Source organism: Onychostoma macrolepis, chromosome 05 (assembly GCF_012432095.1).
Source record: "Onychostoma macrolepis isolate SWU-2019 chromosome 05, ASM1243209v1, whole genome shotgun sequence".
Lineage (NCBI taxonomy): Eukaryota > Metazoa > Chordata > Actinopteri > Cypriniformes > Cyprinidae > Onychostoma > Onychostoma macrolepis.
In genome coordinates, this window is record NC_081159.1 from 44,474,636 (window position 1) to 44,613,007 (window position 138,372).

The following is a 138,372-nucleotide window of genomic DNA, read 5'->3' on the forward strand; positions in this document are numbered from 1 at the left end:
ATGTCTATATATCTATAAACGTTTAGTTACAATAATATAAACATACAGATAAATATTTAAACATCAAGTAAGAAGAAAAGGAGGAGGAAGAAGAAGAAGAAAAAGCATGCACAAAGCACATATTATTCTAAACCTGCCTCCTTAAAATGTTCCAAAAATGGGCTCCAAGATTTTATAAAAAGATCGGGTTTCAATCGAACTCCAAATTTAATCTTTCCAAGTTTGAGGGCAAAAAGAAGGTCAAAGACCCACTGATGGTAAGTTGGAGGAGATGGCAGCTGCCAATTAATTAGCCGTCTAGCCAAAAGTGTGCAAAATGCAATATTATCCATCCCTAAAACTGTCAATTTCACATTTTCCGGAAGAACCCCAAACAGAGCTGTCAAAGGGTTGGAGTCTATCGCTGTAGTAAAGATTTCTGAGAAACTCTTAAAAATTATTTTACAAAACCTTAATAACTTAGAACAGGCCCAAAAAAGAATGAAGCAGGGATGCTGGCTCCACACCGTAACGTGGACAGGTGGGGTCCAAATCAGGAAATATCCTGCTAAGTTGTACTCTAGACCAATGAATGCGATGCACCACCTTAAATTGAATAAGCCTATGTCTAGAGCAAACTGAAGAAGAATGTATCCCAAGTTTCGTTTTCTGACATAATACTTAAATCTTCCTCCCAGAGAGATTTTAATGATCTACTAGATGGGGTTTGTTTGTTATTTATTATATTATAAATATTTGATGTGGCACCCCTAATACATCTATACTGATGTAAAATGCCCTCCAAAATACCACTAGGTGGAGCAGCGGGAACAATGCTTCGAGCTTGAAGATATCGGAATAAATACTGCTTAAATTAATTTAAATAATTTCAAAATTTACCCTGCAATGACTGTGGGGATAAAATAACAAATAAATTTAATTATAGCAAAAATAAAAAAATAAAAAAATTAAGAGGTTGTGAAATCGCACATAATACACCAGAACAATGATGAGTGAGTAACAACAGCATATTTGACGGAATGTGCTACATAAACTGCTGAAAGACAAATTAACCTTAATATGTAATCAAATATATAAGGCTAAAGCGTAGGTGAATAAACCTAACTTTACTAAAATTACTAAAACTGGCCAGTGTTTAGATGCGGAAATTGTAGAGTCAGTGGGGTGTGTGTGTGTGTGTGTGTGTGTGTGTGTGTGTGTGTGTGTGTGTGTGTGTGTGTGTGTGTGTGTGTGTGTGTGTGTGTCTCTCTCTCTCTCTCTCTCTCTCTCTCTCACACACACACACACACACACAGAGAGAGATCATCTGATGACGTGGTGCCGTTGGCTTCGCTCAGCAGCGCGAGAGGATGGCGGACCAGAACAGGCAAATCAAACTCGCTGCAGCCAAGAAAAAGGTACGTTTATGTACATTCACATCTTCTTTTACTGTCTTTGTGACAAAACACAACTAATGATCGTAACTGAATCGCGTCCGAGCGTCTGTGTTTCATCTGTCATGTTGACATTCCACGTCTACCGGCCTCTCCGCGGGCCCGCATCCGGCTGCCAGCACTCCTTTGACGGGCGCGGCTGCCAGGAAACCCCGGGGACTGAGCCGAGGCAGGGCCTGGATACGAACTCGCTAGAATTTGTCTCTCTATTCGCGTTTATAACGATTTAAACCTGTCAGAAATGCGCTTTATAAGTGTCTGTGAGTCAGTGTCAGTCTAACTTGGCATGCTAATGTTGTTAGCCTCTGTGTTTTGGCGTTAGTTACAGAATACAAACAACAACAATGTGAATTAGTTTAAAATAAACCAAAACTAGACACTAATTGTATACCATTTTAGTACTCTTATTGACTTTAGGCTCATTTAACCAACTGATTAACGTTAGTGTTAGCTTAACATACATGCTAACTGCTAGTTAAAATGACAGCTCTAATTGAAACAGCTGGTTCAGTGTCTAGTTTGTCAAGAGTAAAAGTGCTTAACTGATACGTTTCATTTCCCCTCATTGTGCTCTTTAGATTGCTGTTTTTAGGTTTAATTGATCAAATCTGTGATTTATAGTGTTTTTTTTTTTAATGATGCATGTGTGTGCTGTCTAGTTAGGGAGCTCGTGTCTGCACTAGGTTGTGAAGCACAGCTGCTGTCCTTTATGCTGTCTGTGGCCTGGAACGACAACACGGCTTGAAAAAAATCAACCCTGGAATTTAAGTTATGGCAAAGCAAGGCTGTCATATGAGAGCTGATTTAGAGCGTCTGTCCCATGACAGCTGAATCACACCCAAACCCACTCCAGCGAGCCTGACCTACTAGAGACGTGTCCTCGTATCACAGCATTGCACGGGAGGTCACTCTCAAACAGAATGTGCAGTTTGTTGTCATATCTGAGCGAGCCTGTCGTGTCACTGGTGCAGTGGAACTTGATTTAGTTATCTTGATTTAGTTTGTACACACTTTCACAATGCATTCCAACCGGTGTGTTTAAACTGTGCCAGAATTTGGACAGATTATTGACTTGAGATTGCTGTGTGGAGTCCTTCTGCCTGTCAGTGGCACTGGTGCACTGATGCTTGATTTAGTTGAACAGCTGCCAAATACTTCCAAAAATGAATATTAGCTGACAATTTACTCACCCTCAGACCATCCGAGATCAGGTTGAGTTTGTTTCTTCATCAGGTTTGTAGAAATGTAGCATTGCATCAGTGTCTCAGCAATGGATGCTCTGCAGTGAATGGGTGCCGTCAGAATGAGAGTCCAAACAGCACTCCAGTCCATCAGTTAACATCTGGAGAAGACAAAAGCTGAAACAAATCCAGCATTAAGATGTTTTTTTAACTAAAATAAGAGTCCATAATCCATAATAACACTTCCTTCAGTGAAAAAGTCAAAGATCAAAAGATCAAAATCCAGCCACATGTTTGTTTAGAGCTGTTTTGTCTTGTAAACACTGCTTGATCTGTGCTGATTTCTCTCCTGATTCACATTTTTCACTGGAGGAAGCGTTATTATGGATTATGGACTCGTGTTTTAGCTAGAAGTTAGTATGTCTTTTTGTTAATTGAATGACTGGAGTGGTGTGGTGATTTTTAGTGGATGTGGGTTTGGTTGGATGTGTTGTGAAAAGTGTAGTATTCCTGTCATTATATGCTGTAAACATGATTTTTCAAAGTTGTAAATAAAACAAAGATGATTGTAGTTTGCTTTATAAGAAAATACTATTTCAAACTTTCAAATTTCACGTTCAGTTCATTGTGTTACTTGCCATTTCTTTGTAATTTGTTTTGTTTTATTATTAGTAGCAGTTTGGAGTGGAAACACGCACACGCATGACTGATACTGTAGCTGTGATATGAAATATTTAATATCAAACATAAAATCAAAAACGTTCCTGCTCTTGTGTCCTGCAGCTGAAGGAGTTTCAACAGAAGACCACCCCATCCACAGGAAGCGCTGGACCAAAGAAGAAGAGGAAGGTCAAAGGAGGCGATCAGCTGGACGCCGCTGTGGACAGACACTCGCCGGACAATGTGAGTCAGGTGCGTAATCAATCCACGCCGCGTGAAACCAGAGCTTCGCTGGCCAGATGCGATGAGTGTTGTCTGTCTGCTCTGATGGGATTTGGCTGTCTGCTGTGTTTTGACTGATCAGTTAATGACACGTTCCCACTGCAGGAATTAATCCTCGTTTCAGGAACGGTTTGAGGATATCAGTTTTGGCACGTTGAATTATTTTTCCTCTTCACCATTTTGAGGACCTGTTTTTGTACTTTTATTGTTTTCACTTTTATAATAATTAGTCTTGTCTACACAGAACAGCCAGTAATTTGACAGTTCTTACAGAGAGTCTGATCCAGGGTTATTAACATTATCTAAAAATAAAATGGTTCAAAAAATATAAATATTCACTGAAATTCTTAAAATAAGTGGACGTTAGTACTGAAAAATGTTTGTTGAAATTAAACCACTAAAATGACTAACTAACTATGTTTTTGTATTGGCAACATTTTGTTAATAATAAAGCTGAAATAAATCAAATGTTATGAAAAACCTAAACTTATTTCTAGTTTAAGTTGAAAAAATTGCACGTTGTACAGATTCTGTGTACATTGTATAGTTTAATATATTTTTTTATAAAAATCTCTGCTTTATTCTTTTCTTCTTACCATATTTAATTTATTTTATTCATATCATATATATTTCTTAGAAAATAATATAATATATATTAAAACAATTATATTCTGTTTTTTAATGTGTATGTGCTTAATTCATTGTTGGTTGTGTTTGTTGTTGCACTGAGGAACAAATGAATCATTTCACTTTATTACATCACAAGTATATAATATGTTTGTGATTTAAATAATAAATCTTGAACCTAGACCATTAATTAACATAAATATTAATATTTAAAAATAACAAAATCTCATAAATTCTAAAAGCACAAAACCACAAAAAATACTGCAATTAGAATAAAAGCTGAAAATATTAAATAAGCTAAAAGCTCATTCACAATACTAATAAATTATGATAGTGTAAAGAACAGAAAGATGTGTGATTGATTTGACTCAGGCGCTTCTAACCCTTCATCTTGTCTTTCCTTTATCACTGTCTTACTCCTGCTTCATCCTCTCACACCTTTCCTTTATCGTCTGCCTCTCCTTCCCCTGTAGATTGAGAATATTCTCAAAGTTATGGTGTCTGATCTTAGTGTGACTAATGGAGTGTCTCAGCCTCCATTTGTCAACAACAGTCAGGTGAGCTGCTCGCTGTCCTTCGTCTCTCTCTCTCTCCCCGATGTCTTTCTCCTCCGTTTGCTCTTTGATTCGTCATCTGTGTTTCCTCGCATGCTGTGAGATCGTCTTCGCAGGAAGAACTCAATGTTTGCATCATCTATTGCAATTTTCAAAGTCAGCATGAAATCACTCATTCATGTTTCCGGTCTTATTGCGAACGATTCATCAGTGCTCTTTATTTGAAAGAAATACAGTATATGTTATATAAATCGCACTGAAAATAATTTGTAGAAACCATTTGCTCTCAGAAATTGCAAGTAAACGTAATATTTAATTACAAAGAATTAGCACATTGGATTAAAATACTAAAGTAGTATTTTTCTTGTAAAACATACTCCAATACATCTCATTTGCTTTATTTTGCAACTTCATAAAATCTGTTTTTACAGTGCACGCTGCGAATGCTTTTTCATGTTGAATTTAATGCATCTTTGACATGCAAAATTAAGTTTTAGGGTCTGAATATATTGGGATTGATTATATATCGAATTGAATGCCTGGAAATGTTTTTTCACCTTTATATGTATGTACTTGATAAATATGAGAATGTATGAGCCGTTGAGAATAATGAAGATCGTTGTGCATCTGTGCTGTGTGTGTGTGTGTGTGTTAAACCACTGACAGTAATGTGTCTCTGTCGCTGTATTGCATCAGGATGATGTGGATGCGGTGAACCGGGTCACACAGGATCTGGAGGAGACCAGCGCTGAACCCGTCTTTAACCCCGCTTCTGCTATTAACTCTGAGTGTGCCGCTGATAGCGCTGGCCTGCAGGTCTGTCTGTCTCTGTGTCAGTCACTTTAGCTGGGCTTCAGAAGTCTAGGTTGGCAGCTGACTGTTTTGAAACACAGCGTATGTGTGTGTGTTAATGGTTTACCTGTTGTTTGCTCATGCTTTTAATTTGATCCATGTGTGTCTTTTAATTTGGTGCATTGCCTTGTCATGTTAGTCATTTTGATGTTTTCATGTGTTGTCACACAAGTCTGGCCTGTTTTGCATCTCAAGTTTGTGGTTTTTATTCGTATGTTTTTCCAGCAGAAGTACACAGCAGATGCAAATGGCGATGAACATCCTCTGGAAGATAACAGGTGAATTTACTCTTTATTTCAGAACAAGCTACTACAGAAATATCATGACATGAACGTGACACGGTTACAGCCAATCAGAATGTTTGATGTGTTATAGAGCGCTACAGTGACAGCTCAGGTTTTCTGATGCCTTGGTTCCGGAAATATTTTACAGTTCATTTTCCCAGATGCTTTTTAGGAAATATTCAATAAATAGTTTTTACTGTAACACAGAACCGACATTGATTCAAATAGTATTATTTTAGTATCACTGAGATATTATCATAGTGTTTAAATTACTTTTTATAATTGTTTGTCATTTTTTGTTTTGTTTTTTCCACTAGTTGAAATAAAAGCTTAAGTTTATTATATTTTGTTTTATTTCAGTTAATGTTTATTTTATTTCAAGTAGTTCAAAAAACATTTTTTTTGCTAACTAGAATTAACCTGGATTCAAAGTGGAAAAGCATATAAAAATACTGTATTTTTATTTATTTATTTTGTGTCAAAGGCAATGAACTGCTCATGCAATAATGTGAACAACACAAATGTTTAAAAAATGACCATACAGTATAAAAGTGTGTGTGTTATTGAGTTGACTAAGTAGTAAATTGTAATATACTTCAAGTTTCCAATGACAAAAACTCAGATTTACATTAAAGCTGTAGCTTGCTGCTTCATTCTGTCTGTTCATCCACACTAACTGTACACAGATACCTTTGATTCTGTATGTTTGTAGAGCTTGTTTAGTTCAGAACTGTAACACCTAATAGTGTGTTCTGATGCTGAACTCGTATGTTTGTGTTTGCAGGCCGCTGTCGTCCACCGAGAGCCTGAGACAGATTTCCCAGCAGCTCAATGGACTTCTGTCTGAGGTGAGTCACGGCTTCAGTCTTTGGGTTTGGTTGGATTGTGATGCTATGATGTTATTAGTTAATGTTATTTTTTTCCACCCTGCTTGATTGCATCAGTAGAAAAGTCATTTCAGAAGTGGATAGACTTATTAATTTTAATGAAAGGTTATGAAAGCAGGCATTGTTTTTCTTTAGGGTGGCATGCGCTAATGAAACAAAATGAGGCCAAATGCACTTTTTAAGAAATCAAATTACCTGTTTTGATCTTGTTCGTCTAACTCCCAAATAGGTCCTCCCAAATAAACCAAATTCTTTTGAACTTGCATGGCTTGAGTGAATTACAAATATAAGTATAAACACATTTGCAAGACTTGGAATAGAAGCGGTTTAATTAACCCAAATATCAACATTTAAACTGTTCCAGAATGAACTGATCCAGTGATTCAGGGCAAAGCTTTGATTTCTGATTCTGATTTTCTTTCTTTCTTGGGTTTAAATGCAGTCAACAACATACATCAATGGAGACAGCGGTCCGCCGACGGTCAGTGAGAAGGAACTGGAGGTATTTTGATATGTTTTACTATTAATTCACCTGAGCTTTTAAAAAAAAAAAAAATGTAAACAATTTTTTTTTTTTTAAAGTAGACGTGCAAAACTGTACAGTAAGGTAATTTATTTTAGTCTAGTGGTTTATAATTACCACTCTGGACGGTCACTAATCTCACTCAAGCAGGATAATCTTATTGAAGCACAGTTCTTATGATGGAAACAGCTTGTAGTCTGTAGGGCTTTACAGCACTGGCTGATGCAGCGCTCTATTAAAGTGCGTCAGTCACTTGATATCGTTTTCACAATCGTATCCCAGATTGATTCCTATATGGTTTACAGACCAAATCAAGAATGATTTCATCTATTTCTGCTAAATATAAAGTATTTATAAAAGACCTGAAACGGTTTTCCTCTTTTCTGTGCTGTGTGCTTCTGTAATCTATAGCTTAATTGGTATAATTGGTTATGTATGTGGGTTATTGCAGTGTGTCCTGTAGGACTAGTTCTGGCATTTGATCCGGCGCTCCCATGATCTCCTGCTACACACTGAACAAACATCCTGTTTCAGCGTCACAAACACGTCTGCAACAGGCTACATGGCAGAATGAGGCTCTGTTTATAAGTTAAAGTTTCACTGGCTTCATCCGCGTAGAAGCCTGAGTGTCTGTAGAGAGCAGTCATGCGTTACATACGCGACCATTCAAAGGTTTGAGGTCGGGAAGATTTTTTTATGTTTTTGAAAAAAATATCTTCGGCTCACCAAGGCTGCATTTATTTGATCAAAAATAATGTAAAAATTGTGATATATTATTATAATTTAAAACAGCTGTTTTCTATGTGAATATCTGTTAAACTGTAATTTATTTCTGTGATGCGCAGCTGTATTTTCACCATCATTACTGCAGTCTTCAGTGTCACATGATCTTCAGAAATCATTCTAATATGCTGATATTTCTGATTATCAATGTTGAGCAATTTTTGTATTAATTATCATTATAACTAGTGCATTTGTTTTATTCTTAATGACTAAAAATAGAAATAAAAATCTTTTGTATCATTAAAAGTCTTTACTGTCACTTTTGATCAATTTAATGCGTCTTTGCTGAATAAAATATTAATTTTAAAAACTTTTTAAATAAATACACTTTTGAATGGTAGTGTACATAATTTGACAACACTTTCAGCCGTTTTTGTTACTAGAGCTCATATATTTGGTCCATATCATTCTCATTATAAATATCTAAATACTCTTCTGCAGACAAGATGTGATCGATAGCTTTGGTCTGTAACAAATCTACAATTTTGATTTAATGGGGTTTAATAGAGAGAACCCATTTCTTTCTACTTTAGGAAACACTCTTGAGTGAAATGTTAAATGTCACCCTGCTTGAACATGAACGGATGTCTGTTTATATCCCAATCACTCTGTGTTTAGAGAGTCCAGTTACACATATAACACCACCTGTTTGCCGTCACGTCCACCTCTCTTAGTCTTTCATTTCTCTCTCTGTTTCTCTCTTTCTCTTTGCATGCTGACACGTCAGACTCGCAACCAGGAGCTGGCAGCGGCTCTGGACTCCAGCGCGCTCACAAACGCCCAGCTCACGTCCAAACTCCAGACACTGGTATGAGTGTGTGCGTGATACGGGGCTGTGTGTCTGTAACATCCCATGCTGCAGTTCACAAGCGTTCAATAACAGAGCAACACTGTGGAGTTTCTGAAGATGCAACATTGTTTGCTGCTGTTGCTACTTTTAACATGCAACATTGTTTCAATTTCTAGTTTTTAAATGGTTTGCCCATTTTCTTGTTGTCTTGCATACTAAGTTTAGATTTTAACTTTTACATTTATGCATTTAGCAAATGCTTTTGTCCAAAGTGACTTACAAAAGCTTTTATTTAATTAGAAATTCAAGATTGCATTCTTTGTGAACTGATAGTGTTACACACACACATATATAATTAACGTTTATTCAGACACAAATGCATGGCCTAGTAAACATGGCTTTACTCATCTATTTGGTCATGCTGTATTGTTTATATACTTCACTTTAATGCACAGTGCCTTATTGAGTTAATTAAATGGTTAATATCAATACATAATAACTGTTTATTATTTTCATTCTGTTTATTCGGCTTCGTTATTTTAGTAAGTTTTGGATTGGATTGCACATGTTAAGATTTGATGTTAGTAGTTAATATTAATATTAAGGTTTTAAAGAGCATTTTTCAGATGACATTTAAAGTGAATAAGATGCATTTTGAATTCATATTGACCTGTATTAACTGTCCCTGTTCAACATGCTTGTGGTGATCGGTTTAATGATTTATTTCTTAATAAACACACGAGTTAAAGGTTTGTTCACTGTTTTCAGACGAAGCAGTCTCAGGAGCTTTCTGATCAACTACAGAAGGTACAGTAAGCTGCCAGCAGTGTTATTAGATTGCTCATTTGTGGTTTGTTAATGAGCGACTCCTCCTTGTCTTCTCAATCAGGAGCGGAAAGAGTTTGAGCAGAAGTTCACTAAGGAGCAGGGAGCGATACGTGAGCAGCTACAGGTGAACGATTACACAGGACTGAATTCATGTGCTGTTCGCTAATTAATTAGTATGCTGGGGCCATCATCGACACAATATTTGGCTCTAATTTATAACAAACTGACTGAACAAATTCAAAGAATCTGACTTTGATTCTGAACTCAGATCTACGGCGCTGATTCATTCAGGAACTTGATAATATAGTAACCAACAAATCTTCAAAAGTTATAGTCTAGTCATTTGTTCACTGAAACTTGATGGAAGTCTTTCACTTCAGCTTTGTGTATAAATGATATCAGAACAAAAATATTGACTCAGAACAGACTTTCAGCTCTAGAAGTGAATAAACATCCACTGAATGCAGATGTGTGAAATCTCGATCACACTCGGATGGAAATACAGGAAAAAAAGAATAATTACCATTATATGCGTGGTTCACATTGAATGCTTTTAAATGTGGCTTGATTCTGAATTGTATCTATACAAATTATATTAATACTCATTTTAATTCTCTTGAGATTTGCATTTAAATAGGATTTTCCAAAAAAATTAAAGTGGTCTTTTAAGGAAATATATATATATATATATGTATTTAATTGGAAAGAAATAAGATGTTTTATTGACAGCAGAAGGCATTTACCAGCTGTAATTAAGAGGAAATGTATGTGATGATAAAATTTCACCTTACAAATGCAACAGTAAATGTGTTAGCTGTTGAATGCAATTTAATTGACATTAACTTAATGTCAGTGCTGTTATACAAACGTGAGGTTTTGTGTGTTTACTGATGCATGTCTTCCACATACAGGTTCACATTCAGACCATCGGCATCCTGGTGTCTGAGAAATCAGAGCTACAGACGGCCCTGTCTTACACACAGCAGGCAGCGCGACAGAAGACAGGTGTGTGTGTGTGTGTGTGTGTGTGATAACACGTGCTCAGAATCGTGATATTATTCGGGTGATACTCAAAAAACACGCTGTGATACTGAAAAAAAACAGGTTAAGAACATGTAGATCATGTGTTAAATCTAACGATTTAAACCAGTAATATTACGTCATGTTTGTATTTGTTATACTGCCTTGATTTAAATAAGAAAACAATAACTGTGTTAAAATATTTTTTACCAAAATGCAAAATCTGATGAGAATCTCAATGGCAATTATAATTTTTGTTCATTTTATTGGCAAGTCAAACAATTCCTAATATTAAGCCTAAAATCGATCTTTTTCCTAATACAAAGTATAATTTCTTACTATATTTCTTTGGATTTATGGTGAAGTATGGGCTGGACATGTGAGATTCATCTTGTAATAAATCACATATTAATAGTTACCTGAATCTGTAAAAACATCTGAAATTTGCTTGTAAATAGGATTTTCCAGAATATAACTGAACTCAGTTGGACTTTTAAGAAAGAAAAATAGTTTTTAATGAATATATGTATTTGGAGAGAAATAAAACTAATTTACATTAGTAGCATAGAAATCTCAATGGCAGTTATAATTAGATTTGCTTCAATTACATTGGCCTCTCATATCAGTCTTTTTCTTTCTGCAAAATATAATTTCTTACTGTGTTTCTTTAGATTTTGGGGTGAAATATGACCTGAATTGCATATTAATTGTGGCCTGAAACTGAATTGAAGTTATAAAAAATATATTAATCTAATTTTTAATTTTCTAAAATGTACCTCTTAAAGGGATTTTCAAAAATATATCTGAACTCAGTTGGTCTTTTAAGAAATAAAAACTACTTCTAATGAATATATGTAATTGAAGAAAAATAAAACTCATTTACATGAGTACAATTGAAAACTCAGTGGCAATTAAAATTAGATTTTTGGCAATTACCAAAAAAAAAAAAAAACTCGTATTAGGCCTAAAAATAGACTTCTTTTTCTTTATGCATTAAACTTCTTTCCTGTGTGTTTAGATTTTATGGTAAAGTAAGAACTGGATATATTTTTATGAGCTCCGCTGTGTAATATCCATCGGTGTGTGTTTGTGCAGCAGAGGCAGAAGATCTGAGCTCGCGGCTGCAGGCCAGTAAACAGCGAGTGTCTGAGTTAGAGAGGACGCTATCTTCAGTCTCTACACAACAGAAGCAGTTCGAGAAGGTACCAGATCCTCTTCATTATCAGCTGCATTTGACCAAAACGACACGGTTCAAGTTCATAAAAGCCTTGTTTGCTTTTTTCTGCAGCATAATAAAGAGCTTGAGAAGGAGCGAGACAGTCTACGATTAGAGGTCCTCAGGTTTAGGTAAGACTCGTCAGTTGTTTTTAACTCCTCATTCAGCAGCAGGTGTTATATGAATACGGTCTGCTGTCTGTCAGTAATGTGAGCGAGGAGTCCAGGCAGCAGAGCTCAGAGCTGTCGGAGCAGTTCAAGCTGAAGGTAAATGAGAACAACGGCTTGAAGCAGGAGGTTGATGAGCTCCGTAAGCGTCTGGAGATGGCCGACAGCATGCTGCAGCAGGTGAGGAGACGCTTTAAACATGTACTGTGCTCATGATTGAATCCTGTGATGTGAAAGCCCTCTTCTCGTCGCTCCTGCAGTTCTCCAGTCAGTCGGGTCCTCCATCTGAGCGCCAGCAGGTGCAGCTCCTCCTGGAGGAAAAGCAACAGTTAGAGGCTCACGCGGCTCAGGTGTGTGCTGCTGTAATTGTTTGTGTCTGTATTAGTCCTGAACGTCCTCCTGATGTTCTGTGTGTTTGTGTGCAGCTGATGGAGTCGGTCGCTCAGCTGCAGGTGGAGAGAGATCGGTACGCTGTACAGATACAGGAGGAGGGACGCGTGTGGAAGGACAAGACAGAGCAGCTTCTGTCTCAGGTTAACAAACACATACAATATTGCTATATATGTGTGTGTATGTGTACCAAATGACATAAATAGTTTGGAATATGTGGGAATGTATTAATAATCCTAAAATGATTTGGGGGTGATTTTATAGGGGAGTGAATTTGCATAAATTTCTCTTATTTTTTTTTAAAGTTTTTAGTGCAAGCCATACTTTTTGGGATGAACGATTTGGAAAAAATGTAAATGTAATTTTTCTGATTGTGATTTAAACCAAGGTTATTATAGTTAACTAAATCTAAAACCATAAAAAAATCTCTGTTACTTGAAATTAAATTAAACTTCAACTGAAATAAAAACCTTGAATTTATTTTATTTCAGCTACTACAGCTCTTGTCGTTTTCCTTTTATTTAATAACAACAACAAAAACTAAAATAAAAATGGATAAATATTGTTATAAATAATAAAAATGACAGCAAAAATTAAAATGAGAACAGAAAATATAATAATATATATTATATTATATAAAAAATATAATATAATAACTCTTAATAGTATCTCACTGATTAAAAAAATAACACACATTTTAACGGTGATATGATAAATATTAAACATCTCATATTGCTGCTGCTTAGACATCCAGACACAAAAAGGCAAAAATAAGGGTGTTTTTAAGGGTGTTCAAATTGTTTCACTCTTTACAAGAACAAATTCAAACCTCTTTCAGTAACAATAAAGTAAACAAATATGCCACATTCCCACTGTTTCTAACCCTTTTAATATGGCTTTAAGATAATAACAATAAAATAATTATAATTATGATTTCTATTGTGATTTTATTATTATTATCAAAATGTTAAAATAAGAAAAATTACTTTTGTAATGTGCTGTAAAATAAAATATTGAGTATAGTAATAACTTTATTTTACCGTACGAGTATGTAGTGTGTTGATGCTGAGCGTGTGCGTGCGTATGTGTGTGTGTGTGTGTGTGTGTGTGTGCGCGTGTGTGTGTGTGTGTGTGTGTGTGTAGGTGCGTCTGATGTCAGAGGAGCGTGACAGCACTGCTGCTCAGATTCAGGAGCTGCAGGAGAAGATCACAGAGCTGGAGAACGCTGCAGGTACGTGACATGACATGCACACCCTTTATGTCACATTCTCATTGATCACGAGACACTAAAGCACTTTTTCACCCACTAACCAAGAAAACAAACACAGACCCGTTAGCTGTTTCAGTGTGTGTCCAGAAAGAACATTCAGGTTTCAAGTGAGGAAACACATTTCAGACAGAAACATGACCGGCTTGTGTTGTGTCCGCAGCTCTGATGAGTAAAGAGCAGGAGCTGCAGGCCGTGTCACAGGCCTCGGGCCCTTCAGAAAGTGAACTGGCCCTTCAGGAGACCATCAGCAGCCTTCATCAGGAGAGAGACGCTCTCAGTCTGCAGTACCAAGCACAGGTGACCTACACCGATCATGTGACGCATGCTTTGTCATGCATTTATACTGGAGTGCCTTTGGTCTTAAAAAAAAATTCTAAATTTACATGTGAAGATACTAGATCATGCAGTATGTGCATCCTTATTGCAGTATGTTTAGATTAATATACAGGGTTCCCACGCTTCTTGAAACTACTTGAATTTCAGACACATGGATTAGGGATGTAACGGTATGAAAATTTCTTATCACGATTATAGTGACCAAAATGATCACGGTTATCAGTATTATCACGGTATTATTAAAATGTGCTGGAGATGTTCAAAAAGTACTGACACACAAATCACTTCAAGTTTTATATTTAAAAAATCAACCAATAAATTGACACTTTGTTTGTGTAATCACTAAAACTATAACATTACCAATGATGTCCGGATTTTAAATGACATCTTGACTGAGAACAGTTTAATAGCACGTTCAAATATCTAATGTTAATGTTCAAATAAAGCTTTGAAAAAGTTTCATAAAAAGGTAAACCTCACATTTCAGCCTTTAAATAAAGAAAAGGATTAAGTCAAAATGATATTTAATTAATAAATGATTATATGTGTTTTATCTGCTCCATGAAGGCTGGAAGTGAAAAACTCCTTATATTCAGGTGTGCAGAATTATTAAAGCCAGGTTTTCTTTTACAGATGAAATGAGCCAAAAAAGAGATTTAACTCAGATTGAAAAGTCAAAAATGATTAAATCCCTATGAGAAATATTTAAAACTAATGCAATACAGAAATTGCAAAGTTAAGGCATGACCTTTGGTCAGCAAAATGCTCATTGGGTCAGCGGAGTCAGAAAAAAACAGGTGGAGAAGAAAAGACACGTTAACTGCAGAAGAGTTAATGTGAAGAATTAGGTGTCTCCAGCGCCAGCATTATCCAGAACTGCAGCCTTCCTGGAGTCTCCAGAATTACAAGCTGTCAGGTTCTCAGAGACTTTGCTTGGGTAAAAAAGCCTGAAAAATGACCCTCACTTAATAAGAATAACATGCTGAAGTGTTGTGAAATACATGAAGACTCATTTTGTATAGGATTTATGGACAGATAAGTTGAGAGTGACTCTTGAAGGTCCAGCACCACATCCTCGTGTGCCACTGTTTGAAGAATTTATCTTCCAGAATCTGGCAGTAAGCTTTAGGAGCTCGTTCTTAGTCAATTTCTGCAAGACAGACTTTTCAGGATAGGAGACGGACTACAAATGAACTCCTAAAACTTACTGCGACGTGGAGCTAAGGAGAAATTGTAGAACTTGAAAAATTGGAAAAACAGCTTAGTGAAAAAACGTTTACAGTTTAAAAGCAAATAGAAAGTCCTATTTTTATGAAACCTACACATTGAAAACATTATTTCTCAGACATCTTTAATGTAAATGTTAAGTACTGTAAGGTCTTTCATGACACTACGTATGCTGGCGTGTGAATTTGATAGGTGCTTGATATAAAATAAATAGTGCTTTAAAAAGTCCTTGAATCTGGTGTTCATGAAAGAGTGGGAACCCTGAATATATTTTTTAAACACATTACACCAGCTTTTTTGACTGCAAGGACACTTCTTTCTCCACAACGATATTCTACGAGATCATAGCCCTAGCTTTGTGTTTGAAACTTATTTTAATGTATGGACACTCCATGTTTCTGCAAGTTCAGAATTTACAGAACCTAATTAAATTAAACATTTAAAATGAATATTAAGTGATTCAAGTAATTGGATCTCATTGGATGAGAATTAAAAAAATAAACATATACTTAGTTTATACTCAATAACTTTTTATAGCTTGGCATAACTAGAGAAAAGTATATTAATTAAAAAAAAAAAAAAAAAAAAAAAGATTTTTTCTTATTATATCTTATTGAATACTTGTTTTGTCTTATAAGTCACCTGAAGCCATCTTGTAGCCCCCTACAGGCCCCCTGATTGAAAACCTCTGCATTCAAGGCTGTTAATTTGCGTCTGTTTTTAACCGTAACTTTTATCCATGCATTTGAAATATGATGCATCACAATTGTAAATAACAAGTATAAACTTGTTATAAAAAAAAGATGTGTGGTGCATGTGTTGAAATGCAGCATGGAGACATTTCAACCTGTACTGGCTGACAGAAACATATTATGAAATCAGACACTCATTACAGAGGTATTTAGTGCTCTGTTGTGTCCTGCAGGTGCGAGACAACGAGCAGCTGAGCCGGCTGGTGCAGGAACAGGAAGTGAGGATGGAAGAACTGGAGAGACAGGCTGAGCGGGCCGTGGAGGACACTCAGGATCGACTCCAGATTCTGGAGGACGTCCAGAGCGACAAGGCCACCATCAGCAGAGCCCTGGCCCAGAACCGAGACCTCAAAAACCAGCTGGCCGAGCTGCAGAACGGCTTCGTCAAGCTGGTGAGCTCTAGTGACAGATGACTTAAGTATGTGAGTGAGTGAACCTGACCCCTGACCTCTGACCTCTGTCCTCCACCAGACCAATGAGAACATGGAGCTGACCAGCGCTCTGCAGTCCGAGCAGCACATCAAGAAGGAGATCGCTCGTAAGATAGGTCAGCTGCAGGAAGACCTGCACAATGCCAAAGAACAGGTTTGTGTCTGCATAGAAACCAAAGCAGAAGATGTTGCCTTAAAGCAGGGTTTCCCTGAAGGGGGTTGACGAAGAGCTAATAATAATTAGAAAGATAAAAATCTTGATATAGCTTATTGCGGCTTTCAAATGAAAGGAAAACTCAAGCAGCTCATAATCCTTTAATATTAAATCTGGCGGTCGGTTCACAGCAAACAGAGCAAACTTCATCTCTGCAAGCACTGTGATTTCAATGTGCGTTTTGGGAAATCAATATGCGATTGGTTCACTTCCTGCATTTGCATAATTTCCAAGATTTTTGTGCACCGCATTTCATCAGTATTTAACCAAAAATAAAAGCTTGAGGACTTAAAATGATTAAAACGTCAGCGTTTGAAAGTGCAGAATTTAAGACAGAGAAAATAGTATTGAGCTTATAGTGTTAAATAAAATGATCTAATATTGTTTTTTTTTTTTTTCATTTTACAGCACAATTGTAATTTACAACAGTAATGTATTACTTCATTTTTATTCATTAAAACATTAATAATAATTATTTTTATTATAACAACAATAATTATATAATTATTTTAACTTTTAATAATAATTAAATCAAGCTACAAAGTCGAAATAAAACACTTACTAAAAAATATTAAATATTTTATTTGTTTACTTGCATGTCATGTGAATATTAACGGACATCAGAGAACCGTGAGCATGTGAATGTATTATTAAATTATTGAAATATTACTTTAAAACCTCAGGGGGACATCAAGTAAATATTTTGTATTGTTTGTTAAATGTGTATTTTTAGTATCCTTGAGATACTATTATAGTTTTAATTAGTATTTTGAATTTCCATTTTAATTTCAGTTAAAACAAATTTGTAATTTTGTTTTCATCATTTTTAGTCATTGTTGCTTTTTCTATGCCTATATAGTATTTATTACATTTTATTTCAGTTTTAGTTATTTTAGTACATCAAATTGAACTAATTAAAATGAGAAATGTTTATATTAATATATATAATTTTTTTAAATTATTATTCTGGTGAACGAAATAAAATTAATAAGTAACAATTTCTTTAATGGTTTTAATTTTAATTTTGGTTAACTATAATAACCCTGATCTGCCATGTAATAGCCCGTGAAGCAGATATGAAAATGAATTTGAATACAACAACATCAAGCAAGCATTTTGTGTCTAAAGCCCTAAACGCACTGCAGGATTTTCGGCTGAAAGATTGACGTCGTGAAACAGTCGTGGCGGCTTCTGTGATCGTGGCTCCTAATCGTTGCTCTTATGTCGCACAGTGAGAGAGATTCAAAGACGGCCGTTTTCACGATCTTGTGACCAAAGGTAGCCTACACTACAGAGCATGATCATCGCACAGTGTGTTTACTGCTGCGATCCACGTTTACTGACCAGCCAATAAACATGCGACATGAAACTGCTTACCTCGAGCTCTTATCCCTTCCTCTTTCGCCGTTTCCACACAAAAAATACAACTGCTGAAGTGTGATTTATCATGCTCTTTTTGTTTACCACTGACGTTTTATTTTTCTATAGTAACGTGCATCGTATCGAGTCAATAGGTGTCATTATCGTACAGTCTACACACACGTCGTAGCCAAGTTTATTAGATCCATGTCACACAGTGTGACATGCAGTGATCTTATAGGATTGCTAAAATCGTGCAGTGCGTTTTGGGCTTAAAGCATAGGTCTTCAACCCTGTTCCTGGGGACCCACTGTCCTGCAGAGTTTAGCTACAACCCTAATCAAACACACCCGAAGCACCTAATCAACCTCCTCGAGATTGCTTGAACATACAAAGGCAGGTGTGCTGAAGCAGGTTGGAAATAAACTTTGCAGGACAGTGGGTCCCCAGGAGCAGGGTTGAAGACCTAAAAAACAAAACAAAAGGAAACCTTTGTCTCAAAGGGATACTGATGTTTGTGCAGCTGTAGTGTTTGCGCTCCTAACCCGACCGTCTGGTCTTCCTCACATCAGCTGCAGGAGAAGTGCGGAGAGCTGGCATCTGCGCAGGAGCAGAGGGATCAGTATCTGGCTCACCTGCAGCAGTACACAGCTGGATACCAGCAGCTGGTGACGGAGCGAGAACATCTGCACCATCAGTTCCTGCAGCAGACGCAGCTGATGGACCGACTGCAGCACGACGAGGTGCAGGGCAAAGTGCAGCTGGAGCAGAGTCACGTTCAGCTGCAGGAGGCGCAGGTAAACACGTCACATGACCATCTCCCACCCTACCATTAAACACGCTGCTGTTGTCCAAAATATAGATTTTTTTATGCATATCAATTTTATATATTGGAAACTTTTTTTTTTTTCAGCTGAGCTCGCTCGATCTTTTCTCTGATGTCAAGTTGACACACACCTGATTGTGAATTTTAATTAAAGACTATATAGTAGAGATGCACCGATTGCAATTTTCTTGGCCGATTCCGATTTCTGATTTTTCTTTTTTTTTTTACGTGGATCTGCCGATTCCGATTTTCTTTCTGAGAACTATAATTGACAGCATATACAAACAAAAATCTATACTTTTTTTTTTTTCAATGCTAAAAAAATTATTTACATAATAAAAATGTATTAAACATTACAATTCCTCCAATGTGGACTAAAATTTCAAATGCATAAATAATGACATATAATTAAAAAAAAAAAAAGACACCTGACGAAACAAATTGACACATTTCTGGACCTTTTATAAGGAAAAGCGAACAAAACTACATAAGTGTTATAATAGATCAATGAAATGTGCACTCACTGCACTGTTTTTAATTCATTTGTATTTATTTTTACATGATTCCCAATTATTTATATTCACGATTTCTAGTATTTGTACAGGCTTTACATTTTTATTTCAATGTTGTAATTAGCAATTCATTTAATTTTATCTTTTGAAGCAAATTTGTTATGTGACAGCATTAATTAAAATTGATCAGATCAAGTTATCTGCATCTCTGCGCTCCATCGAGCCACTAATAGCTGTCACCGCTCAAATTAATGCACGGCTCAGATTAACTGTACAGCATGTGTGTAAGACTCCAATACAATTATAAAGTAATTTTTTCATCACTAATAAATCTTTCGATGAGTAAAACTGGCTGTGTCTGTAGTATTATAGACTACACAACATTATTATATTATTTTCAAATAAATGTTTTAATTATTGTCCCTGGACCAGTAGGGTACTCTTGTAATAAAGTAGCGGTCGCTGGGACAGATTTTAAGTATCAATTCTGCTTAAAAAGATGCAATCTAATCCTGTTTACATGAAATAAGCTGCTCCCGAGCAGGTTTAGGTTTACGGACCTGTTGCTGTGACAGCAAGTCCAGGATAAGCTTCGAAGAACCAAATGATCCAAGATCAAGTTAAATAGTCAACAATCAAATCCAGCTAACTGAGTTAGCGACGTATGAGGAACGGACCCCTGGATCTCTACTATAGAGTCTGTTATGTTGTTTTTATTCTCGATCAGCTCATGATCCTGTGATTTCAGCATCTCCGAGTTCACAGTTAATGCATGTGAGGTCAATGTGCAGTTGGGAACACACTGTGCACCAGTTACGCCTTTTCACATTTGCAAAATAAAAGCTCAGGGGTTTAACTTTTGCAAGTGAAGAAGTCATTATTAAATCCAGCTACAAAAGTCAAAATAATTAATTATCGACTATTGTAAAGTAAAATCGTTTTATTAAAAACTTGCATGTCATGTTAACCGACATCAGAGAACCGTGAACGTGTTTCATTAAATAATATTATGATGAAATATTCACTTAAAATCTCAAGCGGGAGATTTTGTGTTCTTTGCTGAATCTGTATTTTAGTATAAATTCAATTCACATTTATTTGTATAATGATTTTCATGATGCAAATCCTTTCAAATCATTGAGATATAATTTCATTAATATATTGAATCAAGGGTTTAACTCTTGCAAATGAAGATTAAATCAATACTCATTAATTATTAAATCCTGCTACAAAAGTAAAAATAACGAACAATTATTTACTATTGTGAAATAATTTAATAATTATTAGTCTAAAATATAGTAAATAATTTAATAAAGTAAAATAATGTACTTTTTATTGTACAGTGCAATTATATTTCAACAGTAATATATTTCTGCTTTAAAAATATTATTATTAGTAGTAGTATTATTACTTTTACTACATAATCCTCTCTCAGCTTTCAGACAGGAGTGCTATGATCAAAAGTAAATTAGCTTAGACACTCTTCAAATTTTATGCTCTTAATGTTGTGGTAAATGGTATCAAATATCAATCATTTTCAAAGTCTTGGATTGAAGTTAGATTTCCAGTTTTGTGCCAACACTTAAAGAAACGCATGTAAATTAGCTCTGTTGTGATTGGATGACATTTCTTGTTTATTGCACTACTATTGTATAAAATCAGTGTCACATTGCAATCGTGTTGATATTCAGGTTAAACATCTTGGTCGTGCAATGCTGTGTACCTAAATCGTATATTATAATTTCTTCTACTGCACTGTGCATCTATAACCTTCTATGAGTGCTGTTGCGCTCGTTTGTTTTGAGTCTCTCTCACACGCTCACTCAAGCCTCATCTGGCACGACATACATATGTGAAATGCATTACTGCCTCCTGCAGGAGAAACTGATGCAGCTGGCCAGAGATAACGAGGAGCTGAAGACGGAGGTGCAGGAGCTGCTGAACAGCTCGGCTCTGAACACCTCTCACAGAGACGACGGTGAGTCCCGCTTCACACCGACACCTTCTGCTTCACCACAATAACTGTACTGACCATTACTGTCCCTACTGATGTTAAAAGGTGATGGCTTGGAAAGTAATTCTCTCCTGGAGAGCTTCCAGAAGTCACACATCGTTATCCCAGAAGACTTTGAGAGCAGAGAAGAGATGGTGAGTTGATTTAAAAATATGCAAAATATGCAGCATCTGAATAGACTCGTGTGGATCTGGAGATTTAGTCATAATTGACCTTATGCACGGTTACTTCCTGGTTGTAGATGAGCCAGCTCAGTCGTTTCCGGTCAAGTGTACTGTGCCGTTAGAGGAGCGTCCTTTAATCGGTTTCTCTACATAATCCATTCACAATTAGGAGAAAAGTTTTGTTTGTCTAAGATGACCAAACGTCCACGTATACTGTTTCAGGAATGACAAAACGCGAGTGTTAAACTTACACGAGGGAATCCGTGAAATCACGCCGCGAGTCATTGCTATGATTGACAGCGGCAACGGAATGAATCGCCTGACGAGCCGATGTCAAAATAAAGCTGTGCATTAAGTGATTCAGAGTAACAAAACTACAGGTCTGTGTTGGATAAAACTTAAACGATGTAGCCTAGTTATTTAAATTAAATCTAAACATTGCAAAATATTCAATGCATTATTTATTTGTTATACCAACTTATTTAATTTGTATTTGACTATATAGGTATTTAAATAATTCAGCATTATAGGCTGTGACTTCCTGCACTTGCTATACTTTATACTTCAGTGCGACAAAGTACTAAATGTGTTATAATATTTATTTTATAATAAATCAAAAGACCTGAAAAACTAAGTTGAAATGGCAGCTGCAGCCGATGAGTGATCCTCTGCTGCCATCTTCTGGCTATAACGGTAATCTTAAAAAGTCTATTTCCCAGAGACACGTTTTTAGCATATTTCTTCATGTCGGCTTCATGAATGAAAACTGAACCTTTAATAATGTGAATTTTACCATACAGAGTTGAGAAATAATAAATGCCTTAAGATTTTAAAAATGTGTTCATGGCTTTGAAGGCAAGATATTGATTATCAAGAATACCATTAAGACTTCGTTTAAGAGATTAGCCTAACTGCCTAAACACTAGGGGTGGGCGATATGACCAAAATCTTATATCACGATATGACTAATTTTATATCACGATAACGATATATATCACGATATAGTATTTTTTATTTTATTTTTTAAAGGTTTTTATGATATTAAAATCTTTGATACCATAGAATTTTCATAATCCTTCTCACCAATGTCAATATCAAACTAATACAAGCCTAAAAATAGAAGAAAAAAAACCTCAAGCTCACTGAAAATAAATAAACAGTCAGTGATGAAATAAGTATAAGAAACGAATTGCAAGCAATAGGACAAAAAACTACAATAAATGAGAAATGCTACATACATTGTGTAAATTAATTAGTCTTCACTGTGTTAATTATATCTATCTATCTATCTATGATTATCTATCTCTGTATTATGTATCGATTCTATACAAATACAAATACTCCGTGCATATGGTCAGTTAGGGCTGCGAATCTTCAGGCACTTCACGATCCGATTCCAAAACGATTCTTGATTACATTTTTTCCTCAATTAATTCTTCTGCTGTGCAAATACATCTTTACAACTTTACATTTGAACCAAAATTGCTATGCTTTTTGTTTATAGCTGGAATCTCTGTACTGTCATCTTAAAAACAGGGCTGTGATTCTTCACTGGTTTCATGATTCAATTCAATTACGATTATCAGCTCAATATCACGATGCGTCACATTCAGTTTTCAATATTACTGCACATGGCTACATTTTCATATAAATTTTATATCAAATTATTTTGTGCAAAATGTATTTTATTTACTTTTTAAAGCAATTAATTATTTAAAATAAGTGTTCTTCAAGTATCCGAAAGTATCAGCATTATTGCCATTTGATTATTATTGATGAGATCATAGACAGCGGCAGCTTTAACAGGCTGCGTTCACACTAATGCACAGATCTATTTCCATATATCAGATGTTTTGTCCTGCTCTGAAATCATACCTGACTGTGTGCACATCACTTTCATATAAAATGCAAGTGCATTTAACCGCAGTCGCAACTGAGCTTCAGGACAAACAAACACAAAGTGCACGTGAAAGTCTGTCAGTGCAGCTAATAGTGCTGCATTCCTAACGGCAGAAATGAAAGCAGATCTAAAGTAAAGCACGGCGAGTGGACGCACAACAACACACACATTCTGTGCAGTGAAGCCCGCCGCGTCTAGCGCACGCACGTGCCATATGCAGGAAAAACACCAAGCTCAGAAATATTCAGAATCGTTGAAGAGAGAATTGCGATGCATCGGAGAATCGAGTTTTTCATGATGGACTTTTTTGTTCTCCGCCTCGCATGTTTTCCTTGTTAAGTTTCACTCGGAAGTGAATTTTTCTTTTCCTCTGCTTGTAGGAGGAGTTTATTCACTCTGCTCTGACGCGTCTGGAGGAAGAGCGAGACGAGATGAGCCGCCGGTTCGAGGAGGAGAGGAGACTTCATCACGCCGTCCGACAGCAGATGACGGCCATGAGCCACGAGCATCATCATCACCACCATCCTCATCCTCATCCTCACAGCACAGGTCACACAGACTTATACACTCTTCTTAACTGTCCATTTATATAGAGCCCCACACCAAATGCATTTAGTGCAGTTTTATTTATTTTTTTATTTATTTTAGAAATTTTATCTAATATTTGTTTTACTTTATTAGAGTTTTATTTCTATAAAGGAAAATGTTTTAATAATTTCAGTTTTTGTTAATGATAATAACCCTGCACCACACGTGACATAATAGAGAAAAAAAACATATTGTGGCCATGAATTAAGTGTTTATTCTCACAACTTCTTGATTCGTGGCTTTGTTGTTCTAATTTGTTCTCTTGTTTTAATTTTGTTAATTTTTAAAAATTAATTATTAATTTGCTATCAAGTTAATATGTAATGGAAATGTTTATTATTATTATTATTATTATTTTTATTAAATTCTGCATGTCATGTGCAGGGCTCTGAAGTGTGAAAGTGGCTTTTATTATGATTATGTATTTTCCTTCAACAAATGCAAGTCTAGTTATTCTCAGAGACGTCTTCTGGTCAGAGCAGCATGTGTCTATATAACTGATTGTGTGTGTGTAGAAGGCTCTGACGGGGTCCCGGCGGAGGTGCACGAGGCTCTGCGGGTGGCCATGGAGAAGCTCCAGGAGCGTTTCACGGCGCTCATGCAGGAGAAGGTGGATCTGAAGGAGCGCGTGGAGGAGCTGGAGCACCGCTGCATTCAGCTCTCAGGAGAAACAGACACCATCGGTGAGACTCTCTTTTACATGTGTACTGTTTTCTGGTTATTCTATTTTTATTTAATTAAATCTATTTTAATACAAAATAAGAAGAATTAAAACAATTAATAGCAATATTGTTTAGAAATATTAATTAAACAGTCAATACTATATAGAATACAATCTAGATGTTTCTACTTGTGCTCAGTTTTAAACTTTCTATTTAATTAATAATATTAATGTAATAATAAATAAAACGAATAATATGATTTTTATGTATTAATTTAAATGTTTTAAAAGGAAAAATCAATACTCTTTTAGCCAATATAAAGTTCTCTACATCTGCTCAGTTTTAAACCTTTTCTGTTTAATTAATAATATGCCCATATTCAGTAATACATCAGATATATTGCAGTAATGAGCATGCATGAGTATTATCGCTTCAAAATGCCATAAATATTTCTAGATATCTTATGAATTCATTTTTTTTGAATGCACATCAGCTTCTTTTCCAACTCCAAATACTTATGTAAAGACTTTATTTATTTTTCACTTTACACTTGTTTATACTTTTTTATACATTTTAATATGAACTAAATCATGCCAGCAGGTTTCACCTACATTTATACTAACTCTCATACGAGATTGGTAGGGTTAGGGTTAGAATAAGTTGACATGTACTTGTAAAGTTACCTTTAGTCAGTAGATTATCTGTTGGGAGACTATCACTATAAAGAGGAAGCAGATATTAATCAGTCCACTAATACTCTGCTGAGAGTTTGTTGACACTTAAGTGCGAAGTTACTTATTGTCAACAGAATGTTTTAAAGGGACCATCAAAATAAATAAAGTGTTACCGTTAATTGTTTACAGATGTGTTTGATGTTGTGTTGTGTGTTTAGGTGAATACATCGCGCTGTATCAGAACCAGAGAGCCATCATGAAGCAAAGACACTATGAGAAGGAGCAGTACATCAACATGCTGGCCAAAGACAAGGAGGAGATGAAGGTACGAGGAGCAGCTGTATGATGGAGTGACGTCTAGACGTCTGTGGCATGATGTTGACCTGTGTGTGTGTGTGTGTGTCAGGCGAAGCTAGCGGAGCTGCAGGATCTGGTCATGCGTCTGGTGGGCGAGCGTAACGAGTGGTACAGCAGATACATGAGCGCCGTTGGTAACCCTGACCTCCTGTCCTCCGGAGGAGAACAGCTCCATCCCGCTGACGGACACACGGACAGCCCAGGTGCTACAGCACAGTCACACTCATACAAACTCAGACTGATTCAGTTCGCTCGGATGAGTCGATTCAGTGAACAGTTCAACTACGGGCGGCTACACTTTCAGAAGTGTTCGTTTCAGTCCTGGAAAAGTTGTAAACCATTTTTAGAGTCAATATCAAGTACTATTAATAGTAATAATCATTAATATATCATTCAAATTATTAAAAATTAAATATATAAGGACTAAAAGGAAAATTTCTATTGCCAATTTAAATATTTCTAGTTATGCTCAGTTTAAAACTATTTAAATTTAATTAATAATAGTCATATTAATAATTATTAATACTGTGCAAAACGATATATATTTATTAAAATATAAAAGGAAAATTTCTACAGTCAATATAAATTTTTAGGTATGCTTATTTTAAACTATTTCTATTAAATTAATGATATTAATAATAATTACGGTAATACTATTAATAGCAAGATTATCATATTACTTAAAAATAAACAAAGAAAAGTCTAATATTCTATAGTCAATATGCATTTTTCTTCTCATGCTCAGTTTTAAACTATTAGTAATTAATAATAATAGGAATAATATTTTAATATATTAATTTAAAATATAAATGTAAAAGTCCAATACACTATAGCCGATATATATTTTTCTACTTAAGCTCAGTTTTAAACTATTTATATTTATTAATGATAATATTAATAATCATTTATATCATTAATATCAATATTATTTTAATATATTAATTTAAAATATAAAAGGAAAAGGAAAAGTCAATACACTATGCACACTTATGCTCAGTTTAAAACTATTTCTTTAGCTAGAAATACCTGTGAGTGTGATGTGGGGAAAAAAGAATCCTTTTTAGAATCCTTTTCCAATCTAACTGGGAAAAAATCATGGAAATTCATTAGTCAGAAAGCGTGGGACTCTTGAACTATTTGATTAATCACTTAAAAATGTGATTTTTAAATTTTCTGTCTCCTGTTTTTGTAAAAGGCCTATATTATTATTTTTTTGTCTGGGTATTATTTGTGTTTTGGTTACATAATGAACTGTACCTGGCATTTAATTCAGCTTTAACTCTTATAGCTCTAAATAACTCAAGAATGTTGTCATTGGAGCTCTGATGGAATCTACAGACAGTTTTTGCATCATCGGATTAGACAAAATATCATTTACTCTAATATTAAAATATTATGACCAGCTGATCGTAAGGATGGGCGATATCTTATTATTTGCAAGATACCGGTCTTCTCGTGATATAACGATAAAGTCTAGTTGTTGACACATTTCTGCGTGCGACAGATGTAAAATTGAGGAGTTTATCACTAAATGAGGAGCTCGAGCTCCTTTTACAATCTGGAACTGGTTTGGTCAGAGCTGTACAGTGCGACAAAAAATCGGTCTGAGCCTTGAATAAATGTGCTACAGCAGCACGTGTGCGATACAGTTGAGCCTGTTCACAAACCTGTTGTCCAACAAAGATGTCATTTATTGACATGCTTTTCTCCAAATTAACTTCATAACGTAGTTGAGTGTTTGAAATACTTCTTTTTGTGACCAGATGTGGTTTCATATTACAGAATGATAATGTTATATACAGTGATGTCGATTAGCATTGCATTATAAATATACATTCCTTATAAAAAAAAAATACCTAAGATTACTTGAAGAACACAGATAAACCATATATTTTGTGCAGTCGTCTTCAAGTTTCATCAGTTAAAATTTCTCAATCTCCGTTGAGCGTTTTATTCAGCGATAACTGGATACCTGGATGTCCGTATTAGGGATTTCCTGGAGTGTCGTCAGTGCTATTACTTCTGCGATGCATGTGTGTAGTTCTGCGCAAGAGCGCCCTCCGGCTTCCAGTATGAATTAAACAGTCATAACTCATAATGCTCACAACACCTTATTTCGGGGTAAAAATAGGAAAGAGAATACTTTTCTCTAAAGAAACAGGATTCCTTGAATTATCATCATTGATATCATTATCACAATAAATACCAGAAATATGGTGATATATTTTTAAGCCCATATCGCCCGTCACAAGCTGATTGTATGTTCTGTGTTGTTTTCCTCTTCACTCAGCCGTTCTGGACCTGAGCACAGCAGTGGAGGCGTCTACAGCGCCTCAGTCCAGCACTGACCCACCGAGTCCATCCCAGAGTCCCGAGAGGCCTGGGTCCGCACCGGACGGCCCGTCCCTGAGGCCCAAAGAGGACGGCACGGCCCGCCAAATCATGCAGCTCCTGCAGGAGATCCAGAATCCTCAGTCCAGACCCGCGCCCTTCCTGGGAGAAAACCCCTGCATCCCGTTCTTCTACCGGCCAGACGAGCACGACGAGGTCAAGATCCTGGTGGTCTGAAAGCGTCCGGCGGGCCCAAACTGAACCTTTCCTGCTTGGCTTCTGGCGGGAGAGCGTCTGACGAAACGGACTCACGTATTAAATGAGTGTTCCCTCTCTGTTCCTCTGGTTTCTACAGCGAATAAGAGAAATTTGATGACTTCTGAAGCTCTTCGGCTCCGTTTGGTTTGCGTGTAAACCATTTAAACCATAAGAATATCAGTTTTTGCTGCTCTGTGTCTTTTCCGTCACCCATTTGTCCTCTTTCACGTTATCAAATAAGTGCAATAGACAGCTGACAGATCTCAGTATGATTCATTGATTCAGATCGTGAACTCCTTACGTAACGAACTCGCACACTAACTAGGGTACAGTAATATTGATATGATAAAGCAGGTCTGGACTGAGACGGTGAAGTGTTTTCTGAGAGAATCAGATTATGAAGTGTTTGCTCGTTTGCAAAGCATGTAGGGCAGAGTATTGAGAAGGAACTAAACATTTACAAATGAATCGTTCGATCTGAATGTGCTTTATGCATCACATTGTAGGTTAGAATCGAGCCGAGAGTGTTCAGCGGACACAAGAAGCTTAAAACCGGATTGTTTTTGCTTTTCCAATTGGGATTTATTGAAAGATGTGATTATACTTTTATCCCTGCAAACACACGAGCACCTTGTGTTTTTCCCAGAGCGCGTGACGTCGAAGCTTTCGAGATGTTTGCGATTGTTTGCGGCTAACTCTATGACGCTAGCGTCCGTCAGCCGAGAGTTTGGAGTGGCGTCTGTATGTGGAGTGAATGATAGAGCGTTTATGAGAGCTGTACATATATTAGAGAAAACGATTTGTAATAATTCCTCTTACGCGAGCAAAGCTTGAACGGTGAGTTCATTCATAAACATCCATCGCTCTCATCAGATTTGGCAACACTTTCCGTGAAGATAAAGCTCCTCATGTCTTGTAATGGTATGTTTTTGTAAGTAATTGCTTTAGAAGAGCATACATATTAATCTGCAGGTACTTACAAAAACATTCAAGCAGTTCTGAAGCAGAATGCATTGTGCGTTGCTCTCCGATGCATTATATAGACACGCAGGCTTCATGGGAAGTGTTGCTGTATCTGTATTCAGCTGAAGAACTGAACTCATGCATGCGGTTATAACTGGAAGACGCGTGGAGGCACGTTTATTAGTGGCATCTGTGAGCGCCGAGCTCTGCATCTTTTCTATCTGCGCTCTCCATGTATGAATATATTTTCCAGTGATTCTTTTGGGCGTGGGCTTTAATCAGACGTCGATTGTTTTGCAGAAGCTGCACCGCGAGCTTGTTCATGTAACAGATGTGTAAATAGTGTAACTGTGTATCATACTGTATATTGACTGGGGGAAGCCTGCTGAAGACTCGAGTGAGAAGAGAGGACGGGATGTTTGTGTGCTTTCATACTACGGCTGAACTAAAGGAGAATTCTATTTATTTGGGATAATTACACACTAATCTGTTTTAATCTAGACTGATGGAACACAATGAAGGAATAATGAGTAGTTTGAGCAGAAATGCTTCTGTGATGATTTTCCTCCTAAATAAACCTGATTGAGCAAAATGAAGCCCGTCTGAAGTTCATGATTTGGGAATCGAATATGATTTCATTCTCTGTTGGGGTTGACGTGCAGCGCATGGTTTCCAGTGTTTGTTGTCTTTAATGATAATGTTCTGCTGAAACTCTTCTTTTAATGACCTCGCGGAGAGACTACACTGAATGTTTCTAACAGCGTCGTAATTATGACATAAAAGTTGAAATTGATATATAGTACAAATTGACATTTTTTGCCTTTTGTCATAATTGCCTTTTATAATTGTTAATTGTGTAATCTCATAATTGTGATTTGGAATCATAATTTTTTATCTCTTAATTATGACTTGATCTCACAATCAAACATGCGTAATGTTTATCTCAATTATAGCTTAGTATCTCATAATTATAGCAGTCATAATTTATACTTTGTATGTCATAATTACGCCTTTTTGACTTTATCAGTTGATTTGTTAAATGAGATTTTATTCACATTTCAATTTTGACTATCTCACATTAAAAAAAATCAATCTCAATTATAACTTGGTATGTAAATTTTAGATCTATAATTCTATAGATCTATAATTTATCTATAATCTCAGAATTGTGACTTGGTATCTCATAATTATTATTTTGTCATAATTTAGTTTATGTACACAAAGTCATTATGACAAATCAAAATAATGACCACTGTTTTGCCTTTTTATGTTATAATTTTGACTTTCCATCTCATAGTTATGACTTGGTATGTCATAATTTTGATCTTTTATTTCATAATTATGACTCGATTTAAATAGTCATGAAAAAAGACATGCCAAATCATAGTTATGAGATAAAAAAGGCATGATTGTGATATGAAATCTATGATGTTTAAAGCCAAAATTGACACACCGAGTCATATTTATGAGATGTAAGTATAATTTTGATGCACCTCATAATTATGATTAACAATTTAGATTTTTTATTTGATTCCATAATTGTGGTTTACCAAAAATGATGATTATTATTTTTTCTTTTGTGGCAGCAATGACCTTCCATAGAAATACATCAGCACAGAAAACTACACTCAGCATTTGATTTCATATTTGACTTGTGTGCTAAAATATCTTTTAAGTTCTCTGAAGACAAGAAAAACGACGTTTTGGTACACTGAACTTTTAATGATGACCAACTCATCCAAGCAGAGACAGCAGGACACGTTACACACATCCACTCCTTCATTCACGCGTTACACACTCAGTATTGAAACACCTTTCTGTCCAAACACAGAAAGAGGCCCGGTTTATTCCTCCACACACTCCATTTCATAAGCTTAATTTAAATAAACCACTTACCCATAATAATTTAATATTCAATAATCATACATGTGGACTAGTCTCTAAACAGTGGAAGCACAATTTGCATAAATGCACCACAAAGATACGCAACACACTTAAGATACAGCATGTCCATAACAAACTCTTAAATAACGGTAAATCTTTTCCGGTTAGTGGGTTTTACTAAGACTCCGAGTGGATTCTGGGAAGGTTTGTTGTGGATGTTGAAGACGGAAACATACTATTGATACACGGTACAGTTGAAACTGTCTGGTCATGCCACAACGTCAACTATCAGCAACAGGGGCTTTATTATCTTTATAATTATTACAACAAACGACAGAATTACAGTCCACCGCTGTGGAGGGTTGTGTTCATATTTTCTCATTTTCAACAAAACAAAAACAACACCTGAACAAACTGGAATGATTTCTATGCATAGACCAGCAGTGATATTTAACAATTCTTTTTTGCTATTGATTTTCATAATGAATCTTAAATCACAGACAGGTAAATCATAAGTGCATAATTTTAATGCACGGGGACAGTTTGTCCACACACACACACATGAAAAATGTCCATTGGTGGCGTTTAAAGGTGCTTTAAACTATTTTTAACATTTTTATCCAATAAGAAACGATCTCTCTGTCATTCAGTTTGGGGCTTGATCCATGTGCTTAAACTAAAAATGGCTTACAGCACCTTTAATCATATGTGGCTATGTTCAGAATATCATACTGCTGTTGCTGTTTCTGCAGTATATAGTATGTACACTATGCACAGTGTGCAAATGATCTGTATGAATACCCAAAATGCTGACTACATTTGCAAAAATGTGCAAATTTAGACTTAAAAATGCAAAAATAACTCATTTTCTTGATGAATTAAACATGCAATGAGTCGACAACGTAGCATACTACTGTTTAGCATTGAATAGTGCACTTCGGCATGCTATTTGTTAAAAACAGTAAGCAGTATAGAGTATATACTGTACAGCAAGTATTCAATTCCAAACACAGCCTGTGTGTGACAAAGCATCCCGACACGATCATTCGTCTTCAGCATTAGTCTCTATACTCGTTTATTACATCAGCTGTAAACACACGAGCGTCTCACTGAAGTCCAGAACGTCTGTTCACCCTAAAACTGCACTACTGTGTTTTAAATGACATGAACGTGCGGTCAGCATAGCTCCGACTGACCGGTGAAGATATTGCACTCTCTAATTCAGTCCAGCCCCACCAAAGGTTCAGATTCACTAATGAATGAATGAATGATTGATCTGTGAGCATTATCACTGAGGGTGAACACACGTCCTCGTACCTCGGAGCGTTTGCACTGCAACAAAATCCTATTTTAGTGCTTTTTTCAGGTTTTCCAGTAGATAAACATCCTTTAAACTCGAAAAAAGAGACACAAATTTTTTTTTTGCACTGTGGGGAATAAATGGCTTTGGAAGATAAAAGAAAAAAGGGTCCCGTTGATTTTCACAGCACTGTTTGTCCATACTATGGAAGTCAAAGGGACCCAAAACCGTTCGGTTCTTCAGAATATTTTCTTTTGTGAAAGTCATGCAGGTTGGAAACGACATGAGGCTGAATTTTGATTTTTGGGTGAACGATCCCTTTAACGGGTCGCAGTGTGAGGAGTTTCTGGAAGGTTGGATGGTTGTGAGACTGGATCTCCACAATGAGCTTGAAGGAGGTTTAACCAGAGAGAGAGGATGCAGGAAACATCTGGAAGGTTCCTCCGTGGTCCTTTGCTTGTGTTCGTGTTGTGCTGGTGGGTTTGGGTTGTTTTACTCGACGTGGGGAAAAACAGAAGAAGAAAGCGATGCTAAGGGTCGCGTGGAGAAAAAGGGCTCTCGGGGCGAGAAGAGCCGCCTGTGTTTGACCGGCTGAGCCATGAAAGCAGAGGAGAAAGAAAGACAGAAGAGTAAGCATCGAGACGAATGAAAGCTCAGCAGATCGGCAGGAGAAACTGTCCTCAGAGTCACACGGAGAGAAGACAAACCCCACCGTCAAAACACTTCAGCATCACATAATAGTTTACATGTTGTTCATTTAGAATCAAGAAGAAATGTAATACAGTGGCCACACAAAAAGTCACACCTTGAATGTCTAAATGTCAATCATTGTATGGAAAAAAACAACTAATTTTAAAACTATTCAGATTATTTTGGAATCTCTAAGTATTTTATTTAGATTATAAAATTTCATTATTGTTTTTATTTAATTTTTAAAAGTCAACTATATGTTTACACGTATAAAGACAAAAATTTATACTATAAAATGTGTAAAACATTTGAAAAATATTTATTTTCTATCAAGTTTCATTTTTTTCTACTATAGCACTGTACTGCATTATTTATTTTTACATTTTTTATTATTTTAGTAAAAATAATTATTTTAAAATCTTGTTTTCGTTCATATTTATTTTATTAGTTTTTTTTTTCTCGCTCTAGAATACTTAATTCTGATTGGTCAAATCAGCGCTCATCAATACATTTTTTAATGATTCCACAATAACTAAATTTGAACAAATGTATTAAGAAATACAATGCAACAACAAATATTTAACTGTAACCTTCAACAAAAACATTTAACTTTTAATCTTAAGAAATGTTTTTGGTTTAATATAATATATAGCTTACGTCACGCATCTCGTATCACTTTGCCGCGTTTCAAAATTTGGCGCCATCTTGCGTCTCAAACGGTTATTGCTCGGTTAAAAATGCCGTCAAGGATATTTTTGCGTTATTTTTAGGGTGACAATGACACTTTTAATTGATATTTTTATTTGTTTTAAGTTGGAAGTATCTCAGGAGACGATGGTGCACACAAACTTTGTGTGTTTTCTACATAAACCCGGTTTAAATGTCATATGAGGAAACATGAGGAGCTTGATAACAGGTAAGACTTGGATTATTCTCTGCCGCCGTGCAGTAAATAACATTTTAAACTGTTAAACAAGTGTGTAATGATTATAAAAGCTGATTTAAACGAGTTTAAACTCGGACGTATTTAGCTTTAGCGCCTTCAAAACACTGCTGCATGAAGATTCGAATCTTTTTATTTGAATCAGTGGTTCGGAGTCATGTGATTCATTTCGAAGTGTTAATGCAAGAACCAGTGTTTAATGTTTTACTGATCTAGGCTCAGCTTTATAATTTAAGATCAGTGTTGATGAAGTATGTATACATGTCTCTAATCGGCCTGATCAAACTCTCTCAAAAACACACAAAGGTCTATAAATCAATAATAGATCACAAAATATACACAGACTTAATATTGAATAATTTGTAGACTATATTTAATTGAGTACACGTGAAAAAGATTGATTGGTTTGTGAGGCGTCGTCATATGTTATTGTACATTACACCGTTTCGACCAGCAGGTGTCGCCCGCGTGCGCTTTGAACAAGTGAATCATTTTAATGAACCATGATTCATTTGAATCATTTGAGTTTTCCTCATAAACACCCTGTGAAAAACTCTGTCACTATCGAATGTAATGACATTTAGACTTTTAACTGTGGCTTAAGTGCAAGTTATTATAGTGTTGACTTAGATTGTTGAGATTTAAACAACTTTTTGGAAAGACTGGTGTGGAATAATGACTGTGGATCTATGGGAAAGTGTATTACCCTTCGGGGAGTTTGGTGTCGTCTTCTGGCCCGTGAGCTCAGGGACCACTGCAGCCCGACACACATACGAAACAAAAACAAAAAGAGCCAAAGTAATGAACAGAAATATAGATGCATACACAAGCTCATTCCAGAAGATGCAGTTATCGTGAGACTCCAGATCACACTTTGGAGAGATAATGCATCCATAAACAGCAGGAAATCAAGCGTCTGTTAGCCAAAAGAAGCTTAAAGATGACAGAAAGTAAAGAAATGCAACAGAAATGCATTTATCAAACCCTGTGCTCGTTCAGCTAACTTTTCTTGTCAGGCTCATTCTTTAAGATAAGGAGCATAAGCAGTGATGTGAAACTCATCAACCATCTGTCAAAGAGTTTGAGTTCATAAAATGTTGTGTTCTAGATCTAGGTTTCCTAAATAAGGGCTTTCAAGGTGTCAATAGTTCCTCAAGTATGCTTCCTTTTCTAAATTTTGGTTTGACGATGACAGAATTATGTGAAATGAAAGGTTAAACTGAGACAGAGGGTTGTAGAGTTGTATGATGTGTATTAATGTGTGTGTGTGTTGAGGAGCAGGAAGGGGAGGAGTTCTGGCTGAGTGGGCGTGTCTGTCCTCGCTGTCTGTCACAGGTGTGGGAGGGGCTACTAGTCTAAGAGGGAGGAGTCTGTGGGTCGGTTGGGTCTAGTAGGTGATGCTGTGGGTCTACGGCTGCCATGGGAACACAGAGAGAATATGGATGAGTAACACACACACACACACACATAGCAAACATCCACAAAATTATGTTCATTAAATGTGAAAGAATTTCATTCACATGAGAAAGTAAAAATATTTTGCACTGAGAAATTGAATAATTTTCTCTCATTAGAGTTCATAAAAGTAAAATACAGTAAATCATCATTTAATTTCATAGTTTTGCCAAAGTTATGAATCAAATATCTCTTGTTATAATATTAATAACTTTTTAATAAATAAATAAATTCATACCTTTATTTATTTACTTATTCAATAAACTGAAATTGCATTTTTTGACATTATCTAAACAAAGTCAAGAAAGTAATTTAATGGTAATAAAATAAATTCTAAAAGAAATGACTAAAATATATAAAATCTACTAATAATTATTTAATAATACTAATTATACATTTTATTAAATAAAAAAGTATTAATATATTTATTTTAAAAAGTAAAACAGCATTTTTGACATTATCTAAACAAAATCAAGAAATCAATTTAATAATAATTAAATTCTAAAAGAAATAATAAAAAAATAAAATATCTAATAATAATATTATTAATACTTTTCATCAAATAAAAATTAAATAAATGGTTATTTTATATATTTATTTGTTTATTCTAAAAAGCAAAACGGCATTTTTGACATTATCTTAACAAATACAATGTAATAAAAAATTCCATTTGCTGTGTATTACGTATTAATCCATGACTGATAGATCTGTGCATAACTGTTGCGTGGTTGATTAATATCGATCATGTGCAGACAGAGACATGTTTTGAAACCTGTTTAACAGCATTCAGAGATCATGCCATGACAGAATGAGATGTCATGAAGAGACAAACAACATGGACAAAATACATCTGACACTTCACCTTTGACCCCATTATTCAGTTTCACCCTAAAGGTCACGTGTGCAGCGTTTGACTGGATGTTTGTAGTGGTTTCTATTAAGAGGGATCATAAATAACGATGGCAAAACTGAAATAAAACAAGTGCACGGGGCTGCAGAAGTAAGGGTTTTCAGATCTTAATTAAATGAAATAAAACTGAAACTAAATCAACCTGATGCACACATTACAGCCTCTGTTCTGAGACCTGCTGTCCATCTAAAAAAAATCACCAATCAGCATACAAGATGCAAGCTGGACAAGGATTTGATTGGCTAATTGGAAAGATTTTTCACATTCGGTAATTTAGATCTACTATAAACATGTAGAAGAATATTCTGTGTTGAATACAACGTGATATGCTGTTGATTTACCACAGATAATACTGACTGTTCACAAAACAGACCTGTCTGTAGAAAACCAACAGCATGTCACAGAGCTTCGGTTGCATTTAACCAGAACATTCCCATGTAAAGAGTTTATTATTGTTTATGTGTATTGTCAAATAAAAGCGTCCCAACAGATCATTTCTGGACTGCTGTATGTGTGTGTCGGAGGGTCTCAGAGACAGTCGGTCATGCAGAGGGACGGGGAATGGCGAGAGAACCACAGACGTACCAGAAGCGTTAGTCCTCATTGGTCACTGATTGTAATTCTGTGAAAAATAATCAATATCAGCAGGAGGGGTGAAGCCGGAGCGATGGGGGGAGGAAGAGAGGGATGTGCGAGACACACACAGTTAACATGGAGGAGACAGAAACATCAACACTTCTCCAATCCAAGCTAACCAGAGACTGATGTCCAAAACCTCTGTCTGAAGATTTAACCGCCAGTTATGAATGAGTCATAATCATCATGAGCCATTGATTTTTGCAGATTTAGCAATTCAGAGGTTTTGCAGATCAGCGTGCAAATCATTTATCAGGGACTTCAGCGTTAAAGTTAGGATTTAATACGGGTCAGAATGAAAGGTGTGTGCTGGGAAGTGTGTGTGTGTGTGTGTGTGTTGCTGTCAGGAAGCAAGCGTTTGCCGTTAGTGATAGAACGAGTCAAATCACACGCAACAGAGGACAAATTCAGCAATGAACACAAATAAAAACAGAAACATCCCTCAGGCCGTCCTGCGGACAGTTAGTGAAGCGTCTGTGTGCAGTGTGTGAGGAGCTGACGTGATCCAGACATTCATGAGATATGCTGACTGTCAGAGCTGGGTGATACAGTCAAAGCATTAAAATTACTCATATTTATAAGCCTTTTGATGATATTTTGATGTACCATCGTTTCAGTAAAACAATCATTGTAGGCAAGATTCAAAATGCTAAATACAAGACGTAAACACAGGGGAAAGACAGTTAAAAGTCATCAATTTGTAAAATTTGGGAAAGAAAATATTTTTGAAAGAAATTATTACTTCAATTTACTACAAATTCACTATAAATTTATACATTTTTATTTATATTTATAACATAAAACTTCAATACTTAACTATTTAAAAATTATATTTTAAAAATTAATATTTATAATTTACACTATCGTTTAAAATTTTGGGTTCCTTTTTTCAAGGATACATTACATTTGTTTTTCAAGGAGGCATTAAATTGATTAAAAAGTGCCAGTAAAGACATTTATAATGCTCCAAAAGATTTCTATTTAAAGTAAATGCTGTTCTTTTGAACTTTCTGTTCATCTGTGAATCCTGAAAAATAAAATGTATAAACAAAAATATCTGTTATATGTTTTCAACATTGATAATAATCAGAATGTTTCTCGAGCAGCAAATCAGTATATTAGAATGATTTCCGAAGATCATGTGACACTGAAGACTGCAGTAATGATGCTGAAAATACAGCTGCGCATCACAGAAATAAATTACAGTTTAACACATATTCACATAGAAAACAGTTATTTTACACTGTAATAATATTTCACAGTTTTTACTGAATGTTTGATCAAATAAATTCAGCCTTGGTGAGAAGTGACTTTCATAAACATTAAAAAATTGCCCCCAAAACTTTAGAATGGTAGTGTATTTATGCTAAAACATTGTATTATATGAAAAATGCCTCGCAAAGATTTCTGTCACAAGAAAAGGAAGGATCCTGTACTTTGTCTAATGATCCGATCTTTGAACAAATAGCAAAAATTGTCACAATATTCGCAGTGTTGCACCAGCAAAATCATTGTGAATATTTGTTATATCACCCAGCCCTACTGAGAACACACGGTGCTTCAAATGGTTTAAATCTGTAACGTTTGAACGATAATAAGAGATAGAAGCAGGACGCCAGACTATGGACATCTGAATCTGATCTGATGACACTTTGAGCTGAATTTCAGTGATGGTTGCTTATCGTTGAAACGTTGGTATGGTGACCGGTTAACTCACCCACACCACTGCACTGACTCCAGCGGTTAGAGTCTCACACTCCGCGGCTAAGAGCAAACGGATGTTCGTATTAGACTGCAGGACTAGAAGGTTAGTCTTTTCTGAGCAATGTTTCATGTACATTGTGTATCATTTCTGCTGCACTAGCGTCATCAGACAGAATTGTATGAAAGCCCGTTTCTGCCACTTAATATAAAATAAAAAAGGTAATTGCGACTTTTTATCTCACAGCGTCATATAAACTCGCAATTCTGACTTTTTTTCTCAGATTTGTGAGATATAAACTTGCAATTACCTTTTTTATTTATTTTTTTATTCAGTGGTGGAAACGGGCTTCCATATAATTGGTTGTCTTCTATAGTTTGAACAAACATGTAGACCCGCAGATTCCATTAGATGGCGCTAGTGCTGCAGACATTTATGCCTCAAATCTGAGCGCATTATTATTGTGTTCCAGCACAAATACATGATTTAATCCGCAGTTGTAATTGAGTCTCACCTGGGCACGCTGGGCGGAGCGCGGTTAGGCCGGGATGGGACCTGAGGTGGGGGCCCGCCGAAGGGGTCCGGAGAGGCTCCTGGGCGAGAGGGAACGGGTGGCCCGCCGGCAGCAGGGAGGCCCGGGGCCGAGCCACGAGAACCTGGGCGTGCCGGAGGTCCCGGAGGAGGGGCCCGTCTCTGAGGGGTCGGGCTGGTTGCTGGAGACCTAACGGATAAATATTGTTTTTCTTATTAACACATACTTTCACTTTGACTTAATCAAAGTCAGTCTTATTTTATATACCACTATATACTGCATCGCATTCTTGAAGTTAAATGTAAAGAGCAACAAAGGCAGTGAATAACCAGAAATCAGCTTTTCTTAATTACATATTGAATTTTTAGGCATCTCTTAGGATTTTGTGGTGGCCAGTAAACTCATTTCACAATCCAGCAGCAGGTGGCGCTACTGTCCCATTCTGTAACTGAGAATTTGGAGTGTATTAATGGATATAAGTTGTTTTAAACTGGTGGAGGTGGCTGGTTTGACATCATAACATAAGGCTGAGCTCATGAATATTACAAACCGAATTCCGGAAATGTTGGGACGTTTTTTAAATTTGAATAAAATGAAAACTATAGGACTTTCAAATCACATGAGCCAATATTTTATTCACAATAGAACATAGAGAACATAAATGTTTAAACGGAGAAATTTTACCTAGCAACTAATTAAGTTAATTGACATCAGGCCTGTAACATGATTAGCTATAAAGGGAATGTCTTAGAGAGGTAGAGTCTCTCAGAAGTAAAGATGGGCAGAGGCTCTCCAATCTGTGAAAGAGTGCGTAAAAAGATTGTGGAATACTTTAAAAACAACGTTCCTCAACGTCAAATTGCAAAGGCTTTGCGAATCTCAAAAAAATCTACAGTGCATAACATCATCAAAAGATTCAGAGAAATCTCTGTGCGTAAGGGACAAGGCCGAAGACCTTTGTTGGATGCCCGTGGTCTTCGGGCCTCAGACGACACTGCATCACTCATCGGCATGATTCTGTCATTGACATTACTAAATGGGCCCAGGAATACTTCCAGAAACCACTGTCGGTAAACACAATCCGCCGTGCCATCTGCAGATGCCAACTAAATCTCTATCATGCAAAAAGGAAGCCATATGTGAACATGGTCCAGAAGCGCCGTCGTGTCCTGTGGGCCAAGTCTCATTTAAAATGGACTGTTTCAAAGTGGAAAAGTGTTCTATGGTCAGACGAGTCCAAATTTGACATTCTTGTTGGAAGTCACGGATGCCGTGTCCTTCGGGCTAAAGAGGAGGGAGATCAGCGTTCAGTTCAAAATCCAGCATCTCTGATGGTATGGGGGTGTATAAGTGCATACGGTATGGGCAGCTTGCATGTTTTGGAAGGCACTATGAATGCTGAAAGGTATATAAAGGTTTTAGAGCAACATATGCTCCCCTCCAGATGATGTGCATTTCAGCAGGACAATGCAAAACCACATACTGCAGCTATTACAACAGCATATCTTCGTAGTAGAAGAGTCCGGGTGCTGAATTGGCCTGCAGACCAAATTCCAACACCAAAACTCCAGAAACTCATAACCTAGATGCTACACCATGGAAAACATGCCCCGTCCCAACTATTCTGAGACCTGTAGCAGGCATCAAATTTGAAATGAGCTCATTTAGTGCATAAAATTGTACAATTTCTCAGTTAAAACATTTGTTACGTTATCTATGTTCTGTTGTGAATAAAATATGGGCTCATGTGATTTGAAATTCTTTTAGTTTTCATTTTATTCAAATTTAAAAAACGTCCCAACATTTCTGGAATACGGGTTGTAATGAGTTTCTGCTGACATCGCCAGGGAAGCTTCCTGAACTGCCCAGCATTAACCCAAACAGGATGAGTAAATTCATACAAGTAAACAATATATCTGTAAGTACTGTATATAAACAATAATAATTATTATGGTTTATAATAAATAAAGTTTAAAGTATGTATTTATTACAATATAGGATATTATTGTACTCCATGACCTTATAGATATATAAAAATGATTATAATAGCTTATAATAATATTTATTCCAGTATAGGGTATTATAATACTTCAAAACCTTTTAATACTTTTACTCTTTGCACTGTGATGATTTTGGAGATCTGGAGGATTTGCTCATTTTTTGGGCCAAAATATCTAAAATGATAACTGTTGAATATTAATAATAATAATTATAATAGAATAACTATTTATTAACAAAATTATGATTATAAATAAAGTGTATAGCTGCAGAGAAATAATTCAAATTCTCACCGGCATTTTGAATGCCTACTTCTACATTAAGACTTTCATTCTCAACTAAAGACATAATATCCTGGCCATTAGCCCATCAGTTTATCCATGTATCATCCATCTGTCCTCTCCGTCCTGAACGCACCTTCCTCCGGAGCCGGTGCGCTGCACCTGGAGCCAGGAGTCGTCCACAGGCGGAGGCAGAGAGGTGGAGATGGTGGTGGTGCTGATGTCCCCGATGATGTTCAGTGCTTCTTTGAGCGCGTGGTACATGCGGAGCATCTCGTCGCGCCGCTGCGCCTGTTCAGCCGACTCCTCCATCAGCATGTTCTGATCTCCACACGAGTACAGCTGAGCCAGCAGCTCCGCATTGATGAACTCCTTCGTCTGAGAGACAAGACACTCGCGTCAGTGTTCTTCAGGGTAATAGTCAGGAAAATCTCATTTTTTGAAATGTAAGTAAATCTCAAAGTTTGCATATGTGTTTTTTTTTTGAGTATCATATTTGAACCATCAGGCTCTTATGACTCATACAGTCTGACACAGTGAGAATATGGAGGAAAAACAGCTCAATTTTATTCAGAGACTCAAACTGAGCAAAAATATGAATTTGATGCAGATGCTGATAATTATATGATGAAATTCTGATGCTTGTAATGTAAATCAATGAGATCTTTATAATACAGTACAGCAGATACTGACATAAAATCATCTAAATATAAGAGGTCAGTCTATATCTCCAATAATATGTAAGATGAGGTTTAAATGATCCAAACATATAATGCAATGCAATCCAGTGATCCAATGAAGTAAAGCTAAACTACTTCAGTCCAGTAAGTGTTCATCTGGAAAATGACTAAAGTTATTCTGATGTTTACTTGATAAAAATCAGTCAAGATTTGACTGCAAAAAGACACGTGAAGCAGCAGCTGAAGCTGGACGTTTGTACAATTGACCTATCGTAAGCCCCTCCCCTTGAACGCAGATTAGCCAATGGCAGTTGAGTATTAGTTGCACGTGAACTGGAACTCAGACGTGGAAGATCCAAAGCTTTCATCGATTTGATGGTGTTTATGCTACAAAACTGGAAAAAGCAATGTGCCTGTGGTACTTGTAAGACTGATTCCAGGTATCCTGAGAGGATGGGCAATGGAGTTTATTTTATTCCATTTCCTAAACCCAACCAAAACAGAGCAAAATTGCCGATTGGTCAATTACACTAAAAGAGCTTTTTAAACCATCAGTCAGAAGACAGAAGACATGGAGTAGATTGTGTGTGATAGGTTTAACAGCAAAGTTTTGATCATGTTCAGCTTTAGAAATTTATGTATCAAATATGTGACCCTGGACCACAAAACCAGTCATAAAGGTCAATTTTTTAAAATTGAGATTTATACATCATCTGAAAGCTGAATAAATAATAATAACGATGTATTGAGGTTTGTTAGGATCGGACAATATTCGGCTGAGATACAACTATTTGAAAATCTGGAATCTGAGGGTGCAAAAAAATCTAAATATTGAGAAAATCACCTTTAAAATTGTCCAAATGAAGTTCTTAGCAATGCATATTACTAATCAAAAATTAATTTTTGATATATTTACGGTACGAAATTTACTAAATATCTTCATGGAACATGATCTTTACTTGATGTCCTAATGATTTTTGCCATAAAAGAAAAATGGATCATTTTGATCCATACAATGTATTTTTGGCTACAAATATACCTGTGCTACTTATGACTGGTTTTGTGCTCCAGGGTCACATATGATTTACAGCGTTAAGGACTGTCTTAGTTGATGATATTTCATGAATCAACCCTCGTGGAGTTTGAAGTAACAACTTTCACCACTTGAGCATCTCTGCTGCAGACGAGCTTACATTAATGATCATCAGATGCATGATGGTCTTGGGCATCAGGTCTCGTACAGTCTTGTTGACGATGCCCATGTAGGAGTCCACCAGGTTTCTGATGGTCTCCACCTGCCTCTCCAGCTGAGGATCCATGGAGTGCATGAAACTGTCCGACCCGTTCTCGTCTCCAGCATCGCTCTACAGACAAACACAGACACAATCACACAAACACGGAAAACGGCAATGCAAAAGACTCAAAATGCTACTCAAAGCTTGTACCTTTTCCTTCTCCTAGAGTGACGCCACGGGAAGCAGCGTGAGAGAAAGAGAAAAGCATTTTAAGGTGCATCGTTTCGATCTGTTCATGCCTACTCACATCTGATCAATCCACATCTGATCAATCTGAACACACACCACCACGCGCTCAGGATAGACGCCGGCACGCAGGAACGACGCTTTCCATCCGTCCACATCCTCCTGACTCTCGCAGGCCAGCTCCAGCTGACGGTAGTCCTTATACACGTTCCTGTCACGGCATTAGATGCATTAGATTAGTCTTTAAAGTCAACATGAAAGCCAACACTGAAATTTTTTAGCAAGTAAAAGGTCTTTTAGTGTAATTGTACAAGCGTCCAGCTTCAGCTGGTGCTTCACGTGACTTTTTGCTGTCAGATCTTGACTGATTTTTATCAAGTAAACATCAGAATAACTGTAGTGATATTTCCAGATGAACACTTACTTATGGAGCCCCTAAAGGGACATGGTGGTGGAAAAAATTCAAGGTGGGAGAAAAAAAATTTGAGAAAATTTTTGTGTTCCCTCGAGAAACTTCTCTCAAAACCAGATGAGTTTGGACAAACACTGTTTACTTTACAGCTTGCAGTGGTTCATGCAGTACATTCACAATGTAGCACAGTTTTATTTTCAATATACAGTCAGTGCTTAGTTCAAGGCACGGTTTTGGGTTGGGACATTCTAAAACGCTTAATGTAAAACACTGGAGGACCAAATTCAATACAAACCTTATTAATAAAGCATACAGACAAGCAGAATAGCCCAGAACATGGTTAACGTTAAGAACGTTAAGCGTTTTATCCCCCATAGAAAGAAAACGCTTAATTAATGGACTAAGACAGTGGTATAAAAAGACCGAATTCGGTATACAGTTTAATAAATTATACGAACAGGAAAGCAGAATAGCCCAAAATATGAACAGAAAGCGCTAAATTGCATGTAAAGCGTTTTCCTCCCATAAACAAAATGCGGCTTAATGAAGACGGTGAGAAAAAAAAGACCAAATATGATATAGATATTATTAAAAATATATTCTGTGTACATGCAAGCAGATGAGCCCAGAATATGAGCTGAATTGCATAAGCGTTTTCTTCCTCATAGAAAACAGCGCTTAACGTGGCTTGATAGCCTATAAGAAGACAGTGATATAAAAAGCCCAAATTTTATTAAAAATATATACTATGTACAGGCAAGCAACGCGGTAATCCATTAAGCCAAGTTAAGAGTTTATAATGTTTTTCTACGGGGGAGAAAACATGTGAAACTTGTTCATATTCTGAGCACGTCTGCTTTCCTGAGCGTAATATAATTTATTAATAAACTGTGTGCCAGATTTGGCATTTTTATATTACCGTCTTCGTCCATTAGCCTACCTTAAGCGTTTTCTATAACGGTTTTCTATGGGGGAGAAAAAGCTTAACGCATTGCGTTCATGGCTATTAATAGTAATATTATTAATAAGGTTATTAATATTAAAATTGTTATTAGTATTTATACTATTTATTAATACCGAATTTGGGCCACCAATGTCACTGTTTTAGTACATTAAGCCACATGAAGCGTTTTAGAAAAACCGTGCCTTGAACTATAAGCACTGACTGTATTTCTTTATACTTGAGTCCAAGTTCAAAATAAAACTCTATGAGATGCTACATTGTGAACATACGGAGCTCTATGAACCACTACAAGCTGTAAAGTAAACAGGCAGTGTTTGTCCGAACTCAACTGCGAGAGAACAGAGAATATTTTTTCCTCCCCACCCCAAATTTTTTTCCACCACCATGTCACTTTAGGGGCTCCGTACTTACTGGACTGAAGCAGCTCAGCTTTACTTGAACTATTTTTACTATTTTTTAGAAAAATCAGTGCGTCTCAAATCTGATCATCAGGATCTTTTGAGGAGCGTTTGTTTCCAGAAGCTTTATTTTCACTGTTCCTCAGCGGAGGAATGATCTTCATCTCACATCTGAGGAGCGTTTATTTCTTCATCTCTCAATCAGCATTGCATTATATGTTCGGATCATTTCAATCTCATTTTACTGAGACAGATTATTGGAGATATAGAGCGACGACTGATATTTAGATAATTTTTTATCAGTATCTGCTGCACTGTTATAAAGATCTCATTGATTTACATTCAAATCAGCAGAATTTCATCTTATAAATATCAGCATCTGCAGAAAATTCATATTTTTGCTCAGTTTGAGTCTCTGAATAAAATTTAGCAGGTTTTTACCTCCATATTCTCACTGTATCAGACTGTATGAGCCATAAAAGCCTGGTGGATCAAATATGATACTCAACAAAAAATGTATTTTTTCTAGATTAAAAAAATTGTGTCTAAAGGTAGACAATATAGGCTTTACAGGGTTAAAAAAGAAGCCTATTGAAATTGATAATGCTGATCTTACTGTAATTCATTCATCAATGCATGTAAGCCTAATTCCAAAGAAATAAATATATTTAAAAAATAATAACTTTCTCCATCTTTGATATTACTTTTCTTTCTAACTGTCTTTTTCCCATAATCATTCCTTTTATTCCCACTGAAAATCCTGTTTTACTCTGAGCCATGTCTCATGACAAAAGTTAAGCAGGTTGTGGAAGCTTTTTTATGATGGGTGTTTTAGGATTATGACCTCTGACCTTTGCTCAGTGTTGAACAGGGCAAAGATGTGTTTGCTGGACATGAAGCCCTTCTCCACATCTCTAAACTTCAGATTGTCCACCTGTAGCATGTACTTCTTCTCTTTCTCCTGCAGGGGGCAGAACAGAGTTTACTGAGATTAATGAAATGTGTGTGAGAAAACCAGAAAGACTCAGGGAATGCTCCAGTTTCATATGCTGATTGTGATGAACAGCTCCTCACTGAAGCTGATTGTGTTTCAGTGACTTTGACTTGAAGTGATTCAACTAGAAACAAGTCCTATGCGGTTACTAATGTGTGTGTGTCTCTTTCTTCTGAAGAGAAAATCACCGTAGTACTAAAATGAAGCACTTTACTGCAGCGCAACTCAACCAAATGCATCTTATACGAGATAAATAATATATGCACGATATACATAAACCGGCTGAAATGTTTTGAAATCACTTGTACCCTAACTGATTGAAAAAATCCAGTCTTTCACTCTGCCTGTGTCAGTTTGAGTCTTGTTAAAGATTTAAATCCCTGCCGCCAAGATGCTCCTCTGTCGGTCACGGATTATGGAAAGTGAAACTTAAAGCTGCAGTCCGTAAGTTTTGCCTCTTTGTCGCCATCTCCGTTTGAAAACCTGGAATTGCAGCTCTGTGCGGAATTATCTTCCTTGCGTGGAGTTGTACTCCGGCACGGCTCCAGCGCGGATGAATCTAATGTTTTGAGGTGAATGTGTGGCAGTCAGGTGTGGATACTGTATTCAGGAATCACAGATTCTAGCCTACGTCTTGGAATATATATGACCCAAATAAGAATTTTCACCATATATTGTCATCTGAAGAAGTAAGTAACAAGTCTGCCACGTTTGTTTTCTTACCAACTGAGGAAAAAAGAATTACAATAAATTGCGCTACCAATGGTGATTTAATCTAACGATCGGTTAATTAGCTCATATCACATCTAACCGTATTTCATACTAAGAAATTCTTTTAACCCAAAAAGCGAACTCCCTTCGAACTGGTTTTCTTTAAAATACAAATCCTGTGTAGGCTATCTGTAATCAGAAGCACATTTAAAACTAATATCATTTCATTTCATTCACATGTGTTTCATAAACACATAATCCTTTCTGGATTACAATCCGCCATCAAAATGATACATTTAATAATTCCAGCTGCTGTGAGAAAAGGCTATAAACGATGCACCACCTGCAGAATCCTCACATGCGAAAGCCTAGTAGCCGGGACAATTTCTCTATGTTTGCAGGCGTTATTAATAATAACATTATTATAAGCTAACCGTTGTGAATTGGGCTAAAGTAAGGTGATAGTTTTGAACACTGGCTGGTTATGTACTTGCTCAAATATTGATTTTGGATAATTTTTAACCCAAAAAAGTTACGGACTGCAGCTTTAAATCTATAGGGGTGGTTGGATTTATTCACGCACGTTAAAATATTTATTTAAAGCTTCTTTCTTTTGAGAAAGATATATATATATATATATATATATGCATGCAAAGTTAGTGCTCTTTTTTTAAATCTGTGGGATTTTTTCCCCTATTTTATCATCTATGAGATTAAAACCATAAATCTGATCAGTTAGCTGTTAATACGTAGTGTTATGGGTTTGTTCAGATATTAACATGAGTGATAATAACAGTGATGAGTGACTAAGTAAAAGAAAGAGCACAGAGGAAAGAACAGGATCTAGTGTGTGTGTGTGTGTATGTGTATGTGTGAGAGAGAGAGAGAACTGTATATATATTGAGCAGAGTGATTTTAGCCTCCGCCACATGCGGCTGGAACTGATTAGAGCCGACAGAGCTAAAATAAAGCCTCAGGGCGGTCGGGCGATGGCGGAGTCTGCAGGCTGACTGGTGCACCGCAGCCGTCTGGCGGGCCATCAGGGGCCCGGAGCCCAGCGGGCACGGCCCGGTATTCCCCTGCCCACCAGAGCGAGCACCGCGCCCTGCCATAACGCCCATAAAACACACCGGCCAGCTGGAGCGGACGAGAAAAGAACCGGGCACGTGATGCTTCCCGCGGCGGAGAGATTTCTGATTGGTGCTCATGAGATGTTATAAAATCTCAGTTATGTTTCACTGAAGAATACATTTTTCTTCTCCTAAAATTACATAGATAAAAATACTTGAGGATAATAAGCCTGTTGAGAACATGAACTAAAACCAAAATAAATAATAAAAATAATAATAATAATTGCTTATAATAAAATAAATGTTAACTGAAATAAAATAAAATGTAAAATAATAATAATGTAAAAGTTGAAGTACTAAAATAGCTAAAAATAAAATAAATATCAAGAAAAAAAACTATATAGAAAAAACCCACAACAAAATTAATAAAACTTCAAAAGTATAGTTAAAATGCAGAATATAAAAAAAAAAACTAATTCAGAATACTAAAAAAAAAAAACTAAAACTAATATATCAATTATACCAAAAATAACACTGATTTCCAGTTAGATGTTTATAAAATTAATGTGCACAATTAGTGAACATTTTTGAAGATGGAATTAATTATGAGTTATTTCTTTATTTATTTAGTATGTATTTTTGTAAATTATTTATAGTAGTAGTAGTAAATATAGTTGAAGTCAAAAGTTTACATACACCTTGCAGAATCTGTAAAATGTTAATTATTTTACCAAAATAGGACGGATCATATAAAACGCATGTTATTTTTTTATTTAGTACTGACCTGAATAAGATATTTCACATAAAAGACATTTACATATAGTCCACAAGAGAAAATAATAGTCGAATTTATAAAAATGAACCCGTTCAAAAGTTTACATCCCCTTGATTCTTAATACTGTGTTGTTACCTGAATGATCCACAGCTGTGTTTTTTAGTTGAGTGATAATAGCTACTATATTCTGTAGCATCTAAAGGGCAGTACTTCATATATAGACAAAATAAGAAAAATGTACACACACACCCACACCCACAAACATATGTATACATGTGTGTGAGTGTATATATATATATATATATATATATATATATATTGGCATGTTATTGTTATGATGTTTTTTGTTGTTTGTTTTCTAATTGTAATGAAAAAACATTATCGATGGAATTTTGAGTTTGAGTTCATATTGAGATCGCTAAATTTTAATTGCAAACTCTGACAAATCTGAGCACAGTTTGAGACATTGAGATGTCTTCTAAACTCTGGAGGATTTACTGCGATCGCATTTGGGATTTTCTTTCTGTTTTCATGACTGTCGGGGGTTTTCCGAGTGTGTAACGTGTGTCCGCTCGGTCAGGTGCTCGTGCCAGCTGGACCTGGTGCTCATCATCAGATATAAAATATACAGTTGCCACGGTGCAGAGAGGATGACGTCACCTATGAAGCCATAGCAACCGTCTCCTCCACACACACACACACACACACACACACACACACACAGAGTTTCCGACTGGGAGCAGCCGCTCAGTGAGTCACTCTTTTCCTTCTCCTCAGCCAGATTTTGGGAAGAGAGGCTTGAGGAGAGGAGAGGAGGGAGACGGATCTTCTGGGAGGAGGGTTATATGAGAGAGACGAGTACAGAGATGATAGGAAGATCACGGCTGCACTCTTAAAGGAACAGTGCAGAGAAAAACGAACATTCCGTCCTCGTTTACTCTCCCTCATATCACTGCAAACCTGTACGACTTTCTTCCTTCTGTCAAACACAAAAAGCAGAACATTCACACTGATCTTTTCTGAATAAAGAAAAAAAAAAAGAATCATATTTTCATACTGAATGATAGCTTTGTACAGAAAACATAAATATAATTGTTTTTTATGTTCCACAGAAGAAAGAAAGTCACAGAGGTTTGTAATGACAGGATGGTGAGTAAACGATGACAGAATGATCCTTTTTGGGTGAACTGTTCCTTTCAAAATAAAAGTTTGTGTAAAAAAAAAAAAACATTTTATTCACTAGATCCCAAACTAGAAACCAAAACACGTACAGTGTAATGAAATACTGTATCAAGAACTTTTTCAATCTTTTGAATCTTACAAAACCTGTCAAAAAGTCATTTTCACAAAAAAGAACAGTTGATTAAGTTGATGTTTAGAACCATTAAGATTTTTGGCATTTTATGATCATAATTTTGCATTATTTTTATGAGAATTAATCACATTAATTCCATTATACTAAATATAATGGAAAAATCATATAATATTTTGATACAATATTTAGATAAATTATTTGTTTATTATGTATTACCTATGTATAATACTATTTGCTGGTGAATTTATTGTTTTGTTTTTATTAAAAATGTAAAAAGTAATTGAACTCATATTAGAATCAGTCTCAAAATTTGTTCAAATATTTATGAAACTATATATAAAAAATGATTTCTGTAACCTATAAAAATGTTGGTGATATGAAATGGTTTGGCATGTGCGATCATTTTGTTTCTCTTTTTCTTTTATCATGTCAAGCATTAGTACTCAAGGTGCAAAAAGAAAACAAAATAAAAGTTAATAAAATTAACTCAACTCAAACTATTTTAATTGTCTTAAAAATAGGCTAAATTTTCTTCCTTCCTATTTTATTTTATTTATCTGTTTATTGAAGGATGAAATGTGACCCAGCAAAAAATAAATAAATAAAAGGGGAAAATAATAAATAAATTTAAGAGTAGATCTGCTCTGACATTCCAAACAGACATCAGTGATTAAAAAATGAGCAGTGAATCTGTGTATCGGCAGCACAGCACTATTCTTATCAGAACACTTCTTGTGTATTTCAGGGGTTAATGAGTGAGTGAGTGTGTGTGTGTGTGTGTGTGTGAGTGTGTGTAAAGAAAAAGACCCACAGAGAGTTATATATATATATACAGAGCAGCAGACCACATCGCTTGCAACTAAACACAACCTCACACACACACACACACACACACACACACACACGCGCATGGAAGTCATCAGAGGGTGAGAAGTCAGACATCAGTGTATATCAGTCGTAACCTCTGACCTCCCCAGCTCCCTAAACACACACACACTCACACACACTGAATGATTCTCCATATGGTCTTGTAAAGTCTCAATGGCTCTGGGCCTTTAAAACCTTGAATGTCTGGAAATGTTGTGCACTTGGTTTCAGAGCAGAAATCTGCTCCAGATCTGATCCGTCTGATCAGTGATTCAAGACAGGAAGTTTGAATTGTGTCAGCTGATACTGAGAGTCCAATCAAACGAGGATCTAAATAACCTGCGGCTGTAGACACGCGGAGTCAGATTCACAAAACATTCTTCTTATTTTGTAACTTAAGAGTCAAGTTCAGAATATTTTGGGGTTTTTTTCCTCAAGATTGTTCTTGAGACAAAACTCAAGATGCATATAAATTCCTGAAAATAATTTTTATAAAATTCATTTTAACCTCCAACGTAGGATAACCTTAAGAAAAATGTGATGTACATTTTTGAGCATGTTTTAAGTTTTCAAGAACTGAACTAAGGATTATTCTTACAAACTTAAATTTCTTAAAGGAATAGTTCACCCAAAAATGGATATCTGCTGAAAATGTGCTCACCCTCAGGCCATCCAAAATGTAGATGAGTTTGTTTCTTCATCAGATTTGGAGAAATGCAGCAGTGAATGGGTGCCGTCAGAATGAGAGTCCAAACAGCTGATAAAAACATCACAATAATCCACAGCACTCCAGTCCATCAGTTAACATCTGGAGAAGACAAAAGCTGAAACACATCCAGCATTAAGATGTTTTTAACTAAAATCCGAGTCCATAATCCATAATAATGAGTCCATCTCCTGTTGTCTCTCACATCAAAATCCAGCCACATATTTGTTTAGAGCTGTTTTGTAAACACTGCTGGATCTGTGCAGATTTCTCTCCTGATTCAGACCAGAACACTTTTTCACTGCAGGAAGCGTTATTATAGATTATGGACTCAATGTATTTGAGTTATAAATGTCTTAATGCTGGATGTGTTTCAGCTTTTGTCTTCTCCAGATGTTAACTGATGGACTGGAGTGCTGTGGATTATTGTGATGTTTTTATCAGCTGTTTGGACTCTCATTCTGACGGCACCCATTCACTGCAGAGCATCCATTGCTGAGACACTGATGCAGAGACACATTTCTACAAACCTGATGAAGAAACACACTCATCCTAATCTTGCATGACCTGAGGTTGAGCACATTTTCAGCAGATTTTCATTTTTGGGTGAACTACACCTTTAAGATATTTTTTATGAATCCAATCCAAGAACGTAAGACAATCACTTACTAATAGGGATGCTGACCGATACTGAGCTCCTGTCCTCGTACTCGTTAAAATGCCCCGATACCAAGCGCCGATACCTCACAGCATGTGATAAGTGCCATATTCAGACAAAGAAACAGGACAACATGCAGCAGAATGGAGTTATTAGAGATTAAGGATGTCTACGAAGCAGATGTATGCAATGAATAATGTTAAACATTCAGTATTAATGCCTTTATAGCTGATGTGCGTGAACTGAAAAGCAAAGCGCTGAGTGGATTGAGCGCGCGCCGGCGCAGATGCGCGAGCTTGTCGAGTGAATATACTTTTCTCACAGACATCACTGGAACGTTTGTAGTTCGGTCGGATATGTCAAAAAAAAAGTAAGCAAAACAATGCACAAGTTACTTAACGGTAGGGAGGGAGAGAGAGAGAGATAGAGCGCGCGCGCACTTCTGTGATCTTTATTGATGTTCGCTCACATAGCATGCATCACTTGGATTAAAACTGAATCGTAAATATAAGACAATTTATAGGGGCATTCACTATAAAATAAATCATTTATTTTCAACCTTAAGCATCCACGACTTTCTGGCGAAAGTGAAACTAGCAGCCTGTGTGAAATGCGCGAGGCTGTACTGTCCTCTCATTCTGCACCAGTGCAAACACGTGCGCGCGTTGTGCATGTTTTGCTTGCTTCATGAGTGTTTCTGCATTAGAAAAAAAAAACACGACTTCTATTTCTGAAAATATCACAGTTAGGAGATTTATAACGAGTGGTTCCCTGCATTATTACAGCAAAACGCATGATTTTAGCAGCTTAAAAAATGAACAGTGAAAGTAACAAAAACTTGTAAAATACATTTTAATGTGCATAATTAAGTGTGAAAATAACCGAAGGATATACAGTCAAACCAAAAATTATTCAGAGACCAAATATAATTTTTGATGTTTTTTACTAGTGGGTGCAGGACACTATAGTTCATTTATGTAAGTGAGGATAGCAAAATAAAGTAAACTGTGACATATTATATCCAAAAATTCTTCATAGAGTGGACTACCAGTAAAATTGATACAAATTTGGAACCAAAAATTATTCAGACCGAGTCTGGGAAAAAAACTGCAGTTCAGGTTTGCATGAACCTGGTCGACAGCATGCCCCGGAGACTACAGGCTGTCATTAAGGCTAAGGGTTGCCTGACAAAGTATTGATAGTTGTGTAAATATTGTCATACTAACAGCTGTCTGAATAGTTTTGGTTGATTGTAATCCATCACATACCTTTCTATCAAAGTTATCTGATATTATCGAGCTGAATTTGTTCTGACACAGTTTAACTCTGAGTTCTTGTCATATTTTACTACTATAAACTATAGCGAATAAACTGTGATAATGTGAGAAATGTTGAAGGTGTCTGAATAAATGTTGGTTTGACTGTATCTGTTTGATAAATTAAGTTAAACAACTAACATTATACATACTCTTTTAGTTTCTGCACCCAGTATTTAAAAAATGTAGAAATGCAATGAAAATATCGGTATCGGTACTCTGTATCAACAAGTACCAAAAATAAAAGTATCGGTATCGGGCGAGTACTGGAAAAAGTGGTATCGGTGCATCCCTACTTACTAATAACATTTGACTGCTCAGATCTTGCTCTTTCATTACTCGCAGGACGTGTGGACCACAGTTTGAGACATAGCTGAGCTCTATTCTGAAACTCTCATTTCAGTTGAATCTCATTTCTGTTTCAGAGAAACAGATGAAACATAAACTAGATCTCATTAGAGATGTTTCTTTCCTATGTCCAACCACACGGACAGAACTGTGAATATTTTCCATTGTTTTGTTTTTGGTGTGACTAATACCAGCGCAATTATAAGAGCGGAGGAAGTTCAGACTCGATTCATAAACACACTTCTCACGGCTGACTGCGGCCCGCTGCGCTAATCCAAACAAAACAGCCTCACAAACACACTTTTGAGACGTCATGTCCACGTTCATACATCAGAAAGGACACTCTGCGTCATATAGAGCGATAATGGTATCAGGTGTGATCATACATGTAGAACTAAACTATAAACTGAAGTGGTTTGTAATGTGCAGCTTTAAGCCACATGTGTGTGTGTGTGTGTGTGAGACTGAAAAGCGCTGGTGTCTTGGTTTTGCATCAAAGGCCAGAGAGACGCGGGGAGGCATCTGGGAGCAATAATGCCGCTCTAACCCCTCATTACCAAAACGACTGCGCCTTGAGCCAAGGCCAACAGCAATTTTCAAAATGCATGTTTTTTTCCCCTCTTTCTGTCTTTAATTCACAAAAGGAAAAAAGCACAGCGTCATTTTGCAGAAAGTTCCCTCGTACAGCTCTGTGTCTCTTGACACACTTGACATCTACGAGCGTTTCTGAAGAAGCTGCTTTGAAACTTTAACTTGAAGTTATAAGTGCTAGTCACTACTCCACGAGCTACTAACAAGAAGTATCTTGAACTAAACTTAAGCTATTTAAGGAAGCTTTTTAATAGCAAAATTCTTATTTGATATAATTTAGTTTTTACAATCAGAGCAGTATTTATTCGGGGATCTGTGGGTGACAGAATTAGTAAATTTACATTAAATAAACTAAACACTATGGAAGTGCATTTCCGCCAAAGAATAAAAAAATAAACAAGGTAATTTGCGACTTTTTATCTCACAATTCTGACATTTTTTCTCACAATTGCGGGTTTACATCTCACAAAACACAGTTTCTTGTAACTCAGAATAAAAGATGTAAATTCAGTATTGCGAAATGTAAAAAGTCAGAATTGAAAGATATTAAACTTTCTTTTTATTTGTGAGAAAAACTCGCAGTCACCTTTTTATTTTTTATTCTGCGGCAGAAACGGTCTTCCATACAAAATAGCCTCGTCAAGAACGTAAAAGTGTACATTTTGCAACATGAATAACTTTCTGATTTACTAAAATTAATAAAAAAGTCTAGACTGTGTGTGCAGTAATATCTGAAGCTACTATGAAAACAGCAGAACTACTGACATGATACAAAAGTCACTACTTTTACTGCCTGATTTTATTTATTTTTTGTTTTGTTGCAAAATTTAATTAATTATATTATCGCTCAGCAGTTTATATACATTTGGGTATACTCACATATGTACCTTTTAGCAAATCTCAATTGCTTGATTGCTTGTTTAGTTGTAAAATCTGCTAAATGTGACTTATATTGCAAACACGAACATAATGACTTTCTGTAAAGCAGCTTTGAAACAATGCATATTGTGAAAAGTGCTACATAAAGAAATTTGACGACTGCTTTTAGTTAATTTCCCTCCTGCAAAGCCTTTTGCTGAGCTTATTTGACGTGATATTTGAAAAGAAAAGATCCGTCTGTGCTACAACAAAGAGAAAGAAGTACGAAAGAAAAGAAAAAAGCAACAGCACAGAATCAGTTCTGGTTAGTCATCACAAACCCTCCGAACACATGCTAATGTGTACAGCAGCGCAGGCATGTTAACTGCATTAACCCCTCAGCATTCCTGCTTTACAGCTCCTTTAAAGTCTGCAGTCTAACAGCCTCACACGTAGGTGGAAAGGACGACGGTCGCTCCTCATTGACAAGGTCACACGCTGGCATCCGACATGCTTTTCTGCATGCTCAGTTTTTTTCCGTTACGCAAGAAACAAACATTGCATAACACGTTTACATACTTGCATATAAAATTTTTAAGACTTTGCCTATGCACGCGTGCATCAAACATTGCATCTAAGCTTGCACCTTCCTGTACTTATACATTTGGCAGATGCTTTTCTTCAAATTGCATTGCATTCAAAAGAAACATTTGATCAGTTCATGCATTGCCTGAGAATTGGTCATGTGTTAAAATCTCAGACACAGTGTTAAATTAAAAAATAGTTAAAAGTGGAAAAACTTGGCAACATCTTATTTATTGTAATTAAAATGTAAACAAATGTAAACAAGGAATGTAAATCTGAAATGACATTACAGTGTGTTTGGGTTCGCAGGCAGAAGTGAGATTTGAGCATGTCGAGCCAAAATGAACTGAACGTACTGAACTCTATCATAAAGAACAGAAATGTTCCCGACAGCCGGGAGAAGTTTAATGAGAGGACGATGGTTTGTTAGCAGTGAAGGGAGGTGTCGCTTTTCTGGTGCTTCACAGTAGCAGCGTTACACGGTCGTGAAGTTAAGCGTCTCCGGTGCAGGTTTACAGCATTTACATCCTGCATTAGAGCTGCTACACTGACCGCTACATTCAAATAAACTCATTTCAAATAAAACTTCTTTTAGAAAGAAAAAATGCAAATGTCAAATTCAACCCATTATTGCATAAGTGGTCTCAAACTCAATTCCTGCAGAGTTTAGCTCCAAATCACAGCTGGTGGGAAGTTTCTAGAGATCCTGAAGAGCGTGATGAGCTGGATCAGGTGTGTTTGATTAAACTCTGCAGAGCTGTGGCCCTCCAGGAATTGAGTTTGAGACCAATTAGAGAAAACAAGTTCAAATTAATTTTATTTTTTGCAATTTTTTTGTTCATGTAAATTGATCCTGTGTTCCAGTTAACATACGTTCCATTAAAATTTACTGTCATGCACTAATGTGATAAATTTGACTTTAATTTAAAATGAAACATTTTAAAAAATGGTTGTGAATTTTCCAGTAAAAATTTTAAATTAAAGCTTTTTCTTTAATGAATAATTAATTTAATTATTCAATTGTATGCACTAGTTTGTTGAATCCGATATAAAATAAAACTGATGTTCAATTAAGTTTAATTCCATAAAACATTTTTATGTCAATTTTCCAGTTAAAATGTTTTAAAAAATAAAAATAAATGAATGCTTTTCATTTCAAATTTTATTTGCTAAACATTTTTCATGAATTTTCCTGTTAAAATATGTAAATGTTTTTAAAACAAGACAAAACTATCCATGGAGAGAGTGCTGAGCCAGCTCCCCACGGAGGAGTTTCTGAGTCCTGCTCGAGTCTGAGAGGAGAAACCTCTCCTGTAGCTAAAGCAAACACAGTCACCACCCAGAGCACCCGCCTGTGACTCACTACCCACAATACAACACTCACACCACATCACTGCGGACCAGAAGAACGAGAGCTGGACAAATGGGTGGAGATTAACTAGAGAACAAGAATCTGAAGTGAGTCAGAAACGACCTGATTTTTACATTTGCTCAAGAAAACGTGAGCGCCGTTTGCTTGTACAAAACTCAGCGGCATTATGCCAGGACGTTGCTAGGGTCTTATGGGTGGTTGCTAGGTGTTTTCTTACAGTTGTTCATGTCTGGAGCACAAACACTGCAGGACGACACACGTTGAACTTTAGTATTAGAACTGTAGTTGTTAAGCAGATCTAAGAGTACTAGTGAGATTAGCTTAAACGCCACTAAAAACGACATTTTTATTCTCACACACTTCAGAAGCATCACTTTTAATCATGTTAACTGTAAGTATTAGAGTTGCACTGGAAACGGTTTTGTATAGTGAGGATTAGTTTTTATGCGCTCGCTGGATTTGATTCAACACCACACTGACTGCTAAACTCACATAAACCACGCCGCAAATAAAACCTTTTTGAGACGGGAAAAATGCAAAAAAGTTCTTTTTTTCAGGGTTTTTTTTTTTTGCAATTTTTTTGCTCATATAAATTGATCTAGTTTCCAGTTAAAATAAGATCCTTTAACATTTACTGTAAATAATGACATGCACTAATGTGTTAAATTATTCAAATATGTACATTTATTAAAGGATGTTTACATGTGAAAATATCCATGATCATTTTACATGAGAACAAAAAATTTAATTAATGGCATTTCATTTCACTTATTATTAATTAAATTATTAATTAAACAAATCTGACATCTAAAATGTATTTAATTTGGATTAAATTAAGTTTTTTTCTGCTAAAATATGTTAATGACTCTTTAACATTTACAATAAATCATCACATCCGCTGATAAATTAAATTTGACATCTAAATTTGTTAAAGGATTTTTACATATTTTGACTGGAAAACAAGACCAATTTACACGAGCGGAAAAAAAACTATGCCATGAATTTAATTAATTATTAATTTAATGAATTATATTCTAAAATGGTTAATTTCATTCTAATTAAGCATGTGAAAACTTTTTTTGTGATTTTTTTCTGTTAAAATGTCAAATATAAAACATAAATAAACTAATAATAAATTACAGTTTTGTTCAACTGCTTACACACAAATCCAAGAACTGCACGCAAAATGCAAAATGCCTCACATCTCTTGCAAAATGAAGCACTGCATTCAAAACATCACAAACACATCTCAAAATCAAACATTTGCCATAATATTAATTCCTGTTAGATTTGTGTGTTACATAGAGAATTATGTGTTGTGTTTTGCAAAAAGTGTTTTATGAAATTGAAAACTGAGTCAAAGGCTGATAATCAGTGTCTGGTTTTGCAGATTTGGTGTGTGTTCTGCTGTTTGAGTGACAGCTTTCAGAAACTGTGTGACAAGGAAAGATTTTGTGTGTAAGCAGCTGAAAAAAAAAAACTGGAAATAGCAAAAAATAGCAATCTTTTGCTCATGTAAATTGATCTTGTTTTATAGCAAAAATATTCAATGATCCTTTAACATTTACTGTAAATAATCCCATGCACAAACACACACTAAACTTCAATACTTAGTATTACCGTAGTTTATCATCTTTAAGTAAACCTAACTAAGTGCACTAGTAAGATGAACTTAAACCCGAGCAACATCTGTAAGAAGCGTCCCCTGACAGTCAGCTGCGCTTGGCTTTATATGCGATCTCTCGTGGGCCGCCGTTACCTCCCACATCAAATCTGGTCCTGATTTCCACCCAGTTACGTGGAATACAGGGGGGGGGGATCGAGGGTGGTGCTGGGGGGTCATCCAGCATAAAGGCCTCTTTATTCACGCCGGACAGGGAAAGGAAATCGGCTTCAGAAGAAAAAACACGCCAGCGCACCACAGGCCCGCACATCTGGAGTTATTACAAGCCCGCCGTCTTGCCAAGAAACTCCGACATTCCTGCAGAGCTACAAAGCCACGCAGCTCCCACACACACACTCGCGTTTTCCACCCGAACACGCTATATGCACCCCAACCCCCTCCCCGAAATGACACAACACATGCAGAAAATTAATGCGCTTCACTTCCTGTTGACCTTTGACCCTCCACTTCCTGCCGCCTCCCTGAAAAGCAGGAAAAAAATAACAGAAAGCCAGACGGAGGCGGGAAGGAGAAGAAAGTCCCGCCTCTTTCTCCTCTCTTGCTCCTTGGCTCTCTCACTAGTAAAGTTAGTTAACAGTCCTCTGCCACGTCAAGCCTGCGAGTCACTGCAGAGACGAGGCGCTCGCCGACAGATGCTGGTTCCAGGAGATGTTAGTGGATGAAGCTTTATGATTTATTCGGGAACATGGAATGATGGGAAAAAGCGACGGTGAAGATGAAGAACCATTGAGGTCCTGCAGATGCAAACTGGGAAAACTGAGACCGACACTCAACAAACACCTGGACTCGAAGAGGAGGATGAGGTGCAGTATCTTCATCTTTTAACGGGGAATCTCAAGATTGATGATGTATTGGGTTATTATTACCAGCTGATCTGACGGTAATCACACAGCAGAACTAATGCGAGAGCAGATGAACGTTCAAATCATCGGCCGTGATGAAGATTATTTCAGAGGTCAGTGAGGGCAAAAAAATGTGTGTGTGATTATCAAGTCAAAATGCTAAATCAATCATTAAATCACCAGAAACATAAAGCCTATGTATAGATAGATAGATAAAAATATATTGATTTAACAACTTAATGTATATATAGACACTATAAAAATTTCTACAAACTGTCTCTAAAAATTTGATTTTTTTCAATGATTACCAAAAACAAGTACAATATGATAAGTTGATATATATATATATAATTTTTATTTACATTTACATTTAGCAGATGCTTTTCTCCAAAGCGACTTATAAATGAGGACAATAGAACCAACAAAAGAGCAACGATATGCAAGCGCTATTATTATCTCAGTTTAACACAGTACACGTAGCAAGGGTTTTTTAATATAAATTATATAATAAATAAAAAGAAAACAGATAGAATAGAAAAAGAATAGAGCAAGCTAGTGTTAGAGGCCTTTTTGCTTTTGTTAAATTGTTTAATAAATAAAAAGAAAACAAATAGATAGAATACAAAAAGATTAGAGAAGCTAGTGTTAGGTTTTAGTTTTTTTAAGTCTTTTGTTGTTGTTTATATTATAAATATATGTTATAATATTTTTGTCAATTTATGTGTATATATATATGTTTAGTGTATAAAGTGTATAAAAGGCAGATGAAAGATTTAACGAGCTGCAGAGTTTTAGGGAATTTCTATGTGAAACATGAAACCGCAGGCAATGCATCATCACTCTCCACAGGAAACAGGAAGTTTCCATTAGGAGCGCATCATCATCCGTGTGTCTCACCTCCGTATTCTGCCTGTTTCAGACTCCATCACGGCCTCGTCAGACTCTCACTAGCTTGCACTATCACACAGCGACCGCAACGCAAGTTTGGTGCGCTGCGACGACCGGTTTAGTTGCGGACGCCCATCCCGCCTGCCCAGTGTTCAGACTACCTGTTCAGGAAGTAGCGTTTGTACAGTAGTCTGCACATTGGTTAGGCTGGACGGGGATGCTCAAGACGGCCTGTCGCCATGACGACTGCTGAACACATCGCCATGACGACGAGAGGAGATCCACATGCCGACAGCAGGTCACACGACTGATGTGAAGTGACTTCATGAATCATCTGTTCAGCGTGCAGTGACGTCAAAGAAAGTATGAAATACAAAATAAAGTATAAAATGATACTAATGCAAAGTGTGAAGAGTGTCACTTTATCTTAACAATTCACAGCGATGTTTCTCCTACAGTTTCAGACACAGACAATAGTTGCTAAACAATGAATTTTGAGTTCATATCGAGATCTCTGAATTTAGACTATAGACTTGGCACATCTGTCGAGATCTCTTCTGAAACTCTGGAGAAACAGCTGAGATGTGAAAGCGATTCTTTTTCTTTTGCATATTCATCTGGATCTGGTTAAATAAGAGAGATGGAGAGAGTCAGTGAGAGAGATAAAACAGTTCCTCCACGGGTCTCGTATGAAGATCTCCAGGCTTGTCTTTCACACGCTCTCAAACATCCAGACAAATGAAACCCAGATAAACATGTTTCCACTTAAGACTTTTCCTGGATCACAGAGTTTCCTGATCCGATGCCTTTACTCACACACACACACACACACACTGCAAAGATGTTTCACTATCTGTCAGTTGTAAAGGTAGGAAACGTGTGTTTGTGTACGGTTTTATTTGAGCACTTCATCTTAAAAACATGGTGCTTATAGCGTGAGATGCTGGAAAAACAACACAATATGCAATGCAACGGCCAAAGAATCTGTCTGCACTGAAAAATAATTAGTGTAGAAACAATTCTGACTCAGAAACGGTTTAAATTAATTAAATGTGAAATTTTGAAGTAGAAAGACTGAAATAGTATTTTCTTGTAGAACATACTCTAACAACTTGTGTAACAACAGCGTGTTTGATGCATGTGTACAAAGAATAACAATGAAAAGATTGGTGAACCAAACTATACTCAGAAGTGAGTAAAATATAACAAAACCTGCCAAAAGTAAGTAAAAAAAAAAAGATTAATAAATAAAACAAATACATATTAGCAATAGGTTTGGGTTATTTTCACTCTCATTTCATTTTCATTCAGCTTTAAATAAAGACAGTGGAAGCCTATGGTATGTCCTCATTTAGAGCGTGTGTGTGTGTGTGTGTGTGTATCAGTAATGTGTGTGTGTGTGTGTGTGTGTGTGCTTGTTTATGCTACATTGTGGGGACTGGCCTGCGGTCCCCGTGAGGGAAAAAATGATTAAAAATAGTAAATGATGTTTATCTGAAAGTGTAAGAATGCAAACAGGTTTTCTGTAAGGGCTAGGTTTAGGGGATAGAAAATATCGTTTGGTCAGTATAAAAGTAATAGAAGTCTATGGAAAGTTCAATTCCACAATTCACAGAAACGTATGTGTGTGTGTGTGTGTGTGTGTGTGTTTGATTGACAGGCCTTTGAGGCCATCAGGAGGGTTGCTGGTTCATATGCGTCCTGGTTTTTCTTTATTCATGTCTTTCGTGAGTCACTGGTGCTCGATCTGCATGTGTGATAATAGGAAGCAGATCCAGTATCACCAGCGCTGCCTGCTTCCCCCAAACCCCCCAAAACTCACGAGGAGACGAGGGAACTCGCTTTGTGAAGAATCAGGGTGAGCAGAAATACATCTGCACTTGAGATGTCAGGAGGAAGTGATGTCACTGAGACGCTTGTTGATGATTTAGACAAGAGAGTGATGAGGGTCTCGACCCTCGTGTGTGTGTGTGTGTGTGTGTGTGTGTTTGAGGATTCGTCGTGTTCAAGCGTTTCTGCTGCTTTCTGAGCTCATTAGTGACTGTTTTACTTCTGAGTCGGACTGTGTTAGTTTTGGGGCTCTGAGTGCTGGGAAACCGACATCGTCAGCCCACGATAAAATAAATAGACGAGAGAGAGAGTATGTGTGTGTGTGTGTGTGTGTGTGTGTGTGTGTGTGTGTGAGAAGGAGACTTTGTGTTCGCAGACAGATGAAAGTGGACCGCAGTGCCCCCCTCGCTGTCTCTGCCCCACATGCTCCTAGTTAGAGTGACCCAAACCAGCTAACCACACACAGACACACACACACACACACACACACACACTTCTTTGAAAGTCTCTTGGCGAGTGTGTGTGAGTGTGTGTGACAGGTCAGGCTCTGGTATGCACATGTGTGTGCCAGCTTTACACGAGACGCCTACCTAGACAGCACTTTAAAGTCAACATGGACTCAGAATGCACTGTTTATTCACTTTTATTCATCAAGGAGGCATTAAATTCATCAAAAGTGACAGTGAAGACATTTATAATGTTATTTCTATTTCAAATAAATGCTGTTCTTTTGAACTTTCTACTCATTAAAGAATTCTAAAAAATAAAATGTATCACAGTTTCCTCAAAAATATTGCGCAGCACAACTGTTTTCAACATTGATAATAATCAGAATGTTTCTTGAGCAGCAAATCAGCATATTAGAATGATTTCTGAAGATCACGTGACACTGAAGACTGCAGTAATGATGCTGAAAATACAGCTGCGCATCACAGAAATAAATTAACAGATATTAAAACATATATTACATTGTAATGATATTACAGTTTTACTGTATTTTTGATCAAATAAATGCAGCTCTGGTGAGCATAAGAGATTTCTGTGCGTTAGTTTAGTATAACTAAAATACTTTTATAGTTTTTATTAATTTTTGGAGATTTTTTTTTTTTCATTTTAATTTTAGTTAAAAGTTTTAGTTAATTTGTGTTTATAATTTTTTTCTCATTTTTTAATATATATATATGTGACCATGGACCACGAAACCAGTCATAAGGGTAAATATTTTTTAATTGAGAGCTGAATAAATAATCTCTCCATTGATGTATGGTTTGTTATGATCGGATAATATTTGTCTGAGATGGAACTATTTGAAAATCTGGAATCTGAGGGTGCAAAAAAATCTGAATATTGAGAAAATCACCTTTAATGTTGTCCAAATGAAGTTTTTAGCAATTATTAAAATTAAGTTTTGATATATTTACGGTAAGAAATTTACAAAATATCTTTACTTAATATCCTAATGATTTTTGGCATAAAAGAGAAATGGATAATTTTGACCCATACAATGTATCGTTGGCTATTGCTACAAATATACCTGTGCTTTTTTTTGTTTCAGTTAAAGTTTATTTTATTTCAAGCAATGAAAATGTGTATTTGAGGTTGACACTGACATGCTGTCTGTTCACTAGTCCTTCTCTTCATATAAACATTCACCCCATCAAACAGTGCTTGACCATTGAGTGCAACGAACAGCATCATCCTGTAACCTTTTCTTTGCGTTTCCTTTCTGAAAGACTGAGCACGTGTGGAAAGCCCTAGGCGGCATCATCAGAGAACAGCTCTCGGCAGGTCCTGCAGGAAAACCTTCCAGTGCTGGGAAATATTCCAGCCAAAAGCACGCCAGGGGAAAAAGAGCGTCAAGTCAGCAGAAGCCGCCAAAACGGGACGGCTTAAAAATAACCGAATTGAGATCATTTCTTTTCTATAGCGGAAAATTGATATAAATAATTCCACATAAAAGTGTGGCGTTAAAGCTGAAGGAAAATGATGATTGGTGAGCAGCAGCCGTGATGGCGCCGCTGTTTGAGCGAAGCACGCGGACGCTTCGAGGCAGCGATCCAACGTAAATCAAGACAATGTTGCTTTAACTTTGAAGTGAACGATCAGTTGTGATGCGGACGTGAGACTGAAGCGAGACAGAACCGAGTTCATGAAAGCGTCAAGCCTGAAGTGTGTCATTTCTTGCATGTTACTCATATCCTGTCTTAAAGTGTAGAGTCACACATTTGCAGGCTGATTACTCCAAATGTTTCAAAATCACTCTGTCTGAGCACAATATTTCCCTGTTTCATACCGTGAAGCTGCTTTGACACAATCTGCATTGTAAAAAGCACTATATATATATAATGGTGACTTGACTTGACACCCTAACCGACCCGACACAGAAAACACGTCTCACCTCATCATCCTTGTACCAGGACAGCGATTCGGCCGTCAGGACAAACCAGTACTCCTTAGCGCCGCCCTTCATGATGCCAATGTTATTGATGGTCAGCCAGCCCTTCCTGATCACCTGAAACACAGACGTCAGAGGCTACCTTAGCCACGAAATACTGCTTTACCGCTTACTGCATACTGTACATTATATCTGAAAACGATGATATAACAGTGTTTCACAGTTGAAAGCCTTAAAATATCTTAAATCAGAGTCATGAGGCATTGCAACATTTACTGGAGATGCAGAATGAAGAAATTAAGTCTTCTTTTCTAGGAAATTCAACAAAATTAAGTTTTGATATATTTACGGTAAGAAATTTACAAAATATCTTCATGGAACATGATCTTTACTAAATATCCTAATGATTTTTGGCATAAAAGAGAAATGTATAATTTTGACCCATACAATGTATCGTTGGCTATTGCTACAAATATACCTGTGCTTTTTTTGTTTCAGTTAAAGTTTATTTTATTTCAAGCAATGAAAATGTGTATTTGAGGTTGACACTGACATGCTGTCTGTTCACTAGTCCTTCTCTTCATATAAACATTCACCCCATCAAACAGTGCTTGACCATTGAGTGCAACGAACAGCATCATCCTGTAACCTTTTCTTTGCGTTTCCTTTCTGAAAGACTGAGCACGTGTGGAAAGCCCTAGGCGGCATCATCAGAGAACAGCTCTCGGCAGGTCCTGCAGGAAAACCTTCCAGTGCTGGGAAATATTCCAGCCAAAAGCACGCCAGGGGAAAAAGAGCGTCAAGTCAGCAGAAGCCGCCAAAACGGGACGGCTTAAAAATAACCGAATTGAGATCATTTCTTTTCTATAGCGGAAAATTGATATAAATAATTCCACATAAAAGTGTGGCGTTAAAGCTGAAGGGAAAATGATGATTGGTGAGCAGCAGCCGTGATGGCGCCGCTGTTTGAGCGAAGCACGCGGGACGCTTCGAGGCAGCGATCCAACGTAAATCAAGACAATGTTGCTTTAACTTTGAAGTGAACGATCAGTTGTGATGCGGACGTGAGACTGAAGCGAGACAGAACCGAGTTCATGAAAGCGTCAAGCCTGAAGTGTGTCATTTCTTGCATGTTACTCATATCCTGTCTTAAAGTGTAGAGTCACACATTTGCAGGCTGATTACTCCAAATGTTTCAAAATCACTCTGTCTGAGCACAATATTTCCCTGTTTCATACCGTGAAGCTGCTTTGACACAATCTGCATTGTAAAAAGCACTATATATATATAATGGTGACTTGACTTGACACCCTAACCGACCCGACACAGAAAACACGTCTCACCTCATCATCCTTGTACCAGGACAGCGATTCGGCCGTCAGGACAAACCAGTACTCCTTAGCGCCGCCCTTCATGATGCCAATGTTATTGATGGTCAGCCAGCCCTTCCTGATCACCTGAAACACAGACGTCAGAGGCTACCTTAGCCACGAAATACTGCTTTACCGCTTACTGCATACTGTACATTATATCTGAAAAACGATGATATAACAGTGTTTCACAGTTGAAAGCCTTAAAAATATCTTAAATCAGAGTCATGAGGCATTGCAACATTTACTGGAGATGCAGAATGAAGAAATTAAGTCTTCTTTTCTAGGAAATTCAACAAAATTAAGTTCACCGTATGCTTAAAACAAGAACAAATGTCTATCAATGGGCAATAAAACTCATTTCCCCTTTGGTTTAATTTTTCATTTTTGTTCATTTTATCACAAACTCACTTTTTGATAAATTTCACAAGACTTTGCTTCTCAAGTAAATGTTTGTTGATTTAAGTCTTTAGATATTTGCACTGGAAAACAAGAGAAAAATACTGAAGAACAGCACTTTTTGATCTGAAGGTACAGTAAAAGTTATTTCCATGATCTAGTATTTGGGAGCAGAGCTATTCGAGTCTTGAAAAGTAATGGAGAACTGTTTGAATTGAGCTCCATTTACATTAAGAGACCATACTGACGTCTGGTGTGCCCTTCCATTTATTTCTTAAATTCGCTTTACTTTGTCTTAAAACGTCTTAAATTTACCTTCATAAAACCTACCTACCAAGCAGTACATACTTCACATGTTCGTGTAATACTGGCAGTGTTGCTATCATTAAATCAGATGTGTTTTTATTCAGCTTGATATGAAGTGTAAGAGTTTAACTAACTTGCTCTTGAAGATTCTCTACAAACAGTTTACATACTGCACACAACCATCCAGCTTTTATTCATGTGTGTGTGTGTGTGTGTGTGTGGGACTGACGCACATGTAAACGTACTTCTGGATTGTTGTACTGTGACTCACTTCTGCCTCAAGTGGACGGATAAATAAATACATCACTAAAAACCATTTAGCAAGCGAATCAGGCTCTTCTCTGTGAAGTGAGCGCTTAAAAAGTTAGAATACAAATTGTGATATAATACGAATTATAATCTGTATTTTAGTTTCTCTTCTGTTCTAATCACGAATTGTTAAGTTATGTGTCATAAGACGTTTGAGACAATGAAAAAGAAAAACCTAGTTTTAAACGCATATAGCAAGTTCTCTGTGTACATGTTGGTTTTCTGTTGTTTTTATTTTCATGCCATTTTCAACAAATGATTGAAGTTTTTAATTTATGCCATTATGTTTTATGATTATTTAGGACATTTTCACCTTACATTCTCATTACTGTAATCTAAAAACTCTTATTATCATGAAAGTCATCCTGTCTGGAAAAACAATGATTCTCATTGCAAAAACAAAATATTAGTATTAAACTCATATATAATCTTATGTATCTATACATGTTTAATTGTCAAGAACTTAATGCCCCAATGCAAGCAAACAAACTATTAAAATAGCCCTAACATTTTTATTTGGGGGTGAATTATGGCCAGACGTGTTCTTGACAGGTTTATCTCATCTCAACACTGAACAGTAGAAAAGCTGCATGAAATACTGCAGTGAAAGAGTGTTTGGACTTAAATACAGAACACGCTTGTGGCATGAAGATAAGAAGCAACCCCTCTGTAGTGCACACTACAGTCATTACGCTTGACTGACATCTTCAGGGGGTTTGATTGTGCAGTGAAAGCGTCTTATGCAACCGCTGAATACAGACTCACAGATGCAGACTAGACGTGCATCACTGATGCAAAAGCATGCATGAGTCCAGTCTTCATGAATTACTGCGATAAACACTTGTGTAACACGTATGCTTTAGAAAACACACACAGACGACTTACCATGATTTCATCCTGATGTAAAGCAGGAACAAGAAAAAACATGACAGGAAAAGAGAACACGTCAGTGTTGAAAACACAACTGATGCTGTAAAAGAGAAACACCAGAGACAGACTCGAACACAGCGATCTGAGACACGAACACCAGCGACGCTCACCTCCACGCTTCATTACAAGAAATCAGTGTGCCAGCCGTAATACTGCAAATCAAACCTCATCATAATGTGTGACCCTGGAGTCATAAGGGTCCATTTTCTCAAAATTGAGATTTATAGGATCGGACAATATTTGTCTGAGATACAACTATTTGAAAATCTGGAATCTGAGGGAGCAAAAAAATCTAAATATTGAGAAAATCACCTTTAAAGTTGTCCAAATGAAGTTCTTAGCAATGCATATTACTAATCAAAAATTAAGTTTTGATATATTTACGGTAGGAAATTTACAAAATATCTTCATGGAACATGATCTTTACTAAATATCCTAATGATTTTTGGCATAAAAGAGAAATGTATAATTTTGACCCGTACAATGTATTGTTGGCTATTGCTACAAATATAGCTGTGCTGCTTATGACTGCTTCTGTGCTGCAGGGTCACAAATGGGATTTAAAATCGTTGGGTTGGCTATGAATGGGGTTGCCAAGTCTTTGGCTACTTCTGAACTTGCCATGGGTTGATTTTCACTCACAGGTTAAAGGTTATTTTATAAAGAAAAGCCTGTGTGAGATGATGAGTTTAGTGAGGGACTGGCACTGGTAAGAAGCCTTTGAGCTCCTTTATGAAAACAAATTGTGATTACTACTATATAGTGATTTTCAAGATGAAATTGTGTGTAATTCATAACAGTGACTAACATTTGCCTATGGTTTTAACAAAAATCAAGAATCGAATCGTACGTGAATCACGACATGTTTTGCAATATCAGCAAATATTGTAATCAGTATTTAAGAGAATCAATGCACTGATGCCGTTACATTTTTGCACTATTCTGCATTGATCTCCTTCACCTGTTAAGCATCTGCTGGGGCTCATGTCTCCAAGACCTCCAAAACACATTTACATCATCTACAGATCAATGATTATGATTATACATGTATACACACAAAAACACATCATGTGGTCACTCGCTGCCCTTAACAACTGATTTGAGTGAAGCAGAACTGCACTTACATCAGTGTGAAGAGCCATCATACAGCAGCTCTGACTGTGACACGAGCTCAGCCTCCATCATCAGCATTCAGGAGAGTCACCAGAGTCCAACTCTGGCATTGAACTCGGTCAGTGACGGATTTGATCACACTAGTATCACGTGAACACATAAGTCAAGTGGTGAAACTTTCAAAACAGTATGAATTTTAATGTTTACTCTGCTGAAATCGACTAGGGCTGGGACGATATTAACACAAATGAAGATATTTTTGAACATAAACAAAGTATCCGCATACATATGTTGATTACGTATGTGATACTCTCCAAAATAGCGCTACAGGGTGACGTGGAGGAGACGAATCGTGGAATAAAGTCATTATTTTTGTTTGCTTTGCACACAAAAAATATTCTCATAGCTTCGTAAAATTACGGTTGAACCCCTGATGTGTCACATGGACTATTTTAACTATGTTTGATCGTGTTAATTACATTGCTGTCTATGGGAGACGGTGCAGTTAGTGTTACTACAGTAAATCCATGGTAAACGATGGCGATTTGTAGATTGAAAGACTGTATCATTGCACACAGTGTTTCTCCTTTTTGTCAGCGCTTTCATCTGGCTTTTTGCTTTCGGCGCATAAACATTATTGAACCCTTCATATCGTTTTGAAATTATATTATCGTTATCGATTTATCGCTTGTGACCCGTCACTACAGTATCAAACTTCTTAACTAGCTTAACCAGCAAGGCTTCCTTAGTCAACCAGCACTAACCAGCAGAAACCCAGAGTTAGTTATATCTAAATGCTGATGATGGAGCTGAACTCGACTGAACCCGGAACGTTCCTGTAACGTCTGATCTAAGATCAGTTCTAAGATAAAGCTTGTACTTGATCTGAGAGAAGCATGAGAACAAACCTGGCCCTGGATCAGTTGATAAGGGCATGAAGATAAAGAATAAGAAACATAGATGAAGTACAGAGAAAGGCAGACGCTGGACACACATCAGATGAGCATGATTAACATTCAACACAAGACGCCACTCGATATGCACAGAGAAATTAATATTGTCTTTAAATGATGAGTATAAACTGTAGGTCAACCCCCTTCACCTGATTACCAGCCGCTTTCTTCTTGTTCATCTGACTGCTTCTCTGCTGAGCACTAAACAGGACAGAGTTCAACTTAAATCAGCTTAAAATCAGTTATGTACATACTACACAATACATACAGTGGCCAAACGATTTCTTAAAATGTCTGAATGTCATTGGGTATCCATTAATATTAATCATAAATAATTATATTCTTATATTATATTTATTATTGTTTCTAATTAATATTGATATATTTTAATGTTAGTAATAATAGTAATAATATTAATTATTATTATTTAAAAATATAATTATATTATTTCAAATTAATATTACCACTTTAATGTTAGTAACACTACTACTACTAATAATAATATATACATAATCATTATTATTTATATTATTATATATTTATTATTTATGATTAATAACAATTAATGTTAGTAACAATTATTTTATATCATTTATTATTATTATTTATAATTAATATTAACCGTTTAATGTTAGTAATAATGCTAATATATAATATAATATAATAATATAAAAATAGTAATTATTAATTGATATTATTATATATTTATTATTTATAATTAATATAATTTAATTTTAGCACTATTAATAATAATAATATCATTAGTAGTAGTAGTAAAATGATTTATATTTTTATATTATTTATATTAGTAGTTATTTATTATTATTTATAATTAATAGTAACAGTTTAATGTTAGTAATAATGCTAATAATAATAATAATATAAAAATAGTAATTATTCATTTATATTATAATATATTTATTATTTATAATTAATATAATTTAATGTTAGCAATATTAATAATAATAATAATATCATTAGTAGTAGTAGTAAAATTATTTATATTTTTATATTATTTATATTAGTAGTTATTTATTATTATTTATAATTAATATTAACAGTTACATTTTTAGCTATTATTATTGTTGTTGTTGTTATAATATAATATGATTGTGGCACTATTGGGTCACTTGATGTCCAGTGAACCATGCTAGAGGTCCAGGAAACATGAATTGCTTGGAAAATAATAATAATAATAATGTTAGAATTGTAATTATTTTTATTGCTTTCATATTATATTATCATTGTTATTATTACTATTTTAATTATTGTTTTTATATTATTATTCATTTGAATTAATTATCTAGTTTAAAATGTGATTTTATGGTCGTTTTAATCCCTTTTTATGATTAGGGTTAAATAATTGTGGCACTACATTGAGTCATTTGATGTTAAAGGTCGAGGAAACGCAACTCACTTGGCAAATCCGATGAAGTCTTCATGGTTGGTGTTCATATACGCCAGCTCGATGTCAATCAGCAGCAGCACCTGACGACCGCAAAGAGAAAATAATCAATTAAAGCTCTGTTTACAGCACGTTTATATTGGGACGTGGCGCGGCTCACCTGCTCTTTAGTGCGGCTCTCGCGGTCGCGGATGTGCTGCGTGACGATCCGCTCCATCTCCTCTCTCAGCATGGGATACTGGGCCAGCTGTGACACAATCACACGCGTTTGTGATGCAAACACCATATAAACACCGCACCAGAGTTCGCAACAGGTCACGACAGACATGAGGGATAGTCTCACTAAATAACGAGCCTGATTGTAAAATAGACTGTTTTTGGGAGAAAACCTGTTGCAAAGTCTGCATACATCAACATAAAGAACACACTATTAAACATAATCTTATAATTGATATATGTGTGCATATGTGGAGAAAACGAACTGACGTTAAGAAACTCAATCATGTATGTATGCATCAACATACAGTATGTCACATGACTCTAAATTTCAATGCATCACTGTACTTATTGGTGACCCTCTCAGCTTTGCAATGTCCCGCCGAATCTAGCTGTTTTCCCAAATGAATCATTCACTATAAGACCAGCAATGAGTCAGCTGTGATTCGATGTTTAATACTCTAATATATGATCAGTTTTTGGATAAGTTACTCTAAAAAAGTAATTAATTACTAGTCACTAATTACATCTTCAACAGTGTAATTAGATTACTGTACAAATTACTCTCTCCAAAAAGCATTTAATTACTTATTACTGATTACTTTCTAAATCCTATATCAAAGTTAATGAATGATACAAGGATAGACATTAAACAGCTCTTTTAATTCTTTCAAATAAATAATAGATAACTACATAAAGTATTCTGGTCAAATTCTCACTATTAACTATGGCTTTTGCCTCAATATACTCCTAATTACTACTTATTAATACTTAGTAAAGTAGTTGTAAAGTTTAAGAATTGTGCAGGATTTAGAATAAGGTCTTGCAGAATAAGACATTAATATGTGCTTTTTAAGTAATAATAAACAGCTAATATCCCAGTAATATTCATGTTAATAGTGAGAATTGGTGTTACTAATATACTTATTAACTCACCAAAGTATTTAAAGTGTGAAGGGTACATAAAAAGCATGCATTTTAAGGTTAGGATTAAAATTTTTATGTTAAATCCAGTATTGTATTGTATAGTTTATACACTGTATTAAGTTCAATTACATAAGAAGTAACTGTAATTAAATTACAGAAAAAATAAGATACTTTTTCAAGGGAAAAGTAATTAAATTACAGTAACTAGTTACACCCAGCACTGTAATATATGATGCTGATGCACTGGAACTTGTGGTCAGTGTGGAATCAAACACACACACACACACCAGCAGAGTATTTGGGGTTGCTGTGCTCAGACACAGGGATGCAGTGAACAGTGATCAGGGATCAGCGGTAGAAATGAGCGACAGGCGTAACAAACGTGTTACTGAGAACAGAGTCCTTGTGTGGATTCACACCGACGGCCCTTCAACCTTCACAGCACACGCTGCATAAACGAGCCTCTTTTATATCATATCATAAAACCGCATGAAATCAAATGACATTACTGACAGTCCACCCTTCATCTGGCGCTATTTACTCGCCCTAGTGTCGTCCCAAACGCGTATGACGCTGAAACGTGAAAGGAGAATTTCTGAAAAATCTTCATGCAGCTCTTTTTCATTTCTGTCAAGCTCCAAAAACGACATAAAACCGACTGAATTACTGTGTTTTCCTCATTTATGAATCAAGTTTAAATTCCTATTGCGCCTTGATGCATGCATGTGTGTAATAAACGAATATGTCTGAATAAACTTCAATCTTAAGCGACTTAATTTTAGGTCTAAAGCTTCACATGACTTGCATAATTCATATTGACTGCTATTTTGCATATATGATGCTTTTATGGGGGTTTGGGGTCTATTCTGGAGCTTGAAGATTCTTCAGAGAATCTCATTTTGTGCTTCAAGGGAAAAAACAACGACATACGAGTTTGAGTGAATCGTTTTTGGGTGAGCTGTTTCTTCTGGTTTTTAGGCACAAAACGTTCAGTCCAAATCCACAGAAGGCAGAATGCAATGTTGGAGGGATGATGAAATGATAAAAGAGGAGAGAAAGAGGGAACGAGAGAGAGACAGAGATGTTCTGGTATGACGGTTAGTCTGCTGGTGTAAGAAGATCTTCCAGCCTAAATCATCAGTTATTCCATGAATGTCAAACAAAAGAGACGAGCCACAATGACGTTATTCTCACGCTAGAACAAAAACACACACATCTGACAGAAAACACACGGACAGAACCAACAATAACTGAGAAAACGCAAAAACAGGGCCAAACCAGGGCGCATGCGTTGTTAACACAGATTCAAACTGGGGAGTTTGGATGAAATCTCTACCCTTCTGTAAAAAAGGACACAAGGACTTAGTAAATTAAACTGACACAGACAAAAGAAACCAGGATGAAAACTGAGTGGTAAGGATAGACCGATAGTTGCTGGACTGATGGATGAATCCTAGTTTTTGCACAAACAAGATTTATTCTGCATTTACATGAGCCAAATCTGAGAAGAGAATATGACTAGATCCCTAGGAGTTCGGTGTAATGTTATTTGATCTTCAACAGTTTATAGGAAATCACAGAACGCTGACAACCAATGGCACACTTTCTCTCAAATCAGAATTTGCCATCAAAAATGAAACAATGAAAAAAATGGCCTTTTGATGCCATTTTTATGCAAAAACAACAACAACAAAAATTCAGGTTAAATATGACCTGGACATGTTTTGAGATGCACACTAATCTCGTTACTGAACCTGAGAATACAGACACAGACGCTGTCCTGAAGCTCTGATTTAAGTCTGATCCACGCCTGATCTCGTTAGCACTTGTATGTAAAGTGTGCACATCAGCGTTGTATTTGCTAACTAAAATTAAAACAATAAATAAAGCTGAAATTAAAATATAATTTATAATCTTTAAATTAGCAACAAAAACTTTAGAAAATTATGCCTTGGCAACAAACTTAAAATAAGTTTAAGCTAAACTTAATAAAAGTAAATTAAAGCTAAATAGCAGAAAGCATTTCAAATCCACATCACAAAATTAAATTCAAAATATTAATATATACTACTAAACAACACATTAAAACAACATATGGACAGATTCTAAAACGTGAAAGTATGTACGAGAAATATAACTTAAGAGGCAAATATTGATGAGTCCGCTGTCCTTCTTCTTCAAATCTGAATCTGATGCTGTTTCAGCAGCTGATAAACACTCAGCTGATCCTCAATTACACAAAATCAAATAAACGTCTAAACTTCACAGGAAAGATGTCACAGTATCAGCACAATCCCACAATGCACTGCACTACACAGACAGAATGAGGAGAACGGATAAACGCAGCGAGTGGCCAGAATGTAAAGATGATGCATGATGATGAAGATGACGATGATGATGATGATGAAGCAGCACTGAAGCTCAAATCGTAACGACGACAGCGACGTTTCACACAAAAATGACAATTTTGTCATCATTTACACACCTTTAATGTTTGAATAAAGAGCGACACGAGGGTGAGTACAGGATGACAAAATGGTCTTTTTTTCTGTGCATTATTTCTTTAACTATATAAACGACCCTAAAAGCATTGCCACCTACTTCACCTACACTGACAACCACAGATCGTGTAAAGTCCAGCCATCGGTCTATCCGTACGTTACAGATAGACGAGGACGAACAGAGCTTCGTTCCGCTTTACCTTCTCACTACATTTGCGAATGGTGGAGGTGAGTTCGCTCACAACCATATCTATACATTTCAGGCACGGCCCGTTTAGCTTTTGGATCTGCTTTTTCACTATGGCCTCGAAGGCCAGGTCGGGGGTGAACAGGCCCGTCCTGTAGAGGAAGTCATGGAGGAAGAGCAAGAGGAAGAGAGGAGGAAGAAGAGAGAGGATCCATACAGGTGGAAGAATGACAGACAGACAGACAGACAGACAGCACAGAGGAAAGAGAAGGCAAGTGAGACATTTGGTTTCTCCTCAAGCCATTCGACAGCGGCTCGACCCATCGACAGAAGCTTCCAGAACACAGCTGTGCGAACCGAAGGCAGTCCCAGAGCTTCTTGTATTGTTCTTCTGCAATGCATTTATTCATCGAATCACACTCACGGGAGCGCAGACTGCCGTCAGCCGCATCTCAGCCTTGCTCGAAACTTCTGCCTCTAAAAAACAGAGCGCTCAGGACGCTGAGGTCTGCTAGAGGAACACATCCTTCATGAGAAGAAGATATTACCTTTGGCTTTTGGATGCTGATGTGCATCGCTTTGCTCTGGGGAGTTATGCTGTAAAAATGAATGCTATTATAACCGTAACTACTGTAAAAATGCTATGGTAAAAACCTGTTCATTTGTTAACAATGATGATGGTGCGTTCAAGTCATGTTGGAAAGATCTCAAAACTCGAGAAAATATGTTGGATAGAATGGAAGCAGCATCTGTATTAATATTGAAATTAATTATAATCTAAAAGTTGCATGTACAAAAAAAAGTCTTCTTGTAATTTACAATGAAAACCCATAAATGGACATTCCCAGAATTGGTGTAACACAAACTGTAAATTTCACGGGAAAAAACAAATAACACACCACACAACAAAATCTCGAAATAGTAAAAATTGTTTTAAAATAGTGTTTTCTTGTAAAATGTACTCCAGTAATCTTTGTTCTATTTAAAACTTTGAAAAATCATTTTTTTTACTGTGTACATTTGGGTTTTATGATACATTTTACTGTATGATTTTAAGTTTAGGTTTATTGCATTATTTTAGTGTCATGGATTGTAAAAAAAAAAAAAAAAAATGTAAAAGAATATTAAAGACATTACAAATATACATAGAAATGACTAAAACATTTCCGGAATTCGGGTTGTAGAAGAAATGTGTAAAAACATGAAAATGACTAAAACTTAATTATTATTTTTTGAATGTGTAAATAAAAAAGATTTCTTTGGAGTTATGTTTTACAAGAAAATACTGTTTCAGACTTTCTACTTTAAATTTTACATTTAATTCAATGTGTTACTTGCTGTTTCTTTGTGTTCTTTGTGTCAAATTTACCAGCAATTTCTGAGTGAAAGTAAAATCATGATGTTTTTTTTTTGTGTATGATAGTCTGTTATAAAGATAAAAAACAGATTAAAATGATTACAGTTAATGATTTTATACTGTAAATTTAAGTTCAATCTGTAAAATTGTAAAATCTTTATTTTACAGTAAAGTTCTGGCAACCACAGCTGTAAATGTCACAGATTTATTTACCAGCATAACCCAGCCTGGAGCAAAATCATCTGAATCCAACAGAAATCAAACTATGAACTTCGCTCATCTAGCGGAGAAGCCTCAGCGTCCGCGGCCCTCCATACAGAAAGCTAATGCTGCCATTCTACCCAGAATCCCTCTGTCCACAGCCGCAGGCACACAAACACACACAGACCCCTGTCAGAGGAGGCTCACAGCACTGGTTTGGGTCCAAGCCTCCAGCAGGCCTTTACCTTCTTGGTACACTGTCTAACGGTATTGACTAGCTCAGAAATGACCATGTCCACACATTTCTGGCACGGCTCTTTAATCTTCCCAATCTGCCTTTTCACAATGGTCTCAAAGGCCATGTCCGGCGTGAAGAGCCCAGTTCTGCCCGTCGGAGAGAACGGACAGGAAAGAACGACAGGCGGAGGAGAGAAAGAAAAGGAGAAATTGGGCGGAAAGAAGAGTGTTAATCCAAAAGAAATACTATAAGAAAAGAATGAAGAACTGAAATAATGGCTCCAAACGTCCTGCTGAAGCTGCACTCAACTGTTACGTTTAACACGTTTAAATATGTTTAAGGTTTTTAAATGTATCAAATTAAGTTCAGTGTAATCATTTAATTATCACTGAAGCTCAATATATCAACAAAACTAAAGCTGAAATGAGAACAGCAGCAGTAGAAAGGAGAAATTGGGTGGAAAGAAAGACGGAAAGGGTCTTAATGTGTGTCGTATTATTAGTTTAGCATGTTAAGTAATGAAATTATTTAAATATGGTTCACATTTAAGCATATCTAATTAAGTTGAGTTTCATTATTGAACTGTCAAGATGCCTGAAATATCAAAACAACTAAAACATTGGAGTTCATTTAGCGAAAATTGAAAAACGTAATGTTTTTGGTAACACTTTATTTTAAGGTGTCCTTGTTACGCGTTACATGTACTTACTAAAATAATAACAATTAATTATGCATAATTACATGCAAGTACCCCTAAGCCAAACCCTAATCCTAAACATAAGTAAGTGCATGTAGTTAGTTAATATTACTCGTTACTTAAATGTATAATTACATTGTAACAAAGACACCTTAAAATAAAGTGTAACCATGTGGTTGTTGTTGTTTTTTTAGAATTTAATGCATTTGGTTTTGATGCAAACAAAATAATATGCAACAAAAACTGGTAACACTTTACACTTTGCATTAATTAACATTAACTAAAAATGCAAAAATTTTAAAATAATACTTTTTATTTATTCATTTAGTTTATTAATCGGAGTTAATGTTACTTACAACTTGTTTAATATAATATTTACTAATGGGACCTTATTGTAAAGTTGCTGGTTTTCTTTGCATCAAAACAAAATTCATTAAATTAAAAAGTGCAATAAAATTCTAAATGTAAACATTCAGAAACAATTTTCAATCAAAATAATGCTAGTAAATTCCAATTACAAAGAAAACTATAATTAATAGTAATAAATTATAAAGAAATGTAAAGTAAAACACTGAATTAAACATGAAAATGATTTTTTGTAAATAAAACTGATTATTGGAGTGGGTTTTTTCATGAAAATACTATTTCAGTTTTCCTACTTCAGAATTTCAAGTTTAATTTGACGAGTTACTTGCCATTTCTTTCTATTTTTAGTGAAATTTACTAGCAAATTCTGAGTGAAAATTCTTCAACTTCTGAGATATAATCTGTTGGATAAATGGAGGATCATTAATTAGCCAGATGGCAATAATTATCAAGACTAAAGCCTGATTAGTCACTGAAGCCCAAACATCACGCTTCATGGCCTAAAGACGAGAGACGCAGTTCATTCGAGGCGGACGGTCACCGATCTAATCACAAACACGTCCTCTGATCAGATGAGATGCCCTCACACAGAGACTCGGAGGCGTTTGTGGTCAGATGTGTGACGTATATCACGAGCAGCACACATAACACTGAAGGACAGACGTGCCTGATGCCGTGGATGTTCTTGATGGCGTAGCTGATCTCCTTGCGCAGCTCCTTCTCGTCAAACTCCATCTGAGGACACACAACACAAATAATAACCAAATAAACCAGCAATCTAGAACCTCGTTTTCAGAGCACAATATTTCACTAAAAACTCAAAAGAAAGGAAGAAAATCGAGCCTGTTGTTGTGCATTGTGATTTATTTCCGTATTTCATCCCTCCTCAATTATTAGCAGCCCACTGAAATGTGGGAAAAGCTATTTTATACTACATTAATAATATAATATTATAGTCTGTTGTAATATATAATAATATTAATATATTATAGAAGTTATAAGAATATGATTTCTTTAAAATATTCTTAAAAGAATATTTCTTATTTGATAAAGAATACAGTAATATGAAATATTTTAATATATTGAAATATATTACATTGAAAATAGTTCCTTTAAATTGTAATAATATTTTATAATATTATTTTTTGCTGTATTTTCATCAAATAAATGCAACCTTTTTGTTTTTTTATTGTGTAATTAATTACATATATATATATATATATATATAAAATAGTATAATAAAATAATTACAGTGATAATTATTATAGTAATAAAAATCTATTAGGTAGAAAAACAGTGGTATTTTGGCACAACAGTGAACTATTGAGAATGATTTATTTTCCCATTACAGTAATAAGGAATTGGAGGTTGCATGTACTTTACTGGCATAAAAATAATGGCATAATGCAGATTTATTGTTTCGATTTTGGCCTGAGATGTTTTAGCATCACATTACGAAACAGCATGAGAGACTGTTTGCATCACAAAGCCAGCATACTGGAAACATAACAGAGAATAATATTACATAGAGAGATAAAACTCCATAAATGAGCAGAACTCATGACTGAAAGTAGTGATATTCATAAGCTACAGAAACCTCAAACAGATCTGTGGATCAACTACTTCCTGTTGGCTGCTGCAGACAGTGATTTATTGTGTGCGTGCGTGCGTGCGTGCGTGTGTGCGTGCGTGTGTGTGTGTGTGTGTGTGTGTGTGTGTGTGTGTTTTCCAGGCCACAGGAAGGCGGAATGTTTTACTCATACAGTCTGCGCTGAGGCCCGAGGGAGACGCAATCCTGCGCCGTGACTCATGTGTTACTGCTGCTGCTGAACGATACAGAGACTCAGAGACTCACAGATCAGTCTGACGACTCCTAAAGATAGCTTTCTCTTCACTCTGCAGGAGACAGACTAAACAATACCAGTCACAATTTACGAATAATTCAATTTTTTATGTCTCTTCTGCTCACCAAGGCTTCATTTATTTGATCAAAAATACAGTAAAAATTGTGAAATATTATTATAATGTAAAACAGCTGTTTTCTATGTGAATATGTGTTAAACTGTAATTTATTTCTGTGATGCGCAGCTGTATTTTCAGCATCATTACTGCAGTCTTCAGCGTCACATGATCTTCAGAAATCATTCTAATATACTGATTTGCTGCTCAAGAAACATTTCTGATTATTATCAATGTTGAAAACAGTTGTGCTGCACAATATTTTTGTGGAAACTGTTACATTTTATTTTTCAGGATTCACAGATGAATAGAAAGTTCAAAAGAACAGCATTTATTTAAAATAGAGATCTTTTGTAACATTACACATGTCTTTATTGGCACTTTTGATCTCATTCATTTAACGTAATGCCTCCTTGATGAATAAAAGTGTTAATTTCTTATTTTTTAACTGTTTTCAACATTGATAATAATCAGTATAATCTGTACAGTTGAACAGATATCCATATAGAAAACAGCTTTTTTAATTGTAATAATATTTCACTGTTTTGTGACTGTACATCGGGACTCAGGTGGGCTGGTGTAAATGCAAAGCCTCAGACACATAATTCTTTAATGTGTATATGCATTTATCGTGTCCTAGCATGAGATTAATGTGAATGTTGAGTGGAGAAACACTATCTGTGAGAAGTGCACATGTGCTCTCGCACCTTCACCAGCTCGAAGGGGAATCGCTCGTGGAAGATGCGATTGATTCTGGCTCCTCCGGACAGCTCATACGTGTCTATCTGATCTCCAGAGCCCTCGATACGCTTCTCGAAATCCACCGAGAACTGCTGCACCATCCTGAAACCAACAATACAGACACTGAGCATTCCTCATCTGTAGTTCTGTCTCTGAGCCTCATTCATTCGTTCAGAGACGGTGAATGTGGTTGACTGACTGCAGCAGGGCTTTGGTCTTCCGGGACGGATCGTCTGGACGGAAGTTCTTGTATTCCTCCACTTCCTTCTCGATGGACAGCAGCTGGCTCTGCAGTTTAACACGCAGCCCGGGGAGCGTGTCACGGATGTGATTGGTCAGTTGCTGCAGAACAGAGAAGAGAAAACAGAGATAAAAAGGAAAGACAATGACATTGAAGCTTGACGGTTCATTCCTACAGTAGTAATTAATATTCATGAGCTTGGTGTTTCCTCACTCCGCCCCCACAGCTTTATCCTGAAGGTGCTGCAGTTCAGCTGTTATTCTCAAAACTCGGCTGTGTGTATGTGGCCGAAACAAACCAAACAGAGAGTTTGTGGGTCTGTAGACTGTAGGTCTCACCTGGTTGAGGGTTTTCTGCAGGAACGGCGTTCCCATGCGGTCCGCCAGGTGTCTGTAACTGGCATGAGACAGAAAAAACTTCCTCTCCGCCGCCATAGCAGCGTTAATGTCCTTCTTCCCGTCGATGTCTTTCTGACTGCGGTTCACCACACCGATGTACCCTGCAGCCAGACAAACACAGCAGCGTTAGATGACTTCAGATCAGATCATTTGATCTCGGTATAATTATGTCGGAGTTCATGCTGAGATCTCTGATTGCAGGCTTTATTATGAGTACGGTAAACAATCAAAGAAACTCATTTGTGACCCTGGAGCACAAAACCAGTCATAAGGGTTCATTTTTGAAATTGAGATTTATACATACATACAATAAATGCGCTTTCCATTGATGTATGGTTTGTTAGGATCGGACAATATTTGGCTGAGATACAACTATTTGAAAATCTGAGGGTGCAAAAAAATCTAAATATTGAGAAAATCGCCTTTAAAGTTGCCTAAAATAAGTCCTTAGCAATGCATATTACTAATCAAAAGTTACATTTTGATAAATTTACAAAATATCTTCATGGAACATAATATCCTAATGATTTTTGGTATAAAAGAAAAATGTATAATTTTGACCCATACAATGTATTGTTGGCTATTGCTATAAATATAGCTGTGCTGCTTATGACTGCTTCTGTGCTGCAGGGTCACATTTGTGATTTGTGAGTTACATGACATGATTTTTTTGCTTTGGGAGTGAGGTGCAAATATAAAAAGAGAATGAAGAAGAAAGAAACGTGTGGATTAAAAGGTTAAACGCTCCAATCTCTCATTCCAGTGACGTCGCTCGAGAAAGCCAGGATCCGTCTCAAGTGTGTTTGCGGTTTTCACGTTGGCTGTATTACACGAGCGGACCGCGGCGAGGGAGGCTGAAGACACGTTTGATGGGAAAACCTGAAGTGTGGACGTGAGCAGCGAGTGGAAAACCTCTACGTCAGCACACTGCAGCACAGACTTTCCCATAAATATCCTTTATTGCCCAGCAAAGAAAGAAAGCAACGTTTTTTCCAGATGTGTCAAAGAAATGAAGACAATGTTTTTTTCTCTCTCTGATTCTGTCTTTCCGCTGCAGCGGTGAGAAACACAGACGTTACTCCACTAGAGGGAAACAGAGAGATGAAGTTTGATCGCTGATGGAACTACTCCAGTATTACCTGCTTAAAGCTGCGCACACTTTACCATAGTAAACCAAAATAACATGGTTACTAGTATGAGTACAAAGTTACTAGTAGCTGCAGTTTCTATTGTTTTTTTTAATCAAATCTAGACTTTTAAATTTTCCTAAAAGGCACAGAAGACAAAAAAACAGTGGGGAAAAAAAGTAAAAATTAGTGCTGTCAAACGATTAATCGCGATTAATCGCATCCAAAGTAAACGTTTTTGTTTATATAATATATGTGTGTACTGTGTATATTTATTATGTATATATAAAGATACACACACATACAGTATATATTTTGAAAATATGTACATCTATATATTTATATTCATATAATTTATTTTATATTTAAATATTAGTGCTGTCAAACGATTAATCGCATCCAAAATAAAAGTTTTTGTTTACATAATATATGTGTGTGTGTACTGTTTATATTTATTATGTATGTATAAATACACACACATGCATGTATATATTTAAGAAAAATAGGTCATGTTTATATATTAAATATATATATATATATATATATATATATATATATATATATAATATAAATTATATGAATATAAATATATACATGTAAATAAATTAAGTTACTTTCAAAATATATACTGCATGTGTGTGTATTTATATATACATAATAAATAAACACAGTACACACACATATTATGTAAACAAAAACTTACTTTGGATGCGATTAATCGCTTGACGCACTAATAAAAATATTTTTATAAATCTAAAAAACAAGTGAATTTCATTTTTAAAATACATTTTGTTTTATTATTTAAATATTTTTGCTAAAATATATAAATCAAATTTGTTAATTAAATCAAAAATACTGTATGTAATAGTTTAAATAAGTAATTTTAGAAAATCTAAATAAAAAATATATATTTTATTTGTTTACCTGCATGTCACGTGAATATTATCCAACATTAGAGAATCATGAACATGCAAATTGGTTGTTAAATTATTGAAATATGAATGTAAAATTGTTTTTTAGGACATCCAATCAGAACTTTTTTTTTTTTTTATTTAATTTAAATGAAAATAACTTAAAATTATTCTTATAAATTAAATATAATTAAAATAATTCATTGCTGATGAATGAGGAAAATAAGTGGCTGCACAGTTGTTCAGCATAAAACAAAGCAACAGAAATGGTTGTGAAGTATGTGTGAGTTGAAGAAATGGGATTTTGAGGGCATTGAGGTCACAGCTGGATTAATTATTAGCATGTTTTCATGAAGATCCTCACCTCTCCGCAGCGGCAGCAGCTTGTTCTCCAGGATATCCCGAGCGTCGGTCCCTTCATCCATTAGATCGAGTTTAGTGATCACACCGATCGTCCGCTGACCTGCTCGCACACGCAAACACACAACGCATGAGAGCACAAGCACGGTTTGACCTGTGACCGGTCTGCAAACAGCACCTTTAGCTGCATCCGCTTTGTTTTATATATGTTTTGTGCTGATCAAGGTTTCTGTGGGTCTTAAAGAGCCCTTCCACAAATGAAGACCTTAAAAGGGTCTTACAGCAGAGCTGAAAGTCTTAAATTCATAAAGTAATGGCATTAAATATTGTTTACACTGCAAAAAAATTGTATCTTGTTTTCCAGTACAAATATCTAAACATCCTTAAATCAAGATAAATTTAGAGATGCAAAATGAAGATATGAATTTCTCTTGTTTTCTGATAAATTCAACAAAATTAAAGTTTATGCTTAAAACAAGAACAAATATCTGTCAATAGGGAAAGAAAACTAGTTTTCCCTTTGAATTAAGTTGATTTTTCTGACTATAGACAGATAAACAGTTTCTAAACAGACACAAACAGTTTCTCAGAAAACAAGACTTTTTATTTTAAGTCATTTTGTAAAAGTATCTTTAGATACTTGCCCTGGAAAACAAGACAAAAATACTGAGGAAGAACATCAGAAGGTGCAGTAGAAGTTATATATAAGCGGTATTTTCAAATTTTACATTTAGAGACCATATTGACTTTTTGTTTTCCATTCAATTTTTTTCTTAGATTTTCTTCATTTGGTCTTAAAACACCTTGAATTTACTGTAATAAAACCTTCAGATACCCTGCTAATTAATATGATGGTGCTCAAAAAATAATTATACATGAAATATATGCTAAATATATGTTGCAAACAGCGAAGTTCATTTAAATGTATTTTTGAAATAGAAGATGCATTTAGTTTCAATCTTCATATACCAAAATATGTTTCTAAATGTATTTTAATAAATTTCCAGTCTTACAGTAGCTACATTTAAGCTAAATACAAATGTGGATGGCCTACTAGAGATCAAAAATAGATTTATAATGATTTAATAATGTTTAATATTTTTCCATATTGCAATATTACATTTTTGGAGCATTTTAAATTATGTTCCTTGCTGAAGCTTAATAAAATGTGTTATATGTTCACACATCAAGTTTTTCTTCAATATGTGAATGCATTTTCTAGGACTGCAATATATAGAGGGCAAATCTATATTTTTAAATGTAAAAAAAAAAAAATATATATATATATATATATATATATATATATATACACACATTTAACATATATTTCCAAAAATATACAAAAAATAGTAGAAAATATATTTGCGTAAATATATTTTGTAACATATTTTAGCAAATATATTTTTTGGCCATTTTTAAAAATTTTGTAATGTATTTAAAAATATATTTGACAATATGTTTTTTGTTTGTTTGAATATTTTGAATGCAGTGCCTTATTTTGCAAGAGATGTGAGGCATTTTGCATTTTGTGTGCAATTCTTGGATTTGTGTGTGAAGTTTTGAAAATGTGTGCAAGCAGCTGAAAGGACTGTAATGTGTTACAGATGACGCGCACCCTGCGGGTCGACTTCTTTGGCGATCTTCAGGGCGTCGGAGTTGGCGAGGTCGGAGTTGGCGGGCGACACGGCCAGCAGCAGGCAGTTGTCTTTGGTCACAAACTGCATCAGCATTTCTTTGATCTGGTGCTCGATGTCTGCGGGCTGATCTCCCACCGGCACTTTAGTCATTCCCGGCAGATCCACCAGAGTCAGGTTCAGCACTGCGCACACAACACACAGTCACGAGCGCTCGGCCACAACAGATCATTACTAATTTACATCGGCTAAACTAAGAACTAAAAAACTATTGAGAACTCAATGTTGCCTTATTTTTTGTTTTTACGTTTTTTTTCAACTCTTTCTTTTTTACACTGAAACTGAGACGTCTGTGAGAGCGAGGGGGTGGAGCTTCGCTAATGAATATTAATCTGACCGTTGGGCGAGTAGACGCGCAGGTTGATGGGCACGGGAGAAATGCCTTTATTCTGTCCCGTGACTCGATCCGTCTCCCCCTCGATCTCCTGACGCACCTCATCGAAGTCCGTGAACTTCTTCCCCTTACAGTGGAGGAACTCGGCATATTCTGAGACGAAACGTTAGAAAACACATCATTACAGTAAAAACTGATCATAACTCGAAGTCCTGCCTGTCTCTATGTAAAGCCTGACATATGAAACATAACAGTTTATTGAACCATCAGACAAAATATTTTACAATTTAAAAAAAAAAAGCGTGCATATGTGTTTTTATTAAGCATCATATTTGATCATCAGGCTTTTATGGCTGATACAGTGAGAATATGAAGGAAAAAACAGCTCAATTTGATTCAGAGACTCAAACTGAGCAAAAATATGAATGATATGCTGATATGATGAAATTCTGCTGCTTGTGATGTAAATCAGTGAGATGTTTAAAACAGTGCAGCAGATACTGACATAAAATGATCTAAATATCAGTCTTCGCTCTATATCTCCAATAATACATCTTACTAAGATGAGATTGAAATGATCTAAACATATCATCCAATGCTGACTGAGAGATGAAGAAATAAACGCTCCTCAGAAGATCCTGATGATCAGATTTGAGACTAAAAAATGATTGATGGAGAATCAAGTGTCTGGAAATATTACTGCGATTGTGTGTGAAACAGGTTTATCAGCAGAGTTTGATCATGTCGATCATTTAAAGCCTTAGAAATACAACACAGTAGTTTTATGAGTTAAATGGAGGTGCAGACTGCTACACTAGATGGCAGTGTTTATGCCAGAAAGACTTTCAAAAGCAACAGTGAATCCAGTGTTGCCAACTTAGTAAAGCTAAATTTAGCAACTTTTCAGACTACCTTCGCAACTTTTTCTTCCAAAAGCACTTAGCAACAAATTTAGCTATTTTTACATTTTATTTGGCAACTTTTGATAAGTGACTCAAATTACTCAAAAGGAGGAAACCAAAAACGCCTGGCAGTACACATATCACTTGAATTAAGTTAGTTGCTATTCGCCATTTTTTTAATTAATAATAATAATAATAATATTGAATAATTGTTCATTAATGATACACCTTGTTAGTAGTGATCAGTTAGTACACTGTAAGAAAAATATCTAAAACTACAAAAGGTACTAGTAATTTTCCAGGACATTATCTGTTATCTATTATAAGCTTTTGTAAGCCTCTAACCCCAAAACACAAAACACAATGCGAAATTAAAAATGCAGATTAAAACCTGTGAAAAATCAATACGGAAAATTCCTTCATATTAACATAATAGATTGTGCCCTATTTTTACAGACTTTTCTTAGAGTGTAGCACACTAACTAACTACTAATACACTGCTTAAAAGTATTATTGTTCAGAATTTTATTTGTTTACCGGGTAATAAAAAAAAAAACATTTTCAATAATTCAATGTATTTAATTAGTGCTGTCAAACGATTAATCGTTTTGTTTACATAATACATGTGTGTGTGCTGCGTATATTTTTTATGCATGTATATATATTTCAGAAAAATGTTATTTTTATATATTAAATATATTTATTTATAATATACATTATATGAATATAAATATAGACGTACAACATATTTTCAAAATATGTACTGTATGCGTGTATCTTTATATATACATAATAAATATACACAGAACACATATATTATGCAAACAAAAACTTTTATTTTGGATGACAGCACTAATTTTAATATTATACATTTATATTATTTTACGAACAAATCTAAATGAACATATATAAAATCATTTTTTTGCTGAAATTTGATGTAGTGACAATTTCGCGTCGTGCAATGAACATCACGACGGCATTTAGCAACAAATCAACCTTCCTCCCTGAAACTGAGTTGGCAACACTGAGTGAATCTGATGTGTTTCTGCTGGTCCAGACCTGAGGCTCACCTGTGGGGCAGTTGATGAGCTGCAGGACGAGCGGACGCCGCGTGACGATGCCAGAGCCGCGCGGGAGAAAATCCCTGTGCAACAGAAGGACAGCGAGGTGAGTGACCATCACAGCAAACACTGCAGCGCTCTGGGGGTCAAACCAGGATCTGACTCTAACACTCCTCTCTGCAGTGAAGACGCTGAACTTACTGACATCACACAATCTGATCATACAGAAATACTGATTAGTGTGTGAATGCAAAAGAAATGTTGAAAGTTGAAAACACATTTTACAATTTTGCGACCACAAAACCAGTCATAAGAGCTGAATAAATAATCTTTCCATTGATGTATGGTTTGTTAGGATCGGACAATATTTGTCTGAGATACAACTATTTGAAAATCTGGAATCTGAGGGTGCAAAAAAATCTAAATATTAAGAAAATCTCCTTTAAAGTTGTTCAAATGAAGTTCTTAGCAATGCATATTACTAATCAAAAATGAAGTTTTGATTTAGTTACGGAAGGGAATTTGCAATATCTTCATGGAACATGATCTTAATATCCTAATGATTTTTGGCATAAAAGAAAAATGTATAATTTTGACCCATACAATGTATTGTTGGCTATTGCTACAAATATAGCTGTGCTGCTTATGACTGCTTCTGTGCTGCAGGGTCACATATAATATCAGCCCATCTGCATTTCCCAGTGCATCAACATTATATTTTAATTGCCTGAATATAATAAATTCTCCTTAAAGTAGGTTTAATTTGATGCATTTTTTAAATTTTACTTTAGCTAGTTGCTAAGGCAACATTTCTCATTTTTGTTGAAGCATTAAAATAACTAACCCTATTAAATAAAAATTAATAAATACTATATAGACCTTGACAAAATGACAAAATCAACAAAACTACTAAAACTTTGACTAAAATTTAAATGAAAACAGAAAATATAAATCTAATTCAACAAACTAAATATCAACATTAGCATCTCAGTGATACTAAAATAAGTTTATTTTAAGTACCAACTATTAAAAAGTGTTTACGAGTTGCAGAAATATCACAGCTTAGTTTTATGCTCTGTGGTGTGAATCTATTGCTCATTTCTGCAGGAAACATTCAACTGCAGTAAAGATGCTAAATATAATCAATTCTACCTGAATTAGATTTAATTTGATGCATTCTTTTGGTCTGAGAACAAGCAGTATTTGCAGAACAAATAGTGTCAATAATGTGATGTGCTTTGGGCCCGAGGTGAAAAAAACATGATTTCTTGAAGGTTCAGCAGTAAATACTGAGGAATATTTCAAAATTGATGCAATGCTGACACTGTTATTGAACTGAATTGATCGGAATAATGACTCTATTGTCTTCTGTAGAGCTGCTTTACAGCTGAAATTGAATTAGTTTTATAAATGATGAATTTTACAACATTAACAGTGTTTATTTTCCTGTTTATTATTCTGAAACCGTCTGTACTGTAGAATCAGAATCAGAGCTTTATATTGCCAAGTATGTTTGCACATAAATAAACAGAAATAGATTAAATTTGTATGTACATTTGTGATATATAAATGGAATAGAATAGAATTAGCAAAGAATGGAATAAGAAATAAACATGACTTTTCATGCAAAATGACAAGGAAACACGCAGCACTGGAGTTTTGCACGAGCAAACACCACTTCGATTTTTGAGCAGTAAGACTGTGTTAAAGGAGAGCGTTGTGTAATCAGTCGCAGCACCTCGCTCTGATCTGTCCAGATGGCATTAGCTGCAGGTTCTTCTGACAGCCATAAACACGAGCCATATGGAGCGGCCATATGGACATGTGCCACCCTCCCATTGATCCCATCACACCAGCCAATCACTATTGATCTGGAGATCAGATGAGAACACACACACACACACACACACTCCGTATCTGACTCAGCGACGCTCACATCAGCATCTCATGTGAGTGATGTTTACCTGTGAAAAACTCACCAGCATGATGTTATAGCATTGTGGCAGGTTGCTAGAATTGATTTGCAGTTGCTTGTGTGTTAATATAGCATTTTATATAATAATAACATTTAAAACAAAATCTAATATTTAAAAAATAAGTTGCCAAAGAAATGTTTCTCATTTTCATTTAGATTAATGCACTAAAATATAAAAACCAAACTAAAAGAATCAAATAAAAAATACTTTAAAAATGACAAATTACTCAAATGTACAAAAACATTACTAAAACTTTAAAATCAAAATGGAAAAATAAAAACTAATTCAAATTATTAATAAATACTGTGCCAAGAAAACATAAAATATATGTAAACTGAAATACAATTAAATATAAAAAACCCTAAATGCTAAATAAATACTAAATACTAAATAAACAAACTAATTTTTTTTATTTTTTTTTTACCAAGGAAACATTTTCATTTTCATTTAGTTTAACTTGGTGTATTAAAATAACAACATTTTAACTGAAATAAAAATTAAAAATAAAATAATATAAAAATGAAAAAAAAAAAAACACTCAAATTACTAAAACTAACTAAAATTAAAATAAAACGGAAAATGTAAAAATAAAAATTCTAATTATTAATAAAAAACTATAACATCTCTCAATGATCTCACTTTCTGTCCCAAGTTAAAAAAGGATCAGTCAAGCCCGAGATCTGAGTGCTGTATAGTTATAAAATAGGTCATATTACAGCTGCCTAGAATAATAAAAAAGAGATTTGACCCGGACGTTTCATCATGAGATTCACCAAAACACTGGCATCCCTGCAGCTGTGTGGCTCAGAAACATCCCATAATAACAGCTAAAAATCACAGCAGCAGCAGCAGTGTGTGTGTGTGTGTGTGTGTGTTTCCCCGTGGAGGAGACGCAGAGGAGGACTCTCTCTCTCTCTCTGTGTGTGTGTCTCTCGTCCCATCCCCCAGTGTCTGCAGGCAGCTGTGATGACGGACAGGAATCTAATCCCAGAGCTCCGCCTCCTCCCCCACACCGCATGCAGCGTCAGCATCACACACACACACACACACACACACACACACACACACACTCACACAGCACAGAAACAACACGACCGCCAGACGGACAGAGAGAGCATTACATGCTAAGGTGCATTAAAGGCACAGTTCACCTGAAAATGAAAAATTGCTGTTAATTTACTCGGCCTCAGGACATCCAAGATGTAGCTGACTTTTTTCTTTTCCTTTTCTTGGTAATTCATAAAATTCAAGTCATTAGCTGGCCATTTTTGAGAATCAGAAAAGCATATAAAGGAAGTCAAAATGAATCCCCGTGGCTCCTGGGGCCAGTTGTTCAAAAAGCTGAATCTGGATCAGAACGATGGATTTGGGAATCCCATGTTCTGCTCTCCAGGATCAGGAAACCCATCTTACTTTAGTGCTGGTTTTTCAAAGCAAAATTGGACTGGATCACCCTGATCCAGATACACACTTTTTCAGATTTCCAGATTACTAGTGCTCTAGTGATGGGTCGTTCTTGAACGATTCGTTCATTTTGAACGAATCTTTAATGTGACTCGGGAAGAACGAGTCGTCTCAGGGAGTGATTCGTTCAGTCGCGCATGCGCAACATCCTATAGGTTCTGTACTGGAATTAGTTCACCTGTTTCGAGTCATCGGGTTTGAGTCGTTCGTTCATCACGTGACAGCCTCATACACTAACCTATGCAGTCAGAGCCGGAAAGAGAATTGATTCGTTCACCTGTTTCGAGTCTTCGGGTTTGAGTCGTTCGTTCTTTTGTCACGTGACCACTTGCCGGATCAGTAAAATACTATAAAGTAAAACTGTATTTTTTGTATGTTGGATCATATTTATCAAAATATGTGTAATAAGCATTTTCCTAGAAATAAAAATGGTCTGTTCATTTCTGTCACTATGTTTTTGTTACTGTTTCTTGAGGATCTGTGTTATTTTATAAATAAATAAAACCCTGTTATAAATAAAATATTGATTGATTTGTCCTTTCACTGTCTTTGTCTATCAATAAACATATAATATAACTATATAATAAAAAATCCAAGCCTAAAATTACAAAGCACTTATAGTTTGTTCATTTTACTCCAATTTTGGCTTTGCTGGTATAACTGTTTTTCCTAGGCAGACTTGACATATTGGTCTAATGTTTGCATAAGAAGATTGGTCAAAAAGGACACAATGACATAAAGTGAAAGCAAATAACATTTTGAATATGAATGATTAATGTTAGTTTAAAATATTAAGGTTATGATCTGGCTCTGTGGCTTTAGTATATTTTAATTTTCTTGTATTTTTGTTTAAATTGTTTTAATTCATTTTGGAATAGTTATCCTCTTTGCTAAAGCTTTTCTGGCACAAAAATAAACAATAAAAAACAATTCAAGAGTGTGTACACAGTGTTAATGTCTAAAGTGTCATATGTTACAAAAGTATAACACTATAGTCTAATCTAAAGGGTTAACTCAAAAGACATAAATACAACAAGGTATTGTATTTTATGAAGATTAGACTCCAAAAAAAATAAAAAAAAAATAAATTAAAGCATAACCAACTCTTTATTATCTTTATTACTACATTCAGTATTATGGAAAAGAACCATTGTGACAGAGATTAAAAGCAATAATTTGAGACCAGAAATGCATCACATAACTGTAAGAGTAAATAATAATAATAATAATAATAATGACTATGCACCCGTTTGTAAGGAAGGTTGTAAATTAACTAATTTCTCTGCCCAAAGCTGTCACGTCACGTGACAAAAGAACGAACGACTCAAACCCGATGACTCGGGAGGCGAATTAATCAATTCTCTTTCCGGCTCTGACTGCATTGGTTTAGCTTATGGGGCTGTCACGTGATGAACGAACGACTCAAACCCGAATGCTTGTCAGATAAGAGGTGAGGTGAGCTAAGACCCAGGTAAACGATGAATTAATCTTTTCTGTTTCTTATAGCATTATAGTTTGTAGTGTGATCAACGTTTGCATAAGTAGTAAATGTGTTAGGGAAGTAGCATGTAACATTTTAATTATATTTTGCTAAAATGAACGAAATGACTCGAAAAAAGATTTGTTCATTTTGCTGAACGAGACTCAAAGGTCCGAGTCAGTAAAATGATCCGAACTTCCCATCACTATAGTGCTCTACGGAGCCCCTAAAGGGACAAGCTGATGGACGTTCAGACGCGCACTAGCCAATCACAACACACTGGGCCAGCTAACCAATCAGAGCCCATTGGGTATTTCTGAGGGAGGGGCTTCATAAAAGCAGGAAATGATCAGCGTGTTTATCAGAGAAGGGACAGAGCGGCGTGGAATAGAGGTAAATTATGTGAAAAATAATGCGTTTTTTTAACAAACAAAGCATTAACCCATGTTAGACTGCACTCCATAAACACAATCAAGCCTAGAAAAAAAAACAGTCAACCACCCCTTTAATCCAGATCAAAACCAAGATTGGATTTTGTGACCTAATCCGAATTCAGAATCCTTTTTTTTCTTTTGAACAGCTGATTTTCAAGATTTGATCCAATCCGATGGCCAGAATCTGATCAGATTAGTTTTGAGCAACTGGCCCTGACGATATATTGAGGTCTTATGAAGCAAAATGATCCGTCTGTGCAAGAAACTGAACATTATTCACAGCATTACCTGTAATTCAGAGATTCAGGCAAACGGGGAAATCTGATTCTTCTCCATGATCTGATTCTTTCGGACAGTTCGTTTCAATGAACTCATATTACATTCATATTACAATGAATGATATACGCAATTATATTATTACAGTTTTTTTCAATTGTGGTCACATTTTCAAAACTCTAAACACAATTAGCACAACATCCATCTCCTGTGACCATACCACTAACACAATTCATGTTGCTTTCACACAATATTCAGTCAATTAACACGTTTCTAAAATGCTTAAATGTTCCTTTCACACAAACTTACCCCATACCAAAAATCATGGATCTTTCTTATCTTTTTTACAAATGCTTAAACACAGCATGACAGAAATGAAGACCGAATGCTCCAAACTTTAAATGTAGTGTAAAGCCTCTACTTCTGCAACGAAAGTTATTTTAATTACTAATAATTGAGAAATAGCTGATTCCAATCTTAATGAATAATTCCAAGTCTTTCCATGCATGGCCATGCACAATAAAAAGGCACTCTTTGGATTGGTTTTGTTTAAAACAATACAGAACAACACAGAGAAGCATGAAAAGAAAGAAAATGTCTGTAGGAGGGAGAGTTGGATGAGGAATGGACTGGTTGGGCCAGGACTGTCTGGTTTGGTTCAGCTACCTAATCAGACATCAAGAGACTACAGCGGACAGTCAGGACTGCTGAGAGGAATATTGGTGCCCCCCAGAGTGAGGAAAAGGGCCAAGAAAATCACCCTGCCCACTCTCTCTCTGAACTGTTGCCTTCTGGTCAGCGATACCAACCACCAGAACAGCCAGACTGTAAAGCACCAAAGAATGATGTGAAATATGGATGTTTTACATGTCTATAGCAGATAAAGTGAATGAACTAGTCTTCATCAGCTCAGCTTTTTACATAAACCATGAGGAAAAACACTCATTTCACCGCTTCCCTCATGTTCATATCAGCCGAGCGAGTCATACGAGTCGAACTGTTTGCTCAGTTCAGTGACTGCTGGAGGAACTGCAGCTGAATCAGTTCATTCATCACAGGATCAGATACGCCGCTATTTCGTCTCATTTCCAGTCGGAGTGACAGTCAGGCGTCTGGAAGTGAGTTTTGATCTGAACTTGTAGCCAAAGACCAAGATTTCAGCTAAAAATTTCATAATATTTCATATTTTTTATATTTCATCTTTACTGTTCTAGTGAAGAAAAAAAGTCACCTACATCTTGGATGTCTTGAGGAAATTAACAACAAATCTTCATTTTTGGGTGAACTATACTTTTAAAAACTGAAGGGGAGCAAGAGAAACAGACTTCGATAGATAGACATGGATAGATAGTGTTTGTCATTCAGGTGACCTTAGTAAACGTCCTACTGCTCTAACTGGTTACTGTTAACTCACACTCACACATACACAACACCACCTGCTCCATTCTGTGTGTGTGTGTGTGTGTGTGTTTGAATAACACACAGCTAGATCTGTGCCATGCCAAGACATCCCTGTCCTCTCAATGTCAGTTGTGGTCGACAAACATCCCTACTGCAAGGTCACACACGCACGCACACACACACACACACGTCTGGTTTGCTATCCTTGTGGGGACTCTCCATAGGCGTAATGGTTTTTCTACTGTACAGACCGTAAATTCTATTGTCCTACACCAACCCTACACCTAAACCTACCCCTTACAGGAGACTACAGGAATTTGTAGATTTTCAGATAAACATCATTTACTATTTTTAATCATTTTTTCCCCAATGTCAAAAATGTCAGATTTTACTATCCTTGTGGGGACATTTGGTCCCCACAATGTAGCATAAACAAGTACACTCATCACACACACACACACACACACACACACACACTCACGCACACATGTTCGTTTTTGTGAAAAGTGGGGACATTCCATAGGCGTAATGGTTTTTATACTGTACTTACTGTATGTGCTATTGCCCTACACCTACCCTACACCTAAACCTACCCCTTACAGGAGACTGTGCATTTCAACTTTCCCCAAAAAAAACTCATTCTGAGTTCACCTTCACCTTGTAATACCTGTCATACCTTTGTCATTATACACATCTATGTCCTGACTTTTCACAAAAACGCGCACACTCACACACACACACACACACACACACACACACTCACTCATCTCACTCACACACACACACACACACACACACACTCACTCATCTCACTCACACGCACACACACACACACACACACAGACTTTTTGATGGTCAGAGGAAAGCTGCCGCCCCATGCGGTCTAGATGTCCATTTCCATGCACACACACCCTTCTGAACACGATCATATGTTCACCAGCACATGTGCATCTACAGTATCTCACAGAAGTGAGTACACCCCTCACATTTTTGTAAATATTTTATTATATCTTTTCATGTGACAACACTGAAGAAATGACACTTTGCTACAATGTAAAGTAGTGAGTGTACAGCTTGTATAACAGTGTAAATTTGCTGTCCCCTCAAAATAACTCAACACACAGCCATTAATGTCTAAACCACTGGCCACAAAAAAGAGTACACCCCTAAGTGAAAATGTCCAAATTAGTCAATATTTTGTGTGGCCACCATTATTTTCCAGCACTGCCTTAACCCTCTTGTGCATGGAGTTCACCAGAGCTTCACAGGTTGCCACTGCAGTCCTCTTCCACTCCTCCATGATGACATCACGGAGCTGGTGGATGTTAGAGACCTTACGCTCCTCCACCTTCCGTTTGAGGATGCCCCACAGATGCTCAATAGGGTTTAGGTCTGGAGACATGCTTGGCCAGTCCATCACCTTTACCCTCAGCTTCTTTAGCAAGGCGGTGGTCGTCTTGGAGGTGTGTTTGGGGTCGTTATCATGTTGGAAGGAAGGGAGGGGATCATGCTCTGCTTCAGTATGTCACAGTACATGTTGGCATTCATGGTTCCCTCAATGAACTGTAGCTCCGCAGTGCCGGCAGCACTCATACAGCCCCAGACCATGACACTCCCACCACCGTGCTTGACTGTAGGCAAGACACACTTGTCTTTGTACTCCTCACCTGGTTGCCGCCACACACGCTTGACACCATCTGATCCAAATAAGTTTATCTTGGTCTCATCAGACCACAGGACATGGTTCCAGTAATCCATATCCTTAGTCTGCTTGTCTTCAGCAAACTGTTTGCGGGCTTTCTTGTGCATCATCTTTAGAAGAGGCTTCCTTCTGGGACGACAGCCATGCAGACCAATCTGATGCAGTGTGCGGCGTACGGTCTGAGCACTGACAGGCTGACCCCCCACCCCTTCCACCTCTGCAGCAATGCTGGCAGCACTCATACGTCTATTTCCCAAACACAACCTCTGGATATGACGCTGAGCACGTGCACTCAACTTCTTTGGTCGACCATGGCGAGGCCTGTTCTGAGTGGAACCTGTCCTGTTAAACCGCTGTATGGTCTTGGCCACCGTGCTGCAGCTCAGTTTCAGGGTCTTGGCAATCTTCTTATAGCCTACGCCATCTTTATGTAGAGCAACAATTCTTTTTTTCAGATCCTCAGAGAGTTCTTTGCCATGAGGTGCCATGTTGAACTTCCAGTGACCAGTATGAGACACACCTGCTCCCCATTCACACCTGAGACCTTGTAACACTAACAAGTCACATGACACCGGGGAGAGAAAATGGCTAATTGGGCCCAATTTGGACATTTTCACTTAGGGGTGTACTCACTTTTGTGGCCAGCGGTTTAGACATTAATGGCTGTGTGTTGAGTTATTTTGAGGGGACAGCAAATTTACACTGTTTTACAAGCTGTACACTCACTACTTTACATTCAGGCAAAGTGTCATTTCTTCAGTGTTGTCACATGAAAAGATATAAAATATTTACAAAAATGTGAGGGGTGTACTCACTTCTGTGAGATACTGTATAATCATAAGATGGGCATCATAAGATCATTCATGTGTTTCTTCAATTACTCTCACTTCTTGTTATCCCAAGGGTACGTTTGCATTAAGAATAACAGATTTCTGACTTCATCTGTTGAATGTCAATGTGAAATGTTTTACCTTCATGTTTTAGTCATTTATTTGTGCAACTTTCAAATGCATTTCATGATTTTTTATAGTTTATTATGTTATGAGATAACTGTGTCAGTGAAGTGCTTGAAAACAAAGAAAAATAAAGGTAAATATCGCCTGTCGATGGAATATTTTTACTGCAATTTATTTCTAATCAAGCTGTAATTTTCTATGAATTCTGAAAAAAAAAATTAATTTACCGTATTGTCCCGAATATAAGACGACCCTGATTATAAGACCCCCCTTTTTCCAGATGTACCTGTTGGAAAAAGGCTTTTTGAAAACCAAATCTTGTTTTTTTTGTTTTGTTTTTTCTCTCTCTGTAAAACACATTTATTCTTAAATTATTTTCATATTGCACATTTTTCCAATTTTTTTTTTTTTTTTTTTTGAAAGTATGGTAAATACTGGTAAAATGTATCAACAATGACATTGGAAAATTTTGATATACCATTGAAATAACAGGTAGCCCATCTGAATTATATAACATTTAGGCTATCCATCTCATAGTAGCCTACCAAAATGTTATTAACAGTAGACGTGAAATCTTATTGTAGTCTTCAAATCTGGGTACTGTCTTATGTTTTAAAATCACTTACAGAGGAAGTTTGTTCCCATCAGGCTAACATGACAGTCACAATCATGCTGCTGTAAGCTTTTCTTTTTCATTTGTTTTCACTCGCGATCTTTACAGCACACATTACATTACATATTTCATGGCACACTCGTTTTATGCGTTTTTGGTGCCACCTATTGTTGTGGGTGTATTATTGACATGTCAAAGTCTAGACCCTGAATATAAGACGAACACGTTTTTTCAGATGCATTTCCACGGAAAAAACATCATCTTATATTCGGTCAATACGGTAGGTATTAGCATTTAGGACACATAAAATAACTACATTTACTTGAAAAATGAGTCTGCCAGTCTATAATAAAAATGTTTAAAATATAATCTCTGTCAGGTCCAGTGCAGTCGTATAAATAAATATAAATATAAATAAATCCAATATATATACATACATACATTGGAAGGATTTAACAAATGAAATAAACTAGTGATAGTGTGTTAAGTGTGTTTAAGAGAGTTTTATATCTAAAGGGCCAAAAGTGTCCGTAGTTGAAGAAACACCCAATTTTGAGGACTCCACTCTCTCTGACTGAAGCAGTGTTGATGTATATGATCTTCTATCATGTGTCTTGTGTTGGCGAGTGTTGAAGTGTGCTGTGTGTGATTCCAGGTTACGGTCTGAAGCGAATGAAGAGCACTGTTGTTGTGGAGCGTCAGATTAAAGCAGCGAATGAACGCGGGAGAATCAGATTAGAGGTAATCCTGCTGAGGCCGGCTCAGATTCACCGGAGCTCCGTGATTTATCAATGCAGAGGAGACCGACTGGCTTCCAACTGTCAGATACTGATAGATTATAACATTACACATACTGTATTTGTGCAGTACAAACAAGAGAAACGGCTGATGACAGTCTAATGCTGCGGTGATGAGCAGAGCATTACATGATGTTTAATGGAGAGCGTGACAGTAATGGGCCGTTTCCTGCTCTCATACAGCGATTAAACCGTCTGCGAACATGACTCAGATAATAAATGAAAAACATAATCCTCCATTTCACTCACTCCAGCTGCTTATTATGTATGTCAGGGCCAGTGATATTTTAGTGTCATTGAGATACTTTTACAGTTTTTATTAATATTTTATGAATTATTATGAAATATGAATTACATTATTAACAAGTTTTTATTTTAATATTTTGACTTTTCATATTTTAAATTACTTTTTTTTAAATGTCTATATAGAAATAATTAAAAATCAAAAGTCAAAAGCTGAGAATAAATGTATGGTTTTGCAGATTTGGTGTGTACTGCTTTTTGAGCGACAGCTTTCAGAAACTGTGTGACAAGGAAAGATTATGTGTGTAAGTAGTTTAAAAATTGTAATAATAATCATAATAATAATTATTAAATAAAAAATATTAAAATGACTAAATAAAAGCAAAATAAATATTCATATTGAACTATAAACAAGATTTCACTATAAAATAAAAAATGACTATTTAAGTAAAATAATACAAATACAATAATTCTATTTTAACTAACACTTGACTAAACCCTCATATTTACAGCTTAATTTCTACACGCTAGCATCATAGTGGTGGATTTTGGAAAGGCAAACGCCGCTCACATTTCCTTCAGAATTTAAAACTACTAGTTAATGACTGAGTTTTTCAGAATAAAGTCCAGCCCAAGGTTAATTTGGGTTGTCTGAGGCTCTGGCAGGGAATTGTGGGAATGCTGACCGTTCTTCTGGAGCTGTCCTTGGTGCTGAAACAGGCCTCATGTTCACATACAATCTGCTTCGAGAATCCCGTTCTAGACTTTCTACAGACACTGATTTGTGGTCCTGAACTTCCCTGTTTCATACTAGGACTGGTCAATTAATCAGACTTTATTTTTCAGTTTTGAATCAATAATTGTATATTTTGAATTGAAGTAATTATTGTATTGCATTCCATTTCCAGTGATGATCTTGTTCCGTAGGTTTCTGCAGCTTGTGGCAGTGCATTACAAGTAATTAATCTTATTTGACTATTTAATTTTATTTATTGTTTTTACATTATTTATTTGTGCATATATATTTTCATTTTATATATGTTTATTATTTTTATTATTATTTAATTGTGAAGTCACATTTATTTCTATAGCACTTTATACAATTCAGATCAAAGCAGCAACAGTGTTAATGCTTTAGAATTCATCAGTTATGAAAAAAAAATCAATTTCAGCTGTAAATCAGCTCTACGGAAGACAACAGAGCCATTATTCAGATCAATGTTGATTCAATTTATTCCAAGCTTTATTCTCATTCAATAATGTCAGTGTAGTCAAAAAAATAAATAAATAAATATATATACAGTATCTCACAGAAGTGAGTACACCCCTCACATTTTTGTAAATATTTTATATCTTTTCATGTGACAACACTGAAGAAATTACACTTTTCTACAATGTAAAGTAGTGAGTGTACAGCTTGTATAACAGTGTAAATTTGCTGTTCCCTCAAAATAACTCAACACACAGCCATTAATGTCTAAACCACTGGCCACAAAAGTGAGTACACCCCTAAGTGAAAATGTCCAAATTGGGCCCAATTAGCCATTTTCTCTCCCCGGTGTCATGTGACTCGTTAGTGTTACAAGGTCTCAGGTGTGAATGGGGAGCAGGTGTTTTAAATTGGGTGTTATCGCTCTCACTCTCTCATACTGGTCACTGGAAGTTCAACATGGCACCTCATGGCAAAGAACTCTCTGAGGATCTGAAAAAAAGAACTGTTGCTCTACATAAAGATGGCGTAGGCTATAAGAAGATTGCCAAGACCCTGAAACTGAGCTGCAGCACGGTGGCCAAGACCATACAGCGGTTTAACAGGACAGGTTCCACTCAGAACAGGCCTCGCCATGGTCGACCAAAGAAGTTGAGTGCACGTGCTCAGCGTCATATCCAGAGGTTGTGTTTGGGAAATAGACGTATGAGTCCTGCCAGCATTGCTGCAGAGGTTGAAGGGGTGGGGGCTCAGCCTGTCAGTGCTCAGACCATACGCCGCACACTGCATCAGATTGGTCTGCATGGCTCTCGTCCCAGAAGGAAGCCTCTTCTAAAGATGATGCACAAGAAAGCCCGCAAACAGTTTGCTGAAGACAAGCAGACTAAGGATATGGATTACTGGAACCATGTCCTGTGGTCTGATGAGACCAAGATAAACTTATTTGGTTCAGATGGTGTCAAGCGTGTGTGGCGGCAACCAGGTGAGGAGTACAAAGACAAGTGTGTCTTGCCTACAGTCAAGCACGGTGGTGGGAGTGTCATGGTCTGGGGCTGCATGAGTGCTGCCGGCACTGCGGAGCTACAGTTCATTGAGGGAACCATGAATGCCAGCATGTACTGTGACATACTGAAGCAGAGCATGATCCCCTCCCTTCGGACACTGGGCCGCAGGGCAGTATTCCAACATGATAACGACCCCAAACACACCTCCAAGACGACCACTGCCTTGCTAAAGAAGCTGAGGGTAAAGGTGATGGACTGGCCAAGCACATCTCCAGACCTAAACCCTATTGAGCATCTGTGGGGCATCCTCAAACGGAAGGTGGAGGAGCGCAAGGTCTCTAACATCCACCAGCTCCGTGATGTCATCATGGAGGAGTGGAAGAGGACTGCAGTGGCAACCTGTGAAGCTCTGCTGAACTCCATGCCCAAGAGGGTTAAGGCAGTGCTGGAAAATAATGGTGGCCACACAAAATATTGACAGTTTGGGCCCAATTTGGACATTTTCTCTTAGGGGTGTACTCACTTTTGTGGCCAGTGGTTTAGACATTAATGGCTGTGTTTTGAGTTATTTTGAGGGGACAGCAAATTTACACTGTTATACAAGCTGTACACTCACTACTTTACATTGTAGCAAAGTGTCATTTCTTCAGTGTTGTCACATGAAAAGATATAATAATACATTTACAAAAAAATGAGGGGTTTACTCACTTCTGTGAGATACTGTATATATATATATATATATATATATGAAGAGTTTATTTGCAAAAACAGATCACTTTTTCAAGAATCATGTTTTTATTGTTATTTTTTAGTTATTTTTTAACCTAATCAAAATGACCCAAATGCAGTTTGATTGAGATTAATTGGAATGCACAATGAAAAAACATGATTTTTGAAAACTTATTTTTGCAATCTGTTTTTGCAAATGAACTCTTCATGTATAGAGAGAGATTTAAGCTCACGTCTACATTTTTTAAATGTGTTTTTCAGTTGAATTATAATTAAAGTTAAAGTAAAAAAAAAAGTTTTTCTCTGTTCAATGAATGCATGTTTCTAAAGTCAATGAGTAATCATGCTAAATAATCGTGATCTGAATACTGACCAAAATTGATCAAGCGTCCATAATTCATGCAACTTTCCCAATCGTTCTGGCGTACAGCATCATGTGTGTGAGCACGACCGCAGTGAATCTCACGCTGCTAAACGAGGTGTCGCAGGGAAAGCGTGTGATCTGAGAGCGTTTCACAGCCACATCGATCGGCCGAGGAACGTGTAAATCATCTGCAGTCATCTGTCAGCGTTCATAAGACTTCATCGAGGCTCGGCAGATTAAGAGGCCAAACAAACAGCCTGCTGAAGCTCATTTCACGCTGCCGCTCGCAGATTAAGATGAAGAATGTCTTCATATCAGCGCTGCTCGTTATGCTTTAACACAACACATTATCAAATCACAGCACACAGAACCCTCACAGATTTTCTCTTGTAAAAATGCCATTTCATTTTCAAAGCGTCATGTTAGACTGCTGCTACACGTTTACTATATGAGTAATTGTTACTCTGTAAAATGTGATTTACATTTTTGCATTTGGCAGATGCTTTTATCCAAAGTGACTTGCGTTGCATTGAAGGTATAGAGTTCATGCATTCACTGGGAATCGACTTATTTTGAATGTATTTGGTAGTTGTTTTAATCTTTCCAGCATGATTTTGTTAGTTATTAGTCATTCATAAAGTGTGTATGAACAGTTTTTAATGCTTGGATGGACAGAGATATGTACAATATCAATGTATACGCATGTACAACTATAGAGATGTTACAAATCCTGTTAACTTTAACAGGAAATTTATAGATTATTCATGAACCATGAGCAAACTGTGCAATCAGTTGCATAACCATTTTTATGCAAATCCATCGCATTGAAGATGACAAATGACGTCATGATGGCTTAACAAACAGTTGACCATACCTATATATGCCCATAAAATGGAAAATGTCCTTATATATATTTTACACATCTGTAAAATGATGATGATGATGATGATGAAAGTGGCAGTATATGACTGCAGACTGACTGTTTCTATTAAAAGTAAAAAGGATCAACAGCAAGCAGCTTAATCAAGGCCAACAGATTACAAACCCTAAAGAGATGGAGTGATTGTGTGTGAATGCAAACACACACACATCGCTTCATCTACAGCTCCCTTCTCTCATAATTCACACACTGTTCACGTTTATACTGTACTTTAAGAATAGTGCTCGTCTGATATCTGGCTCCCCAAATACTTTTGTAATATCTTTTAAATATATATTTACTGAAAGCTAGAACTGTGTTCTCAGTAAAAGGATTAAAAATAATAATTATAATAATAATAATGTGTTATTTATTTTTGTTTGTTAGTTTTTTGTTGTTGTAATTTTGTGCAATTTATGATTTAGTTTCTGTAGCCAGAAACAATGCACTGATGTTTTTATACTTTTTCTGTTTCTTTATTTTGAGCCTCATAACTGTTTTACTGTTTTTGCTGAATTTTCATACACATTTGTATACTGAAATTTGTATACTTTCACATATATACTGAAAAGTCATTGAAAACAAAATGTGTGTCAGTTTTGTTTATTTTGGAACCAAATTATTCTATGAATGAATTTAATCTATAAATGTTTTTGTAACATGACCCTATAGAGATGCAATAATAGTATCATTGAGATATTTGTGTTTTTTAATTAGTTTTTATTTTTTGTTTTAATTTAAATGTTAAAATTTGAGTAATTTGTGTGTTTTTATCATTTTTATTAGCTGTTTTTTTTATGTCTATATTGTGTGTGTGTGTGTGTGTGTGTGTGTGTGTGTATATATATATATATATATATATATGAACTGTTATTTATTTTTATTTTTATTAACTTTAATGCATCAAGTTACACTAAGTGAAAATGATAAATACTGCCTTGGCAACTAGCTTTTCTTTTTCTAAACTGTAATAACCCTGCAGAAATTACAAGCAACATCCGTGACATGTAGGTAATTTACACCGGGCAGCCAATGAAGATTTCAAATACTGCATGAATATGACACATCTTACAGCAGGTAAAGATTTGAAAGGTTATGCTTTATTGTTATTTATAAGATGCTTTATTTAGAGGTTGCGTCACAGATTGTTCCTGTGCATCTTTATTTAGATGTAATTAGTAGTTTTCCAGGATTTGCAAGACATTCCAGATTTTGAACAGCGCGTGTTCAGGATAATTACAGTCTGTTTGATTGGAGGTCTAAATATAGGACGAGGCTTTTGTCATAATAGTGTAGAAGGTTAATTTTGCCAGATTTAAATAACAGACAATGATAGTGAGTACAGATTGCGCTTCCTCTAACCATCTGCAAGACATCCGTACCTAGTCCTGGTCCTTCAGAAGATCCAAAAAAGTAATCCCTTTCTGTTGCATTGAATTAAAAATCATCTAATTATTGTCTTGACATAATGTGATTTTTTTTTTTTTATTCTATCAAGCTTTTCATTTAAATTTTTAATGACCCAATCTTTTTGTCTTTTTATTTACAGAATGGAACTGACACTTCCTCAAATGCTTGTCTTACAGAAGTAATAACTTAATTTATGAACGCTGACACATTGGTGTTAATAAAACTGCTTGGTAATATATGTTGCGTTCACAGCAATAAGCATAAGTGAAATCACTAAAAAAGAAAAAAGGGGCATAGTCAACTTTTGTAGCTTAACATGTACAGAATCCAATGGAAACAGTTGGTTTATGTGTCTCTGCTCACACGAGCTCCCTTAGCAGCAATAGTTGCTGAATCATGCAGTGTAAGACTGAGTTATTCACACACACTGCAGAAAGAACAAGCAAACATTCCTCCTCGAGAGACATGCGGCCCAAAACCACTCGAGCATGACTCAGAGCGTGCTGCTCAATGAATCAGAGGCTCAAAGCGCTCCACTATCTTCCTCTTCCTGGACCAGAGATGATCCAGCACACATCGACTCTAGATGATTGTTTATGTCTGATAACTAACATGATGAGCATTGATGTAAATGTCTTGCGTCTGTTGTTTAAATAAAAACTGTTTACAATGAAGCCAGTGCGGAATTGTTTATGCTCTAATGTGTACAAAGATGTTCTGGGTTGCTGGAGTGTTTCTAGATGTTTATGAAGATGTTCTGATGTTATAGGTCGTTGGGGTGTTTCTAGATGTTTACAAAGATGTTCTGGGTTGCTAGGGTGTTTCTAGATGTTTATGAAGATGTTCTGGGTTGCTAGGGTGTTTCTAGATGTTTATGAAGATGTTCTGGGTTGCTAGGGTGTTTCTAGATGTTTATGAAGATGTTCTGATGTTATAGGTCGTTGGGGTGTTTCTAGATGTTTACGAAGGTGTTCTAGGTTGCTGGAGTGTTTCTAGATGTTTACGAAGATGTTCTGGGTTGCTGGAGTGTTTCTAGATGTTTACGAAGATGTTCTGGGTTGCTGGGGTGTTTCTAGAAGTTTATTAAGATGTTCTGGGTTGCTGGAGTGTTTCTAGATGTTTATGAAGATGTTCTGATGTTATAGGTCGTTGGGGTGTTTCTAGATGTTTACAAAGATGTTCTGGGTTGCTAGGGTGTTTCTAGATGTTTATGAAGATGTTTTAGGTTGTTAGGGTGTTTCTAGATGTTCACGAAGATGTTCTGGGTTGCTAGGGTGTTTCTAGATGTTTATGAAGATGTTTTAGGTTGTTAGGGTGTTTCTAGATGTTTACGAAGATGTTCTGGGTTGCTAGGGTGTTTCTAGATGTTTATGAAGATGTTCTGAAGATGTTATAGGTCGTTGGGGTGTTTCTAGATGTTCACGAAGATGTTCTGGGTTGCTAGGGTGTTTCTAGATGTTTATGAAGATGTTCTGAAGATGTTATAGGTCGTTGGGGTGTTTCTAGATGTTCACGAAGATGTTCTGGGTTGCTAGGGTGTTTCTAGATGTTTATGAAGATGTTCTGAAGATGTTATAGGTCGTTGGGGTGTTTCTAGATGTTCACGAAGATGTTCTGGGTTGCTAGGGTGTTTCTAGATGTTTATGAAGATGTTCTGAAGATGTTATAGGTCGTTGGGGTGTTTCTAGATGTTCACAAAGATGTTCTAGGTTGCTACAGTGTTTCTGTTTATGAAGATGTTTTAGGTTGCTAGGGTGTTTCTAGATTTTTACAAAGATGTTCTAGGTTGCTAGGGTGTTTCTAGATGTTTACGAAGATGTTCTGGGTTCCTAGGCTGTTTCTAGATGTTCTGAAGATGTTTTAGGTTGCTAGGGTGTTTCTAGATGTTTACGAAGATGTTTTAGGTTGTTAGGGTGTTTCTAGATGTTCACGAAGATGTTCTGGGTTGCTAGGGTGTTTCTAGATGTTTATGAAGATGTTTTAGGTTGTTAGGGTGTTTCTAGATGTTTACGAAGATGTTCTGGGTTGCTAGGGTGTTTCTAGATGTTTATGAAGATGTTCTGAAGATGTTATAGGTCGTTGGGGTGTTTCTAGATGTTCACGAAGATGTTCTGGGTTGCTAGGGTGTTTCTAGATGTTTATGAAGATGTTCTGAAGATGTTATAGGTCGTTGGGGTGTTTCTAGATGTTCACGAAGATGTTCTGGGTTGCTAGGGTGTTTCTAGATGTTCACGAAGATGTTCTAGGTTGCTACAGTGTTTCTGTTTATGAAGATGTTTTAGGTTGCTAGGGTGTTTCTAGATTTTTACAAAGATGTTCTAGGTTGCTAGGGTGTTTCTAGATGTTTATGAAAATGTTTTAGGTTGCTAGGGTGTTTGTAGATGTTTACGAAGATGTTCTGGGTTCCTAGGCTGTTTCTAGATGTTTATGAAGATGTTTTAGGTTGCTAGGGTGTTTCTAGATGTTTACGAAGATGTTCTAGGTTGCTAGGGTGTTTCTAGATGTTTACGAAGATGTTCTGGGTTGCTAGGGTGTTTCTAGATGTTTATGAAGATGTTCTGAAGATGTTATCTGTCGTTGGGGTGTTTCTAGATGTTCACGAAGATGCTCTAGGTTGCTAGGGTGTTTCTAGATGTTTATGAAGATGTTTTAGGTTGCTAGGGTGTTTCTAGATGTTTACAAAGATGTTCTGGGTTGCTAGGGTGTTTCTAGATGTTTATGAAGATGTTCTGAAGATGTTATAGGTCGTTGGGGTGTTTCTAGATGTTCACGAAGATGTTCTGGGTTGCTAGGGTGTTTCTAGATGTTTATGAAGATGTTCTGAAGATGTTATAGGTCGTTGGGGTGTTTCTAGATGTTCACGAAGATGTTCTGGGTTGCTAGGGTGTTTCTAGATGTTTATGAAGATGTTCTGAAGATGTTATAGGTCGTTGGGGTGTTTCTAGATGTTCACGAAGATGTTCTGGGTTGCTAGGGTGTTTCTAGATGTTTATGAAGATGTTCTGAAGATGTTATAGGTCGTTGGGGTGTTTCTAGATGTTCACAAAGATGTTCTAGGTTGCTACAGTGTTTCTGTTTATGAAGATGTTTTAGGTTGCTAGGGTGTTTCTAGATTTTTACAAAGATGTTCTAGGTTGCTAGGGTGTTTCTAGATGTTTACGAAGATGTTCTGGGTTCCTAGGCTGTTTCTAGATGTTTCTGAAGATGTTTTAGGTTGCTAGGGTGTTTCTAGATGTTTACGAAGATGTTTTAGGTTGTTAGGGTGTTTCTAGATGTTCACGAAGATGTTCTGGGTTGCTAGGGTGTTTCTAGATGTTTATGAAGATGTTTTAGGTTGTTAGGGTGTTTCTAGATGTTTACGAAGATGTTCTGGGTTGCTAGGGTGTTTCTAGATGTTTATGAAGATGTTCTGAAGATGTTATAGGTCGTTGGGGTGTTTCTAGATGTTCACGAAGATGTTCTGGGTTGCTAGGGTGTTTCTAGATGTTTATGAAGATGTTCTGAAGATGTTATAGGTCGTTGGGGTGTTTCTAGATGTTCACGAAGATGTTCTGGGTTGCTAGGGTGTTTCTAGATGTTCACGAAGATGTTCTAGGTTGCTACAGTGTTTCTGTTTATGAAGATGTTTTAGGTTGCTAGGGTGTTTCTAGATTTTTACAAAGATGTTCTAGGTTGCTAGGGTGTTTCTAGATGTTTATGAAAATGTTTTAGGTTGCTAGGGTGTTTGTAGATGTTTACGAAGATGTTCTGGGTTCCTAGGCTGTTTCTAGATGTTTATGAAGATGTTTTAGGTTGCTAGGGTGTTTCTAGATGTTTACGAAGATGTTCTAGGTTGCTAGGGTGTTTCTAGATGTTTACGAAGATGTTCTGGGTTGCTAGGGTGTTTCTAGATGTTTATGAAGATGTTCTGAAGATGTTATCTGTCGTTGGGGTGTTTCTAGATGTTCACGAAGATGTTCTAGGTTGCTAGGGTGTTTCTAGATGTTTATGAAGATGTTTTAGGTTGCTAGGGTGTTTCTAGATGTTTACAAAGATGTTCTGGGTTGCTAGGGTGTTTCTAGATGTTTATGAAGATGTTTTAGGTTGCTAGGGTGTTTCTAGATGTTTACGAAGATGTTCTGGGTTGCTAGGGTGTTTCTAGATGTTTATGAAGATGTTCTTAAGATGTTATAGGTCGTTGGGGTGTTTCTAGATGTTCACGAAGATGTTCTAGGTTGCTACAGTGTTTCTGTTTATGAATATGTTTTAGGTTGCTAGGGTGTTTCTAGATGTTTATGAAGATGTTTTAGGTTGCTAGGGTGTTTCTAGATGTTTACAAAGATGTTCTAGGTTGCTAGGGTGTTTCTAGATTTTTATGATGATGTTTTAGGTTGCTAGGGTGTTTCTAGATGTTTAAAAAGATGTTGTAGGTTGCTAGGGTGTTTCTAGATGTTTATGAAAATGTTTTAGGTTGCTAGGGTGTTTGTAGATGTTTACGAAGATGTTCTGGGTTGCTAGGCTGTTTCTAGATGTTTATGAAGATGTTTTAGGTTGCTAGGGTGTTTCTAGATGTTTACGAAGATGTTGTAGGTTGCTAGGGTGTTTGTAGATGTTTACGAAGATGTTCTGGGTTGCTGGAGTCCTTCAGTGTTGGATTCTTTCACCAGGTTGCTGTGTGCGTCTGATCACTAATTACCAACAAAACACACTTTTGAGGAATTCTTCCCTACCAAACGCTGCACTCACACACTCACACACTTTAAGACTTTAAAACGTTATATCAAATGAAACAGTGACTGATTTAGCAAACTTATAAGGAATGTAGTTTGCATTATATATTTGAAGTGTTGTATTCTATTGGTATTGAAGCATCAGCATCGGAGAGCGTGTGTATCAGAAGAGGGCAGGTGACGGCTGTTTAAGGCAGATCTGTGAGGTTTTATCAGAAGCTCAGCTCAGGTTGAATCTACAGCTCTAGTAAACAACATCCCAGCAGCATCCATGTTTCACGCTCTTTCTTCACAGAACCAGAGCTTACAGTGTTTATATGGGTTTTTCACCTTAATGACCTTGTGCGTTATTATTATTATTATTATTGTTATTAAAGGACACACTAATGGTGATGATGATGATGATGCACTAATGCATAATGAAGAATACACTATAAACGAGGAGGATTATGTAAGAAGATTCAGTTGTGTTGTTGTGAACACGGCTGGTGATTTTCACCATTGCAGTGAATGATCCTCCCTCCATCATGTCTCAATAACATTTAAAGGTTATTATCAGAATCCTTACGATGACCTTTACATATCATTGAGGCATGATGGGGGTTGCGACTGAGCCGGAATATAAGATTAATGCTGCGTGCATTTGCAGTACGCGTATGATTATTGTGTATTAATGATTATTGTGTGTGTTTTAATAAATGAAGGACTCACTTCCCACGAAGTTCTCGAGCACGGAGCTTTTCCCGGCGCTCTGTCCGCCCACCACCGCGATCTGCGGCAGGTCCAGGTTCGCGTTCTGTCCGATGGCGGAGAACGCATCCTGCATTCGGTTGACCAGCGGGATCAGGTCCTCCATCCCCCGGTTCCCCATCGCGACTGACCGGCACTGCTCGAGCTTCACCGGAGAAACTGCGATATTCCAGCACCTCGGCTGCTTTATTTCTGCATTGATTATTCTGGAGCTCTCTCTCTCCGTCTCTCTCTCTGCGGTCCCTCTGAGATGATTAGCCGCTTTTCTCTTGTCGCTAGGCGGCGCACTTTTCAGATTACAGTTTTTGTTCAACTGTTTACAAACAACATCTTTACTTGTCACATAATTTCTAAAACCTGACACAGTTTTTTTCAACGGCAAATCCAAGAATTGCACACAAAATGCAAAATGCTTCACATCTCTTGCAAAATGAAGCACTGCATTCAAAACATCACAAACACATCTCAAAAGCAAAACACCTTTGCCATAATATTAATTCCTGTTAGATTTGTGTGTGTTACATAAATAATTGTGTGTTGTGTTTTGCAAAAAGTGTTTTATGAAATTGAAAAAGGCTGAGAATCAGTGTCTGGTTTTGCAGATTTGGTGTGTGTTCTGCTGTTTGAGTGACAGCTTTCAGAAACTGTGTGACGAGGAAAAATGTTGTGTGTAAGCAGCTGAAATAAACTGTAAGTTTACTGGTGGAAAATATTTTTATAAAGTGTGTAAAGGTGTTGAACAAAGAGCAGGTCTGATACTCCATGGTGAAGTCATGCATGTCTTGTCTCTAGTTTAAACCAATGCAGGGTACATTATACAAGACACCATTCACAAAATATATTGGAGATGTGCAATGGAGGATCTTGCATGGCATTGTTTGTTGCAGTTAATGCCTTCATTTCTATTTTAAATCGCCAGCTAAAAGATAGATGTGTTTTTTTATGGGCAGAGAGATACTATTTTCCATTGTTTTATATTATATTGTGAAAGGTTGCAACCTCTGTTTGTTTGTTTGTTTGTTTGTTTGTTTGTGTGCTGAAAATGATTTTTGATGATTTTAATGAAATGTTCAGTATACCTGTTTATTTATGGTTATAAGGAGTCTAAAGCAAAGAAGAAAATGGGCGTCTGTTGAATTTTATTATAGCTCAATCAGAGATGTCTATTTATTTAAGTATCTGTTTATATAAGTATTATTATCTTATTAAAACAAGAATTAGACATGATTTTTCTTTTTATTCTTGTGTGAAGAATCTATTGGACTTGGAGATGCATAAAAGCATGAAAAAAAAAAGTTCAAGTTATTATAATCTATCATTTAACATTGGAATGATTGTTTCAGACAGAAATGCTGAAAGATTAAAACAATAATCATTTTAAAACGAAATGTTTCCTAGGAATTATGCTGTATTACACTTACATTTACATTTACATTTACATTTACATTTAGTCATTTAGCAGATGCTTTTATCCAAAGCGACTTACAATTGGGGAATACATCGAGCGATTAATCTTGAAGAGGCAATCAGACATACGAAGTGCTTGCAACACCAAGTCTCAGACATTGTTCAAATAAATACAAACTACCAAAGGAAGGAATAAGTAAAGATAATTTTTTTTTTTTTTTTTTTTTTAAGTTTAGGATGAAGTCAAGTGCTGTCGAAAGAGATGAGTTTTCAGTTGTTGCTTGAAGATTGACAGGGATCCAGCATTCCGGATAGAGGTGGGAAGATCGTTCCACCAGCCAGGAATGGTGAATGAGAATGATCTAGAGAGTGATTTTGCGCCTCTCTGTGATGGTATCACGAGGCGTCGCTCACTAGCAGATCTCAGATTTCTGGAGGGGATGTAGTTTGTTAATAGAGAGTGCAAGTAAACGGGTGCTGAGCCAGTGGTTGTTCTATATGCAAGCATCAGTGTCTTGAACTTGATGCGAGCCGTGATTGGTAGCCAGTGCAGGGAGATAAAGAGAGGTGTAACATGGGCTCTTTTGGGCTCGTTGAAGACCAGTCGTGCCGCTGCATTCTGAATCATTTGTAGAGGTTTGACTGTATTAGACGGAAGTCCAGCCAGAAGAGCATTGCAATAGTCCAGCCTAGAAATGACAAGGGCCTGGACAAGAAGTTGTGCAGCATGCTCTGTCAGAAAGGGCCTGATCTTTCTGATGTTATATAGTGCAAACCTGCAAGATCGAGCAGTTTTGTAATGTGGTCTTTGAAGGTCAGCTGATCATCAAAGATTACACCAAGATTTCTGACCGAAGTTGATGGGGTTATTGTTGATGAACCTAACTGGATCGTGAAGTCATGCTGTAGAGTCGGAGTGGCAGGGAGGACAAGAAGCTCAGTCTTTGCCAGGTTGAGCTGCAGGTGATGTTCTTTCATCCATGCCGAGATGTCCGCCAGGCAACCTGAGATCCTTGCAGTTACCGTTGGATCATCTGGTTGAAAAGAGAGGTAGAGCTGTGTGTCATCAGCGTAGCAATGGTATGAGAATCCATGTGCCTGTATGATGGGACCCAGTGATGTAGTGTATGTGGAGAAGAGGAGGGTCCAAGAACTGATCCCTGAGGAACCCCAGTGACCAGTGTATGTGCTTTGGATACCTCACCTCCCAGGCCACCCTGAAAGACCTACCAGTGAGATAGGATTCAAACCAGCGAAGTGGAATGCCAGAGATGCCCAGTGATGAGAGGGTGGACAGGAGTATCTGATGATTGACAGTGTCAAAAGCGGCAGATAGGTCCAGCAGAATGAGGACTGATGATTTGGAATGGGCTTTTGCAATTCGCAGGGCTTCAGTGACCGAGAGAAGCGCAGTCTCAGTTGAATGGCCCCTCCTGAAACCTGACTGTTTAGCATCCAGTTTGTCGTTCTGTGAAATGAAACAGTGACTGATTTAGCAAACTTATAAGGAATGTAGTTTGCATTATATATTTGAAGTGTTGTATTCTATTGGTATTGAAGCATCAGCATCGGAGAGCGTGTGTATCAGAAGAGGGCAGGTGACGGCTGTTTAAGGCAGATCTGTGAGGTTTTATCAGAAGCTCAGCTCAGGTTGAATCTACAGCTCTAGTAAACAACATCCCAGCAGCATCCATGTTTCACGCTCTTTCTTCACAGAACCAGAGCTTACAGTGTTTATATGGGTTTTTCACCTTAATGACCTTGTGCGTTATTATTATTATTATTATTGTTATTAAAGGACACACTAATGGTGATGATGATGATGATGCACTAATGCATAATGAAGAATACACTATAAACGAGGAGGATTATGTAAGAAGATTCAGTTGTGTTGTTGTGAACACGGCTGGTGATTTTCACCATTGCAGTGAATGATCCTCCCTCCATCATGTCTCAATAACATTTAAAGGTTATTATCAGAATCCTTACGATGACCTTTACATATCATTGAGGCATGATGGGGGTTGCGACTGAGCCGGAATATAAGATTAATGCTGCGTGCATTTGCAGTACGCGTATGATTATTGTGTATTAATGATTATTGTGTGTGTTTTAATAAATGAAGGACTCACTTCCCCACGAAGTTCTCGAGCACGGAGCTTTTCCCGGCGCTCTGTCCGCCCACCACCGCGATCTGCGGCAGGTCCAGGTTCGCGTTCTGTCCGATGGCGGAGAACGCATCCTGCATTCGGTTGACCAGCGGGATCAGGTCCTCCATCCCCCGGTTCCCCATCGCGACTGACCGGCACTGCTCGAGCTTCACCGGAGAAACTGCGATATTCCAGCACCTCGGCTGCTTTATTTCTGCATTGATTATTCTGGAGCTCTCTCTCTCTCTCCGTCTCTCTCTCTGCGGTCCCTCTGAGATGATTAGCCGCTTTTCTCTTGTCGCTAGGCGGCGCACTTTTCAGATTACAGTTTTTGTTCAACTGTTTACAAACAACATCTTTACTTGTCACATAATTTCTAAAACCTGACACAGTTTTTTTCAACGGCAAATCCAAGAATTGCACACAAAATGCAAAATGCTTCACATCTCTTGCAAGATGAAGCACTGCATTCAAAACATCACAAACACATCTCAAAAGCAAAACACCTTTGCCATAATATTAATTCCTGTTAGATTTGTGTGTGTTACATAAATAATTGTGTGTTGTGTTTTGCAAAAAGTGTTTTATGAAATTGAAAAAGGCTGATAATCAGTGCCTGGTTTTGCAGATTTGGTGTGTGTTCTGCTGTTTGAGTGACAGCTTTCAGAAACTGTGTGACGAGGAAAAATTTTGTGTGTAAGCAGCTGAAATAAACTGTAAGTTTACTGGTGGAAAATATTTTTATAAAGTGTGTAAAGGTGTTGAACAAAGAGCAGGTCTGATACTCCAAGGTGAAGTCATGCATGTCTTGTCTCTAGTTTAAACCAATGCAGGGTACATTATACAAGACACCATTCACAAAATATATTGGAAATGTGCAATGGAGGATCTTGCATGGCATTGTTTGTTGCAGTTAATGCCTTCATTTCTATTTTAAATCGCCAGCTAAAAGATAGATGTGTTTTTTTATGGGCAGAGAGATACTATTTTCCATTGTTTTATATTATATTGTGAAAGGTTGCAACCTCTGTTTGTTTGTTTGTTTGTTTGTTTGTTTGTGTGCTGAAAATGATTTTTGATGATTTTAATGAAATGTTCAGTATACCTGTTTATTTATGGTTATAAGGAGTCTAAAGCAAAGAAGAAAATGGGGCGTCTGTTGAATTTTATTATAGCTCAATCAGAGATGTCTATTTATTTAAGTATCTGTTTATATAAGTATTATTATCTTATTAAAACAAGAATTAGACATGATTTTTCTTTTTATTCTTGTGTGAAGAATCTATTGGACTTGGAGATGCATAAAAGCATGAAAAAAAAAAGTTCAAGTTATTATAATCTATCATTTAACATTGGAATGATTGTTTCAGACAGAAATGCTGAAAGATTAAAACAATAATCATTTTAAAACGAAATGTTTCCTAGGAATTATGCTGTATTACACTTACATTTAGTCATTTAGCAGATGCTTTTATCCGAAGCAACTTACAAATGAGGACAATGGAAGCAATCAAAATCAACAAAAGAGCAATGATATGCAAATGAGTCTCAGTTAGCTTAACATAGTACACGTAACAAGGTTTATTTTAATATATATAGCCTATATACAGTCATGGCCAAAAATATTTGCACCCTTGGTAAATACGATCAAAGAAGGCTGTGAAAATTAATCTGCATTGTTAATCCTTTTGATATTTTATTTAAAAATTCACAAAAATCTAAACTTTCATTGGATAATAAGAATTTAAAATGGGGAGAAATATCATTATGAAATAAATGTTTTTCTCAAATACACGTTGGACACAATTATTGGCACCCCTAGAAATTCTTATGAGTAAAATATCTCAGAAGTATATTCCCATTTATATTCACAATTTTGAAATATAAATAGGAGAGAAAACAAAGCCCAAATTCCCTTAATCATCATCACAATGAGAAAAACCAAAGAATATATTTCTGATGTGCAGCAAAAGATAATTGAGCTTCACAAATTAGTGAAGTGGCTTTAAGAAAAGAGCTGGAGCAGTGAAAATTCCCATTTCCACCATCAGAGCAATAATTAAGAGTTTCCAATCAACATAAAATGTTAGGAATCTGCCTGGAAGAGGACGTGTGTCTATATCGTCCTAATGCACGGTGAGAAGGAGAGTTTGAGTGGATAAAGACTCTCCAAGACCACAGCTGGAGAATTGCAGAAAATAGTTGAGTCTCGGGGTCAGAAAACCTTAAAAACAATTTTGAAATCTTGAAAAGGATTTCAAGAATAATTCTCGTCGCTCATCCAAAAACAAACTCCAGTATATTCAGTTATCAGACACGACTGGAACTTCAAACAGGACTGTGTTTTATGGTCAGATGAAACTAAAAAATGAGCTTTTTAGCAGCAAACACTCAAGATGGGTTTGGTGAACACAGGGATAAAAAGAACCCCATGTGTACAATGAAATATACTGCTGTATTTTTGATGTTGTGGGCCTACATAGCACTGACTTAATAGCACTGACTTTAAGAAGTGGTGAACTTCTATCGCTGCGCAATAGAAAGCATCCTGACCAACTGTGTCACAGTATGGTATGGGAGCTGCTCTGTTGCGGAGCGCAAGGCACTGCAGCGGGTGGTGAAAACTGCCCAGCGCATCACAGGGACTCCACTACCTGCCATCGAACACATCCAGAGGAAACGCTGTCTGCATCGAGCTCGCAGCATCCTTAAGGACTCCTCTCACCCAGCCCACAGACTGTTTTCTCTCCTGCCCTCCGGCAGGCGTTTCAGGTGCCTCCGGACCAGGACCAGCAGATTAAAGAACAGTTTCTTCCCCAGAGCTGTCTCTTTACTGAACTCTACCCCCCGTTGATCCACTTCCTCATATATTATTAACTCTTCTCTCCTACCTCACATCGGCCTTATTTGCACTACTGAATGTAAATTTTATTACAGTAACAACTGTTTACTTTTGTATCTTGCACTACCATACCTAAATTGGATTATGCTCATTTGCACTGCTGACTGTTGTTTACATTATCAATGTTTACATTAACATTTTGCACCGTGTGTCTAATTGTAATATGCAATCACTTCCACTGCACTTTTACACTTTGTTTATAGTAATAGCCATCTGTATATATATTATATTGATAGTACATATCACCTGTAAATTCTGCTTATAGTAATAGCCATCTGTATATTTATTCACTATACATATTCACCTGTAAATTCTGTTTATATTAATAACCATCTTTCTATATATATTTATACATATATTCAGTACATATCCTTGTCCTGCACTTATTCAACCATTGTATATCCTGCACTTGCTGCTATTGCACTTCTGGTTAGACCTAAACTGCATTTCGTTGCCCTGTACCTGTACTTGTGTAATGACAATAAAGTTGAATCTAATCTAATCTAATCTATATTTCTGCTGGAGGTCCTGGACATCTTGTTTAGACGCATGGCATCATGGATTCTATCAAATACCAACAGATGAGAAATCAATAAGTGTCTGACTCTGTTAGAAATCTTATAATGGGCCATGTTTGGATCTTCCAACCGTACAATAATCCAAACACAAACCTCAAAAACAACACAAAAATGGGTCACTGAGCACAAAACCAAGCTTCTGCTGGTCATTCCAGTCCTCTGACCTGAACCCTGTAGAACATGAGTGACCTGAAGAGAAGAAGCTGTGAATCTAAAGGGTCTGGAGTGATTCTGGATGAAGGAATGGTCTCTGATCTCTTGTCAGGTGTCTCTAACCTCAGGCATTATAGGAGAACATTTAGAGCTGTTAAACTGACAAATGGAGGTTTTAAAAAGTATTGAATAAAAGGGTGCCGTTAATTGTGGCCAATGTGTATTAGAGAAAAACATTTATTTCATAATGATATTTCCCCCCATTTTAAATTCTTATTATCCAATGAAAGGTTAGATTTTTGTGATTTTTTAAAATAAAAGTTCAAAAGGATTAACAATGCAGATTAATTTTCACAGCCTTCTTTGATCATATTTAACAAGGGTGCCGATATTTTTGGCCATGACTGTATATATATATATATATATATATATATACATACATACATGCATATACACACACATTGTACATATACATGCATCACACATACATAACAAAAAGAAAACAAGTAGATAGAATAGAAAAAGCTAGTGTTAGAGGCCTTTTTTAAGAAAACAAGCAGTTAGAAAACGAATAGAGCGTGCAAGTGTAGAGGGTCGAGTGTTTTTTGTTTTGTTTTTAATAAAAAAGAAAAGAAAACAAATACATAAAATAGAATTAGAATAGAGAGTACTAGAGTTAGAGGGTCAAATAAAGATGTAAGAGATTCTTGAAGATGGCTAAGGACTCATCTGCTCGGATTGAGTTGGGCAGGTCATTCCACCAGGAGGGAACAGATAACACAGATATGATAAATAAATAAATAAATGAATAAATGAAAATAGACATGGCCTGTAGTGTATTGTCTGAGGCGCAGTCGCTCCTCCAGTCCTGCAGGGGGCGCTGTGTGTCTCTGGCTGTGATCGCGCGCAGACCGGCGAGAGTGTGTTAGCGTTAGCGCCGCTAACGTGACAGAGGAGGTTTCAACAGGCTGTCGCGCGTTTCTCCGTTATTAAACTCATAATCCCGCCGGCAGAGTTCGTGAGTAGCTTTTATTCTGCAGATCAACAGACGCCAGGGTTCAGAATATGAGCGCTGTGAGAGAGGTTTGCAGCGGCGCGCTGGTGTTGTCGTGTTTATTGACTGCTAGCTCTTAGCGGATAGCACACAGATAAAGATTACGGCTCTGTCCTAAAGCCTGCCGAGGCGCCTATCTAGACAGCATCTCTCGGGAGTAATTGCGCAGTTGATTTATTAAATGCAGGTTCACTCGTGTAAAGTGCTGTGAATGCTGCTGTGTGTAGGCGACGAGGGTCTGAGACACGGACTGGCGAGCTGTTGTTTGTTTATTGCTTTGTTTCTCATTAGTCCAGTTAACTAGAAATACTGAAGGTCAAAATCTGCTTAGTCTGGTGTGGATGGTTGTCAGATGAATGATTGACTTCATTGATTTCATCTGATTTTTTTATTATGCTGTTTGTATTGTTTTGATCTGTCAGAACTGACTTCTAGGGCTGTTTTATATTACTATATATATATATATATATATATATAAACATTATACACTGTGTGTTGTTTTATATTGAACACGTATGGGCTTACTTTTCTGTGTTTTGTTTTTCAATGTTAGTCGAGGTTTAATGCACAAAAACGTTTAGTTTTTCCATTTTTTTGGTTATTTTTATCCTCTCTTTGGATTGTTTTTTTTTTGCTACTAGACTTTTAAATATGTAAATGACTTCTGTTGTGATTGGATAATCTCTTTTTATCTGAAATAAGCATATAACTCGGGCTGTTAAATAATGAATGGGTTGTTTCAATAAAATATTAAGACAATTTAGGCTATTTTGACGTTTCTGCCACAGAATAAAAATAGAAAAGGTTTTTAGGTGTTTTTTTTTCTTGCAATTCTGACAGAAACTGACATGATATAACGGATAAAAACACAAAATTGCGAGGGGAAAAAAGTCAGAATTGTGAGAAAGTCATAATTACCTTTTTTAGTTTTTATTCTGTGGTGGAGACAAAAAACAGAATTGCAAGATGAAAATGAAATTGTCAGAAAAACTAATAATTTTGAGTTTGTATCTCACAATTCTGTGTTTGGTAACACTTTACTTAAAGCCTTTATGCATAATTAAGGCACCTTATAATGCATTGTACGATCTTGTGAATAATTATAACCACAGTTAATACATTATAACACTTATCAATTTATTGTTACACTTTGCATTTTAAATTCCATTAATGACAAGATATAATGTATTGCAACGCACATTATGAATAATTATAATACATTATATGCTTTAATACCCCTTTAAAATGCATTAAACAAAGGCTTTAAGTAAAGTGTTACCTGTGTTTATATCTTGCAATTCTGCAAAAAATAAAAGCCAGAATTGAGAGACATAAACACAAAATTGTGAGAGAAAAATGTGCAATTCAATTTAAAAAATTTTTTTATTCTGTTTCTATCCATAATAGATGTTCACATCATATCATGTCCTATTTTAGTTCTAGTCATAAGTAATTTTTTTAAATGAAAAATAGTCTGTTGATCATTATTCATTTGTGAACCTGGATCACAAAACCAGTTTTAAGGGTCAATTTTAGGAAATTGAGATTTATAATAATAAGCTTGAATAATGAATAAATAATTGAATTAAATAAATTGAATAAATAATCTTTCCATTGATGTATGGTTTGTTGGACAATATTTGGCTGAGATGCAACTATTTGAAAATCTGGAATCTGAGGGTGCAAAACAATCTAAATATTGAGAAAATCTCCTTTAAAGTTGTTCAAATGAAGTTCTTAGCAATGCATATTACTAATCAAAAATTAAGTTTTGATATATTTATGGTAGGAAATTTACAAAATATCTTCACGGAACATGATCTTTACTTAATATCCTAATTATTTTTGCATAAAAGAAAAATCTATAATTTTGACCCGTACAATGTATTGTTGGCTATTGCTACAAATATAGCTGTGCTGCTTATGACTGCTTCTGTGCTCCAGGGTCACATTTATTAACGTATCATTAACTTTTTTTATCCATTGCTTATGCTCCTCTCTGGATAAAAGCATCTATATGCAGGAATGCAATGTTCTGCACGTTAAAGGGATCATATGACGTTGCTAAAAAGAACATTATTTGGTGTAATGCACTGTGTTTATTTGGTTTAAAGTTTAAAAAACACATTATTTTCCACATACTGTACATCCTCCGTAAAATGCGCTGCACACACTCTAATATTTGGGTTGAACTGTTCTGGAACAGTGTTGTAAATACAACATAACCACTGATTTCTAGTTGTGTCCTCTTTTAGTCTTTGCAACTTCAGGGATCTTATCTATAACAGCTTGTAACACTCCAAAGAGAAAGGGAAACTTGAAATCGCATCATATGAGCCCTTTATAGCGTGTTATGTGTGTGTTTTCTCTCAGGCTGCAGTGAAGCGGTGAATCTCTGGTATCGCCAGGCAGACGTCAGCATGTTTAACCCTCACCAGCAGCAGCAGCAGCAGCAGTTTCATCAGCATCTGCGGCAGCTACAGCAGCTGTTCCAGCAGCAGACGCCTCCTCCACCTCCTCCTCCACCGCAGCCTCCGCCCGCCCATCACATCACACACGCACGGTACCCTCAGCACCACGCTCAGGCCCTTCGCTTTCGTCACACTGTCCACCAGTGCGCTCCAAACCTCGTAGCCTTTAGAGCAGTGCTTCTCAAACTGGGCTACGCGAGCAAAACTCTGAGTTTTTGCATTGATTTAATTCTACTCCGACTTAAAGTAGCATTAAAACCGAGCATGTATTTCTGACAAGCAAAATGCCGCTTCTAATGTAAAAACAGGACACCGGGAGCGCCGTAAACTGTCAAATACATGGTATCCAATCAGCTTACAAGCTTACAACAGTTCAACAAAAAAGGTAATATTAAGTGAACATTTTAAATAGAATAGTGTCATGTTTGTTATATTTTGTAATTAAATAATAATAGTTTCAATGAAATCCGTATCATCTGGTGTGCAACATACAGCGGTGTTTCGTTAGTGAACGAATCTGCGGCTTTGAATGATTTGGAGAGTCAGTGATTAATAACCCATTCATAACTACAGCATCTTGCTTCGTTACTGAATGAATGAATGAATGACGCGACGCCTGGCTCATTAAGACAGTGACTTGCCGCCACCTGTTGGCTGTTTTATTTTTAAATCTACAAGTATCATTTCCCATCATTTATTGGTTTATTAATTATATTAATAATACACTTAATGGAATGTTAAGAATATGACATAAAACATGATATACAATTAATAAGGATAGAAAATCTTAGTCTCTATAAAGGTGAAAAATGCACCTGTAAATCAATTTAAGGAGGCAAATGTTGTCCTTTATAGAAAGGGTGTGGAAGAGAGGGGTCCGCCGCTGTAAAACATTTGAGAAGAGAGTCTTTCGATCTGATGTTATCTAACATGTAATAAACATAGCATGAAAACTAGCTAGCTTTATGAAGAATATAAGTATATGCATAACTGCAAACCAACTCTTCGACAGATTGCTGTTGTTAGATAAAAGCGGCTGCTAAATGCATACAATTTTGTATATTATAAAAAATGAGTGCTGGTATATGTGTGTGTGTGTACTATCTGTGCTCATTTATTATGTGTATGTACATACACACACACAACATATATTTTGAAAATTTATTTTCATATGATTTATATTATATATAAATATATTTAAAATATAAACAAATTTTTCTTAAATATATACTGTATGTGTGTGTATTTATATATACATAATAAATGTACACAGTACACACACATATATATTATGTACACAAAAACTTTTATTTTGGATGCAATTAATCATGATTAATCGTTTGACAGCAAAATATAACAATATTAAAATTGTGCCTTTTTCAAATCAATATTTTTATTGCAGGATTACAAAAGAAATCTCATTAAAATAAACCTATTATAGGACTCCAGACTGCGAATAAAACTGTCGCATTTGCGACCAAAATTATTAATTTGCGAGTGAAGTATTTGCTGAGGTCGCCACTGGCGACTATATATAATTTACATGTTATGACTTAAAAATTTGTATGTGATGCCTTTTTTCCTGATTGTTTTGCAATCACATGTTTTGTTGTGTTCACGTATTAAACTGAGACGATGCGCATCAAAGTTTTAGTATAAAAAAGTGTTTCGAACAGTCGAGAAAAATCGATATGACGGAGAACTTGTAACTTTTTAATAAACAGCTTTAAAATTATGCCAAATTCATAATGAAATTCAAACAATAAATATGGTTTTAGCGCTCTTTAGCGCCTCAGTTCAAGCCGCAAATGAACCCATTGTATCTTTCTCTTTAATAAAATATTCATAAGTATTAAAAATTATAATATTTATTTTGACCTATGGTTGATGAACATTATTTTCTAAAGGTTAAAAACCTCCATTCATTGACCTGTTCAAATAATTTAAAATATCAATATAACGTTAAATTAATATTTGTAATGTTATTTAACATTTTTTCCTACTGAATATTGTGCTGCACTAAAAAGTATGCATAATTTTATTTCTTGTGATTGTGTACATTTAAAAAAAAAAAAAAAATTACAAATGTATACTTGCATGTTAAAATGGTGCATTTTTAAATCTAATTTTTGGATTGCAATGTTACAAAACTTGTTTACCTCAACAATATGTAGTTTGACCTCCTAAGGTGGATGAATAATGTTTAATGTGGGTTAGACACCACCTTTCACAGACCTATTGTTAAAATGTACAGTTCATTGATATTTATAATGTTGCATTACATAACATTTTTTTAATAATAATGTTTATTTAACATTATTTCCCAAATAAATATGCACCAGTTTAGTTAGTGTTTGAGTAGTACTTAAAAAAAAAAAAATGAAATAAACACAAAACAAAACATAATAATGTTTACTCAATTTATTTTGTGCTGACGAACATGCATGAGTTTATCTGCCCTGTGTTTGTGTGTTTAGGTCCATGGCGGTTCCCGCTCCTGCGCCTCCATCTGCGCGCATGGTGAACCTGTGCTCCGCCACGCAGACCATCATCGCCCCCAACCCCATGCTGCAGGGGGCGCTGCTCATGCAGCAGATGCAGGGTAAGTTACTGCGTCCTAATATCCACCTTTTTCTTCAACGCGGAAGTAAGCCTGTGCGTGAGACTTCCGGTTCATTAGCCGCTATAGGGAACGAGAAGAATAACAACGTGCAGTAAACGGGAAGACTGTTTGCACTACAAACCAGTGTGCGCATAATTAATATAATACATTAAAGTAATATAAGACATATCAATTTTCAATATCAAGCAGCAAAACGAACTGTTTTGTACAGATAAAAATAGCTGGACGCGGATGAGACCGGAAGCTAGACCCATAAAATTCACAAATGGCCCATTTTTATGGCAAGAAAAAGGTGGATATCATGCACTGTATGTGTCCCTGCAGCACAGAAGCAGTCATAAGCAGCACAGCTATATTTGTAGCAATAGACAACAATACATTGTATGGGTCAAAATTATCCTTTTTACTTTTATGCCAAAAATCATTAGGATATTAAGTAAAGATCATGTTTCATGAAGATATTTTGTAATTTTCCTACCATAAATACATCAAAACTTAATTTTTGATTAGTAATATGCATTGCTAAGGACTTCATTTGGACAATTTTAAAGGTGATTTTCTCAATATTTAGATTTTTTTGTTCCCTCAGATTCCAGATTTTCAAATAGTTGTATCTCAGACAAATATTGTCCAACAAACCATACATCAATGGAAAGATTATTTATTCTTATTAAATCTCAATAAAAAAAAAAAAAAGTACCCTTATATTTGACCCTTGTTAAATTAGTAGCATTGATATTTTATTAGAGTTTTTGTTAGTATTTTGTTTTTAATTTTAGTTGAAATTTTGTAATTTTGTTCATTCCATAATGTTTTAAAATATGTGTGCATAGTTTTTATTATTTATTTATTAATTTTAGTTTATTTTTAGTTAAATGAAAATGAAAAATGTTGACTTGTCAGCTAGCTGAAATAAGAAGTTTTTTATATTTTTAATTTAATTTTATATTTATTTTATTTCAAGGAATTCAAATGTTTTTTAATGCTTTTAGTTTTAGTTAACTGTATTAGCTCTGATATTGACAAAACATGTTTCCTTGAATTTTGTTTTTCTTTTCTTTTCAAGTAGTACTCATTTGATAACCTACATTAGATACATAATGAACTATATAATTAATGCTATAATCATAAAGAAATCAAAACAAATGAACGCAACTGCACAAAGAAGAATCATTAAAAATGTAACTTGGTTTTTATATTTATTATAACATACAGCCTAAGCAACATGACGCGACCAAGAGAGGGAAGTTCCCAGAAAACCACGATTGCAAACGAGTAGTTAATATACATTTTAGTTCAATATTTGAATTTATTGAAAGGATATATTGTCAACGTTGACTGTTTTTGCTCCATTTGCTTAATGAAAATAGTTCCAAACGAAGATCAGAGCAGAACAGACTCTCGCAGGTCTGAGCAACACACTGCGGCGTTTTGTTACTCAATGATTCGCGTTTTTGAATTTTGAATCATTTGAGTCAATGATTCAGTGATCCATTCATGAGGACAGGCACTTGCTTCATTCTTGAATGAATCATCTGTCTGAACGAATCGTTTGAAGGCATGCTTCAATGACTCATTAACAGACATTTTACTTTTGAATTTATTCGTGATTCACATTATTCTTTGTAGTGATTCTCATAACTCTAATACAGTCATCGAATTTAATTTTTGTGATTTTAGGGGCAGGGAAAGGGTCTAGACATGAGTTTGATGTGTTTCACCTGTTTAGTGCCGTGTTGTATTGTCTTTGCCCCTGACCTCATCCTGTAAGTGTCGTGTTGACTGTGTTTTTGGTCCTGTGTGAAGCGGGCGGCATGCGTGGCTTTGCGATGGGAGGCCAGCAGTTTCCTCAGTTCTTCACTGCGGGGTCCAGAGCGTCTCTTCTGGGGCCCGTTCCGATGGGGGTCGCCATCAAAACCCCACACATGGGATTCCAGCGGCACTTCGCGCCACACACACGCTATTTCACCAATGTGAGTGTGTTTGTGTGTTCAACTTTTTTTCCATCAGCTGTGTATGGATTGTACATTACATTTTTTTTCTGACATACAACATTAAATAATATATTATGGCGTAGGAGAGCGCAGGGTTAGTTGTAGCACATGTGGTTTCAATATTTCATAACAAAATTTACAGTATTTACTGGTTACCATATCAACATTATATAGAGAAAAAAGTGCGCCAAAATTCAAAAATCGAATTTGAAGCTATCGCTGAACATTTATGTTACAATAGTAAAATTAAATTTCTGTCTGGCTTAAGTAAATGTTTCATCTCAGTTTTTATTATTCATTTAAAATGGGACAAATCTGCTATTATTTTAATCTCCAATCTGTTATTTATCAGTTTAGATAGTTTTTTTTTTTTTAATGCTTCTATAACTAGCAGAAGACAGTTTTAAACTCCAGTTGTGCAGATGATTGTAACACTGCGCTACAGTGTGCCCCGCCGTTATTAAACTATGCTGTTCTATGACATTAGTGCTGTAATTTACACTATTTACTTTAATGAATTTGAATGAGAAATGAGAAACAGGTGAATAAAGACAGACAGTCGATGTTTAATGTTCAGAAATGATTATTTAAAGACATGTAAAGCATTTCGGCTCATGTTGGCCGTCCCATGAAAAACTGCCATTATTTTATTTGTATATATTTTTTCGTGAGATCAGATCATGTTTTAAGCTTTCATACAGTCATGTTACAATGTACCCCACCTACGGGGCATGTTGTCACATTTCACTTCCATTTTTGAGGATAAAGTAAGAAAAATGTATACACTGTAATTATGAAACAAAGCAACATATTTGTACTAGACATGTGTGAAATTACTGTGGATAAAAAATTCACCAGATGTCAGTAACAAACCAAGTAATCCATACATACAAAAAACCCAAAAAACTAATAAATTCAGAAATTAGGTTCTGTTTAGTAAAATAGAATGACGCGGAGAAAAAGTATTGAACACATGAAGAAAGGGAGCTGCAAAAAGGCATGGAAAGCCTGTAATCTATCAGTGATTAGAAAGCAATCCTGCTCCTCGTCAGTGGAAATTAATATTAGCTGCTTCAGTCCCAACACCTACAGAACCAGGATGATGAAGATGAAACACGGGTGACAATGATCCCAAACACAGCCAAGCAAACTCTCGACGGGTTTCAGAGAAAGAAAATAAAGCTGCTAGAACGGCCAGACAATCACCTGACTTCAATCCAATAGAAAATAAGAACTAAAGGTCAGAGTTCATAGAAGAGACCCACAGATCCTTCAAGATTTGAAGCTTGTTTGTGTGGAAGAATGGGTCAAAATCATAGTCGTAATAGTTTCTCCTGCAGGAGCGTCTTGAAGCTGTCGTTACCAACAAAGGCTTTTGTACAAAGTATTAAATACATTTCATGTGTTCAGTACTTTTTCTCTGTGTCATTCCATTTTATTACACATAACTTCATTTCTGAACTTTTTTGTTTTGTTTTGTTTGTATGTATGGATTGCTTGGGTTGTTACCGACATCTGGAGAAAATGTCATATCGACAGCACCTTTAGAAATCTGTTTACTGGGAAAGATGGTGACGTGACGCGGTGTTTGGTAAACCTGTGTCTCTCTTGCTAACTGAACACACAGGAGTTTCAGGCTCGTCAGCCGGACAGAAAGAGAGAAAACGAGCAGAAAGCTGTGGGCAGCAGCGACAGCCAATCAGAGGCCAGCAGCAGCAGAGGTAATTGTGCATGAACCAAATATATACAGAAATCATGTAATCGTAACGGAAAAGGAGGAATGTTTTAGTAATTCTACAAAACACTTGTTTCCTGAAGAATATCAACATTATACAGCCCTGCATCATATTTGCTGAATGAAACACTTGTTCCTTATTTTGTGCTGCTTATTCCAAAAAATAGTGTCAGTTTTGGTCTTGCATGTCACATTTTCTCACAAAATATGTGGTCCGTGCTGGCAAAATGAGTGTGAATGCGCACAGGCTAATTTTGAGCTACATGCAAAAAAAGTGAAAAATGTCGAATTTGTGGTTTTCACAAAAATGAGTTCATTAAGCCCTCGTCTAGCGACCCCAATACTCTGAATAGTAATTAAACATCTGTCAAACAATTAATCGCATCCAAAATAAAAGTTTTTGTTTACATAATATGTGTTTGTTCTGTGTATATTTATTATTTGAAGAGTTCATTTGCAAAAACGCATAACTCCATTTTTAACAATTTTCAAAAATCATGTTTTTTCATTGTGCGTTCCAGTTAATCTCAAAACAAACTGCAGCTGGGTGATTTTGATTAGGTTAAAAAATAAATAAAATACACAGCTAACTAACACAATAAAAACATGATAACATAATAAAAAACATGATTTTTGAAAATTAAAAAAAACTGAGTTATCTGTCTTTGCGAATAAACTTTTCATTTATATAAAGACACACACATGCATGTATATATTTCAGAAAAAATATTGTTTGTATATTAAATGTATAAATATATACATGTAAATATTTTCAAAATATATATTGTATGTTTGTGTATTTATATATACATGATAAATATACACAGTACACGCACATATATTATGTAACATGAAAGTGATTTTTACATTTGATTTTGTTTTTCTTGAAAACTTTTGTTTAGATGTAAAATTAAAAAGGTAATGCATTATTTGTTTCTTATATTTGTTCTACTGTTTTTTTTTTTTGTTTTTTTTTTGCATCTGTTCTATATTTATTTATTTAACTATATTGTGATTATTAATAATTATTAAGAAGAGAACTGGAGGAAAAGATGTAATGTTGCTGTAACTTTAACTCAGTTTTTCTCAATATTGACCGACTCTATCGACTTCAAACAGCTCTAGCTCAGTCATTTTTTTCATCCGATTCCAAAAACAATCATACATCATTTTGAAGGTCTTTTAATGGATAATGTGACAATAAAAAGAACCCATTTTTGACTCATTTTGCCAGCACAGGTCACAAATGATGCATTTCGGAGCATTTTTGCTTTTGATGACCATTTGTAAGATGAAGAAATCTCGTATCCTCCCTTAATCAGCAGAAAAACACCACAAAGACATGATTCTTGTCTGAATCTGAGCCAGATTTCACATTATTTTATGCCTGATCCTGATTTTAAAGTTAGAATTATGGTCGGTAATAAAAGAAAATGCAAGCATGATGTTTTCTGCTTTTACTGCATTCAAACAGCCACAGAAAATCACAGAGTTTGTGAAGAAGCTTATTTATTAACTTGTGTTCATGTAAAGGTTTTTGACATTAAGTAGTATTTAGATATGTTTCCACTCCTTTGAGGATTGTAAATTAAATTATACTTTTTGAACACATTTTTATCATTAAAATCAAAGCTTCAGACATGTATCTGTTTTTGTTTTGATAAATGCATTAAAGCTGATACATATAAATAGTTTGAAAAATCTTCATTATTTTGTGGCATGATGGGAATTTTATTCATATTTTTTAACTCAGAATCATCAAATTGAGTATATTAGATCTTTTTGCATATCTGCAGATTTTTTTTTAATGCAGTGCTGATTAATACATACATGAACATATATAATCCACACACACCCAATAAAATAATCAAATCAGACAGTTTATTTTATACAGTAAACAAGTGAAATAAACAAATGCACAAAATATGCAATGCATAATAGAAATGAATTTAAAATCTAGGAAATGTCTGATTATAAAACTTCTTTGCAAATGTGCTATATTGGGAAGTACCCAAAGTACATTTCAACACTATTCAACAAAAAGTAATGTAAGAGATGCAATAAAATGTTTAGAGCTGTTATAATCTTTCTTTACAGACTTGAATGATTGTTTTTGAAAAATATATAGAGTTCTGATGGCCATAAATCATAAAGCATGTGTGTTTTGATGTGAACAGCAGATGAAGCGTCCGCTGCAGGCGACCCGGGATCTCAGGAGTCTTCAGAGCAGCCCGACGAACCAGCGGCCAAGAAACACAAAACACAAGAGTCAGTGGCTTTACATCTCTATTAATGGCAGAAATGTCCTTAAAGACAACGGTTACTTTCTAACTCGGTGTGTTTAAATGCGTTTGAGGAGTGAAGTCCTGTGTTGTGTGTGTTTGTGCAGGTCAGAGGAGCCTGTGGAGACAGAATCAGCTCAGAGCGCTGAATATAAGAGCCCGGGTCCTGCAGGTAGGGAGGATTTCACCTCATTAAACCCTGTTAAAGGAATATTCTGGCCATCTGTGACCAGCTGTCAATGATAAAATCATTTGTTTAAAAACATAAAAAAAAATAGAAATGTGTTGTGCTCTGAGCTGGAAGTCCTCTCTGTGGATGTGCTATGAACGAGTGATCTGATGTGTTTCAGAGCTCACGCTGCAGGAGGGAGGCGGCGTGGACGGAGCGCTGGCCGCTGAAGCGGATGAAGCGAGTCAAGCGGCTGAGGTTTGTGCCGCCATCTCTGTATGATCTAAGAGACCAGATACACTGTTTTCACCATAAAACAGGTGAAAGCATCACACGGATGCACACCGAAGGAGGAGCTCGAGCTGTAGGTAGTCAAGAAGAACTCCTTTTTGTTCAGATAATGTCAAAATGTGTCTTGTTTGTTTATCTTCAGCAGGTTGAAAGCACAGAAGCTCCAGATAAAGACGTGGAGCCGCAGGTCAGCGACGGTCCAGACGACGCCACAGGCTCCGATTCGCTCCCTGAGATCAAGGAGACCACAGACGCTCCCGAGGAGGTCAAAGACGCAGCGGCAGAGACCTCCAACAAGTTCTTCTGCTATATTTGCAACATCACTTGTCATAACCAGCAAGTAAGTTTCTCTGATATCGTTTGCATGACTTGATATGTTAGCTGCATAATTGGTGCATTAATCATGTTGCTTTTCATAACCCTCAGTTTGACCAATGCTTTTGTTCCTCTTTTGCAAGTCACCTCGGATGAACCCGTCTGTTACAGTAAATGCATAACTGTAAAAGTAAAGTTCAAATCTGGTTTGTGCAGAATTTCCAGAGCCATATGAACGGACTGACGCACCAGCAGAAGATGATGGAGATCCAGCACATGAGCAACGCGTGTCTCGTCACGCTGCTGCCGCGAGTCCAGGAGTCCCTGCAAGGAGCTCGCCGAGACGGGTGAGAGATTCTGATGCATGCATTAATGCTTCAGTACCTTACAGGAATCAGCTCATCTGAGATCAGGATGAGTTTGTTTCTTCATCAGGTTTGGAGAAATGGGTCTCTGCATCAGTGTCTCAGCAATGGATGCTCTGCAGTGAATGGGTGCCGTCAGAATGAGAGTCCAAACAGCTGATAAAACTAAAATACATTGAGTGCATAATCTATAATAACGCTTCCTCCAGTGAAAAAGTGTTCTGGTCTGAATCAGGAGAGAAATCTGCACAGATCCAGCAGTGTTTACAAAACAGCTCTAAACTAATATGTGGCTGGATGTTGATGTGAGAGACAACAGCAGATGCACTTTTTCACTGCAGGAAGCGTTATTATGGATTATGGACTCAATGGTATTTTAGTTAAAAGCATCTTAATGCTGGATGTGTTTCAGCTTTTGTCTTCTCCAGATGTTAACTGATGGACTGGAGTGCTGTGGATTATTGTGATGTTTTTATCAGCTGTTTAAACTCTCATTCTGACGGCACCCATTCACTGAAAATGCATTTTTCTGGTTGACAAAATTTTGGTGCATAACAGATCTTAATTGAAGAGGAAAATTTCAGTTATCTTTCCTAAAATGCACACACTATAAACTCTTTTTTGTTCTCAGTCTCATGTTGCAAGAGTGATTGGTGCATGCGCTTGTTTTCACTCCTCTGTTTTAACGCTTCACGTCTGTTTCAGTGAGAAGAGGCCGGGTCTGCAGAGATGGTGCTCCACCTGCCAGACGCACTTCACCACCAACGTCATGGAGCATCGCAGAACCAAGGAGCACAAGGTGGACAGGCCAATGTTCCTAAAAGTAGCTTATAGCTCATAACCGATTCAGGAGAAAATCCTACAAATATTGAGCGTGTCAGTCCTAAATTTGCTCTAAGAGTATTTCACAAAGCGTTTTAGCGCTAAAACTAGCTCCTAAATCTGTGAAAGGTTAGGAGCAGTGAAGAGGAGTCCCGAGCCACAAACTATCCTAAAATAGCTGTTTCCGCCAATCTGCCTCAGAACGTAAACATTTCAGAAACATTTGACGATAATGAGCTTTTTATAAAGGTATCGCCTTTGGTTATCCCAAAATTTTCCTTTGATTATATGCTTGTTTTCATTAATCAGCTCGGCGAGAAGTGACCGCTGTTCTCACGTCCAGTTTGGTTTTCTTTTTACGTTTACATGTCTCACTATCAGCCGTGAGTATTCCACTCTTTTAATTAAAAGGCTGTTTATATGCATATCCGCTAATTGATTACGAGAAGCACACATGTAAGAGGCTGACAATTAGCTGAACATAGACTTGTTTAATTAGAGACACTTAGCCTGTATTTTAAAATCTTTATTTGAATTTGGCAACATAATATCTCGCTGTACAATATTTCTTATTATTTAATTAAAATTAATTTAATTAATAATTTAATTTTAATTAATTATTAGCTTTTTATTAACTCATAAACCCCCTGCAGTTCCTTCACATACCCCAGTTTGGGGAAACTTAACGTAATATAAAGTTTAATGCACTTCATGTTGTTGATAACAACAAATGAAATGTATTTTTATATCAATATGGTACAAGATTATCCTGTTTAAATCAATGTGAAAACGAGATAGGTCAGAGGTAATCTAAAAGTAGTCTGATTATATTACCTAAAATGTGTAAAGTAATGGATTAACTAAAATTTTTGTCCTGTAATTTGGAATCAGTAACAGATTACAGTTTGTGAGTAATGTACCAGCTCTGATTAACCGTAAAGCTCATGGAAATAAAGCTGAGCATCTCTCTCTCTCTCTCTGTGTGTGTGTGTACAGCGCTGTAGCCGCTCGTCCAGCTCCAGCTGCACCGTCTGTAAGCTGCACTTCAGGACTCACAGAGAGTTTGTGGAGCACATGCAGTCGACGGAGCACAAGCAGCGAGTCGAGCAGGTGATGTTCAGATGATGATTATGTCGTGTCATTAATACAGTGAATCAGAATTGATATTTCACACTTGAAATGCATTGAAAAGTGTTGGGGACGAATGTTTCTCTTCAGTAGAGTGTAATATTCATGCACGGCATCTGCAACATGCAATTTCCACAGAATATAACTTTAACTGGTGCTTTAGTTTGTAAAAACGAACTGAAATTGCGTTGAGTAATGCACTCAATATTGTAGTCTGTAGCACATTCAGTGCACTACACTGAAAAAAAAGAAAAAAGAAATGTATATATATATATATATTTCTTTCTTTTTTTTTTTTTTTTAAGTCAAAATAAGGTGTTTTACTTGCCATTTCTGTGGAATTCATTTTGGAATTTTTGAGTTAAAAAGTTGTTTTAAAAATAATTTCTGTATTCATTTCAGTTGAAGTTTTAGTAAGTTTCTTGTGTGTTTTGGATTATGTCTAAATAGTTGTTATTCATTTTATTTCCGTTTTGGTTATTTTAGTACATCTAATTAAACTAAATTAAAATGAGAAAAGTTGCACAGGCAACTAGCTGAAATTAATTTAATTTTAGTTTGTTTTATTTCAAGTAAAAAATTTAAATTTATTTATATGTATTTGTTTTATTTCAGCTAGTAGCCAAGGCAACCGTTCTAATTTTCATTTAGTTTAATTTGAAGTGCTAAAATAACTAAAACCCAATAAACTAAAACTGAGTAAAAAATAAATAAAAACTATATAGATATTTAAAAATGACAAAAACACACAACAAAATTACTAAACCTTTAAAATGAAAATTAAAACATAAGATCTGATTCAAAATATTAACAGAAACTGTAATAGTGAAAATAAAAACATTTTTTAAGGCTATTGTAAGAATGAATTTGAATAAATTAAGTTGTTTTTATGCATTCAAATAATTAGACATGCTAAAACAGAATTTGGTAACAATAAAACATATGGTGAGAAAAAATAAAATAGGATCATTTTTGTGAAATTATGTAGGTTTCATGATTTTAATTAGTTAGACATGCTTTTTGATTAATAAAATTTAATTGAACTGTTACAAATGAGTCCAAAATGGAATCCAGAAAAAAAATGGAAAACTGATTTCATACGGCCCTGACATTAAAACATTAAATTAGTGCTGCCAAACGATTAATCGCATCCAAAATAAAAGTTTTTGTTTACATAATATATATATATATATATATATGTGTACTGTATATGTGTATTATGTATACTGTATATAAATGCACACACATGCACGTATATATTTAAGAGAAATATGTTTATAGGTTAAGCTTTATTTTAAGGTGTCCTTACAGTGTAATTATATATTTAAGTACTGACTAATATTAATTAACTACATGTACTTACTATATGATTAGGATTAGGGTTTGGTTCAGGGGTACTTGCATGTAATTATGCATAGTTTATTGTTGTTATTATAGTAAGTACATGTAACGTGTAACAAGGACACATTAAAATAAAGTGTTACCTGTTTATTTATTAAATATAAATTACATGAATATAAATATATGCGTGTAAATGCATGTAAATATTTTCTAAATGTATATGTGTGTATTTTTATATGTAATAAATATACACAGTACACACACATATATTATGTAAACAAACTTTTATTTTGGATGTGATTTAATCACGATTAATTGTTTGACAGCACTACATCAAATATAAAAATAAGGTCTATTGAGAATATAAAGAGTGAGGTGATCTCTGCTGTGTTTGTCTGGGTCAGCTGTGGAAGGAGCCGGATCTGATGAACGCTGACATGTTTCTGGGTGAAGAGGACGGCGAGTGCAGCGACGACGAGAGGGAGGAAGAGGAGAACGGGAAGGTGAAGATCTTCACGCGTGTGTGTGTGTGTGTGTGTGTGTGTGATGCTGAGCTGGTGTGACTCTGTGTGTGTCCTGCAGGAGGGCTTGTCTGCGCAGATGGAGGTCACACTCGAGGATCTGACCGAAGACGAGGAGTTCGACTCGGACACGGTGTACGGTGAGTAATCATCTCAGGGTTTACTGCCCTTTTATCACTTACAAAACATACTAGCAGCCTTGATGAGAAGACACTTTGTCTTCAAATGTTTTTGAGTGATTTTGTGTTCATTTGTGACCCTGGAGCATGAAAACAGTCATAAGTAGCACGGGTATATTTGTAGCAATAGCCAACGATACATTTTTCTTTTATGCCAAAAATCATTAGGATATTAAGTAAAGATCATGTTCTGTGAAGATATTTTGTAAATTTCCTACCGTAAATATATCAAATCTTAATTTTTGATTAGTGATATGCATTGCTAAGAACTTCATTTGAACAACTTTAAAGGTGATTTTCTCAATATTTTGATTTTTTTGCTCCCTCAGATTCCAGATTTTCAAATAGTTGTATCTCAGACAAATATCGTCCGATCCTAACAAACCATACATCAATGGAAAGATTATTTATTCAGCTTTCAGATGATGCATAAATCTAAATTTCCAAAAAAATTACCCTTATGACTTTCTTTGTGTCCCCTTCCATTTATTTCTTATATTTTCTTTTCTTGGTCTTAAATTTACCTTTACAAAGCCTACAGAAAGTTCATGTATAACAACAATTTAATGTGCTCTAATTCAGTTGCTATATCTATATATGTGTGACCCTGGACCACAAAATAAATAAATAATCTTTCCATTGATGTATGGTTTGTTAGGATCGCACAATATTTGTCTGAGATGCAACTATTTGAAAATCTGGAATCTGAGGGTACAAAAAAATCAAAATATTGAGAAAATCACCTTTAAAGTCGTCCAAATGAAGTTCTTAGCAATGCATATTACTAATCAAAAATGAAGTTTTGATATATTTACGGTAGGAAGTTTACTAAATATCTTTACTTAATATCCTAATGATTTTTGGCATAAAAGAAAAACTGATAATTTTGACCCATACAATGCTAATATACCTGTGCTACTCATGACTGCTTTTGTGCTCCAGGGTCACACATCAGTATTATATCACTCCTCTGCTCCCTAAAGATCAGCATCGTCCTCTGAAAGCTGATATCAGTCGATCTGCTGATCAAGTCGATGTGTTTGAAAAGCATTGTTTATCCGATGTGCCGTCTCTGGCAGGCTCGAGTTTCGTGGTGCCCGTGGCTGGTTTTCTGTGTCGTCTCTGTAATCAGTTCTATCACTTTGAGTCTTCGGCTCGACACACACACTGCAAGACGCTCAAACACTTCCAGAGTCTCAAGGTACGATCAAGCTCTGATACACATTCCTCCGGTAAGCTGCAAACGCTAAACTTTGTAGCTTTCTGTCACTTTTTTGTAAAGCTTTATAAATATACACGTTTATTTGTATGTGTTAACAAATAATTATACATGTTATGCATTTATTAAATACTGCAGTTTATAAATTTGATTTCAGTTCAGTTGCGTAGTATTTGCTTGTTTGTTATTTAGATTTATTAATATTTTGTGTAAATTGTTTCCTGTTTCAGTTTAATTCTAGGCTCAGTTTCTCTGTTTTTGCCGGATAAACACTTCTTGTGTAATTAATATCATCAGTTTGTTAGTTTATGTTATAGCTAACACTATTCAAAAGTCAGCAGGAAATCAATGTTGACTTTCTTAGTTCATGCTCCTGCTCTTATTGTGAAAAATTGATCAGGGAATTTTATTCCAAAGGACTTGTTTTTGAATAATTTTTCATCTTTTAAAAGACTTAGTTTCTTGTTATTTTTTCAGTCTCATTTTATATAGAGACATTTTCATCATCTTGTTATAGTAAAATAATATTGATAAAATATCCTGCATTTTTATTCAGGAACCAGTGTTATTTCTAAACTTTTATAGCATTTATTAATGTTTAAAATTAGCGTTTATTTTTGTGTTTTCAGTTTTTCATTTTAGGTCATTTTAGTCATTTTGGTATGATTTTGTCATTTTATTTTTTAAATTTGAGATATTTAGGTTTTTATGTTTATTTTAGTTTTAGTAATTTAATTTAATTTTGTATTCATTTTGGTTATTTTTTTTTAAATTTTCAAGTAGCTGCCAATTAACTTCTAATTTTGATTAACTTTTTTTTTTGTGTTTTAATCTAATATTTATGTTTTATATTATTTTATTTACATTTATATTCAGTTTTAATGAGTGCTGTCAAACGATTAATCGCGATTAATTGCATCCAAAATAAACGTTTTTGTTTACATAATGTGTACTGTGTATATTTATGATGTATATATAAATACACACACATGCATTTATATATTTATGAAAAATATGTTGTTTATGTTAAATATATTTATATATAAGAACATAAAAATGTACATGTAAATATTTTCTAAATATTTACTGTCTGTGTGTGTTTATATATACATAATAAATATACTCAGTACACATATTATGTAAACTATTAATTGTTTGACAGCACTAGATTTAGTTAACAATAACACTGTATTAAATATCCTATTTTACATCATATTATGGAAGCAAAATGATTTGTGAATAGTGTTTCCTATTGACACGTTATTTAAATCAGCTTCCTCATAATTAATTGAATATTATTATAAATGTATTCCCTCTGATATGAGCTTTAGAAAGGCATCAGAATTGTGAGCAGTCATGTTAAATTAGCAGTAAAGTGCATCAGTTGTCAATGATAATGTTGGCTTGTCATTGTGCAGCGTTACAAAGCCTTAAAGAAGCACGAAGACTCCGGCTCAACCTCAGCAGAACCAGCAGACCACATCAGTCCGGATCAAACCGCTCTCCTCCCGAAACCAGCCCCGCAGACCCTACAGTCCTGCAGCAGTACCTCACATCCCAGCGCCAGCAGCAGCCACGCACAGGAAGTGCAGCCGCTCACACAGGAAGTGCAGCCGCTCACACAGGAAGTCCATACACTCACCCAGG

General features: G+C 36.1%; 3 protein-coding genes across 19 annotated transcripts in view; 2 read left to right on the forward strand and 1 right to left on the reverse strand.

Moving 5' to 3' along the window:
• Positions 1-1,246: 1,246 nt before the first annotated feature.
• On the forward strand, positions 1,247-29,911 carry golga2 (golgin A2). Of its 15 annotated transcripts, none has more exons than XM_058775537.1 (28): positions 1,247-1,397; positions 3,398-3,526; positions 4,657-4,740; positions 5,434-5,553; positions 5,815-5,867; positions 6,658-6,721; positions 7,203-7,262; positions 8,794-8,874; positions 9,625-9,663; positions 9,746-9,808; positions 10,596-10,689; positions 11,800-11,906; positions 11,993-12,051; positions 12,126-12,267; positions 12,348-12,437; positions 12,513-12,620; positions 13,621-13,708; positions 13,908-14,044; positions 16,236-16,454; positions 16,534-16,647; positions 18,639-18,863; positions 21,283-21,382; positions 21,464-21,552; positions 23,863-24,031; positions 24,586-24,753; positions 25,625-25,731; positions 25,813-25,966; positions 28,054-29,911. In XM_058775537.1, the coding sequence occupies exons 1-28, from the start codon at positions 1,350-1,352 to the stop codon at positions 28,329-28,331; spliced, it is 3,189 nt and encodes a 1,062-aa protein (XP_058631520.1). In that variant the 5' UTR covers positions 1,247-1,349; the 3' UTR covers positions 28,332-29,911. The 15 variants fall into 15 exon arrangements, with proteins under 15 accessions (XP_058631520.1, XP_058631522.1, XP_058631521.1 ...); XM_058775539.1 differs by having other exon boundaries at positions 24,589-24,753; XM_058775538.1 differs by having other exon boundaries at positions 5,818-5,867.
• A 4,986-nt stretch (positions 29,912-34,897) lies between these two features.
• On the reverse strand, positions 34,898-114,863 carry dnm1a (dynamin 1a). Its single transcript, XM_058775565.1, has 22 exons — positions 114,566-114,863; positions 88,599-88,672; positions 86,630-86,779; positions 86,214-86,417; positions 84,603-84,701; positions 82,141-82,301; positions 81,761-81,903; positions 81,528-81,663; positions 79,529-79,596; positions 77,806-77,944; positions 72,332-72,418; positions 72,184-72,254; positions 70,916-70,967; positions 68,656-68,667; positions 66,730-66,843; positions 46,433-46,542; positions 43,907-44,018; positions 43,772-43,783; positions 43,520-43,690; positions 41,783-42,024; positions 39,350-39,556; positions 34,898-35,546 (listed from the first exon to the last, which is right to left on the reverse strand). Exons 1-22 carry the CDS (start codon positions 114,724-114,726, stop codon positions 35,483-35,485), a joined length of 2,589 nt encoding a protein of 862 aa, XP_058631548.1. The 5' UTR covers positions 114,727-114,863; the 3' UTR covers positions 34,898-35,482.
• A 4,235-nt stretch (positions 114,864-119,098) lies between these two features.
• ciz1a (cdkn1a interacting zinc finger protein 1a) overlaps positions 119,099-138,372 on the forward strand; it is a 22,701-nt gene continuing 3,427 nt past the window's right edge. Inside the window, exons 1-16 of one of the 3 annotated variants that reach the window (XM_058775553.1) lie at positions 119,099-119,234; positions 121,644-121,833; positions 124,219-124,343; positions 126,171-126,337; positions 127,986-128,079; positions 130,271-130,361; positions 130,483-130,547; positions 130,726-130,802; positions 130,978-131,175; positions 131,367-131,497; positions 132,221-132,314; positions 133,334-133,447; positions 135,211-135,309; positions 135,389-135,467; positions 136,586-136,707; positions 138,144-138,372. The exon at positions 138,144-138,372 is cut by the window's right edge and continues 3,427 nt beyond it. In XM_058775553.1, coding sequence (XP_058631536.1) covers positions 121,691-121,833; positions 124,219-124,343; positions 126,171-126,337; positions 127,986-128,079; positions 130,271-130,361; positions 130,483-130,547; positions 130,726-130,802; positions 130,978-131,175; positions 131,367-131,497; positions 132,221-132,314; positions 133,334-133,447; positions 135,211-135,309; positions 135,389-135,467; positions 136,586-136,707; positions 138,144-138,372 — 1,828 coding nt within the window. In that variant the 5' untranslated portion in view covers positions 119,099-119,234; positions 121,644-121,690. Of the gene's footprint in view, positions 119,300-121,643; positions 121,834-124,218; positions 124,344-126,170; positions 126,338-127,985; positions 128,080-130,270; positions 130,362-130,482; positions 130,548-130,725; positions 130,803-130,977; positions 131,176-131,366; positions 131,498-132,220; positions 132,315-133,333; positions 133,448-135,210; positions 135,310-135,388; positions 135,468-136,585; positions 136,708-138,143 lie in introns of all 3 variants that reach the window. The other 2 variants (XM_058775555.1, XM_058775554.1) reach the window with 2 other exon arrangements.

Coding starts and splice junctions, on each gene's coding strand:
- golga2 (XM_058775537.1), top strand. CDS start 1,350: ATGGCGGACCAGAACAGGCAAATCAAACTCGCTGCAGCCAAGAAAAAG. Junction 12,438..12,512: donor TAGAGGCTCACGCGGCTCAG/GTGTGTGCTGCT, acceptor GTTTGTGTGCAG/CTGATGGAGTCGGTCGCTCA. Junction 16,455..16,533: donor AGAACGGCTTCGTCAAGCTG/GTGAGCTCTAGT, acceptor GTCCTCCACCAG/ACCAATGAGAACATGGAGCT.
- dnm1a (XM_058775565.1), bottom strand. CDS start 114,726: ATGGGGAACCGGGGGATGGAGGACCTGATCCCGCTGGTCAACCGAATG. Junction 77,945..79,528: donor AAGAACATCCACGGCATCAG/GCACGTCTGTCC, acceptor TCCGACGGGCAG/AACTGGGCTCTTCACGCCGG. Junction 72,255..72,331: donor AGAGCCGCACTAAAGAGCAG/GTGAGCCGCGCC, acceptor TGCGGTCGTCAG/GTGCTGCTGCTGATTGACAT.